Source organism: Enoplosus armatus, chromosome 7, assembly GCF_043641665.1.
Source record: "Enoplosus armatus isolate fEnoArm2 chromosome 7, fEnoArm2.hap1, whole genome shotgun sequence".
Taxonomy (NCBI): Eukaryota; Metazoa; Chordata; class Actinopteri; order Centrarchiformes; family Enoplosidae; genus Enoplosus; species Enoplosus armatus.
This window is the reverse complement of record NC_092186.1, coordinates 14,628,386-14,732,539: the sequence shown is the minus strand read 5'-3', so window position 1 is coordinate 14,732,539 and position 104,154 is coordinate 14,628,386. Positions and strand designations below refer to the sequence as shown.

Here is a 104,154-nt window from a genome sequence, read left to right as displayed (position 1 = left end):
GGAAGAGAAAAGGAGGCGAGGAAGATGAAGTGTTTTGCTTCTTCTAGTTTCTAATAGCAACTTAAGGAAAAAGGAAAAACTTTACTGTCGACATTTTATAAGCTGTGGAAAGTAACTAAGTACCTTTACCTGTGTTTTTTTATGCTACTTTATACTTCTACTTAATATATAATATAATATAATATAATATTGTACTTGTTACTCCACTACATTCATCTAACAGCTGTAGTTACTTTTCAAGTTAAGGTTTTACATTAAAAAACATATGATGAGCTTATAAAATACAATGCAAAACAAAAAAGCAAAGTCTTCTTGGGGCTCATGTCACAGGTTTATCAGCAGTTCCACCAAGAGAGATTTCCCCTCTAAACTTCTCAGATGGTTTCATTTAAATAACAGTTCCAATATTTCACAAAAAGCAAAGATTTAAAAAAAGGTTAATACACATTTGTGTAGAAGAACTTTGATTTTCTTTCTTTCCTAACCCATTAATCATCTCACAACCCCCTACATCCTGTGACCCTAGTATTTTTACATTGTTGTATTGGTACTTTTACTTAAGAAAATGTTCTGAGTACGTCTTTCACTGGTGATGGAAGACAAGAGACAAAGGAGGAAATCAGAAATGGGTGTTTGGGGTGACACAGGAGTGAACAGAGGGATAGTAAAGGGAGGAAATGTGTATTTTAATTGTATAACATCTCAATCAACTCTCAGTATCGAATTAAATGCCTTATAAAAGCATGTTTTATTGTTCCAGTTTAAAGATGCCATTGTTTTAAGGAAATAGGGCAGAGACAGAAAACGAGAAGGAAGTATACGCAATGAAACTATAGGGCAATGATACATGCAGTTTTTTTTTCTTATTCTGAGTCACAGGGGCACGAATCACCACATCCTCTGTGAAGAAGTAAAGCAAGTGAAGTCTTTTAAAATGCTAAAAGAAAGCGCACACAGGAATGATATGATGAACGATATACGCCAGAGAGCGTTTCTCTTACTGCCACAGCTACTAGACACAGAGCCTGACAATTGTTGCAACCATTGCGCTTCTTAATTTGCACAAGTGTAGCTACAGATGACTGTCAAGTTCAGCTCACTGCACATCAAGTGGAAAAGTCTCCTTACTTTCCCACAGACAGAGCAGGCAGAGCACTGGCACAGAGGAGGCAAGTAGAAACGTATTAAAGCAGAGTTCTTTCTTCTGCTGAAAAATACCTCACGTTTCACACAATGCACAGACAAATACAAGTAACAATTTGGGCCCTAGTGTGCAGATCACAACTCAAACCACAGAAAAGCAATAAACTCTACTTACATTTAATGATAGGTCACAGGTGGCAGCATGTAAATCCTATCTGTTCACCAGAACAGGCCAGAGAGAGGAGAGGAGATGGTGTGAAGTCCTTCAGAGTTGGACTGCGTTCTGTGACGTCGGGCTCGTCCTCACACTGACAGCAGAGAGGCAGCCACAGGATCTTAACCCTGCTTCCTCTTTTTTCTCATTCTGTGCAGCTGAGAACCAAGTGCAGCTGAATGCCCCCGCACATAGTTTCACACATCTCTGCTGCTTTGAAACATGTTATGGCAGCTCACACTCTCCATCGCCGCACAGCAGTGCATAAACACATAAACACAACCAGTTTTGAAGTCTTGTGTTGTCAGTGAGTGACAGTGAACCTTTTTTTTTTTTTTTTCTTTTTAAACGGATTTCATCATCTACTAACTAAAGTAAAACTAATAGGCAGTGCACACGTACACCCATCACTGAGTTGCAGTGTTATCTCATGACTTTCATTAGTCTGATCTCTGGGCTCGTGTTCGGCATCTTCATGTTTTGCAGCTTTATGCTCCCCTGCACAGCCTTGAGAAACTGGGTTAGGAGGAACTAGCTGCGTTTATAGTGGTTTCAGTCAGAGCACGACTTCACCCCAATGCACGCTGTACCACGCCGCTCGTCACCTTTTACTTTGACATCTTAGTGTGTGAATGAACGCTGAGGCTCATGTGCATTAGCAGTTTTCCCACGAAATGCAATTCACAAGCAGTGAGGAGCGTAAGGGCTTACAATGAACGAAAAAGAATATTTTACAAGCCCCTAACTGATTCTGCAATAAATATAATTGATAATAAATACACAAAAACATATATATGTATATATTGTTTAAAATGACAGCGAGCAAGAAAGTAAAATACACCATGTTTATAAGGTCATCTTATATCACACATATACGATCTTGTGCTTGTGGTATATAAACATATATATATATATATATATGTATATATACATATATATATACAGCAGTAACTGCAGCTGTATAGGTAAAAGTTTAAAGTAGCCTAAAATGGAAATACTAAAGTAAAATACCTCAAAATTGTACTCAAGTAGAATACTTGGGAAACTCTACTTTATTGCTTTCCTCCACTGGTGAAAAAAAAAACTTAACTCTTTCAACTGCGTCTCAGTCTTCATCAGTGAAGTGATAACAATTAGTCTTTGGTCGTATGTAGGTTAACTAAAAGGTGACTTGTAATTCTATTATTAAGGTTTTTCTAATTGCTGCCAGTTCAAAGTTAAAAAGTGCGAGAAGACACGTATTCTCCAATAATTTTATTCATAATTTTAATATAAACAGTTAATTGTTGAATAATTTACACACAGCAAGATTTTTATTTTCATATCATTGCAACATTTTCTGTACATGTCACTACTTGGCTCTCCTTTGAAAACATAGAAAAAATAAATTGTCAAGCGTTCATTTAGTCATGGCACATTTTTGATCCTGTACAATATGCATGTATTTCTGTGTGTGTGTGTGTGTGTATGTGTGACAGTGTGTGTGTTCAATATGTTGATATATGTGATACATAAAGATAATGGCACATTTGGATCCAGTGTGAGGGATGAAGCGATCTCTGTGGGTTGCGGGTTTGGGGTTTGGACTGTACATACACACATATACACACCTGCTGTCTGCATACGCACCGATGTCTCAACATAATGTATACACAACATATCCCAAAAATTAATACATCAGCATATTCATCTGCAATAAATGACATTAATAAAGAGGTATCCTGCAAGACTACACACAGCATTCTGGGGACCACCTATGTGCACTGAGGAAAGAAAGAGACTTGAAGGACACAGAGAGGAGGAAGAAGAGGAGGAGCAGCGATCAGAGACAAAGAAAGCTGTGGTAAAGACTTCAACCAAGGACGACACAGACACAACTCCATTGATTTAAACAACATACAGCACAGGGAACAGGACAGAGATAAATATAAAGGTATTGGTGTGTAAACTGGAGCAGACCACTGGACCGACAGATGACTCTTAAAACGGAAGAAGAGGCTGCTTTTCCTCAGATTTGTCACCACACCTGCAACGCCCCCCCACTGTCTATCTTTAAACAATGGCGTATCTCTCCCTAATCAATAACACAAATATGAACAGTTCATCGTCACACTACTGACTTAATACTTAAGTCACTTAAGTACTTAATTCATTCATAGCTGAAGGTGTTTCAACCTTTACGCTGAGCCTCCTTAAAAGGAATAGATCGACAATTTAGAAAACAAGCTTGCTCACTTTCTGGCAGAGACTTATAGGTAGATGAGAGGAACAATGCCACTCTCATTCCTGTCTGTTAGCAGCCGGCTAGCTTAGCTTAGCACAGGGGCAAACGGCTAGCGTGGTTCTGCCAAAAGGTAACAAAATCTGCCTACCAACACCTCTAAAGCTCAATAATTAACATGTTACATCTCGTTTGATCCATACAAAAAAAAATCCCAACATTTTAAAAGCGTAATTTTAAAAGTTGTACTATTTCTTGGCCAGGAAGGAAGTTACTGCTCCCAGTCAAGAAATGGTCTAGCTTAGCACATAACCCCCAGTAAAACGTCAAATTTTTGTTATAAAAGATATAATGTGTTCATTTGTAACATTAAGAGGTGCTGGTGGGCAGATTTTGTTACCTTTGGACAGAGACAGGCTAGCTGTTTCCACCTGTTTGTATTCTTTCTGCTAAGCTAAGGCTAACCGGATGCTCATCCAACTCTTGGCAAGAAAGCAAATTAAGCATATTTTCCAAAAGTGTATAACTATTCCTAGAACACCTCCAGCTTTACAGTCTAAACTTAAAGATGTATGGTTGCTGAACCATCAGTGAAGTTTTTCTTGTTTTTAGCTTATTCAGGATTTTATCACTCATGTTTCCTCTTCTTCAAAAGGATGTGCAGTGGTCTTTTCCAGTTTTTCACATAAAAAAAAAAACAAAACACATTTGCAAACTTAACACACGTCTCTTGTCAGAAACAATTTCATACAACATCTGTGATAGGTGACATATTTGTGACACAAGAAAGGCTTTATGGGTGACATGCTGCTGTGGCTGGGTGGGGTGGTGGAAATGCATGACTTCTTGTTGGCCAACATTCAGAACATGCATCGGATTAAGAGCAGGGTTCAATGCGAAACGTTTCAGGCCACATACTGTTTATGTCTCGTTACACAGGGTTAAGCCCTCAGACTGGAGTTGTGCTGCTCCTGTTAAATACATCGACAGACTCGACTCTGCTCTTTTCTGTGTAGTGGGTTGTGTCATGAAAACAAAACAAAAACAAAACATCTATCTTTTTAAATTTAGAAAAAAAGTTATATACACATTGATAACAATGTTAAATTCATAATGTACAAGAGTAGTAAAAGTTTACAGTCAGAAATAGTAATTGTATTTGCCCTCCATACTTTGGCTAAAAAAAATAGAAATCAACATCTCTAAAATGTAATACTTTTTTCTTTTCTTTAAAACAAAACAATAATACATACAATGCTTTGTTCTCACCCTGCGCTGTGTTACTAGCATGCTCTGTCCAACCGCTTTTTAGGTCTTCAGAGTTCAACAAAACAAACCTAAACTTCCCTAAAATCAAGTGCTTTCGTTTTCCAGGGGGGATCTGCTGCTATTTACAGTTAAGAGCTTATTAATCAGTTCATCATGAAACAACTGAATGCATTTCAAATGGAAATCCCCAATTGTAATGCAATCACTTGTTGCTAATCATGGGTTTTTGCATGTGCTTTGGGGCGTTGTTGTCAAAAACAGACTGATGAGAAGCAAAATCAGTGAGCATCAAATTATCAAGCTATCCGCTGGTATAGATAATTCATTTTCCATGCAAAAAGCAAGCCAGAGCTCAGCAGAGAAGAGACATAAGTTCAACATTGTTTTTTCTTTTTTTTGGTAAAAATCATCATAATCTAAATTACAGTATTTTCCCACCAGGCAGTTTTATATTTTTCTCAGAATGTGTTTTCATCTCAAGTTTAGAAGTGGGAAATCCTCTTTAGTGATTGGTGGAGATACTGGGGGGGAGTGGACTGGGTGGGAGGGGGTCAGGTTGGCCGTTAGTCTGAGCAAGGCACTATGGGTCGGGGGGCCCTGTTTGCTTTGCCACCCCTGACCTGCAACGCTCCCATCCAACCGCTAGAGGGCAGTCCAGACCACATCACGTCAGGGAGAGAGGAGGATTCCTGATTATCTTCAACGGGGCAGAAAAAGTTCAAAAGATTTTTTTCAAAAGGGTGTTTGGGGTTTTTGTTGTTGAAAACGTGTCCTTGGGCTTATCATCTCCATTTTGCTTTTTTTGCAAGGATGCTGAGAACTTGCGCTTCAGTCAGAGTAGATAAAAGGTAGGTAGGTAGCTCTTCTTCCTCCTCGTCCTCTTTATCCTCCAACCACAAAGCATCAGGCCGCCTCCCTGAGACGAAAAGTTACAATCTAGATTTCATGTCTGTTAATAGTTATTATGGCACACAGGATTGTCCCAGTCCAGAGAGGAGTCCTCTTCTTTAAAACTTTTTAACCAGCCCAGACATCAGTGTCCTGATCAGCCAAAACAGACCCAATCCATGGCATTGACAGAAAATAAAAAGGTCATCTCTTGATATTCACAGTAGAAAAAATATACATACACAACAAAAATCAAAACAGAGAAACAGACAAATAAACCGACAACGACTGGAGGAGATTGAACGCTAACTGTTTTGATGACAGATTGACAGACTGAAGAAGAGTAGGGCTTTCTGCCAGACAACAGGTTTAGTCTAGATGTGATTTTTAAAAAGCATGAGGGTCCAGGGCTGAGCTCGGTTAGCCTTGGCTGTAGGTGATCACAGATATGCATTGAGAGAGTCAAGAGACTTTCTTTTCTTTTTGACTCATGGTGATGTCACATCCTCAGAAACCAGTAGAGCCGCTACTTAAATACAGTCCTGGATTGGTGTATGTGGAAAAGGGGAATACACACACAATAAAGCTACACTGCTTCTCCCAGAGCCCAGGGGGAAGCCTCCTGTGAGTAGTTTCATAAAATGTAGTAGCAATGAAAAGGATAGACTGTCCATGAAGCCAATTTACTGCCTGATGTTCCACATTTAATAATTGCTAGGGGTGGAAAGTATAAGGAGAGGGATGATACTTGTGTATCTTGAAAGCTTGTCCCTAAGCTCCATACCAATGAAAGGAAATTAACATCGAGACATTTAAAACAGAAAAGGGCCAAAATGTGACGGGCCGTGCTCCCAACAATATCATATGATATCAATATCAATGACAGCCCCCACCCCCCACCCCGAGGCTCAAGAAGAAGAGAAAACTGAGGAGGCAGAGGGGATTAATACACCACAGGGGAAAGAAATTCATCAGCAGTGTTGGTAATGTGATATTACTTGAAATCATGGGATACTGACTGACGGGGATGATTTAGGCTCTTTAGACTGATTCCTCCATATGCACTGAGGTAGACTCTGGCCAAACACAAAGACGACGACAATTACTTACTAACTAACTAACTAACTAACTAGCACTCCTGCTGCTCACCACCAGCTACTCCACCTGTACAATAAACAAACTAGGCTTTTACATCGCTCCACTCTCAAACACCTTAAAAATGCTCGACTAAAAAGCTAACTGTGTTCTTCTTATACAATGACAATGATCATAATAAAATAAATATCTGGTATTTCAAAGATATGGGCACCATCTTAATTAAAAATTGCATATGCGTGTGAACACCACCACAAGATAAGCAACCTAGGTCAAGGTGGAGACAAGAGCCATGTCCCACTTCCATACTACATACTAATTCTAACTGGGTTTTGACTGTGTAGTGTGTTTATACTGGAAGATTAAGTACACTCAAAGTACAAAGAAGTACTAACTGCCAAAACAATATACTATTAAGATAACAATTTCGCATCAGTATACAGTGTGGAACTGTGACACAGCCAAGGTCCACCATTTTTCTGTCATGTACGCAAAACTGACGGGCATCAGATTTTTTTTTTTATATCTTTTTTTTCTGCTTTTATTCTCCAAACTATGTCACAGATTATTTACAAAGTACAAAAGCCCAAGATTGTAACTCCTCAGAATAATTAGCTAAAATCTACATCATAACCTCGGGCGCCTCTGAGTGCCAGCAGCACAGACTCTGGCCAAACCACAGTGTCACTGCTAAAGCACGAGGTGAACATTAGTGTTCAAACCTTACGCTGGCAACAAGCTGAAAAGAAAAATGTAAAATTAAAAAACTGCCCCAAAGACTTCTACTTCTCCTCCAGCAAAGAGCAAAGTTGTAATCCTAAAAACACAAATGTAGATGCAGCTTTGATTTCTATGCGTCTCCTGCCTCATGAGAAAAAAAAAATACAGAGAGAGCACAGAGGCCTGTGTGTGTGTGTTACTAGCCAATATAACTAGCCTGGACGTGGCTCTGGGTTTGAGAAGGCACTGGTAAAATATTGAGGCAGCTTCTCTGCTTTCTCTGACTCTGATTCTGTGGGTTCTCACTGTTGACAGAAAGCTGCCAACACTTTGGCTATACTATAAGTGCTGAATGCTGTTCGACTAGATTGGCAACCACACGGGTCTGTGTGTCCAGAAAAAAGCCAAACATCTCTACTCGTCTGCTGGCTATCACCTCCCACGTCATCGACTGCTGTAAAGAGTGAGAGACGCACGTATACGGAGGATCTGCTGTGAAACTCTGACGGCCATAAAGGTCATAGTGAATTAATGATCCTAAGAGAGACAATGAGGGAATCAGCAATGAGGACTACTAGCTTTTCTGTAGCTCTGTGTTAAGGGTACAGTTGACAGGAATGTTTCTGATTCCCGGCAGGAGGGACAAACGTCGGATATTCGATTATTAAGAAGGAAAAACAAGAAAGACTTTCATATGTGTGTTCTGAATCAGATGGTGATGGTATCAGCTCTGCCAGCAAGCAGGCAAAACAGGGGGGGACGAGGGAACGAGCAGTTCCAACTAAATCCTGGAATGTCAGACCTGAGTTAAATAGCTGCTGCACACTGTGTCCTGACTGCCTAACTGCATGTGATAGCAGAGAGAATAATAGGATTAACAATCACTCACACACTCCCTCCCTCTCTCTCTCTCTCTCAGACACACTGAAAGATAGAGAGACTGCCCCTCTCTCCACTACCTGCTGTGGACTCTGCAGTTGGAACTTTCCGTATTTTTCTCCAGCCCTCCACCACAAAATGTGGAAATTTCCAACAGCCTGATTTTGAGCAGTGAGTTCAGCAGCCAATGGGAAGCCTCAGGAAGACTGAAGAGGGAGAGCGTGCAGGCAGGAGGTGTGTGTGGTGCAGAGCAAACCTAACTGAACGACAATGAGAGGGGACACCATAATGTGTGAATATAATAAAACCTTCCATCTAATGCTGAGGTCCTGGACTGTGCCAGATCTCAGGTCAGATGAGAAGGGAATGCTACTGCGCTCCGATTTAATTTGAGTGCTTTTAATGCTAGAAAATATTTAAAAAAAGGCCCTTATCGTCCACTACACCTGCATTTGGCTGAGAGGTGGTGTTAATTCCCCACCCTGCCCTGATCCAAGCAGCACAGACACAACTGAAAAGCCATTACTGTTACGCCAACGTGAGGAAGTACAATCACCAGGCGAGGACGAGCTCTTGACACACTCTCTAAACTCACTGACAGTTAAACGACAACTTGGACGACATAATAAACCTGTGATAACAAACACATACAGACCTCAGCTCCAGCGTGACCTGACCAGAGGGAGACAGCAGACACCGAGACAAACACACATCAGGTGCACCTCCACCTAGAAAGACCTCATTCCCCTTTTATAAAGCTTTTTTTTGGTTACTACGTTTTCGTTGTTGTATTAAAGTTGCCTCCAAATATTGACAGCTCTCGGTGGGAACAAGGTTTATAAAAAAATTGATGCAGTGAGTTGACAATATTTCGGGGCTTTCTTCTTTCCCATCCAGACGGAGAGAGTGCTCAAAGGGGGACTGGAGGTCTAAGACAAAGAGAGCACTGATGGTAGATTAGTGTGATTTCTGGGGCTATAAAAATAAGAAAATTAAAAAAACCCAGAAAGAAAAAACCTGGCAAAACAAAATATTAGCAAAGCTTCTGATGAAAAATATTACAAATATGAACTATTTACAAAAACATCAATATGTCATATATTATATATAAAATATTGGTACATAAATACCAATATTCCATATATACTATATATATTATATATATTTATATATTTCTATACCCACTAAAATATATCAAAGCAGCAGCTATTGGTCAGTCTGAGGAACTCTTTTGTCCAATTCTTAACTGTTTAAATATCCTTCAGCCATATAGTGAGGACACAGAAATAAAACTGAAAGAGAAAAGAGGAAAAGAGAAGAGAAAATAACAATAAAAGCAAATAAATTAAAACTATTCACCAAACACCCGATGAATCTGTGTGTAGTTTGGAATTCTGCAGAACCAAAAAAAGAAAACAAAAAAACAAAAAGAAAACATTCCTCTAGGAATAGATGTTTGTTCTAGGATCAAGTCTTTGCAAGTCATCCCACCGTTCCAAACTGATTAAGTCATTGTTCAAAAAGGAAATTAGTAAAAGCGTTGATAGACACTTCTCTTTGTTTATAGGCCACATACAAAAAGGCCACTATCTGAGTAACAAGATTTCACTTGGAGAAACAAACTAAGCACAGAAATGTGGAAAAGCAGATTGGTGGGGAGAAAAGGAGGGACAAGTCTCGAGGAGGTTGAGCATAAGCAGCCTTCTTGGTTGTCTAAGGTTTGTTGTGTTCACAGTTTTCTTTCCTCAGTTTCCATCACGAGGAGTCCTGGAAACGCGGCAATAGTGAAAAATAATAGATAGGTAATATGTTAATAGAAAGTCCGATGCGTTGTGGAGGAAGTTAAAAAAGTGTTACACCATGTTTGCATCCCTTGCTTGCCTGTGTTCGGCAGCCATGAGGAAGAAAATAAAAAGTCCTGAGATCTGTGTCTTCTTTGAAGGGCTTCTCCAAGAATAAGAAAATCATTAGAAAATGATGAGAGGAACATGAAGGATACAGAAAAAAATGGACTGGAAGAGAAAGAAGGATGGGAAGGGAGAAAGGGGGAGGGGCAGGTTAAACAAGTTCTTTAAGGAAACAGGAAATGTTAGGAAGGGCTGGATCTGGGCAACGATAAGATTCGGCCGTTTTTCTTGCCACCGTTCATGTGTGTGTAGGGGACATGCTCCTCATAGTTCCCCCTGAGGGCCACAGAGGGCCCGCTGTCCCTGCTTAAGCTCTCCTCTCTTTGGGAGTACGACGACGGGTCCAGGGGGATGCTCTCCATGTTGTCCAGGTCCAGGTCAAACTCCTCTGTCTCAGGGACTTTGTTCTCCTCGCTGTAGAAGAAGGAGACCTCCTGGAAAGACGGGTGCAGGTCCTCCCGCAGCATCTCGATGATCTCGTGGAACATCGGCCGCATCTTGGGGTTGTACTGCCAACACATCTGCATTAGGCTGTGCCTGGGGAAGGGGATAAAGAGACACACGTATATATTTATTTACATGCACCAAATCTAATTCACTCATTTAATTAAATGAGACACTCAACTTCCTGGTATTCCTCAAAATATGAATCATTAGAAAATGATTTGCACAACCATGTTGCAGTGACCACAAGCAAGAGATTGTGATTTGTGATTACTGTGCTTTGTGTATGCTGCCAAATTTCCTCTTGTGTCAATGTGTTAGAATGCTAAACAGATCTGTTTTCATCATATTACGTATAATCAGAATTATAATGTAAATACGAGAGGATACCTGTGTCACATTATCCAGGCAAGATATAGTTAACGGATCAAGGCAGCAAAGGTGACCTAAGCTTTCAACATTGACTCACATCCTCTCGGGGCAGTTCTCTGGCCGGTCCAGGTATCCTCCATCCATGACAAACTTTAGAACCTGTTCGTTGGATAAACCCTGGTAAGGCTGCTCTGCTAGTGTACTGATCTCCCACAGCACAACGCCAAATGACCTGCAGACGCACATACAGACACACGTGATCAAATGTAACCAGTAACCAGCACTTCATAGACAACTGAAAAGCTGTGACTTTTTTTACCAGCAGTCAGAGTGGGCAGTGAAGACTCCGTCCTTCAGAGACTCTGGAGCCATCCACCTGACAGGAAGCAGGCCCTTCCCTCCTTTACGGTAGTAGTCAGTCTCATAGATGTCTCGGGTCATACCAAAGTCTACGAGAGAGCATATTCCCATTAACAAACACACTCTGTGACAACTGATACAATTTAACCATAATACACTTCCTGAGGTAAACTGGAATTGCAATATGAACAACAAGGAAAACAAAACGAGCTACAGTACCTCCAATCTTGACGGTGAAGTCCTCCGCCACCATGCAGTTCCTGGCAGCCAGATCTCTGTGGACAAACTTCTTGGCGTTGAGGTAGGCCATGCCGTCTGCAATTTCTGCAGCCATCTGGATCATCTCCTTCAGCGTAGGTGGTGGACGGCCAGTCGGGTTGTTCTACAAAAACACACACACACAAAAAGACAGTTATAAGGTCAGTCAGTGATGTGTGGAAATATCAGAACTAAGCAGCCTCCTGTTGCTGTAATGATTCCCTCCACTCAGGTAGATTGTTTTGAAATGCAGAGATGACGTGTACCTCAGAGTCCGGCCTGAGACTACGCAGGTAGCTCTTCAGGTCACCATGGGTCATCAGCTCCATCACTACCAGGGTGGGCTGACCTTTGGATACCACACCTAACAGACGTACCTACGTAGAGAAAAACACATGTTCATACACATGAGAACAAAACAATGTTTACCCTTACATTAACTGACTAGAAACTAACCCTAACCCCACTCCTTAATAACAACCTGTCCTAAACTACCACTTCATCTCTTGTTGGGAGGTAAAGATATTAAAGTTTATGTTAAATTGTCCAAAGAGTTTTGGTCACTTAAATATGGGGGACAACACATTACTACAATTCCCACACTGTTCAACACCAAATATGGATTTTAACACCATCAGATTATTAAGGTGAAAGTTTGCAATTTAACCTCTAAGGCAGACAAGATAATAACACATTTATAGCACGTTGCCACTATGTCAATTCTCTCTTCATGTGTCGGTAAATAACAAAAACGTCCCCCTTCCATGATTTCTTCAGCTGACAGTACAACATATGACATTTTAATTGGTGCTTAGTAGGCTGTTTAATAAAATACGAATGGTAGGCCCATTTGCTTACCAAGTGTGAACATTTGTTTTTGGAGTCAAACTGTGTGTCAATATGGCAGCGTCAACACAACAAGCGAGTCATGGTTCTATGAGTCATACATGTTCATGCTGGTTTCAACAAAATGATGGAAAGCTGTAATATGCTGTAATTCACAAGTGTATGGATAGCTGCTCCGGCGTCCCTATTGGACGGAGATGAAGCTGGAAATAAAAGCAGTGTGAAAAGCGCTGTGCGGGTGGCGTACCACGTGGTGACAGCTGAAAGCCTTCATGACGGAGGCTTCGTTGAGGAACTCGATCCTCTCGCGCAGGCTGGCCGATTCATTGACTGTCTTGACGGCTACCCGCGTGTCCGGGTCTCCTTTGATGATGTCCTTGGCGATTCCCTCGTACACCATACCGAAGGAGCCCTGGCCCAACTCTCTGAGCACCGTGATCTTCTCCCGGGGCACCTCCCACTCGTCAGGAACATACACTACACAAAACAGACACCATTTTTATTGAGTGAACCATTCACAGATCATGAGGCGGCATTTATCTTTTTAAAAACAGTTCCAATTATTTCACACTGGCTAACATCCAAAGATGTGCAGAGAAAGCACAATGTGTTGTACTTCCTAAACTTAGCAGTTTTGTTATGTTAATCTTCTTACCATCGTTGGCGCTGAGGTACTCTGGGTTTGATGAGGCGATAAGAGGTCCTGTCGGGCCTTCTGTTTGCCTGTAACACAACCACAGAAAGCATCTGAACCTTCTCTAGTGTTTCCAGATGTTATTTGTTTGTCCCGTTACATACTGCTATAGGTTTCTAAACAAAATAAGCACCAGTCCCTCTTTCATGTCATATGGTGTAATCTGCTCGGTTCATGTATCCAGCAGGGTGGATCATCCCGACAGGCAGCAGGCCAGTCAAAGATCTTACCTCTTCTTGAAGATCACAAAGACTCCACCTCCCACGAACAGCAGCAGGATGAAGCAGATGACCGGACCGATCACAATCCAAATCAAACCTGGATCCGCTGTAATAAACACAGAAGTCATTGGTCAGTTAGTTCACTTGAAAGATTGCAAAGCATGAAAGACAGATCTGCATTAAAGAATAATAATGTGTACCACAACAATAACAGAGCTGAACTAGGCCTAGGTTATTAAATATCTTATTTTTCTTATCTTATTTTTAAAACTGAAACAAATGTCTAGAGATGTGTTTTAACCAAAACATACAAAGTTTACAGTTTTTAAATGAAAGGCCTGCTTTAACATGGCATAAGATCAATGGCAACACCATGTAAGCAGTTCATGAACTTCCAGATGCTAAAGTTCAGTTAAGTCAGACATATAGCCTCCAGCCTTACGGTTGGGCATGAAGAAGTAAGTGGTTTCTGTAAAGGAGCCATTTCCTGCCAAGGAGGTGGCGCGGACCCTCACGCTGTAGTTTCCAGGTTGCACAAGCGAAAGCTTCGTGCCCCCTGACTTGAGGTAGGCTGGCCGTGACACACAAGCTGTATGAACCTGGGGAGAAAAAAAACAAATGGGACAATGGTAAAGATTGACACTATATATTTAAATATTAACAGTTAATCCTAAATTGACCCCAACTAAGAATTGTTCATATTAGTCCTCCACCAACAACTTAATTTAATCTAAATATATCAAGAATACATGCATAATTTGTTGTGTGTTGGGAAAACAAAATATACAATGAATAGCAACCGCACTGTTGTTGTACTTTTTCAGAAATGGTTTTCACAATTTGAGTTGAAATATTTTAGGTGGCAGATATCAAAGAAGAAAACCTGCCAAATTGTGTTAGAATATTCCCAACTTTTAGCATGTCAGCCAATTTAAAGTCAGTCAGTCAGAAGGTCTGCATAAACAAAACAAACCAAATAAATTAAATAATTAATTTGACCCTGTGACATAAGCTAAACATCATTTCAAATAAATCCAGATCACTTTGCTTCAGCTGGTGTGTTAGTGAGTGTTTTCAGTGCAGTGCAGTGCAGTGCAGTGGAGGTGTCGTCTGAGATGCCAGTCCATCCCTGCCACTGCATTCTAGTCTTCCTTCCTGCCTCTGTCACTATGGTAACAGAGCTGCTACTGGCTCCTTGGGTCAGGCAGTGCAGCAATGAATAGCAATGAGAGATGAATTCACACATTTACAGCAAGTAAACAACAACAACAACACACTCACAGTGTCAAAGACAGACAAGCACTTGTGTGCACAAACACACAGAAATAATAATATGCAAACACACGGGGCAGAAAACGTCAACACACACAGTGGTAGCATTGGGAGTTTGTAAACAAATATTTCTTTTGTTCCTCTCTCCATATAAGGAACAGACAGAATTTGAGTGTATACAGAAAACCTTCCCTCTCCTGCCTGCCTCCACTCCCCAGAGTCTACCCAGATCACTCTTCTCTCTGCATTTCTTCTTACCTTCAGCCATGTTTTCTTGTGTACCTGTCTGCCCTTTAAGACCTGTGTTTCTACTTCCTACAAAGTATATAGCGGGCTCTTTCCCCTCCCTCACCTCTGTGTCCTTCAGTTTAGGGGGGAAAAAAAGATGATTCCTCCTTCCCCCGACTTCTTCCTGTATCCTCACACTCTAAAAGTTAGGTGCTGGTTGATACTGACCTCTGTGTCTCCGACCTTCCTGTAGAACACCTCATACAGGATGATGAGGCCATTAGGGGAGCGAGGTGCATTCCATTTAATCAACACATAGGGAGGCTCGGCTGTCACTATCTCATGGGTCACGGGGCCTGGGACGTGGTCTGCTTTCTCTGTAGGTGCCAGACAAAGAAAAACACTTAACACATGTGCAGTATAAAGCATTGCATTCCTACATTGTTCTTACTTGGCCACTTTTCTCTCTGACCGCCTCTAGAAACTGTATTGAGAAGCTGACATGCGGTGCAGCATGTGAATTGCATACATTTCTTAACTATTGATTCTGATCACCTATGACCTTTGGTAATGCTAAATGTGAAGGGAAATCTCTCTTTGTGTGTGTTTGTGTAAGTTTGTCAAAAGCATACAGACTCTACCAAATGACAACACAGTTGACTCAACACACTCTAAAACAGTTTCAACAAATCTGAACATTATACCCTTTATTAAGGTTGGATTTATTACAGGACTGTTGTATTTGACTGCATCAGTTTTAACTACTGTAGGTGTGCCTAATAAACTGAATGCATATAAGTGTGAGGTTTGTATTTTGTTCTCACCCTCTGGCATAGTTCGAGCACTGACATAAGTTGCCATGCTGCAGCGTTTGAGGTCTGTCGGATGGTTGCAGGCCATGATCTCTATCTTATAACTGGTGAAGTGGTGCAGGTTGGAGATGACCGTTGACTCCTTTGAGAACACCTTCAGCTCCACCTGAGCAGACAAAAGACAAGAGATCTGATTATTCCATCACCGATTTATGGTTACACTCAAATCATAAACAATTAATATTTTTGTTGGAAAGGCCAATTTTTCTCACACCAGTCATATAAAAAAAAAAATCAAGTCCATGTTTACATAAGCATAACATGAACAATGTCTCATGGAGTCATCATCATCCTTTGCCATTCTGAGGCTAAACTGAACAGATTTAATTGCATTGAATACCACTGATAAAGCAAAAGTTCAAAGGAATTTACAGATTAGGAAATGCGTTCTTTCACAGAGGACAGGTTTTACTTTCACCTCTGCTGATTTTGCAACTTGTAAAGGGAATCAGTATTCATTCTTATTTTACTGGAAATCTGGGATGGGGAACAACAAGCAATCAGCACAACATGTCGACACAAGAATGTCATACAAGAAATAGTCTGTATGGTATACAAAATATAAAGTGTTTCAGACCTTGGATCCCTCCTCTTCCTTGTCTTTGTCGTTAGGGGTGGCTATGGTGGAGCCGAATGGCAGACCGGGGGCTGTGGTGAGGAAGAGAGAGGTTTGGGTAGCGTTGGCAACTCCCACTGATCGTCGCCGGCGAGATGGCCTGGAGAAACAGAGCAACGCGTAAAGCAGTTAGTAAAGTTAGTCCACTAACACGAATGACTCTCAGGCAAGCCAGTAATAAATTATCAACACAATGGTAGATGGTAGCGGTGTGTAGGAGGCCAGTGAGCACCTCTGCTCACACTAGCCTTTACAGTGTGTAGCAAGTCTGACTGCATGACATTTATCCACAAATACCATCTTCTGCCCTGCTGGAAGAGCTACCAACCCTCACCACTGGGTTGTGCCAATGAGAAAGTCCACTTTACTCTTAGTGGTTATGAGTGTAAGCCAACCACAAAGGCAGTGAACTCAAACCAATTAAGACACAGTAGACCTGCAGTGCACATCTGTGCAAGTACAAGTAGAATCACGGTCCATGATTCCTTCCAAAACAACCAACCCAAAGCTGCTGCAGGGAAATCTCTCCTTCACTGTACAGGGAGTGTAGGACTGAGTTAATGTTGAACCACCAAAGGAAAAGCAGAGACTGGAGCACACTGATTGATTGGCAGCCTTTAATTGTGCAAACAGGCTAACATTTAGACACAACTGTGTCTAAATGCTGAACCAATACTCTCTTGATTAGGAGAAAAATACGAAGCTTCCTGCATCCCTCTACGTGATGGAAAAACAGGGCACGAGGAGTTGTTTGTGTACTTCAGAGTACAGAGCTAACCTTGGCCGATTCAGCAGCATGGCTTCAGAATGCAGCTGAGGTGTGTGTGAGTTTGAGTGTTTGTGTGTGTTCAAATGGCAGTCTGCATGACTGCACCCCTGACTGGCATGAATGATAATGGGCACAGTAATCACTCCCCAAGGGAAGCGGAGGGAGAGACTGTGGGTGTTTGTGTGTGTGTGTCAGGGGAGAGGGTAGGGGCACCAAGGCCCAGACAATCAGCACCTCCCACCCTAAGCCCCCCACAGTAGTGCCCTGTACAAAAACAAGGGTCCACATAAACCACACACACGGATGCACAAGACAGAGTTGGCACAGAGCCGTTTTGAGATGCACATCATGGTGGCAGGGACAAAAGGGGAGAGATGTAGTCTGGCTGGATAGAGGGGCTCCAGTGTTGCTGCTGCTCTGCCACAAACAACGGCTACCAAAACAAGAAGCTCCTCTTGGTCTAACGCTAAAAGTACTGAATTATGAATGTATACAAGCTTTTTAAACAAGCACAAATTCATTAAAAGTTCAATATTTTTTCACCTCTCATTAACTCATATGCGCTAGCAAGTGAGCAAAAGCTGCAGCCTGAATAAAAGACAGACAAAGAACTTTTAGGGACCACCAGAGGGACTTTAATGATCGTAGTGAATATGTCACAGCTACAATCATAAAATGACTGACAGCAAAAGATGAATTAAAATTTGTAATTGTTGATCTAAAACGTCACTCTTATTCTGGAACAGTTTGGAAATGGTGTCCAGATGTGTTGGTCATGAGCTGTAACACTACACATGAGCTGTACACATTACAGTCCGAGACGTGTACCTGCTCTCGAAGACTTCATTGTGGAGGTAGTTCTCGAAGGTCTTGCGGTACTCTATCTCCTCCTGCTCCTTCTTTAGCTGGTTGTCTGTCTTGGGGCAGGCACAGCACCTGCCCCCTGAGGTGGGCTCGTCTGTGTGGTTCCACTTCTGCTCATCCTCGCTGTCCAGGTGGGTCGGGGTGCGAGATGGCAGCTTCATTCCTGGGCAGGAGAAACAGGAGTGAGGGGAAGACAGACAAACAAATGTGAAGTGCGGAGCAGCTAATTTGTTTGCAAACAGTCGCCTAGGCCGTCTCGAATCGGGCATCCTGTGGATGCTAACCTTGTAGGCAGTAGTCAAACTTGTAGAGGTCGCTGTCCTCATGCTGCTTACGACAGATCACCCTGTAGTGGGTGATGTTGCCATTGGGACTGGTGGGAGGCTTCCACTTCAGGATGATCTGAGAGGAGGAGTTAGAGGAGGAGATGGGGTCCAGAGGCACAGAGGGCTCTAAGGGGGGTGGAGGAAGTAAGTGAGAAATTAGTTATTGTATGACCTTAGGTCACCTTCAGGCCGACTTTAGCCCTATGTGAAAAAACGCAGCCCGTCATTCATTTGAATGGAGCCAGTGTGGCGAGACAGAGGACTTCTGCAAAAAACTGAAGGGTCATCCAGCAAAAAAGTTGAACCTGGCTCAACTTTTGCCAGACCGCAATGCCATGTCATCCAGCAAGGTGCTGTGGTGGCTGTGATTGCCTCTGAGATATTTTGTCACAGTGCTATAAACCTCTGTGCAGTGTTTTAGCGTCTGATAAGCCTTCAGAGTCAAGTTACTCTGGACAAACACGTCCCCACCAACGCAGTGCCTTACGATGTCTTAATGCATGGATATTTTAGGTCAAATGCCCGCTTAGTAATAAAGATTATCTGAACAGCTTAAGCATATTTTCTGAAACACTGTTCTCTAAATGTTAAGCAAAATCATAACATCAGTTTATACTGTGCAGCACAACACCTGCTTTAAATATCAAATTAATTAATCACTTGATCAGTTCATCAGCAAACTTTCCTATTATCATTGCCTGAAGGTAACTTGTGGAGTTTTTGACTGCCTATGACATTTTGGAGCAATGATTTGATTGGATCCCCCTATTCTTTGCACATTAAAACGAAGGGTTTCGCTCTGTTCAGCTGATTGACAGTTGGTGGCGATAACAAGCCAAGAAATGATGCCTGATACAATGCGGGGAGGAAGAAGACTGCTATAAAGCAAATATAGATCTAAACATGGCAAAGTTGAAAATATGCAAAAAAATGTTGTAAATGATTTATGAAGAAGGAAATGCATTCAGCATGTTTGTTATGCCTCAAGGATACACACAATGTTTTGGGGAGAAAGACTAAATATAAACATAACTGTGTTTGTTCACAAGAAAACTCCACAAGGTGCCTTTAAGCCTAGAGAGACAAAATTTGTGATTCTGTATATCATTTCTTCATTGTCCAATTGTAAAGTCAGACATTCTCCACCGTCAGCTACAGCTTTTTTTTAAATGGCGGGACTCACTGGAGGCATTGGTGCGGACATAGATGATCTCGCTCTTGGCTCCGTGAACCTGGTGCTCGTCAGATGCAGACAGTTGGGTTTTGACCATAATGGCATACTGGGTCCAGGGCTTCAATGGTCGGATCAGGTGCCCCGGATCCTCCGCCTTCTTGATTTCCGTGGAACGGGATGGAGGATCAACATCTGCAATCGCCCAGCTGTTAGAGCCGCACGCGTCCTGTCCATCAAACTCTGTCACATTCTTATACGGCCTGCAGCAGATGGACAGAAAGAGATCAGAAAAAATAGATCAAGTATCAATGAAGCTCATATAGCAAGGTGTGGCAATACAAGGTGATTTTTATTTATATAGAACGTGCTTTACATTAAACTGCATATAGCAACAAGTGACATGAGATTATAATAAATAAAACACAAGAACAAACAATTAATTTTGAGGCTGATTCTGTATTGCACTTGGAGCCAATGAAGTGATTTAAGTACTGGAGTAATGTGTTGGTTTTTGTGTGTGTTCTGAAAGAGCTGGAGCCTTCCTATTGTTTGTTTGGGTAATGCAGCAAAGAGATCATTACAGTGATCTAACCTGGTTGAAATGAACGCATGAACCAGCTTCTTAGAGTCAACTTGAGATATTCATTCTCTAACTTTTGGTTAAGTTACTGACATGACTGTCAAAGTTGAGTCCAAAATAACTCTGAGGTTCCGGACTTGGGTCATTGTACTCCAGAGACAGTGATTCTAGGTAGGTCTAGTATTTCCTGTATCTCAGGAAATATTGATACAGATTACAAGCTTGTTCATAGGACTAAGATCATCAGAGGACAACTGTGTGTCATCCACATGTGAATGATAGGATATGTACAAATTAAAAAGCAAGTAGTTTCAGCAGATTTAAAGCCACTGAGAAACATAGGATGTTCTATCATTGATGTAGTAACTGTAACCAGTTAAGAACAGGACCTGTTAGACCAACTGAATCTTGTTGTCTAACATGATGGGCAGTATCAAAGGTAGCAGTGAGATCAAGCAGCCCAATCACAATGGTGACTGGTGCTCATTGTGACTAACTGCTATAATTTTGTGTTTTTGTCAGATACTTACGCCTCTTTGTAGAGAACCATGAAGCCCAGCAGATCTCTAAAGTCCAAGGGCCAAAAAGGCTCCCACCTCAACATAATCATATTCGATGAGGTCTTGATCACGGTGAATTTCAGCAGCTTGGTCTCACCTAAGGGTTGAAACAGAACATGGGTTTGGTAAAAGAGCAAATGAACAGTAGAAGAGCAAACACTCCACTGCTTCTGCTTTTGAGACACAGGCAATCCCACCATAAACCAAAGAAAAAAGCAGCATTCCAGCACAAACATATCTCCTTTCATCATCATATCTTTTTCATAAAATTATGTGTCAAAATGTAATGTTTAGACTAGCAAAAAGCGCATCAGAGTAAAGGATGTCCTGAGGAGTTTCTTCCTTGATCTGATTTGAGTCCTTTAATGTTGAGTGTCTGCTGATATTAAGTTCAATCTGATGTTTATATTTTTCTGAAAAAAAAAACATGTAGCTGCACAATGTGTGTTTAGCATAAAGAAGGCATACATTAAAATGAGTATAACCAAACCAATGTAGATATGTTTGACAGCTGAAGCGTGCTGCATTAATAATATATAGCTGCATCAAAACCTCTCTTTTCCATTTTTCTATAGGCTTGAGGTTTTGTATATATTCCTGTAGTGTTTTGTATATTTTTCCTGAAGGAAGACTCGTTGACATAGACTGTCTATTTAGATACAGTATTATTCATTCACCACCTGCATGTTATTTGCTGCTCTGTGTATGTTCCAATGTTACCATACAGAAAAGTATACCACAATACATACAGCAAATAGATAAGTGATGCATGTACTCTCAGCCTTAAGAGCTAAAAGTAACAAAAATGAATTATGACTTGTCATGCAAGCACAAAATAATCTAGAGCACATTTAGAACAAAGCAGGACATTTTAAAATAAATGTAATGAACGGTTGTCTAACATTCTGGTTATCTTACAGGAGGCTTGGTCCCCGTTGTTGCGTACAGCAATGTCATTCTTTTGGTTGCGCTCCTTGGTTCCCGTTACCTCCTCCATCTTTTTGATTTCAGACATGCAAAGTTTGGAGTTGTAGTGGAAGAATGTACGACCACGCTCGATGGTCAGGTTGTGCTTGGACCAATCCCACAGCTCACGCAGGTTTTGGTTGTCCAGCGCATAGAAGGCGTGGATACTAAGAGAGACAGAGGGAAGATAAAGAAATTAAACACACTGTAGGATTCACTGTTCATTCAAATGTATATACCTGTATAGGAGAGGAGACTTACTCTCCCTCAAGATGCTCCCCCCTAATGATGCGTAGTTTTCGAAGGAAGGAGAGGGAGACCAGGGCGTAGGCTCTGCGAACAGTCAGGTAGCCTGTGATCTCCTCAATCTGGCCCAAACTAGCCTCCAACTCAGCTGCAATGTTATCTGCAAGGTGATAAACATTTGATCATATAGATGTATAGATACACATGTATAGCTTTGCATAAATACATCCACTAGGTGATGGCAGAAGACAGACAGATGGTCATATGATCAGACAAACACACACATTTGAATGTACAGGTGGACAGACAAACTGTACGGCTAGAAGTCCTGATAAAGAGAGAAACACAGACGGAGAAACCTGAGCGACGGAAGGAGAAGGAGACAGACATAGTGTGAGAACCAGAGCCTCAACAGGAGGCCCAGCAGGTGGTGAGGTGTAGTAGTACTCACTCCCTCCTCGTATCTTGATGATCATGTTGCCGCGGAGAACAGTGCAGCCTCTCAAAGCCTGGGCTGAAGTTACTGAGTCGATGGTCTTATTTCCGACACACAGTTTAGGACACAGGCCTGCACATGGCAAACAGGTCAACCTGCACAGAGAGAGACATGCACACACATTAGGACCATCAGCATCAACATCCTAATGAACGAGGTGAGGACGTGTGTCTAACACAGTAATTACTGGCCGATATGGCGGACAGACAACCTTATTGATGCAGATCAATAAAGACAAGCAAGGACATCATATGCATTTAATCAAAATGGGACTATTGTGCTCAATATATTCCAATGCTGCAAAACAACTGAGGCTGCAATGTTCATAAGAATTGTCAATTGATGTCACAATCATTTCTAACATGCCAAGTTAATTGTCAGGACACTTGGAGACGTCATGGTAATCTTCGCTGAGCAGTGCTGTAAGTAGAAGCAAACAACAAACTGGTTTTTCAGAGGGGAGAACAAAAAATACCACGAATGTTTCTGTGTGCAGATATCAGAAATGGAATGAAGCAGGAATGAATGGTATGAGGCAGGAATGCTCGGTGACGTACTGGTGTGGTGTGGGCTGGGACCAGGGATGACATGGCCTTTGCAAACAACAAAGCTGAATCTGTTCAGTGGAATTTAACTGATATACATTTTCTCTCCCTGGCATGTATTCTGATTTTTTTATGCAGGCAAGCTTCATATTTGAGTTTGTGATTATTGTTTTTACCTCTTGTTTTGTCTTGTTCTCTGCCTTCTATATAAAACAAATGTAATAAATATTGTTATCAAAAGCACATCCTTTATTTGACTTAACTAAATATCAAATAAAGATTTTATGGTAGCAAGATATATGAGATGTGTGCTCATCATCATCTCAAATGAGAGACAATCAAACAGACTCTTGCAATTCAATGAATGAGCTGATGTATTCAGAGGTGAATCTGTATAATTCTCTCAATTAATTTGATACGTCCCATAATGAATGCATAGGATTTTAGGAGTGGAATTATATTAGGCAATCTCTCATCCACATCCGAGCCTCCTTCATTTGTATTGCCATTGGGGGATAGAGGAGAGAGCTCATCCTTTGCTTCAATTACTTCTGTCGCACATACAATACACACACAGAGCACAATCAGACAACAAAACAAAATGACTGAAACACCAGCTGCAGTTCCCAACAGGCATTCCTCTGTTTCTCTCCGTCTCTCTCAGCTCTATGAGTGGCGTCCTCTCCCTGCAAACATGCGCATGTGCACGTAAACACACACACACACGCACACACACACACACACACACACACACACACACACACACACACACGAGCGACGAGGCCTTGATAGTGCTGCCTTTCAGGAAATTCATTCACAAAAAGCAGGCCTTGTCTAGCGAGCAGCCGGGTACACGCCACACAGAGAAAAGGGACCCGACGCTTCATTCACAAATGAGCACTTTTTTTTGGGAAGCCCTCTTCAAAAAGAACATAATCCCTCCCTTTAATTCCACTTCCAGCCTTGACATCCCTAACCACAAAGATCTGCCTAAGACAAAAAGTAAAATGCTGTTTTTTGGTCGGTCTGCCACAAAAACCTCAACATATCACCACTTAAAGATAGTTTCCCCCACCGACCAATGTTTTTTCAGGGGGCTGCTCTGATGATGGGGTGGCTGTGCAACAGAAACAAAGAACTTGGGTCAAAATTGTCTGTTTTCTTAAAAAATACATCCACAAATCAGAGGAGGGCCTGGGATGACGCTGGTTCACTTAAATGGATTTTGAAGTAGTCCAATGAGGGTTTCAAAACTCAAAGTAGAGGAGACAATGACATCAAACAGCAGCCTTAACAGGCACCTTTTTAAAGCAGCCCCTGTGCCCAGGGAACAGCTAACAAAGGATACTGTTGTTCACTGCGGTGACCATGGAAGCTCTGCATGAACTGCCATTTGTAAGCTCACCCTGTTTTAATTGTATGTTTGTGCAACTTTCATTATAATCCCTGTCTCAAGGAAACACACACACACATACAAGTACATACAGTCTTACCTGAATCATGCCCCTACTTTCCCCCCAAACAGTCAGGCCGAGCTAAAGACGCCATTCACCATGGTGCCATGAAGCACTGAGTCCCAGGGGTGCTGTTTTGGTCCTTGTCTGGCTTTTCCTATCCACTGAGGGAGAGCCAAATGACCCATTACACACCTGGCTTCTCCTAGTTTCCATCTTATCAAGCTCTTAATAACTGACATCAATCAGAGGCTAAATCATTGTTTCCCCTCTATGACTTCTGAGTGAGTGGAAACACTCTGTAATGATCTCTCCAAAACAACAGTGAGAAGAAAAACTAAAAGGATATTTTGTGTGTGTCTCTCTCTCTCTTTCTCCCACATGGAAAATCTTATATTCAGCTTCTCAAAAGTAATGCTCTAGTTGCAGTGTAGAAAGAGAGAATGTTTTGGGCCGTTGTACTGAAAAACACAGACACACAGGCAGACAGGCTGGGTCCAACGGCAGCTCTTAAAGGGACAGTGTTTATCTGTCCGGCTGAACTCTGTGACTCGGGCTCCAGGGTCTGCTAAAACCATCTAGAACAGAGGCTACAGCTGACGCTCGGGTTTGGTTTTGGGCCCAGGCCTGGCGGAACCAGACCAAGTGTGCGCGCACACACACACACACACACACACACACACACACACACACACACACACACACACACACACACACACACACACACACACACAGCTGTACTAGTGTAATGTCACAGCATCCAGGAAAGATGAGCAAACTCTTTTCAGTAGATCTTAGTGATGTTAGTGTTAAAAGTGCACAGCCATCTGTCTGAAGAGACGAGCAGAGACAGAAGAAGACAGAGAAAATATATGGAAATGAAGGATACAGCATACATGCTTAAAGTATGCAAAAACATGTTTTATCATGAAACGGTTCAAAAGCATCTAAAACTGTTCACCTGACTGTTCCTGTGTCAGAATTATGAGACAGTTTTGATGTTATTGTAACATCTGGTTCCTCAACATTTGTCGTTGCTGTATGCATCCTAATAACTTAACTAAATATCCAGACTAACATTACAAATACTCAAATTTGCATAATATGACTGAAGGACACCAAAGGGAGGTAGGTTTTACTAACCAACAGCTTATTGGCGTGCAAACCTTTGGGTCTCCATTTCCCCTACTCTGGAATATCCCTACTCTTTGTCAAACCTCATTGGTGTGTGTGTATGTGTGTACGCATATGAACAACGTGTATCGTCTGCCTGACTTGTGTCTGTCTGGGTTTAGGTTTGATGACGTTGTTCTTGCTACAACCAAACCATAGCAGCAAAACAGACACACTGAGGCCCGGATGTTGCAACGGCAACAGAATCCCAAATGAAAAAGAAAAGTCTTGTTTATCACATAATGTGTGCACATGTACATCTATACGCAAGTATAAACATTAACACACACACACACACACACACAGAAAGGATGCCTATCTGCCTTATGCCTCAGGGTATATGACTGAGACTTAAAGCAATGTTCTTTTCTGTCTAAGCACCTGATAATCCCTGCAGGCTGGCAGCATGCAAGGGAAAGTCAATCTCTCTCTTACACACACACACAATACATTTGGAGAAAGTCATGTTGGGTTGAAATGTCCTTTCCATTTCTGCTGGGTGTGCTAAAGCTCTGTGCACGTGAGAGTGTGTTATTTGCCTAATAAACATATCCATATATACATATACACCTCTCTCTATCTGGACACAGTGGACATTTCCCCCAGCCTGCACCTGGAAAAAGTAAACTGGGAACGAGCTAATGTAGTCACAAACACGTTCTGCACACACAGGCGCTCAAAAGCATGTACGTGCACGCACACTTGCACATGTATACGCAAAAACACGCACATGCACGTACATAGGTACACCAGAAACACACAAACACCATCAATCATCCAGCTACCTGTGGCTTCAAGTGATGCAGACATCTCCGGCACACAACCTGCTCTTATTAGAACATCAGAGAAATACACCTCTCTGTGCTTCTTTTTCACTCACTGTCTGTCTTTCTTCCTTCTCCACACACCATTGATGTCTGTCAACTCGTTAAGACTTCGGTCACAACTTAAAGACAGAAGGCTGCTACTTCTTGGTGTGTGACTTGGTATATGACAATGTTTTTAATGTTTGTTTTTTTTGTTTGTTTTTTTTACAACTGTTTTGTCAGATTTGCCTAACAGACAACAGGAGTGTTACATCCATCACGTTTCTACTGAAAAAATGTTTTATCCTCATTGCACAAACCCATGTATGTGTTTTGAAAGCATGCAAACAGGAGCCGTTTCAAAACACATACTTGGCCTCAAAACAAATACGTGTCCTCTTCATTTAGCAACAGCTACTGACACTAAATGAGGAAACCAGTGATGTTCCTCTACCCCCGTTTACTACAAGTAAGAATGCTAAATAAGGTCATGCCCTTGCTTGTCACAGAAGCTGTGTGCTAAACAGGACCAGGTGATGTCCAGACAGTTTTTTAAGGTTGCTTTTACATTCAAGGCACCTCACTGACACTTCTATCAGGGGCAATTTACAATAAGATAAGAGGCTCAGTGTGCTTAAGGACAAATGTCTTTTATAGGGATTTGGACCTTTGATCTTTCAGCTGTGTGACATACTCTTTTAACCAGTTTAAACACTGAGCTATACTGCTACTACAGACAGCCTATACTGCCAAGCATTCTTCATGCAGCCATAAATATCAGTATCCCTTTCAGTGTGCATGCTTGTTACATCCTCCAAATCCTCACTATCACTCAACAATTATTATTACTACTTTGCTATTATTTCACATGAGATAATCATTCAGCCAGATTAAGTTAACAGGTCCCAGACAGTCTGTAAAGTTGAGCCTACTGAATAATCCTTCAATAGGAAAATAATTGACTACTGGGTGCATAAAGACCCAGGCACATTAATTCACTCCAGTGAACCTGTGCGCCTTTTCCAAAATAACCAACACTTTAGTGTGATTAGAAATGTTGGTCCATGCTGATAAAGAGATTTTTGTATGCAACACCAAATCCATCTTAAGTAAATTATGTTTATGCATTTAATCTGCATATAAAACTGCTGTGGACAACTGTTTGTTCTTTTATGTCAGATTGGTAAGGCTTTGACTTGATGCAGCTGTGTAATCACTGAGAACAGAATGTGATGGAGGCTGTGAAAACACCAGGGACTCATTTACGGCAAATGAGATTAGAGAATTTATTTGCATATGAAATTATGTGGTCTCATGCCTATATGGCAACTTTGTATTTGGTGCTACTGAGTAACTTATACGTTTTACAATGAGGCAAACCGAAAAGCAGGTGATATTTTGCCTTTTTATTTTCTCCTCAAGCAGCCCAGCTGCTTCTCCACAGAGGAGAGGAGACTTTCCATAGTGGAAAATGACTTCTGCCTTTTTGTTTGATCAACTTCCAAACACCATCATCTCTTGTGTGCAAATGTTATTGACTGTGTTGAGTGACCACAATCCACTTGTTCTGCTGCAGTCACAGAGGGATGATTTGTTGTGGGTCCAATCATGATGATGGCCACCATCAATAACAGCAGTGTTTATGGTGCCATTAAAGGTGTGTGTGTGTGAGAGAGAGTGTCAGAGAGAGAGGCACAGACGTACATAGTGGAGTTGATAGTGGTGTATCCAGAAGGACACTCTGGTATACAGGCCCCGTTGTGGATGACGTATTCATAGCAGCCCAACTCCCGGTCCTGGTTCAACTTCTTAGTCTGCTTACACTGGTTGTGGAGGTCCTGGATTTAGAAACAAGGAAAAAACATATGTTTGCCCCAGTGTATGAGTTTATGGTCTCTACATTTGCGCTAATTATAGGAGTTAATAATTCCAGTTATTACCAACCTGGCAGAAGGAGAAGCTGACGCAGCGCCAGCCCTTGAAGACATAGTATCCAGATGGACATTTCTCCACACAGGTATTCCCATGCTGGAGGTTCCTGCAGGCCACACAGCTACTTGCATTACCTGGCTCAGAACAGCCGCCCAGGCACTGGTCATGGCAGCACTGGCCCTGGAGGCTACACGCACCATGCTTACAGTTGTCTAAGCACACTGCAGAAAGGCAGAAGGAGAGGAGAAAAGGGAAAGAGGTGGTTCATATCAGGTTTGATACATGTGGACTGTTTTATTTTGGCCCCCTCTCATATCACCATTAAGATTGTGCTTATAACCACTTGTAGTTTAGATGGAATTTGGAGACAAGTGGGAGAGCAGTGGGACTTATCCAAAGTTCACAAAAACAGACAAATACCCTGCAGAAGCAAAGTAAAAACAAAAACAAAATACCAAATATAAACAGCACGGGGCTACATGCAGGGATATTTCTCTCTGTCCAAGTCACTCCGTCTAGCATCTAACGGCTCACAAAACATTAAAACAAGAAGGGGCGGAGAGAGCAAAACCTGTGGTCAAAATGGCCACCAAGTGGTGGTTTGCTCTGATCTAAGAGCAGTGAGGGAACCACATGCATGTTTGGTGTGTAAGTACACACACATGAACATGGCTGCATGAACTATAAACAGGTGTTCTCAGCTGGGCCTTGTGGTTCCTTGTTGCCTTTTTAATGTGTGGTTGCTGTGGTTGCTCAAAGAGAAAATGGAAACGATGCACTGCCATCAGAAGGAATACAAACCTGCTGAAAACTGAAAAACTTTTGACCTTCGCAAACAGATCAAACAAGGAACAAAACACAGAAACATCGGTGATTTCCTTGCTGGGTGATGTATTGTTGACTCTGATATTTACATTACCAACTACCAAAGATCCCAAATTACCCCCCACATTGAAGGTATTCACACTTGTCCGAGCCCCTGTAGGTCAACAAAGCATAAATCTATCTAGCCAAAGGTACTGTATTGGTAAGCAATGTTGTGTCAACAAGTTGAATATAATTGCATGACCTCCCCACTGTATCCTGTGGTTCTGTTATAGTAAAGATCCCTGCTGACCCAAGAGGTTGGCTGAACATTTCATCTTAATTTGCACAAAAGCACTAATTAACATTCAAGAACACAATCAGAAAGGCTCCAGCTGTAATTTGCATGCAAACATGCAATTGGACAACCACTGATTGCCCACCTAGCGTCCACAAGGGAGCGAGTGCCCACAATTTTCCAGCTCCATGGAAACAACCTTAATTGCTAATAGGCCAAACATTATATGTATTTGGCTCATGCCAGGTTTCCTTTGACCTATTGGGAAATAGCATTTGGGGAACAAGCCTGAGTGTCACTTGTGATTGGATTAGCGGTCAGGTTTGACCTGTGCCTTGTAATGATCTAATAAACTAACTGTTATTGGCTTGTCTGAGACTCATTAGATCTCATCTTAAACCAGGCACTGACCTTTTTACCAACTACACATACTGACTGGATGCAAACAGGATTGGAAATCACCATAAGCCATGGGGTGGTGAGAGTTCACTGAGGCTGCAAGTAAATTTTAGTCTCGCATCCATTTTGGCAGGTAAAGAACATCAGCCAGACGTCCAAAGTGAAATATGTGCAGGTAAAATAATCAAACCTTCTTATCAGCCACTCACACCTTTAGACAACAACATAAGTTTCTTGTGCTGGCTAGATACTTGATTTTCAATTAAGTGAAAAGTGCAGCAGCCATCAGTGAACATGCTAAAAACACCAGAAAAATCTGTTTTTCAAACATCTAATCCTTCCATTTGCTTTGGAATCCACGAGAGAAAACAGCAAAATATCTAGGCCATATCTGACCTCCGACTGGGTTTCCTGTCTGTGTGTTAATCACCGTCTCTCACCATGTTTCTCACTATACTGTCAGCTTTGATATCATGTGCTAACTGAACCAAAGAGTGTCAAGGCAAGAAGCAGATCTAGGTCAAATAAGCCACAAACGTTTTATAAAGTTATTTGACCCTGCTTTGGGTCCCTTATAGGTGAAAATTTACGGCATCAGGAAAGGAAGATTCTGCTTTAGAGAGTACTTTGATAAACTCCAGTGATATATGAGTTATCCTCACTATAAACAAAGCTAAAATCAGAAATATGGATCACCGACATGGTTCCCTAGCAGCTACAAAATTGAAGGAAAGAATGTTTAGAGCAGTGCATCACACTGTTATCTTAAAAGTGCAATGGGGGCACTGTATGCCAGCCTTCTTGGGATGCCACCTCTGTGAGGACATCACATGAGCTCTCACTGCCAAGGATACAGCTAGGACCCACCCTGCACAGGAGGGCTGCCCATTGTGCTGCCTGAGTAAAAGCAGCGAGGACAGACGGGGTTGTGGCAGGGGGAGAGGAGGAGTGGGATAATGAGGTTAAAGAAAAGAACAACGACGAAAGGGACAGGGGGTCAAAACGCGAAGAGGAAGAATGACTAATGTAGAAAAAACATAATCTCCGACCTTCTGCGGTAGTTCATGCAGGGGTCGCTCCACTACATTTTCCTTACTAGTTACTTGAGCTAGTAAACCCACCACTGCACACAGTCATCTTTCTGAACCAGAGAGAAAAATGCATAGCTCTTCTCCAGCCCTCCCCCTCTCGTCTGTCTGCTGTGTGTGTACATGCTGTGACCACGGCATCACATAACAGAGCAGGGAGGGCTGAGACAGCTCGCAGATCCAGATCCAGCCGAGGATCCATGCCAGAGTGTCGCTCCAGCCCCAGATCCACCCTCAGCTTCAGCCAATGTGTTTGCTGACTGGGGGAGGCAGCCATTCAATGGCCTCTTCCATGTTGGGGAGGAGAGACGCCCAGGGTTAACCCTGGCCTTGCTGGGGCAGACAGGGGGCAGACGCAGCCAAGAAGCCAGCATGCCAGGGAAGACAAATCTACTGCCGCTGCTGCTTTGGGTGAATTAGAACAAGCTTGAGACTGGAGCTGGGCCAGAACAGAGATAGGTGGAGCTATTAAATCAGCTTTTGAAAACGTGCAATAAATCAATGCACTACCCATTTTCTTTCATCTTTCACTTATTTTCTTTATTGATCAGAGATATTTACCCTTTTCCACTCCTGTTCCTATCTGATCCCAGCACAGCGGTCTCCGCAGGGAGTACTACAGTAGCATAACACCACCTCTGCAGCAGCATTATTCCTCATTCTGCTCACGCTAGCGCTGAGCTACACAAGCTAGCAGCTATGCCAAACATGCTCCAGTCAGCTCACTCATTCATTCATCCCCTCCTCCTCCTACTCCACTGTCCTCTTCTCTATCCCTCCTATCCGCCACAGCCTCACCCTGCCCTGCACCACTATCTATCTCTCTATCTGCCTGCCTTTCTAGGCCACTCAGCCCCTCCCACTTTCATTCATACAACGCCTTGTTTTGTTTTCATGCTGGCTGTATGGGGGGATGGAGGGAAGGAGGCATGGATGGAGGGATGATTTCACTCATGCTTCAACAACAAGAGGAGGAGGAGGAGCAGGCAGTAGCATCCTGTAGAGCTTATCTCTCATTAAGCTAAACACACACACACACACACACACACACACACACGTAAACCTCACTGTGTCATTCAGTAATTTGCTTGCTGCTTCCCCACACACACACACAGTTCCAGTAAGGGTTTTTAAATGCAAAGCCTGATCAAAGGTGTGTTGTGTTTACCTTTCATTTGGCCATGGCAGTAAAGAGCCCTGGCTGCTCAGTCCCCAGGGAAGGAACATGGGATAAGCTGGGCAGCCAATAGCGTGCAGCCACACACGGCAACACTTCCTGCTCTTAACACATAAAACCTCCCCTTTAATTGGCAGTGTTGTCTACAGGCGAAGTGCTGGGAACAATAACAAACACGTTTTTACCCCAGAGCCATTTACTCAGGAGAACACATGCATGCACACTCATCCACCCTCTTACACACAAACACACACATACACACACAGCTGCTGGATTCACGTTTACTATATTTGGCCACGGTGGGAGTCCTAAGCTTCAAAAGCTTTGCTATAAATGCTTCGAGTGATCTGATGTAAGACATTCGCCCTGAGAGAGTAGAGGAGAGAGACGGGGGGTGTAAACAAAAACACACTGATTGCTGGGAGGGAACAAGTGATACTGTCATCAGAAGCGTCAATATACATGCAAGTAAGCACACACATACACAAATACAAATACACACGCTAAGGCAAAGGTCTGTTTGTGTTCACTGTGATGGCCAAAAGGAGAGTAACAGAGGGGGAATACGGTAAAATTAAGAGACAGAGAGGGAAAAAGATGGCGGGAGAACAGAGGAGCGAAACAGAGTGAGGTAGGAGGTGATGAGGAGGAGAGGAGGAAATAAGTAATATGATAGGGCTCTGATGTATTTTCCAATTCAAAAGTACACAATTTTCTACACATGTGTAAAAGTTTTACTTTAATCGAATGAATAGTCCTCACAGGTTAAAAGATATGTTAGTGGAACTTTTAATTCCATCATTATCTATCTGTATTTAATGCATTTGTATTTAATTTATGTATTTATCAAAATAGCCCCCGTCCCATTATTATAAGCCCCACCCATTCCATAACCTGTTTAGTGGCCAAAGTCAGAACTGCAGGCTATCAGTGATGTCCTCATCACACTCCAAAAGACCATTAGCCATATGTAGGTATTTCAAATCCACCAAGAGCTAAATAAAACTAGAGAATGCAATATCTGAAGAAATTGCTGTGGGATTGCCGTCTGATGAAAAAGCTGACGCTGAGCTGCACTGCTGGACGGACAGCCAGGAGTTAAAAACTACATTGCTTGAAAAGCTGGAAGCTGGACGGTATTGCTTCATGTATAGCTGGGACCTAAACTGCATTGCTGGCTTAACTTTGTACAAAGGAGCAGCTGAAGGAGAAGTTGGAATAATAGGAAAGGGATAAAGGGGGCAAAATATAGTGCAATTTGGTGTATTAATAAAGTACAATTAACAGTAAGTAGTGAGATGAGCCCTTTTTATTGTGCCATGGTAAAAGACTATTAGCCTCAGTGGTATAGAAGACTGTTAAGTTCACAGTCCTCTATAGTTTTATCATTGCTTTTCCTGCTATATAAAAAAATATTTGATATCATACCTTTTACTTTTTTAAATGGATGTGCACATTTTTGTCAGTATAATACGATGCACGCTGGCAGCAGATGGAGAGTATGACAATGATTTATCACACTACACTTTTACTGCAGTGCAAGTGATGGTAATTTGTTAGAGATTTTATATGCACTTCTGAATATATGCAAACTTTTTCCAACCTGTATTAAAGGATGAAAGGAGAAGTAAACAGTCATACGCTTCCTTTCCTTCAGCCACTCCCTCTCAGGGTTATTGACACACAGATAAAAAGCTGCCGTCATGAAAGCAACTTTCCAAACACAGGACCTTGAGAGGTGTCTATGAGTTTACTCATGCGTACTTGCAAATATCAAGATATTTCACTGCGGTTAGGAAGCTGTGTGAGGCAGTTGATCTGATGAGAAAGGGAAGCCGACAGGCAAACATCCTAAAGATTCTAGACGTCATCATTAGTGCAAACAGAGCAGACACGTCAGCACTGCAGGTGTGTGCAGTGGGCTAAAAAGGACCACATTTGAGTCATTCTTGTGTATGTTATGTGTATGAATGTGTATCTGTATGTATATGTCAAACCAGGCATCAGCTATTAGATGGTTATCAAATGTCTTCCATTGATATCATCATCGTAAATGCAACAGTTAGGCCTGTGAATCTATAAAAGGTTTCCTAGGAACAAGATTGTGCCATGTGATAAAAGCAGCACCATTGAAATAAGTTCCTGGGAATTGCTGCCTATCAGTGTTTCCTCAGAAGTGGCTCTGTGTATCACTACTAATAAAGTAAGTAAATACAGAGATAACAGTCAGAAATAACAAACTGAAAGTGGAATATCACCACATCTCCTCCCATTCTATCAGCTCTATTTATATAATCCTGTGGAGCTGCCACCAAGACAATGATGACCGTGGCACTCTGTGGTGTCTCTTTACAGAGTGTGTGTGACTCACACACTGAAGCCTGAATCCAAAACGGTAAATGTTTGGACAAGACATTTATGCATGTCCACAAGGTCTTATGCAGACCAGGTTTGTGCAGGGACTCATCTCAACACACTCATCACTCAGTAATGAGATTGGGTGGTTTACCATGCCAAGATGTTTACTGCTCTGTTTCACGTCACTGGGTCACGATGGCTTTATCGACCACACTGTATATTGCGGGTTGGATGTGATGGATGTAACTAAAGCTTCAATTTCATATGAACATCAAGTATTAAGTATAAATTCTTATATAAAAGAAAGTGACATCCAGGGAGGGAAAAGGCAGAGCACCCTGACAGCAGATTTTCCGTTGTTTCAAAGTATCTGTATGTGTGTGTCCTATTGGCTAAATGACCCAGACTAAATTGAATTACTGATGGTTGGAATTGGCTGAAAGAGAACAGGGCTCGTCTCTCTCCCACACAAACAACACACACAGTTCATGCAGCGGTCTCTATTTAGTGTTGCTCCTTTTTACAACAAGCTAGCAAACCTCCCTCACCCACAAACTCAATGACCTGCTCTTTGTAAGCTGAAAATGTCATGTTTGTGATTAGAACAAAAAAAAAAAATTGAAGGTAGACGCAGCAAGGTTTTGATTCAATTTGATTGTTTGAAATCACCAACTTATTTCGCTGATTTCTGTTTTGTTTGGAGATTTTATGTGTAACCAATTACATTATAATTAATCAACATATCATACGGTATATTTTTTTCTGTGTGTCACATATATGCACACAATCACACCCCTTCCACAGATCTCACCTGCCTCAACATGTCCACTTGTTCACTTACATAAACAGTAGCAATTCTGTCAATCTCCCCATATCAAAGACCTGTTTATGTTTGTAACAAGGCTCTAAAATGTACACAATCTAAAATGAAATCATCTTCCTCATTGCTGCCAACAGCCATTAAAATGACAAGATGTGACTTTGTCGTACTACATTTAAAAATAGACACATAACAAGCCAACAGTACTACATGAGTACCTGGATGGTTGTTATGAGCAAAACCTGTTACTACATCTGTCCATGGTTGAATAAGCACACGCGCTTTATCACCATAATACAGTCACGCACATTCTCATCTTGCAGCTTCCAACTATAAAATCACTTTCTACAACCGCTGCTGCTACCGTACATTAAAAAGCTTGATCAGATCAATTAGGGGTTTCTTGCTTTGCTCAAGGATAATTCAACAGTAGTTGCTGAGGGAGCAGCAACCTTTTTTTTCCACTTAGGGAAGCCAAACTTAATGTCTTCACTGTTGATCCAAGCCAGAAACATTGGGATCACAAGCAACAATCTCTGATCTCTAGCCTTCTGCTGCCCTGTTCAGTCAAATCAGTCCATACAAGAGCAAACTTTTTTAATATGCAAGGTTAGCTCTTTGTCGACAGCTGCTCTAGAAATAAATACCAAGTCTCAATGTAGGGTCAAGAGGCAAGCATGAACTGATACACACACAGACATGTAGACAAACAAAATGAAAGGGTGCATCTGGCTTAATGAGCATGGGTTTGCTCCCTCCTTTGTCTGTCTGTTCATTGATTTCCTTGTCTGTGTCTTCCTGTGTGCTGGCCAGCCGTGCTGGCCCATCTTGTTACCATGGAGATGAGTCCAGACATAGACTGTCTGCAGTAATTAGCCGCATGCTCCCAACAGGCATTTTCTTAGATTCCCCTCTAGTCATCATTTGTATCTTGTCTTTTCATTGTAAAACCACACTGTCTCCATCTCTCTGTCGCTTTAAGCTTTGCACTCCTCTCTCCCTCTGTTGTCTCCTCCTCTTCTCTTCCTGACCATCATCTGCCCGTTTCCCCTCTCCCCCTGTCCCACCCAGCAGTAGTCTAACCCCAGGTGACAAATCTGCTCCTCCAGAAAGCCACAGCCACTAGATCTCATTACAGACGCTGAGGATGGAGCTACAATCAATACGTCCCACTGATGGTCCTCCTCGCCACTCCCTTATTCTTCTCTCCTCCAACAGATCCGTCGTTACTACCCTCTCCACTCACCCATCCTCATCCCTCCCTCCTTCCTATCCCTTCTTCTGTTCACTGCCATACTCATTCCTCAGTTACCCCCGTCCTTCTTCTCTTCCCTCCGCTGTGCCACATCTTTAATCTTGTCATACTGCCACCAGCCGCAGCATTTGCTGCTGGCTGCACTTTTTCTGACATCTAAACGCAGACATGAAATACACACACACAAACAAAGACAGGCTGGGACCACACACACATTTATACATACACTTCTGCAGTTAACACAAATTCTCTCTCTCACACACACAGAAAGCAAAAAGTAGACACTTAACAATAACACTCATAGACATAACTGAGATCAACATACAGTCTTTCTCTCTCTCTCTTACACAAATACAATCACACAGACACACACACACACACACACACACACACACACACACAGAGGTCCAGCAGCAGGTTTTGCTGACTGGACAGTTTGGTGACAGTGAGAAGGTGATGGAGAGAGGCAGCGGGTGAACATCCATCTAGAGAGCAAGACACCTGCATCACCGGCCTCATGATTTTCCTTCACATCACCACCAGCGAGAATCACTCACTCACACAAACACACAAACAAACAAACACACACACACCAGAGAGGGCAGGAGTCTCTTCACAACAAAACACCCTTTAGCCAGTCAAGTAACAATGTGGACAACATTGGGAGACAACCTTATACTAAGACTGGTCCAAGAGAATCATCTCTGAATACATTTTACTTACTCAACCATGCATTCATCCAGACGTCTCTCCTGCACTGGCAGGCCACAGCAGTTGGCCAAAGTGAAAATAATTGAAGCGAAAAGGTCTGGCTACTCAAAACTATCCTGCAGTTCCAACTTCTACCATGTCACAGAGGAAATTAAAAGCCTGAATAAATTAAATAACACTAAACACTATTTTCTATGTCTGCAGCATTATAGCTCTATACACACACAAAAAACACACACGCAGCCACAAAGAGCTGCAGACAGTGATTTGACATCTTTAACTGGGCACTCCTAAGTGCAGTTTTATGGATTGTAGTTGTGCTTAGATAAATACCCCTTCATCTGGGTAATTTAATCAGTGGCGCTGAGTGGCGGTCCAGTCATGACTAAGGTGTTTTTAAGCCTTCCCTTTCTGCCTCAATGGCCCATTATCTCCTCATATTAGCCACAGAAAGAGAGAGGGAGAGAAAGGCGCTCTCTCTCTCTCTCTGTGTCCTCAGTTGGCATGGAGAAAATGTTCATCAAAGGGCTGATTGTAAAAGATTCATTCTCTTTCTCCTCTCCTCTTTCCTTACTCCATCTTTCTCACTTTCCTCTCCTCCTACCTCTACCTCTGGTTCTCTCCCTCTCTCCTGGCTTTCTTGTGTTTCAGGGGCTTTGAGTTCAGCTAGCCCCTACGACCGGGACGAGGACTTGACTTGCCGCATTTTTAACGCCAGAGTGGTGCTAAATCTTTAGATTATCCCTTGAAAAGACTAGGACCAGGCTTCCTTGAATTAGAACTTTAATGATTAGCCAATTAATTGATTAATCCACTAAGAGAAAACAAACTGATAACAATCTTGATATATTTTGACACATAATTTTTTCTCAGAGAAAAACAAAAGGTAACATGTTTTTTGGAATTTTTACTGGGTTACACTTGTGTATATACAAAACTGTCATATAGATAAAAGAGATGCTGACAATAAAAGATGCACAGGAACAGATAAAGATGTAGCAACAAGCATACGGGCAAATGTGAAGACAAACATGCATGCACGGATAGAAGAAATCAATCTTGTACTGGTAAACACAAACAGTCTCTCTGAAACCAAAAGCAGGAGAAACAAGAAGATGAACTCACACAAACAATGGCACAGACGCAAAGTAAACTTATCCCTCTCCAACACACACTCATACAAAACACACAAACACAAGCTACAGGGCCCTGTGTTTCTGCAGGCTGGCCAGCTGCACTGAGCAGTAGGCACAGTGTGGGGGGCCAGGGAGGGATGGCTGCAGTGCAGATGCTAGCTGCAGATGCTAGCGGCCCTATTTCATATTTCACAGCATAGCACTAAGCAGAGCTACAGTACACAGGCAGGCACACACAAACACACACATACGCACACGCATGCACTCGGGCACACAGAGCAGAGCAACTGATGGTAAGAGAGGGAAAAAACAACACCTAACAATACAGCATTCCTACAGATATCAGTTTTAAAGTTTCAGAACAAACGATAAATCTTCCAGATGTTGGATTATTTTGAGGAGAAACTAGTTTTCTACAGATTAAAAAAAACAGGTGCCAAAAATCTAATGAATTCAAATGAAGTAACAGAGATATCTAATTTGAAGCCTCCACCTTACTTTTGTTCACCGAGTTATGAACACAAGGCTTTTTCCAAATGTGGCAAGATGTAATTTTAAGTGCCCTCACTGATGTTTCTATCACACAAAACACTCACATCCCACAAGGCCTCAGGAAGGCTATTCATTCTGGGAGGAAGGGGGGAAACTCTCCATCATTACTAGGAGAAACAGGCTTGTCACAAGGGGCCACATACACACATTCCTTCATCTTATGTGTAAAACACACCAAAAATACAGTACACAGGTCACATGTTGCAGACACGTGAAGTTCCAGTATCTTTCTTTTGCTCTAAGAGGAGCGACCCTCCCTTCCTGCCCCTTTGACCCCTGACCCCAAGACTGGAATTACAGTTGCCAGCCCTGAAGCAAACTGTTTTCACAAATTATTATTACCTGCTTTAATTAATCACATATATGGACATTTTAAGCTCTGGACATTTTAATTGGTGCCAGTGATAAAGTGACACTGGTAAGTATTTGCAAAACTAACTAACCCTAACACAAATCTGATAGAAACTATTTGCATGTTACAAGGGTAAATGTCAGGTACACAGTGTCCTTGCATAGTTTTCAAGGGCCAGCGGTCCTGAAATGTACTTGGGTTATAAAATGTAAAACATGGTGGTCATAATGTCTTAGCCCACAAAAATAGAGTTATGGAACTGTGGTTATCAATTCACAGTAATCCCTCACAACCTCACTTCAAGTTGTTGAAGCCTCAGTTTGACCTCACTGAGAGCAATCTTTCCATCAGCAGAGCGAGCGGCCAAGGAAAACAGCCAGGAAGACTGGCCAGGGGTCTCCTGGGCCGGCGTGCGGGGACTGATTATGGAGAGTGTTAGTCATAAGCAAAACAGTGTAAACTCAGATTCAGGTCAGAGGAATTTGGGGAAAATTGGGAGATCTCTTGCTTCTGTTTGCTCTACTTTTTGGTCATCCATCTATCTGATCACATCCTCCGTTCCTTTCGTCCTGGACAGGTAATGTTGTGTGAAGTTGGTGGGAAAACTGAGGGCTGGAACCAACACAGGGTTCTGCTGGTTTTAAGGAGAACAGGTCTACAACTCTATGGCTCAAAAAAACATGTAAGATGTCCCAAAAAAGCCCATTTGACAGGTGCTGACATGATTCAATCAATCATCCCAACACCTCTCAACAACAACAGGAGAAACATTCTGGCAACAAAGTGTGTGTGATCAGGTACTCAAAAAGATTGGCTACTATAATGTTATTAAAATGGAAAGGGGAGTGAGACTCCCCAAACGAAAACATCCCCTGTCAGGATTATGCAGAAATAGTATGCATACCATACAGTTTGCATTGCCGTCTCCGCTCCTTATTTGACAGGATTGATGCGTCTGGTAGTTAGGATGATGACTCACTGTCTGCCTGCCAGCCCACCCCTCAAACATGCCCCTGTTGTAATGCTAATGCAGCGTGCGCCGCTCTAAAACCTCCCCTAATTAAAATCTTAGTTCCAATAACTGCCAGACTAAAGAGATTTGCCATAAGCGCACACTATTAACTGTCGAGCTGAGAATGAAGAGAGATTATGTGCGTGTGTCCCTGTGTGTGCATTCACATGCCAATGACAAGCAGTATATATGGGATGCTTGGATGTAGACAAGTCAGAACAAACAACAGCAATCTAGCATGCAAGCAGACACAAATTTTACACCTCCATGTAGCAGCATCTACAGTGAACTGGACTGGCCATAAACAGATGCTTCCACCACCCTGGTCACATACTGTGTCCCGGCATGCCAACAGTGAAGATGGGAGGGAGGAATGGAGGCTAGGACCGATGCAGCATATGAAAATAGAGCATGATATGCAACCGAATGCAATGGATGGAGGAAGGGGCCAGGCAGAAGGGTGAAGCTTCAGGGGAGGGAAGGAGCTGAAAGGGAGAGCCAGAGAAAAGCCCTGATGCGAGGGATGATACATAAGGGAGAGAGAAACAGCAGAGGGTGGCCACCACAAGGGCAACAATTAGCAAAATAACACAACCAGTATCCAAATAACATTATGGATTCAACAGTCCAGCTTTCCATTTCTGTCCTCCTATCCCTCAGTCTGATCAGTTCGATTTGACAAACACCCCTCCCCCCAGGCTTGTTTTTCTCTCCTGGTGCAGGAATTCGCAGGACGTCTCCTCAAAAACAAGATTAAACAGTGGACACATCAGTTACCTACTGATAGGAGTTACGATACAGTTACAATTTACATTTTTTTAAATCTATCACAACAGAAATAATATTCCTTAACGGTATATTAAAAGTATCCATTTTAACAGCTACTTGTAAATACAAAGTATGATTATATTAATAATCGTCTTTACTTGTATTTTCACAAGGATGTACAACTGAAAAACAGTGAAACACTTCTTCTCATGACATCCATGTTTGTTTTCCAGGTTTTTCAGCACGTGAATGACCACATGAGAAAACGCCTTCATTGGTTCTTTTATGTTGAAACCGTTGTATATCAGCATTTTGATACCCAACACTAATTCGTACTGCATGAACTGAAAATAATGACTATTAGCACTTAAAAAGAATATCACAACAATTTAGTAAGTTTAACTCGGCATTAGTGCCAACCTCAGTCTCTCACTTCTCTGTCTTTCACTGCAAGTGTGAGACTGTGAGTAAGAAAGAGGAGCTGCTTTTTCACTGCAAGGCCCAGAGGACAGCAGAACTCTGCACATGCATAGCCTGTTATTATATTTAAGCTTGGATTTCACATAAGAAGCAAAAGCTGTTTACAAACTGGCAAAGTTAAGTACTGCAGTGATGGAACCTACATGCAGGTGCATCTGGCTCAACACCATCCAGAGGTAAAAGTGGTGGAAAAAGACTCTTCTGATCATAAAGAAACATGTAAGCAATAATATCTTGAAGACACAGTGCCTCTCTAACTAGATACCTTACTTATGATATAGAGGCTAAGTGAAAGACTACATGACAATATTACAGAATCAAAATATTTAAATAATCTCCATCAATACTGAATTAGCACCTTAAGAACTGATAGAGTATCAGGAGGTCTCTGCTGATTCTAATTCCTAAAAAGGATAACAAGACAAGGACACAGTGCATGTGGTGTACAAACTCTTTCCAAGAATTGAGATATATCAGAAATACAAACTACAAAATCTCTTCTGTTGGAACATAATAACATGGTGCTGCCTGCTTTACTGAACAGTAACCTATCCTGATGTGTACAGTTCAAATATGATAATAGCATGAAAAGCAAATAAACAAACAACAGAAAAAATATATTGCTGTAGGTCCCACCGGCTGCGACCGTGCTCATGTTTGATACCCACTTACAACCATTACGTCTCTGGCAGCGGGCACTACAGTGGACGAGGCGTCGTTTTATTCTGACAACATTCACAAGCTATTACTGCTGCAGCTTGGGCATAATGTGGACATTGGAGGCAGAAAGTAGAGAGGAGCTGGGTCCTCAGCCAGCCTCAGCTGCATGCCAGGCTTAGGCACACGGCGTCCCTTAAGGGGCCTGACTGAAAAACAAACCCCGGCTCAGGGATTTACACAGAGGGGTGACTGCTGGAGGAGAAGGGCCAACCACAAAGGAGTACCCGTTTGTAGCATGTGGCCATATGTGTGCATGTGTGTGTATGCACATACATAATACATGTACACTAGGGTATAGGACAAAAGAATGAGGAACACAACACATACATTAGGAAGGGGAAAAGAGTGTCAGGGGACTGAAGAGGCCCTGCTAATCCTTTGGGGGTGCAGGTGAGGCCCCTCTAGCAGGCAGGCAGCCTGGATGAGTGGGTGGGTGGCACACAAAGAGAAAAGCCTTTCACTGAATCACAGCATCCAGAGGTAAACAGAGAGAAACTGACAGACACTACCTGAGCATCACGGAAAGCTTTACCTCTTTTGCTGCTAATAAAACAGGAATAAATAACAAAGACAGCTTGAACAAAATCTAATTTCCCTAGAATTCACCACTGAAATTTCAATATCTTGATTTTCTGTCTCTGTAAGACACACTGGTCAGTGTGCTGTTGAATGAGAGTTCATTTTTCTGACTGTTTCTTGCCCTGAGGTAGTCTGTTTAACCCTGTGATGCTCACCAAAGCTACATTAAATATCACATCAACAAAACAACCCAGGAGAACCCTGTGTTTACTGTTGGAGTGAAGGGGTCGATAAAGAATATCTGACTGAGGTACACCACCCCGCTCACAACCACAGTGTTATGTAGCCCCAAAGGTATTGTGGGCTTTCAGCTTCAGTGTATATTGGCTACTTTTTTATTCAGATATTCCTTTACTGGCAGATCCTCCTCTTTGTTGCTACGAGATTTAGCTTAACATGCCCGGTATAGAGACATTGTCACCAGCAAGCTAGCTTTGCTCTTACTAAAGCTTTGTTTGGGATGAAATAAAGCCCATTTAATGCCTTCATGTTACAAACACCACTGAGTAAATTTTACTGTTGTGGTTGTTGGGACTCTAGTAGGAGAATCATACTCATATGTGACATGGCTACCTTTTTTTATCTATTAAACTAGACAAAGTGCCTTTTAAAGATCTCTGGTAATATCTTAGGGTGGGTGTGGGTGAGAAGGCAGTTCTGTAAGATTAAACTGTAGTGCAAACCCAATGATCCCTGAACCAACACACCACTGTTTACAAGTACGCTATGTGCTGTAAGGCCAACATCTTAAATGACAACTAATACTTCATCTGTTTGCCTGGTTCAGTAGGTACATGTATGTGTAACATTATACACATTAAAGTTATTGACCTAGGGGCAGGTGAACACAAAGACACCCAGAGCTGATTTACACACATCCAGCAAACAATAAAAGACAGGAGGAAGAATTTTATCTCTGGATGCTGCCAAAGTAAACATAATGAAAGCAGCTCAGAAAAGAAGATGCCGCCTGTAGCTCAGCTGGCTACTGGAAAGCTGTTATATTATAAGAAATGCTGCTGTTATGCAGATCTGTGTGTGTGTGTGTGTGTGTGTGTGTGTGTGTGTGTGTGTGTGTGTGTGTGTGTGTGTGAAGGAAAGAAACATTCACATATGTGATGAGTAGGGAGCAGCCTATATATCTCACGTGTGCTTAGTGATGAGATTAATGAGAAAACCTGATGAAGTTGAGATATGAAACATGTTGATCCTTCAGTTGTTTTTACTTGCCGAAATCACTAAATAACCAACAAGCCAGAACAAACTGCTCAATGGGTTTTTAGAGTGCAGCAAACCCAAGTTTCTGTGGTCAGCTTCTAAATATGACACTTGCTTCAACACCACAACACAACTGTATAACAGATGTGTTTCTCTGCCACAGAACATTGGACAGGCAGGGATAAACAACCGTGTGTGTGCGAGTGTGAGTGTGAGGAGGGAGAGAGAGAGAGAGAGAGAGAGAGAGACTGACTGAGCGTCTTTGTAATAAGATTTTAAAAAGTAGAATGAGGGATAAATTAAATCAGTGCAGAAGGGAGAGTCTGGGCGGTCAGGGCAAGAGCGGTTAACAGGAGACAGTAAACAGGTATTGGTGATTGATGCTATCAGCAGCCATAGCCAGCTCCTAGAATAAGGAAGTGTTCACTGACGGAGCTGATGACAGAGGTGTGTGTGGAGAAAATATCACAATTCACAAAGGAGGAAATCAAACTACTACTTGCACATTCGATCAGTTTTCTTCACTCCATTTAGTTTTGGACATGAATAAAAGAGGGTATTGCCATAACCAGAAAACACTTAAATTAAATCACCTGTACTATAACTAGGGAGGTACCTTTTCAGCAGTTTCATTAACTGATTGACAGCCACGTTAATTATCAATAATCAGAATAAATCCAACCCCTGAAAATACTAACACATAGGAAATTGGTGAACTTGAGATGCATAAATAATGTACCATCTTTACTCATGGTTAATATATCCTGGATTGATCAAACTCTCAACAGTGATTCATTGATCATTGATTCATTACCATCCCTACCAGACTATGTTTAGGTTAGGAAGTCAGCTATAAAAGTTAGGGTTAGCAAAGCAAAAAAATATAATCAAATTTTAAATCTAAGCATAGGCTATGTTAAACATTAATGTGCCCATTAATATGATCAGCTTTAATAAAACCACTGCCAGCAATCACAGCACGAGATCTAACAGGCTTGGCCAATAAGTGACTGGGGGCGATGCGGTCATCCAATCAGCTAGCACAGATGAAGAGTGCCATGCATCACCACAGCTACTTTTCTGCAGTCCAGAAAAGCACTATTGGCACATTTATCTCTGTCAGTGGCACACATGAGACGAAGAGACGAGAGCATCTGTCTCAATCTACACATACTGTCCACAGTATGGAGTTATAGAGTGCCAGAGAGCGTCCCTCCTACAGACATACGTCCTGTCAAACAGAACTGGGAGCTGAGTTTGTCATCCAAGCTTTTCTCTGCATCCATCCCTCCATCACTGCTGTCCAATCCTCAGGAGGGGTCACACATACAAAGGCAATCATGGACACACACACACACACACACACACACACACACACACACACACACAGCCAAGAGCTGACTTTGAACTGCATTAAGAGAACCATTAAGGACAGGCCGAGTAGTTCAGGAGTGCATTGCTGGACGTTCCTGCTTTGATTCAAACATCCACTCCCACACTCACTCAATTACTGATCCACTCATTCACACATCAATCCACTGATTCAGCTAAATGTTAAACTCTATGGTTGCCCTGCCTGAATGAACGTGTAAAAGCTTTATTCTGGAAACACCATTTAATATAAAACACTACAAAAAGCCTCTGAAAGGACTATAGTTTTGAATCAACACATCAATGACATGATCGCAAACAAAAATGCTTCATAAAAGGATTGATATTGATGCCTTAGAATTAGCTTTGTGTAGCTATTTGGTGTACTTTGCATTTTCTCAATTTTATCCAATTATGTTTCTTTTCCCTTTTCTTTCATCCTTTTCTGTTTTGTTTGATCAGAGCAACATTGAACCTCTCTAATGTGATTCAAGGGGTTATATTAAATCATCTTTGCATAGTTTTAACTGGAACCAGCAACAAATATCTGCATTTTTAAATCAATGCCATTGGTCTCACCTCCTATTTATGCTGACCTCTCTCACTTCTCCCCCTGCCCACCAGCAAAGGTCGCACTTCCACTAATAGGAGCCCTGCCCAGTTCCTCCCTTAGTGTTCCCATTCCTACTCTGGGAGGAACTAAAGGATAAACACACAAACACACTGAATATGACCCAACTAAGGCCTACCTCCATGCACACGTCTCTCTCACACAAACACACATATTCACCTCTGCCCCCAAACTCCCTTCTACCCACAAGCCCTTGCAACCAATTAGTTCAGTGGAATTGGCCAGAGGGGCGCCCCTCTCCTTGCACACTCTGCCTGGATTGGTTGAGGCAGGCGGCAGGAAGAGAGATGGTGGGCGATAAGGGGGTGACATACACCAGCATTCCTCCTGGGGGCTTACATTTTATGTGGGTGACAAGCAAAGCCATTTGTTATCAGATGTGTCAGAAGCCTACCTGTTACGCGACAGCAAAAATCAAGTGTAAAAAGTCAATCTTACGATGAGAGAAGTATTCACTTGGGAGTGTTTTTTTCCCCTTGTTTTCTTATTTCAGCAGCAGCCACACTGAGAGGGAAAGGCAGCTCCAAAATGGTGGTTTGTGTACTCGGTTAGTTGGCTGGAGGCCTGCGGATGGACTGGTGTTGTTGTCGTGTGTCTGCTAATGTCCACTTCTCCTCCCTCGTGATTTATATGAATTACAGTGGGTCACATGCTTGCTGTCCACACACCAGAAATATTGTGGGTCCAGCTGATGTCATTAACCTTAATTTTGAGTTGTGTCGGTCAGATGTTGGTACAGTACACACAGGCAAACTAAAAGAGGAAAACCGACCGCACATGACAGAAAAATTCCTCATGGGAAAAAAAACCCTCATTCCACTCTATCTCTGTCAAGATACGAATCGCACAAGGAGTAGTCAGATGATATATGGCTATAGCACACATGCACAAACACTACACTGCACTACACTACACTTCATCCAAAACACCAGCAAAACTTAGCTGTGAGAGTCATCTATGTCATGTGTATGTGAGAGTGTGTCGAACAGACAGCAGAGTGCAGTATGTCTGGCTGACAGGCTGCGAGCAGAGCACCGGAGCAGAACCTTATTTAGTTGCAACAATGCCATCACAAGGCCCAGAGCAGGAGACACTGGAGAGAGGAGGCAACAGCCAAGGCATGCTAAATATTAGCTGGGCTGGACGTCATTCTGCCTGGTGATACAAACACACGTGTTGTAAGAGACTAGCTCACTAGCTCATAGACTATATTAAGGACATGTCATGGCTGCTACTCAGTGTCATCTTCAATATATATTAGGAGGCGTAAATAATAGAAGCGCACCTCTCGATTTGAGTGTAGCTTCCTTGGATTGACAGGGCCTGCAGAGTCGGAACACCTAAACTATTATAATTAATCTGCCTATTTCATTACAACATATTCAATAACACTCTACTGCACCCTAATGTATGATGACAAGTTAATCTAAATGTATGGGCTCTGTCACTGCGTCATTTTATGTGCATTTTCCTCATTAGATAGGACAGCACCTATATGCCATGACAATAGACAGGGCCTTATTAAACTACTGTACATCACTGGTATATAACAAGCAACTTTAGATAGTCATTAAGTGAATGATTAGATGATTCAAACATATGTACTACCGCATCTGCTTACTCAAACTATATTAATACTATATTTTAAAAAGCTAAGTATGGTGTGTGTGAGTCTCAGCAAAAACCATGATTCAGATACATTCCTACTGAGAAGAATCTGGGTATAGTTGTGAATTCATCACTTTATCTCCGCAGATTCACTTTGAACTAGAGCTGAAACGATTAGTTGATTTAAAAATTCAAATAAAATGCCAAACTGAATATCTTTGGGGTTTGGACTGTTGGACAAATAAAACATGACATTTGCAGACATCACCTTGGGTTTAAGAAATTGTTACGGGCGTTTTCCTTTTTTTTTTATAGACCAAACTGATCAACTGATTAATCAGGAAAGTAATCTGCAGATTAATAAAACAATGAAAATTCTTAGTAGCAGCCCGACTTTGAGCCGCTGTCTTCATCTTGTGCTGTAGTGCATTTCTCACATTTACACTTTACCTAAGCTGGGTGGAAAGTTGCTCCAAGCGACACACCAACAAGAAGACACAAACACTGCAGCATGCAATAAATGTCTCTGAAGCCAAAATAATGCAGGAGAGAAAACAGAAGAAAGGAAGAGTTATGGTCACTAAGCAGTCACAAATTACAGATGAAAACTGTGTCTTATACAAACAAAAAACTGAAATTCACACTTTTGCCAAAAACATAAGAGCTGTAGACAAACATGTCATGACCAATCACACGGGGAGTAACTCAGACGTGCACCAATCACAGGCACACACACTGCTGGGGCAGCCATCTTTAGTAACAGGAGCCAGGGCTGACAAGTTTGGTCTATCATTTTGAGGCCCAAAAATTCCTGCATGTCTGCATACCACAGTGTGCAAGGGGAAGGAAGAGGGGGAGAGAGGGAGGGAGGGAGGGAGAGGGCACAAAGCAAAGGAACAGAGGGACAGAAAGGAAAAAAGGAGAAGGGAGGGAGAGCAGAGGGAGGATCTTTCACATGAGGTGGAGCAACAGCAGCAGGGAAGAGAAATGGAGAGAGAAAAAGAAAAAGACAGGGAAAGACCATATCTTCTCTTCTTCATCATTCTGTTTTAGCGGTGTCTGACCCTTTTTACAGGCTTTTCCACACATGACTAGATGACTAGACATCCCAACCATGTTGGTAAAATTACATAAAGTGTAGTGAGGGAAGGAGAAGAGATGGTGAAGTGCATGGAATACATACTATGAGTATGACTGCAGTCTTGTCCTGTGCTACACTTTTTTTATTACTGTTCAATAAAGACACTGTACTGCAAGAGAGATAGAGATGACCATGGAACAGCAGCAACCCTTCTTACTGCAGTCTTATAACTCTGTCAACACTGGTATCATCGAGGGATGCATTTAGGCAAAGAGAGAAAGATTATCATAGCTTTTTTTTTATCCGTCTTGCAAATATATATTACCACTCAAGCTATCAGGAAGAGAGTGGAGATGGCACAGGCAGCCAAGAGCTTAATGTTTTTACAACATCACTTTTATACGACAGGACCGTTCTGGCATGATCAGGACAGATGAGTGGAGAGGCAGAATAAAAACAACTCTATAGTGTTTCAAGACCGCAGCAGGAGGTAGGCCGCACGTTCAGCTGAAGTAACAACTGGTGAAAAAGAGAAAAAAATAGCTACAGCTTTAGTAAAAGTCATTCTGTGACCTCCACTCAGCCTTTGTCCATTACCTAAACCAGGGTTCATATGTTCATATCCTATGTATCAACGCATGACACTTAAACATAAACACACACTGTTGGCACAAAGATTTATCTGGCTATTTATCTGACAAGTTGCGTTTACTCATACGTGAATGTTACCCATGTAACACGCTTCTGTGTAAATGTTTCCTATCACACTTGTTTCACAACAGATTCTACAGATTTCTCCTAACAGCTCCTGAGTAATGCTCCATGTCTCAATACAAACACAACAAGTGATACAAGGCACAGGTCAGAGGAAAGTACCTGTTTTGCAAATTGGACTCATGCCAGTCTGTGTACTGATGCCAACAGTGTAGGGGTGACACAGCCACTGAGCCGTTCAGCGTAACAGAGAGATTCAGACGGAACTGGCTCCTGTTATAACAAAATGCTTCATGGCACCATTTCCTTACAAGATACTGGATTTCTTTATGAGATATCTTACTTCAACATTTAAGGTCAAAGCTTGCTCCAGGTGCTCCAGATGGGGAGACAAAAGGGAGAAAAAAACTCTTAAAAAAAAAAACTTAATTACAGACTACTGAGCAGCTAGCCAGACTTTAAGGACACTTTACTGGGAGAAGACAGTTTTAAATCTGCTCCAGAGCTGGCAGATTAATACTCTTTCATATACATTATCCTGGACAAATATATGATTTTACGTCTAGATGTTAGCAGTAGAGTTATGAAGAGGGAAGAAGAAAAACTATTTCTCCCTGTGTGTCCCTGCTGCTAGGCAAAAACACTAACAACACACACACACACACACACACACACACACACACCTGTCCATGTTCCACATTAGCACTTCCTGTCTTTGTGAGCCCTCCTGGAATGTGTGTGCGTGCACATGTGCTTGCATGTATGTGTCCATGTCCTACCCTGTAGTTATGGCCAGCAAATGGCCCACTGGTTTCTGACCCCCGTTATCTGCCCCCAAGCCTCTACTTGCTCACCTATGACCTAGGTGGGTCAACTCAGGGTCACATTCTTCAAATAATGCACCCTTGCATCTGTCCGTCCATCCACCCCCCCCCCCCCCCCCCCGCGACCACCGAGCCTAGTGTCACAAGTATCGCCTTAAATAGACAGAGGTTCTGTGGACTGCACCATTACAGCCTGCACAGGAGTGCTGGTCACCATCAAAGCTCCCGTTTACTGATTCCCAGACACTTAACACATTCTGGGTAGGGCTGGACTCCCTGGAGGGCACTGGGTTTTTTGCGCTAAGAGAAACCTGTTAAATGGTTCAAGGAAAAGATCCATGTCTTGAAAGCCAAGGACATGACATTAAGTGAAGTGAGCTGGGTCTGGACAGAACTACATGGAAAGAGTTGGGTTTGGAAGCAACTTCAAGGATGGGAGGTCATATGAGGATAAACAAGTTAAATTCAGGAAAAGCAAGTTTAGAAACAAAGATGATTTCCAGCACTGAGGGCTTCCTTTAGTACACGCATGTTTTTAAGATTTAAGTCACAATTGTTTTGACTGTTCTTGCTCGACCAAATCAGCGTGTACACATGGTCAAAACAGCAAGAAATAAATCATCAAAAAGCAGAATAATAATTTTTCAAGTGTCAGATGTGCATGAACTCAAGAACCCACACACCGCCACGAATACAATCTCAACCTGTGGGAAACTCTGCTTTACCAAGAAGGTGATGTAACAGCAGACTTCTAGAGACTTTCAAATGTCCAAACACCCCTCCTAACCCCTTCAGCCAAGCTGTTGTATCACCGCAAAGCCACCCATGAAATTCCAAGTATTTGACTAAGCATAAGCATCACATATTCCAAATACAGTACATAGTAGTAGCAGTGGTTCCAGACTCTGTTAAGCTGCAGTTCTGAGCTCATGTATGCATGAACATAGACAGAGTTTCCTAGCTCCGCTGAAGCAGCATCATTAACTTCCCTGTACAGTGAGTTAATGATGTACAGGTAGGGACTGTATCTGCTTTGACTGAGTTACAAAACATCACTTCATTTTAGGCTGAGCTGTGTTTATAGAGGGACTGTTATAATAAACACTTCTCATTTTATTAAATCCTTTACTAAGTTTAGTTTTACTTTATTAATGTGAAAATCTTTATGACAACTGTCAAACTTCATTATAGGCTTCCGATTGCAGATTTCATGCAATGTGTATTCTGAAAGAATATATATTTTTTATTTTTATATATATATATATATATACACATATATATGAAATATAAAACTGTGTGCATCCAAGAAGTGCTGTATGACCCAAGTGAGTTCGATTACTGTGTCAGTTACAAAATTGACTTTATTAGGAGATTACAAAAACGTTTACTGTGCTAATAAGGACACTGTTGTAAACAAAGACCACACCACACGCACATGTGCACATGTTGAGTGTGGTGCAAGATTGTAAGGATTTTTCACTTGGCATCAATTGTCAGATGTACTGGTTGCCATGTTAGGACTGGTTGTATTTGTCAGTTGACAAGTCAGCACTGGACCGTGTTGGCACAAGACTAGGACATGGGGCTACTGTTGATCAGACTGTGTCTTCACTATCAAGTGTGCATGTGTGTTTATGTGCGTGTGTTGGGGGGGTTGATGTCAGAAGTGGAAGCAGGCAGTCATCTGATCTGGCCAAACACCTGAAAACAATCCCCTTCCCTCGACCAGAGGGAGGGTTATGTTATTTTTCCTCTTCACACACAAACACTTCATGCAGTCCTCACGGCTCACCTCTCGTCTCAGCTGCCTGTATTCTATTTTCTGACAAACTGGTTCACAACCTGGGGGTTTGCGTTTGCTGGAGGCTTGCAAAACGATTAAGCAAATAAACATTTGTAGCACTGACAGAGCTTGGCATTTCTGTTAAAGGGTTGCGGATCTAGAGAACTGTGATCCATTCATCTAACTTTTTTTTCCTTTCATTTTCTCTCACATGTAAATAATACCACCCCCACTCCCACTCTCTTCGCCCGCCAGCCTTCCCCCTGGGCCCAGTTGTACAGCTCGGCAGTAGGAAGTACTTTGGACAAAGGCAGGAAGTAATGAGGAAGTCCTTTCAGACAGCTCAGGCAGCAACAACCACTTGCCTGCCAACATGCTTTCCTCTGCAGCTCACACACACAAATTCTCACAGAAAAACACACATCAAACCACTCGAGCACAGAGGGAATCAGACCATTACCCTCAGTGGGATGGTATATCAGTTTCCTTCTCAATATCCCTTGTCTTAAGTTAACAAAAGTAAAATGTGTAAAAAAATGCAAAAGAAGATGGCATTAAGAGACAAGGAATGACTTAACACAACAAAACACAACACATTGCGGCAACAGTAGCCATACATCTTCTTCCAGCATGTTGGCATCCTCAGAAGCCCCAATCCTCTCCACACTATAGGCTACTTATATCTCTACTAACAGCCAATCCCATGTTAGAATAGTGGGCAGCAGTGTCAGCAGCTCCACTTAGCCTCATGTGTACGTTTGTGCTCCACTTGGCTCTCTGTGCAAGTGTGCGTTTGTTGTGCATGTGTCTATCTGAATGTGTACCGTTACACTTGCATGTGCACTCATACAGTGTGTGTGAGTGTGTAGAGCAGGATGTGGGAGTGCCCATCCATTGATGAGCTGGAGGAGAGAGGAGAGAGAGTTTTCCAGATCCCCTGTGGCGCTCGGCTAGCACTGCCTGCCTGTTACTGCACTCGCTGCACGAATAGAGCGGGTAGAGGGAAATACACACACACACACACACGTATATAACTGATGCCAGCTTATCAAAGTTAATTTGGATTTGTTAACAAGGATGCAAGCTGCCAGGAAGAAAAACACAAGAGCACGATTACTAACTCTCCCGCTCCATCTGTCTGTTTCCATCCTTCCTTCCCTCTTCTCTTCCCCTCTCTTTCAGTTTTTGTCTCTTCCTCTCACTCCTTGTCCCTTATAAGATATTCATGGTAATTCAAACACCAGTGAGTGTGAGCACGTGTGTGTGTGTGTGTGAGTGTGTTGATGTGAGGCAAGCCACCACAGAAAAGCTTTAACTATCACAAATGGACAGCATCAAAGAGGAGCTTGCATGTGTCTATAGCAATAAATGAGAGAGAAATGTTCGCAGCTCTCTCTTCTGTGTGTAAGAGTGTATCACTATCAGGATCACATCACTTGAAATTCACTTTACTCAGAAACTGGAACGGAGAAGGAAATTGGAAACGATTCAAATACTATCCTTCCAGTGTTTGCTCTCTACTTCTTCCTGTTTAAATGAACAGAAAGAAGACAAAAAGGTTCACGTTTTTCACTATGGAAGAGAACCAATTTCCCGAAATGTGCTGCAAATTTTACATTTATTTCCACTATTATCAGGGCTGTAAATAACTGTAATTAATAACTGGGATCATAACACCTAGAAGCTAGACACTAATTTTGGCTGTAATGATAAAGCCCTAACCTCAGTGCTGGTGTGAACCAATGTGTCCCAGACTCTCTCAAGTCCTGCAAGCATATCTCAAGCTGAACACCTCACTATATGTTTGCAAAAATGGCACGATTGACAAATGCCGACACTATACCATCATATTTGTTCAGTATTTTGTTTTCCTCTTACTTTGTACAAGTTACTTAGTTAACTGTAAAACAAGCTCCTACTTCCAGGCAGCCAAGTTAATTCCAGTGAAGGAAAAGACAGCAAAGGATAGCGTTTCTAGCTCATGTCCCCTCTCACTGGAAAAGCATCTGGGTCAGAGTTGAAGTGGCCCCAGGGCTCCACACTGTTTAAGTTTCATTTTCCAACACAGTGAGACAAATGTGCAAATATGCCCTTTAGGTATTTACTGTTTGTATTTTCTTCTCGTCTTCAAGCTATACACTGTTGATCACCAGAGGGAAAGAGAATTAGTGTGCGAGTGTGTTTGCGTCTGTGTGATCAGACAGAGACAGGTGATTGGCATGTGGTAGGCATACAGGAAAAACAACAAGCCTCCTCCTCCAGATGGAGGCTCATGAGTTGAGAGCAGTGACTCAATATATGTGCAAAGGTTGTTGCTTCACACGACAAATTTAATCATTTTCAAACAATTCTAACTCTTCTGATAGTTCTCACTGAATACACATGTGGACATTTACAAAATATACACTATACTATAATCTGAATATTACTTACAGGCCAGCACTTTATCTGCTCTGTCTTATGCCTGCAGATAGCATTGGTCGGATGTTATCAGCTTTAGTATTTATTGTATTTATGTATTTATAATTATGACTGTTGAAACTACAGCTGGGTATAGCACCTCAATACTTTATTTGGTACCAACCGAAATGTGTCTATAGCAACTCTTAAGTGCCAAAAGCTGGTATCAAATCTCTGGTCAGATTCATAATCTTCTTTTTGCCTCCTTGGACTCACACTAACATGCAGAAATCATGCGGCGTTTTTCTCCCTTTTGTGACACGTGAACCCCTTTTACAGGAAGCGTAGCACTCTCAAGCAGTCTGTCTCCTGTGTTTATGCTCTTGTGTTCCCTGTGTCACTGAGCACTAAATGGCTAATTAAGAACACCAGCTCCAGGAAAACTCTTTCATTTACTTTTCATTAGAAACAACTGCAGAAAGTGAACCGAAGAAAGACAGAAGAGAAGATGAGATCGAGAGAGAAGCGAGTCTGGAAGCAGACTGAGAAGAGACACTTTTACACCCCAATTAAGAGGCTGGGCTAGCTAAGTGTTTTTGTTTGGTTGTGGGCGCAGGCCAACTGCACGCTCCATTGAGCGCCTCCATCCCTAATACTGTCATTTTCTTTCTCTCTTTAGCCTCCTCTAGCTTGGCCACTTGCCACTCTGGCAAAAGAGTGTGTACGTGTGGTTTTTGAGTGCGTGTCTGTGTGTGTACCTGGGAGCCACACTTGAAACGCCCCGCCATGTTTGTTTTGCTCTGTTTATTTTGCTTTGCCCAACCCCTTCTCTTCCCCTCCTGGCCTCCTCATCGGGCCCTCATCTTATCCACGCCGACCATCCAGTTCCATTTGATAGCAGGAGAAAAAAAGACTAATGGAAATGTTATTGATCACAATTTCTATTAATCAATTATGATTATTATAATCACCTTAGAGAAAAAACATAGTGATACCATTTAATGGCAACATACCCAGATATTAAAGGACTAGTTCAACATTTAGGAAACGTGTATTTGCTTTGTTGCCCCGAGACTGAAAACAGGGAACACACAAAATAATCCATACAAAATATATGGGGGGTTATATGTGGGACTAAATACCAAATTCTAAAAATAAATGTGTTTCGACAGATTTTGCTCCCATTCTGAGCAGCGGCAACATGATATGTCCTGGACACAACTACTAGAACAAAGATGGCTTCGGCTGAACTTGTACAGAAGGATGGCTTATAGTGTAGTTGCATTGGGACAGGATCGCTTCATGGCCAGTATGGGCAGGAGGAATGATTACAGTGGCCAATAACCCTCTCTAAATGTGGGCATGTAAGTATTATTTTAAGAGACAAATTCCAAAACGTTTGATAACCCTTTCATTAGATGTAATGTTTTCTGAACATTATCTCTGGTGAACACTGCTCACACCTACAACTGTAGAACCATGGAAATAACGTTAACGAATTACATACATTACATACGGTCAACTCCATAAAGTTTCATTTTTAATTCTCCTCACGCTCTCTCTCATTCTCAACCACTCCTGTACTCCCTCTTTGTTTTTACAAAAGTCTGGAAGTGAGTTAAATGCCTTTTAAACATCCAAATAACAAAATTAAATTCCCATCCCCAGTAGAGAAGCTTTTTCAAAGCTGCACAATATCCCATTTGACCCATTTAGATTGACCACCAGTGCGGCTTTAACCTGTGTGACTGTGACAGTCTGAAGTGATACGTGTAACTGGGAGGTGAAGCTGTGACTCTGTGTGGTAGTGTGTGCGTCTGAAAACCTCAGTAAAACAACAAAGCAGGTAGGCGCAGGCAAAGTGAACTTTGACCTGAAAAGCTTTCTCTCCTGTGTGTGTTTTTGCGTGCGTGAGTTGTGCAAGCACAGTGCTGGCTGGTGTCTGTGAGGCTGAACACAGTGTGCCAGGCCTCAGCTACAGATAGAGCCTTACCTCAACAGGAGATCAACTGTTTGCTCTCTTACTCTCATCTGTGAATGTTACCCTTACTTCCTTTCTATCTGTACGTTTCTCTCGCTTTACTTCTCTTTTGTAAATCCAGTCCTTGTGTGCTTGATTTCCATCCAGCAATCTGCCTTTGTATGCATCTACTATCCATCTGTAAATATAGCTCTGCCTCGTCTATAAATGCAGCTCTCTTGCTTCCTTTTTATTTATTCTATTATTTTTTTATTTATTTAACCAACTGTTAGTGGGAATGTGTTTCATTTTAACACAATTAAAATGTCTCCACTATTACATTAAAAAGGCCATAACAGTTACAAGTTTTTTTAATTAATAAGTATAAATTAGATAAGAGGTGAACATTTATCTCAAAACCAAACCAATAAGTGCAAAGACAGCAAAGAGTCGAAGATAGAAAGCAACAGCTTTCCATCGCATTAATTTTGGATTCCACCAGTTTCAAAGACTAACCCAGCTTTTTGTCATTTTACATATCCTGAATGCATCATGTGCAAACATGTGGGTGCACAAGTTGCATCCGCATGCCTACATACAGTATCCTGTCTATCTCACAGCAGGTACCAGTGATCCATGAACCCCATCGATCTCAGAGCTGACCTTCCCCCTCGCTTCTATAAAAGTGTTTTCAGCTCTCTTCTTTTTCTTGCCAATCTGGTATTTCAACACCAGTAGCAAACATTTTTTTATACTTATGATCCTTGACTGAGAAATTATTATTTTCATTCTCGGTTTTCCATAGGGACATCCATGCGCAGGGTCAGCAGCAGAATGGCTCGTGTATGCTAGAAATTCACCACTTAATGACATTTCAACAGTTCACAGAAATTAACTTATGATTGAAGGAATCCAATGTATTAAAGCTTTCGGAAAATTTGATTCCTTGAAAACACAGCATCTATGTCATAAACTGGGAACTTCTGATGCCCTGCTCTACAGCACAACACAGTCTGCACAAATCTACCACCATAGATCGAAATTCGCTATTGCGCTACTGCAAAGCAAGCAACCACCAACATTCAATCAGGCAACAAAGCCACAGTGACTGATGACAGCTTGTAAAAGCTGAGAAAATTGCAGCCTGAGTGCACTTGACAAAAGCTACAACTGGACTGACCTCCACATCCGAACAGCTACCTGTGCAAAGTTGTAAATATACAGGAGACACATACACACAAAATACAGATGTGCATCAGATACACACACTTACAAAATGTAGAAAATAGGACGGGGCAATGAATGTCAGATCTCATACACTCTCCAAGCTGTTTGGATTGTCAACATGTCACTTAAGGGTCCTGCACAGTTAAACATGACATGTCTTGGTTCACACACACACACTCACAGTGGTTTTCCTGCTTGTAAGGAGCATGTGTAAGATCAGAGGAATGCAGGCTCTCCCTTGGCTCTTACCTAAGGCAACTGGAACCCTGTAAAAACACAACAAAAACAACCCCACAGTTTCCACTCACACATAAACTTTAATGCCCCATCTAATGTTCCTCCGCCCTGCACTCGCACACATGTGTGTGTATGTGCGTATTCAAGTTTGTAAACTGTGAGTTTTCATTCACAGAAGCCCTAATTAAAGATTCTACAGTTTCCTCACGCCACCACCCAGCATGTGTTTCACTGTATATCACCGCACAAGCAAATAACACATTTCTTTCTCCAGGTTCACATCTCATTATTTTACCTCATCTAGGTTGACCTGTGGGGCTGAAACATGTCATGGATACTGCTACACCTGCAATAGGCTGCATAAAGTGGTATTACACTGTTTCATAACTCACTGCTAATATTACATTTACTGTTATAAGCTTGACAAAAGCACTAGTTTAGCTTAAAGTCTGGAGAGTTTTGTTGCTGCAAGCTAAAAACATGTCTACAGGAATGTAGAACTGTGGCTCTCACCTCCAGTGGGGACAGGCACTTAAGTATATATATATATATATATATATATATATATATATATATATATATATATATATATATATATGTATCAAACACTCGCAAACATTCACTGTAAGTGTACACCCCCCCCCCCCCAGACAGCCATTGCGTCATGTTCTAGAAATGGCTCCTGCTTTGATACACAGCTCTTGACTAAACTGGTGCTGGTCATGTGATGCAGAGCACAGCGTCACACCTGCTCCCCTGGCCTACCCAAAGCAAAGGAGACATGAACGCACATGTGCTCAGGTTGTTTGACGTACTGTACACCCACTTCTGTTAATCAGTGGGGTTTTTTTTTTTTTTTTTTTAAATGGTCAGGGGGTGGGCACTTTAAATCAAGTCCTTAAGAAAGCTCAACTTAGCAGTAAAAAAGTTCTAAGGAGAATTTAGTGCAGGCAGTGAATATTAAGTGTTCAAATGCAAAGAATAGGCTAAAACTACCACCACTTCTGAATTATACATATTGCTTCAACTAATGTATAATTCATCATGACCAACAATATTTTGTACAACCACTCCAAAACATGCCTCAGACAGATGTGTGCTCACCTCTGTCTCTGTATGGCAAACATCTAGGATCTACTTGTAACCAACTTAAGAGACCTTTGGAGCGCTCTTAAATTTATTTTTCAGTCATGAGAAGTTTGATAAATAGCTTTTATTCTTAAGTTTGCAAATAGCATTATAAGTGAAATATTTTTACTTTTATCTTTCACTTGAATCTAAAATGTCACTTCTTTGATAAATACAGACCCACAGCAACAGCTTTTCCTTTTATTTGCCTTACACTTGAATTTTGACCTCATTAGAAATCTGATGTTGTTTTGTTTTGACCTAGCTATTAAAACAAAATTGAATGCTGTACATCTTGTCTAAGTCAAAACTTTTACACACTTGACAATGTGTGTGCTTGTGTGTGTATAGAGACAGAGACTGAGAAACAAAGAGAGCCGTTTCCTGTATTAACTTTCCCAACAGTGAGACCTGGCAGAAAGTCGAGGAGCCAACATTATATGCGGGCTGCAACAGTCGATGTTAAAGTATAAACATGGCCGAGGTCGTTACGCTTTGAGCGCTAGCCTTTCTGTCAGACACAGGGACAGAGGAGAAAAAACAACACAAGCTATAATCGCCTTCAAAAAATAATAAGCATTCTCTCTGTGTGTCTTACAATAGAAGTAATTCTCTATGTTTATGGTAAGAGAGGAAAGACTGACTGGCCGACACACAGGCAGCTGGCTGTAGCACCGAGAAAACCCACAGCTCTTTTTTACTAAAAGGAGAGAAAATCTGTACAACTTCTGACAAACAAGTGTACTACACTGTTTATCCCTGTCCATCAACTCTCTTACTCTTTGTTGCGCTACATTTTCTTTCCCATAATGCCTACCTTTGAGTTTGCAGTTCCCTAACTCAACAATGCAGTTGAGTCATTTCACACATCAAGCAGATCCTGAGCCTATAATTACAGATCACTTGCCCACAATGCACCAGTCAATGAATGCTAATCAGAGTGAGTCTGCGACCCCTGGCTGCTGATATTTGGAGCAACCCTCCGCATCATAGACATCATTATATAAACCATTTGGAATGAAAACATCAGTCGTCTCAATTGATTTTGGGGAGGAAAAAATCTCTAGTGCATATTCTCATTATGCGTCTCAATGGAGCACTTTACAACAAGCAGCGTGATGGATTCTGGAAAGGTGTTACACTACCATGTTTGCACACAACAGCTAGTCAATATGGATATTTTTCCACTGCTCCATACATAGGCCTATATGTCAATCTTTTTTTAATTTGTCAAGTATAATTGGTATAAAGCAGGGGTTTTCCAAGTCTGACACTGTGGAGCCTCCCCTCAGAAAATTTTGAGACAACTGCTGGGGATGTAAACAGGAAGCATATTGTTGCCATGGAGTGAGTTAGTTAGCAGTGGGGTATAACTTGAGCACTGTTGTTTTTTTACATTTTGACAAATTGATACCATTAAAAAGTATCCAAATTAGCTATTAGCAGTTCCTGTTTGCAATGTACCCATGGATGTATAGACAACAATCACTGGATTATTTTGACACTGAAGAAAACTTAAAATCCTGATGATTCTCAGGCAAGTTCTTGAGTTATAAGGAGCTATGCCTTCTAAGCAAAGTGAAGTGTCACACTGAACCTAAAAACATGTGCATCATGTCTGTGTGTTCAGATTTGACCGAGTTATGACTCAGAGAAGGAGTACAAATATTGACGCCAACTGCCTCAGTTCTCTCCCGCACCCCCTTGGGGAGGCGTGGATCACAGTTTGAAAACCTCTGGTATAAAGAAGCGTATGAGGAGAAAAACAAGAGAGAATAAACGCACATTAACACACATATACACTTACTTCTCTGACAGTGGTTCTGTGACCAGCATCGTCCCCTGAAGTGTCCGTTGATGGTGTTCTGTGGGCAGATGGTCTGACCTTGGGCCGTGCCGGGACACACATCTCCACACTCTCTGTCATTCTTATTGGCCACGATGAAGTTGTCCTCCACAGAGTCCAGGATCTTGGACCAGTCCAGGGTGGCCAGGTAGCAAAGGTCTGGATTCTTCTCGATCCTCACGGCGCCCCGGGTGATATTCATAAGATTGTGGAGGCCCACCTCCTTCAGCTCCAGCATCTCATAAATGACGAGAGCGTAATTGAAGAAGAGGTTGTTTCCGCGGATCACCGTCAGGTTGGGGAAGAGATCGCTGAGGGCCTCGAGGCCGTAGACCCTGAACAGCAGCACGTAGTCGGTCACCACTCGCAGCTTCGGGTAGCTGAGACCCCGGAAGTCCTCGGTCTTGGTCTTAAACATGAGCAGAATCTTCAGGTGGCCCTCGATGATGGTGCAGTTCTCCAATGACTGGAGATTGGTCACATTGTTCCGGATGTCCTTGCTCTGGCAGACTGGAAGGACAGAAAGGGAGGGAGTTGTGAGAAACAATAATGAGCCAGTCACAAAACACAACAGAGCACGTCAGCAAATATGCATTTACACTCAGCTGACAGTTTATTAGATACACCTAGCTAAAACTAACGCAACAGCCCTGGAAAATCCCACCTTCATGAAGGTTATAATGTTCACTTTTTGTTGAAACTGTTTTAGAGAAGTGTTAATTCAACTTTACGGTCATTTTGGAGGTTGTAATTTGTTATGCTGTTAAACTGTATTGTGTTAAACTGAGGAACTGATTCATCGACTTATCGTTTCAGATTAGTCGACATCATTGATGTAAAATGGATGAATATAACAGTTTGTTTTTAATGACTTCTACAAAAACAAATGAAGAGAGCACATCACAGTAAAAATGGAGAAACATGTCATTCAGGCCAAACAGGCTAAAGAGTTGTCTGCGATTTGCAACAGTATTAAAACAACCGGATATGAACATCAACAGATCCTTCTTTTTCCCCCATTTAAGCCATGAAACCACTAGTGATCTGCATTAAGTAGAGCAGAGCCATTCATGAACAGTCTCCCTCTACAATTCTATAATCTGAGTGGCCACAAGTGCCCTCTCCCTCTCCCCCCCCCCCCCTCCCTCACACACACACACACACACACACACACAGACACAGACTCCCTCTCTTCTCATTGGCTCGAGCAGTATTTCCCCAGAGAGGAAATTATTGTATGGCACTGTCTGATCTGAATGAAGCAGACATGAAAGGGTTAAGAGAAATGAAGCCTAGAAGCAAAATGCTTATCCATGCTCATTCATACTTTAGCTGCTGTACACACACACACAAGCCCACATTTGGACTATTCACACACACACACAGACACAGACACACAGACGCACACACAGACACACACAGACACACAGACAGATGAGAGGAGTGGAGAATTCATTAGGGGACAGTTACTTCAGGAGATGTACAGAGAGAAAAGGCATGATGCTGCTGCTTGCTACAAATAGTAAGATGCACATTGCCAATGTATTCCTCAGCAGTTAAAGGAAAACTACAAAGTGGGAGTAGAGAACACCTAATAGCTTAAATTAAGAGTGTCAAGTGTTAAAATGAAAACATGATTTCTATTGTTGCGATTATATCAGAAAGCTTAACTAATTTTATTCTATCTTCTTTTAAAAACCAGGTTTACAAATTGACCAAGAGGACAAAGAGCGACAATACCGCTCACACATGATCTGTTGTAAAAGCAGTGCATCAATCATGGGTGAGTAATCGACTAGCACGTTTATTGAAATGGTCTGTAAAAGGTCTGAGACGTATTGTTCTCTCAACTGCAATCAATAATGCAGCATAGAAACTAAGAAGACACCTCCTAAGCATAGCCCAGATTCATCACCACAATTATTTTCCTCCAAACTTCCTCTTCCTTTGAATCGTCTTTAATAAAAATCACACAGATTGGATGTTTCTTTACCAGATCAACCAAAAATACGAACAGGCTTGTCTGTCAACACGTAGTCAAAGCAAGTGTCAGGTCATGTGAACAGACTTGCTGTTTTGAGTGAAAGAGATATGATTTACTGCTTGACGTGACGGATAATGTTTGAACATGCTATTAAAATGAGAGGAACATTTGCATAAATGCGCACAAATTCTACAGCTTCAACACACCCATTTACATTCAGTGAACATACTCATTAAACACACTAGTAGGGGTGACACGTATAATACTAATTTGTTCACATGACTTAACCAAGCATGTACTGTATCATCAATACTACCAGCAGCCATAATGACCCAAAGCAGATGGTTGTGGACAACAACCAACAAGCAGGAAGATTGGATTTAAATGCAATTTGTTAATGGAACATTACAAACTTGTTTCCAGTACAAGAAAAAAACATCAGTCATGTACTGAATTATAATTGCAGCACCGAGAACTAGAAAAGAACGGCTTGTACTTTTAAGAGGCTGAATGAAATGCTGTTCCTCGCAAAATCAGTACAAACCATCACAAATAAACAGGAAGCCAATTATATTCAATAAAATAAACCCATTATGTTAATCAAATTAGTCATCAATATAAAATTAAAAACTAAAGTCATGAAAAGGGGCCTGAGCTGGTGCATGTAGGGTAAAATGAGCTCCTAGTGACAGAAGCGATCTAATGGTCTCCATCTAGTCTGCTGCTTTCAATCGATGATATAGACACACACACCTCCTAATCACACTCACTCTGTAAGTGTCTTCAATGCCTCTTAATGGTGTGAACCTCATCTGCTCGCCACCTTTTGATATTTTCCCCCTCTATCACGGTCAATCCCCGACTACCACTTTGCAAAAAATAATCAATCCCACTACAACATGCATCTTAAAATAGAAAAAGAAGTCTAGATTCATTGCCATGGACTACTTGGTTCTATTGAGTTGTTATTGGCCCTCGTCATTTCCCAGGTGTAAGCTACCTATTAACTTCCCATTCTGTTAATGGTTAGCAAGACAAACATGTCAACAACCCAGATACAAACTCTGACCGGCAGCACATCAGCGGAACAGTTTAAGTGACTTCTAATAATGGATAGGAGCCAGTAAAGCCTGTAATCACTACACTGCCAAATAAAACCATGTTGTTTACTACAACAGCATGTTGGCAATAGGGGTCAGTTATTCAGATGAGGAAAATGTCAAACCAACATACCAAATGGTCAGAACGGATTTTGTTAAATGCCAACTGGTAGCCTCTTGTTATTACCTTGGAATATATATTTGAATATCCATGCAAGGCATCAGTGTTTCACATTATTTTTAGAATGTGTATATTAGCTCTTGATTTTAATTTTCTGTGAATGTGACTATAGCTTCACAATTCTATATAGCCTATCCAAAAACCTTTTAACCGATGATAAAAATATACACATGATAGCAAGACTAAATGTAAAAATCAAAAGACAAAAGAGTGATGAAACGTAGGCAGGTATGTTGGTAACAGTTATCTTATTTGACATGGAGACAAAACCTTTAAGATAAAATTAATTGTGAGATTGTGTGACACTAAACAGTAGCTAACAACAGCCAACAAGTGCAGCCATACTGTTAATTATTTAGTTTTAGAGTAGCTGATTGGATATCCAAATGTGTTCATATGTGTCATGGTGATCCACTATCCACTGGAAGACCATAAACTAGAGGAAGGTCGGGTCACACTACATTCCCACAACTGGACAAACATACATAAAAGGCAACAGCTGTCCATAGCATTATGTTAGCAGTAGTGCACACAAACTTCACAAGAAAGAAGCCCCCCAAGATTTTCAAAACTAAATGAGTTGTACTAAAATACTTGACACAGATTCCAGGTCAGTGCCCCCTCATTGACCCCTACTCCCAGAACAGCGCAGCAGAGCTTCCAATCTGATGGAGCACCCAACTTTCTGGAAGTTTAAACTGGCCTTTGTCTCTGAAAAACAGTTTGTAAATACAGTCATGAAACAGTCCATGTTTAATTTTGTCAAATAGGTCAGACAGCAACAAGTGGGCACAAGATCGTTACTATCCATCATTTATTGTGTAAATGTACAGAAATTACTTCCTTCAATCTGACAATGTGAGAAGATGTGCAGCAGAGTTACAACAAACTGTGCACCTTGCCATGTTTGTCAAAACAATCAGGAAGCACTAGTTTGGATTGAAAACACTGAAATGGAGTATTTAAATGTATCCACATTACTGTGGACGTGGCCAAAGCCAGCTCAACTTTGAACACTTCCGCTTGCAGCCAGCCTTGCCAGCAGCCAAAAACAACTCATAAAATACGACAATAAATCCATTTCAGCTGTCAAGCATCTCATCAGATAAAGCAGAGTTTGAAACAACAACAGCAACACATTCACGCAAACTAGCCAGTTTGCCTTGGCCACACCCTCTTTATTAGACACATACTGTATCAGAAACCAAAACACAAAAACACACTTCTTCCTTCACTCTGTGGCAGTTGGTTTTATTCTCAGTGATAACAGCAACCTTACACCTCTCAGCCCCTCCTGCCTTATCTCCTGGACACATCAAACAGGCCTACAGGCCACCCACTCGCTGTCAGCCTGCAGCACCAACCGGATACCTATTGTGCAACACGACAACATAACAAACTACGTTACACAACACCAGCAGGGCCAGGGTGCAACTCACCTCTGCCCACAATGATCTTCAAGACACACCAAGAGGACACAATCATGACCTTTTTATATTAATGCATTTTTTCCCACTGCAGGTAAGAAATATGTTACTGGAAAGGAGGTCTCCTCACACGGCATGCTAACAGGCTAGCACATATGTCACATCTCCTGTTGGAAAAGCTTTATTGACACAAAGAAATGTTAGTGGGCCATGAGGGGAAGCAGTACAAGGTGCTGCTGGGAGCTCCCTCCTCAAAATGGAGTCTTGTTTTCGACTGACAGGAACGAGAGAGAGGGAGAAGGAGTGAGGGGGAGCGTGGGTCATCGGGGGGCAGATGGGGAAGAGGGGTGGAGAAGGAGGGAGAGTTAAGGAGTGGAGAGGAGGAAGGGTTGTTATGTAGTTGGGGGTTGGCTGCGAGAGCCACTGTGAGAAGAGGGAAGCTGGTCGCGAGGGGAAGAAGAAGAAGGGGTGAAGGGGGGCAGAGAAGTGAAGGGAGGGGAGTGAGCAGGGTGAAAGTGTAACCTGAGCCAAGGCAGGAACGCAGAGTGACGTAAGGGACCTACAGGACGGTTGGTGATCACATGCATGAATGGAGGGCCGCTATGGACCACTGTTACATGACAAGCAACAGGCACACACACAGACACACAAGGGGGGTTGTTACCTACAGGCCACAAGCACAACAATAAGCACCTGTATGGTGGATATGTTAACCTACAATATAAAAACCTTCAACAAACTGAGCATATGACTGGACATAAGAAACATCGGACAAAAAGACAGACAAAGAAACAGCAAGTATCTAGAAAGAGAAAGACACCTGCTGCAGTGTTTCATTTTTTGTCATCTAAAAAGGAAGAAAATTGTCAAACAAAATGCTCTGACACAAAGACTACACTGTGAACTGCAATTTACATTTTGACTTACATAAACAGACACTATATAAAAAAACCTGGTAGACATTGTGAGGGTGGGGGGTTTGGTGGACAATGACCGTGACCCCTCTATAGCCCACCCTCCTACTGAGGACCACCCATTAGCAGACAGCTTGGTGCTCTCACTGGCTGTACAGGAGCTCTTAATTACAATAACAACTCAATCAGCCGCTAATGAGAGGAGGGGGGGGGTGTATCGGAGCAGAGCAGAGAATGGAATAACAGGGCATAGACTGGAACGTACTGTACCATACTGTGGACCTCTATAGGAGAAATGTGGGCCATCCACCCGCCTTCCCTGTCTGTTTGACACTTAATTTGGCAGCAGGAATGAGAAAAGGAGGAGGAGGGACGTATAGAGGGGTGTCAGACAAACAGAAACAGAAGAGGAAAAAGCTTGGAGATGGAGCGAGGTGAATGAGTTTAAGTCTTCAATAGGAGATTAACAAATTAACGGTTCCTTTACAAAATTTTATACAGACATTTTGAGGAAATGCATCCTCAGAGATGTCAGTTTTCTTGATAACAAACACATAAAAAAAAAAATACTGTCTAGACATTTGTCACTGTGTGCTGCTTGAATAGTTATGAGGTCTTTTCACACATTCATGCTGTAACAGTAACTGAATAAATTGCTGAAACTGTTTCAGTGAAGCTTTTGTTGTTCACACAAGCAATGCCTGAATGTTATTTTACACTAGGTGTGCCTTAATGTTATTTTAATATGATGTGACCACTAATACTGCTTAATTCCTCTGCTGGTCCATCCTCTGTAATACAATATGCCAGGATGGCAGAGGACTTAACAATATTGTATATTTTTATAGTATAGATTGCAATATTTAAAAAAGAAATTCGACAGATATATGCAGATAAATGATATATTTTACCCACCAACAATTCTTCTTAAGTATTTCTTTCATTCAGTCTGCTGTGAGAATGACTGATTGCTCTTTTGTTGTGCAGGAAGAGCATGCATGTGAACCCAGTCACCAAATTGTAATTAATTTAGGCTAAATTATGTCATTTATCAGAGGGACTGACTGTTTACTTTTAGTGTTAGTCATGAAAAGTGAATTCTCATAGTTTTCATTTTCTATCAAGCAGTAAAACTGTTCCTTCATTGCGGTGTTAAGGCTGAAACGATATATTGTTCAGCCCTTAACTATGACATTAACTATGACATTGTGGCATAAGCTCCTTGTTCACACACGACCCTTTTAGAGCAAATTGCGGTTAATAATAATGTTAAATACTGCGCATTTAAAGTGCAAGTATTGTATAGTGACACAGTATATGATTAATGTACTCAGTCTTTCTGCTTTCCGTGATGTGCAAGTAGGTAATTTGAAACTAAGCTGTCAAATGTATTCTCTACTTGGCCACTGAACAGATTTTTATTATAAAAAAGGTGCCATTCTGAAAAACAGAACAAACTGAATACTGATATTTTAGTTTTTCAACCCTGATTTAGATGTGTCTGGGCTCACAATCCCACAGAAAAACTGAACTGGACACAATTCAGAATAAGATATATGGTGGCAAGTGAGAAAGCTATATTTTGATTTAGATTTACTACACAGCAAATCAAGGCTTTGTTGAAAGGACGACTGTGGTTTACACTGTGTGCTTGCAACAGTATGATCTGCAGAAAAAGAAAAACATCCGTCTAACCTCTCTCCTTTTAATTATTTTCCTTGCAGATATTGCTTAGATCATAGAAATATTGACCAGGAAGGCTCTAAGTCAAATCATTATCTCAATCAAAAGTATTGGCTGTTTGTAATGAGTGCGAACAAAAAAATTTTTGCACTCATTCCATGTTACATGTGACATCTGAATGCCATCTAAAATGGCAGAAATATTGATCAATTTCACTTTAGCTCCCTGCCATTTTAGCATGTCATCACCTGTCTCTCTCACATCTGTACTCCCTCTCCTTGTCAAATACAAAGCAGAATTAGCTCAAAAACTAAGCTCACCATAATTACATCTCAAAAAATGACTTGAGCATGACCAGTGCAACTGAGGTCATACAAATCTAACGGGTATCTCTGAGAGAAACTGCCATCTCCACTATTCAGTAAGCACCCACAGCTGCAGCCTCCGTTATAGTGTAGCTACAATTTCAGACAGATTCTTCTCTTATTTTTAGAGTTGTGCTCCCTGCAGAGAATTTAATATGCATCAACTAACAGTAGCTGGCTGGCTGGCAGTGAGAAAGTGGATCACAGTGGCAGTTTTAGAAGGTGAGAGTGGAGCCCTCTGTGGCCCGGGTACCAGCCTGCCTCTGCCTTTCACTGAAGCAGAGGGCAGCCGCACGTTAGCTTAGCGTGAAACCAGATCTGTCTAGCATGAAACCAGGTGGCAGCTAACTCTGGACTGTGAGAAGTTTCCTCTCTCTGTCAGCTTAGACGCACGTTGCCCCTGATGAGGTGATCTGCTGATTATAGATTTGTCAACAGCTCAGTTGCTGAACAAACCCCAGGAGAGAGAATATGCGGCCGCGGTGCCAAGTGGACTGCCAGTGGAAAAATGCATTTGTTTGTTAATATAGCTGTGGAAAGTCCTGAGAAGTAAAGCCAGCTCCCTGTGCGCCCACTGCCAAGCTGTGGCTTCTACAGTGAAAACTGATGCTGAGAAATTGCATGAGAGGCATTTTGATTAACATGTACCAACTTGTACCTCCAAAACAAAGAGAGTTGAGGACCAAAATAACAGTACGTGAGCCAGGGAAAGACAGAGAGGGGGGCAGCTTGAAGAGTGGAAATAAGCTCAGCGTGCCATTAAATTAAACCACACAGGAAACATTGTTTAAAATCTTCTGTTAACAATACGAGGGGACAATGACCAAGTTATACGGTGAGCGAACGTAGTGGACACATGCATCGTGACTGACCTGTACTTCCACATTTGAGGACATCAGATAAAACTGGAGAGTGGGGGGGGCTTGGGAAGGGAGACGGAGCGGGGAGAGAGGGAGTGTGTGGGTTGGAGCACCTGTTCCTCCATTGCCTCAGCTTCCCATTGAGGAGCATGGCAAGGGGAGCTGGCCTAGCCTATTTATACACAACGCTGGGTCCCGTTACAGCTGTGGCACAAGGCCAGGCTGTGGCAGATTGAAGCGGGTAGAAAAGAGCAACATGCAGGCCCTGCGCTCTCAGATGGCCGGCCAAGAGAAGAGAGAGGCCTAAATCAGATCACACTGGTGACTTTGGCTTGCCTTCTTCTCTCTACCTTCCGGCACTGGCAAAGGAGAGAGGAAGAGAGGGAGGAGGGGAAGGATAGGTACAGACAGAGGGAGACAAAGAGGCCGAATATAAACAGAGAGAAAGAATGAGGAAGAGAAAAGGGAGTGTGTGTGTGTGTGTGTGTGTGGGGGGGGGGGGGGGGTCACTGTCACTCGCTTTTAAAAACAATGACTCACTATTTTCTAGTTCCACTGAGCTTGGTTCGACCTTGGACTCGAGGCTGCCGAACGAGACAAAAGGAAAAGAGAGGTGGAGAAGCAAAGTGGAGGAAAACAGGGCAGAAGACACAAGAGCAGAATGTGTATTGACGGCCCAGTCTGACATCTTCTTAGAGTGGCAGGGTACCTGATAAAAACTGATCCCTAGAGTCCATGTCCACCAACCCAAACACCAAATATCCACTGTGCAGACATGTGTAGTCTGACAGTGAAACATGGCCGACGTCCATCTTATATGTAAGATTGATATGAGATAAGATGACGGGGACTCGAAGGTCTTTTAAGCAACCCCTTTCACACTCAAAACCAGAACAAGGGTTTTTTAAAAAAGGGCTTAAACTTGCCCATATTTTAAAACAATTCAAATACATTTTATCTGGCACTGTTGCAGATTGCCAGCCCGTCTCTATATCTCCAGCATACGGTTGCACCCCTGTTCTGACTCCATACTCAACAGCAAACAAAGCCCTAGAATTTAAAATCCTCAGTCCATATGTAAAGCAGATAAGATGGTCATTGTATCTGGTTTGTCTTTACTGCCCAGTTCCTCATTCCATTTCCAGACCTTTCCCTCTTTTTCCTCCCCTCTGCCTCATATGCTTCTGCAGCACAGCATAGTGCAATTTAAGCTTTTGAAAAGAAAGTCACATGAAGAATTTTAAAATGCAGGCCACTGACGCAAACTGCCTCTGCAAGTACATGGAACCAGACATGTTCGAAAAAGCACTTTACGGTAGCAACGTGTAATTTCACACAAATACACACAATCAAACAGATCTATTTCATGACCAATTGCGACCAACATGTTCCCTGTCTTAGAAATAATTGGACAGCTGGTACAACACAAACCAAAAAAATAAAAAAAATAAAACATAAAAAAAATCTGAAAACTTCTGGCCACGCCTTACAAAACAGCTAAACCAGGTGGTGCTCAAAACAAATAAAAAGCTTGTTGGGGGGAGCAGCATTCCTGACATAGCCGAGGCATTTGGGAACAGACAGAGGACTATGAAACAGGAGCAGGTAATCAACTGCAGGCTGGACTATGTTGATGAAATAGACAGACAGACAACACACACACACACACACACACACACACACACACACACAGTGAGTAATACAAAAAACATCTGATGTTCCTTTTCATCTTCCCACTTTAGCGAGTGGAGCGCAGTGCAGTGTCTTGGTGTGGTGAGCCTCAGCCTGAGAGGGAGGAAGCCGGGGTTCAGTTCCCCTGCTCGACTTGCAGCCACACGGCAGCAGCTGCAGGGCCCGGCCCCACCAACGCTCCGACCCACAAACCAGATCTACACATGAGGCTGGACAAGCTACGCCTGCCTGATAGCTCTGCCAAATCGGCTTCTTCCATCCCGTGTGGCTTTTTTTTCTTCTTCCGAATCTTCCTGCTTAAGAGGTCTATGGTTGAACAGGGGCCGTGTGAAGCTACATTTCTTCCTGTAGCACTGCAGTTTGTGCTTTAGCCACTCTGCATTATGGCTGAAACAGGAAAATCAAGACTAAGAGGGATTCAGACAAGACAGGGAGAGTGCAAGAGTTGTGATGGGACAGCTGCCCAGGCTGTATCTCAACATGCTAACACTTTCTTTTGATACTCAGTAGTTTTAACCTCCAGCTAAAACAGTTTAGGGGTTTAGCAGAGGTATTCCCTGTGTGGTGAATGGACGAGTGAGCTCATCCCAAGCATGGCAAATCCTATTGATTTGACTGGATTGCTGCAAGGCAGCCAACTCCGAGCTATGGCTGAATCCAAAATGTGATGCAAACGAAGAAAAACACCCAGAGAGGGGGAAATAATGTGATTCTAACTGCCTTGAAATGAGACTCCAATTGTTTGTGTGTGTATACATGAATGCGTCTGTGTGTGTATATGAGCTGGAGACTATAAAGAGAAGTGAGGAGACAAGTTAACAAGCAGAGGAGATAGGAAAGCAAGAAAGAAAGAAAAAAAAGACAATTTGAGCAATGGAGAAAGCAAAGTGGTACAGGGGGAGGATGGAGGGATGGAGAGCAGAGGGGCCAGGTCAGTTTAATGGCCCGTTTGTCTGCACTGTTAGACCACCAGCTCTCACTGCCTGCTACAGGAAAACCTCACATACACACACAAACATGCAGACACACATCCTGCCTCTCTGCTTCCTTCTTTCCATATCTCTCCCTCCCTCTACCTTTTCCATTGCTCAGGCCTTCAGTGCCTCCTTCCATTTAAAGTTTAACTGAAATTAAATTGCATTTTTCGTGCGTCTGCTACAGCATACATATCTGCTCTGCAAATCACTTATCCTCTGTTTCTCCCCTTTGAGGAAAAAAAAACAGAAAACAAAAAGGGAGAAATCTATATTTCATATTTTTTGGTTTTATGACAGCGCAGTTTTACAGTAATTCAAAAAGATTACTGTTAGGTATCCGTCTCCTTTTATACAGACAATCAAACCTTGCATAAAGCAGTAATGTCAGCATTATAGGTAGAGCAAACAGTCACACTGAGCCAGGCAGCAGCCTGCTACACAAGAGCCACAGACTCTGAACAACCACCCACATTAGCTCTCCTGTTAAACTCTCCTTCTTATTTAACTTACAAACATGAACACACGTCTTATTGCGCCTTATCTCATGGAACGAGCCACCAAACAAACATTCGCTTAGGAAAAGTGCACTGCTAACGTCATTTTGCAGGCTAGATAGCTAATTAGCTGCTGAGCCGCAGGACATTAAACAGCATGTGAACGTACCTGCAAATGTCACTTTGGTCCGGTTAGATGTTGGTGTGATCGTTACTCTTCAATACCACTAACAATACACTGTCTGCAGCTGTAGCCCATGACTTATGGGCTACAGCACATGTTTGTTTACTACAGTGTAACACCGGCACACTAGCTGCTGTCAATCAAATCATGACAGCAATCCCCCCTCCAGCCAAGATAAAAAGGAGCATTTCTGATATTTCCCCAAAGACCTTTTTTCTCCCTTTTAGTAATAAAAAATATTAACAATACATTTATTTTTGACTACAAAAAGGGATGACTAAATGTGATTTCAGTTGCACTTTAATTTATGAATCTTTACTCTCTGCCTTGTAACACCACTGACTTGATGTCATTACACATGGAACAGCACTGTGAACATGTTATCTATAAACATTTAGTGGTGGGTTTTTGATTATGGACAAATATCCCCTCCTACCTACTGTTTGTTTTTCCACAAAAACCCTTTGCAGATTCCCAAATATTTTCAATCACTCCTCTGTTGGTTTTCCCGTACAGGATAGCCACGAGCGTGCTAGGTTAGGGTATGGATGGAACACTGACGTCATGTTAACGTTCAAAAGGCCCCCCGGCCAACAAATCACTCACTGTTAGCCGGCCTCTGACAGACGGGTCCCTGGAGTGGAGGTTCTGTGGCCACGGCGGTATTGTAAAATGACTTCCATTCATTACACTGTCATTTAACAGCAAGGCATGATTCAATCTGGACTGCCTTTAACTGTAAGTGAATTAGAAATGCTTGATGCAGGCTCATAAACTAGGTGCAAGCGCTTCATCTCTCTGTGCCTTTTCACTCTGTCTTGGCACGAGTCCCTCCAGTGTTTTGTCCCAGATGGAAGCTACAGTATCAGCCTTGCCACACCGGGAAACTCCTTTTACTCCAGTCTGTCCTTAAGTGTCTGTTTTCTTCACTTTCTTCAACGGCATGACGCTTAATGATCAGTTAAACATTGTTACAGCAGCAAAAAGGCACGTGATCCACACACACACACACACACACACACACACACACACACACACACACACACACACACACACACACACACACACACACACACACACACACACACACACACACTTGTGTCAACAACTATCCCATGACATTAAAAAAAACTAGGTCTGAGCTGAATGCTTCAAAGCTTAACGTTTTGCCATAATAGATGCTTATGTCTCTAATCAAATGCTTTGTTGTTTTTTCCCCCAGAATATACACACAGAGAGGAAGGTTAGACTTTCTCCTAGAGACGAACCAGCCCCACAATCCCATCAGTACTACAGTTATAGAATAATGCGTCATTTTATATCTACAATGCTTTGTTTTAATAGTTTGCGGGTTTTGAAAAGCGGTGAGTCATGGTCTACACACTCAACCACAGTTGGTTGATTGGTCCAGTACAAATCTGAGTGTTGATTCGCACTAAATGTTTTCCAGTTTTAACAAAAACTGAGCTCGAAGAGGTATTCTGGCGTGTACGAGGCTAGGTATTAGTAGGTTTGTTATTACATAATAAAGATTAAATAAAGGCCACTGTTCAATAGATAAAACTCTCTTTACTTTCTCGCAGAAATAAACCAGTTAAGAAAAAACAGTTAACAGTTAAAAAAAAAACTAATAAAATCATATAAGCATATATTCTGTAATTAAAATATTACATTTGCTGCTTGGCCAGTGGTTTTGTGAGGCATGGCCAGATTCTCACCCATCTGGTTTCATGCCTGCAGTGGGTGAAAATGGTGCAGAGGTGGACAGAAGAGTATAGTGGGCACAAGAAGGAATTGAGAAAGAACAAAGCGCTTTGTATACCTTCTGTCCGTTAAGCAGGTGGTTTTCTGTCTCCCTCTCCATCTGTCGTAATGTTGGTGAGGATGCAGTGAAGAGTGTATATACTACATGTTGTGAAAGTAGCAGAGGTCTGTGGAGTGCAGCAACACCACAGTTTGCCAGTCCCGTGCAGGACGTCTGTGATCAGTAAGCACTGACCTGATCAAGCAAGTGAATCACTGTATTTATCACGAGTTACATTATGCATCGATTCAAATAGTTTTTAAGCAGTATTATTGCAGCAAGTCTAGGCCAAAATTCAGTAGCAGGACTGGACTCTCATGAATAACTGACAGACCCCCCCCATATAGTAGAGGACACATGCTGATTGGCGAGAGACCTTGACATGATTACAGGTGTTGAGACTGAATTCTTTTAAACACCAGAAAACAATCAGGATAGATTATAGTTTGTTTACAGTGGACACCCCTGTGAGAGTCATCACAATCAGCCATGATTGTATCGGCACTGGCAACATTCAAAATCGCAGCACACAGCACCTCAATAATATGTTACTATATTAAGACAATCATTCCAGAAATGATTATCCTGCTCTGTGTCGTCACACCTTAAAAATGCATAAATGAGTTACATGTGAGTTAAATGCAGAGAGGCTGGAAGTGTATTCAGACAGGAGAGGAAAAGGGAGCACTGTAGCCGACTGCAAGCACAGCTAGTGCTGTCACCATAGTAACCCATCTCAGGCTAGTTCATCAGGACAAAAACAGAGCCCCCCCCCCCCCCCCCCCGACACACACACACAATCACAGAACACATTACACATACAAGCATGAGTGCTCCTAAAAGGACACACAGACACACACAAACAGACGCAAACACAACATAATCAGAAAGGTCCATGTGACTGGCTGCTGTTGTTCACAATGTGCAGGTGTACATGTTAAGCATCACTTAGGCCCAGCTGGAGCACGCAGGCCTAATAAGAGAGGAGAAAACAAAAAACAAAGAGGGGGAGAGAGAGAGGTGTCAAATGGATGGTGTTCACACCTTTAAGAGGTTTGAAAGAGGAGGCTTTCCCACCCCATACAGAGCGGGATTAGCAGGTGTGTGTGTGTCAGGAAGACACGTCCGCAGGCTGTGCGCATCTGCAGTGTGAAAGAAAAACAAATCAGTGTATGAGAGTGAACCCTCTTACCCTTGAACGTGAAAGCAAACGAAGGGAGGGAGGGAGATGGAGAAGGAGGTCCAGTATAAAGAGGGAGAGAGACACACAACCGAGAGAGAAAAGGCATGGACAGAGTGGAACAGAGGGAGCAAATAACTTTTACTGGTTCAGTTTTCATATTTCAATAATGCAATTCTGTTTTTCTCCCCCAGAATGCAGTAGAAACAGCTGCTTGGTCATGGCATACATGAATCACACACAGCGGCGGACGAAGGACTGCATGAAAGTTACATATTTGAAGGTGGCTGGTTGAGGTTCAAGTCTGATTTGAATTATTTTATACAGGAAAGTGCATCGATTAGTAAATCTTACAAACATGTCTAACTTGACAAGGAAAGTGGCTGAAATTAAACACAACTGCGAGCTATTGCAATGCAACAATGCATGGATTGGCTGAATTTGTGTGATTACAAATGTCAACAGTTGCCTGGGTCTGTAAAACCATGATGGGCAAATTCATTTGACATTTACTATCAGCTAATGTCCATGATTGATTTCTATAAGTCATATTCATCATCTGTAGCCAATATTCCTTTATCCTTTAGCTTGAATCTATCCATTCCTCTGTGTGTGTGTGTGTGTGTGTGTGTGTGTGTGTGTGTGTGTGTGTGTGTGTGTGGTTGTAATTAACTGCTAAGAGACTCACTGGGCTGTGTGTCAAATGGCCACTTCTCAGTCATATGACAGTCCTCAAAATAAATTTAACCCATCAGGTTCAGTTACACTGCCACTACAGCCCAACACACTCACATACACAAAAAACACACACACTCTCATGCTTCCCAGTGCACTTACACACTACATGATAAGAGCGTGGCATTTGCTCAAAGTTATGCACATACAGTGCTATCCAAACAATTGGACACCATGCAAGTTTTTGCTGAATTAGTGAAGAAAGAATTGAATTCAATTAAATTTTTTGGCCAGATATGCAGACATTAGTGGTAAACGTTAAGAGAAATTAACAGCATATATTTGTTCGAAAGGCAGAATAAACACATTTTAAATGATAGTCAATGTTCAAAGCGTGTCGTTACCACGTGAGAATTATAAAATATAAAGTGAAATATAAATTCATGGCACAGCTAGTACACTTCAGCTCTTTTTATTTGAAATGTATTATACGCATACATGTACATTTTATTACTTCAATGTATAGATCTCAGACAAAGGTTGTATCTCTACAAGCTGAACTGAACGTGCAGACTTACAAAAGATTCAAGAGCCATCTACCACACACACTGTAGAGTTGTTCAACTTTCTGTTACATCTTCTCCACAGCCGTGTTACACTGTAAACAGGAAGCCGTTTCTTCACATTCCCTTGTAAGACACAAACTTACATACATATAAGCTTTCGTCAGTGCGGTCATAGAGCTGGGGTAACAAGAAAGGCAAACAGCTAGAAGATCAGTGTCCGACACTGACGGACAAGTCAACTGCTGTAAGTGTGCCTTTCAAATGACGGGATGGTTTTCTAAACTGTAACTAACAGAGCTCAGATACAGATTCCCATGTGACAGCCGTCCTAATCTACTAATCCATATCTACTAATGTAGATAAATCTGGAAAGACTGTTTAAAAAATAGTTTTTTGTCCACACAATTGCTTACATAAAAAGTCTGCCGTCCACCGAAATTCCAAAACAATAGAAAAACACTTATATCTCTTGTGCTGGGCAGGCGCTGCCAATTGAGCCAGAAGCTTTACGTCATGCCTACCAAATTTCCACTGTTTTTGAACAGTTGTTTACTAAACAAGGGTGAATAACGAACTGTGCAGGGAGTCATTCTGAATGTACAGCTAAAGCCTGGATCACATGACATGATATATACTTGTACACCATTTTTGAAAAGTTGGCTTTTTTCTCATCACAATCAAATCAAGACAGCCATGTTCAACATCTTCACCGAAAAAAACTAATTTTTGATGGTCAAAACCCCAGGCTGCAGTGGGTGAAAGGCTAAAATGAAGACCAAAAGATGAGTTTTCCCAATTTACTCACATAAGAACATGGACATGGCCTCAGCCAGTGTCTGGTCCTGCCTACAAAAGCCCCCCAGAAAGATCCCTTTGCTGATCCCCGCATTACAGGGCCAGCTCAACTTGGATTTTACTGTGTGAAGTCACCAACGGTTAAAATAGGGCAGATCCAAACAGCAACAAGGACTATCAAATCAGATTGTTGCAGCATGGCGTAACGGCGCTCTCTGTGTGTTTGTGTGTGTGTGTGTGTGTGATCCCCTCGCCCCATCCATCCCCTCCCAACTCCACCACATTTCTGTGCAGTGAGTAGAGATTTACATAAACAGCCACAGTTCTCTATCGAGGAATGGGAGCCAGAGAGGAGGGCATCAGCTAAGCTCCGTATTAAAAAATCCTCCCTGCTCATCACAGAAGTGTAAAGACTGATGCACATGATGCTGTGTTGGACAGGCAGAACTCCTTCAATCACAGCTTTCTTAGAGTGGCATCTCGGTGCTATGGTGCGTGACAAATCAGCTGGTTAAAATCTTCTCAAAATGTCCCAAGAAAGCTATGGTCATATTGTTGTTCAATCGCATAACGTAAGGGTTAGGGTTATCTTCTGTCAAGATAAACGTACCTGTTTGCAGCTTAGTTTGTAAGGCAAGTGCAGCTATATTCTGCATGAAGGACACAAAAAAGGCCTGTCTCTTGTAAAGTAAACTCCTGGGCTGGCTGGTCTCTCCAACCACAATATGGCCAACTATTGTCTCCAACAGCACAATGACCGAAACATTAAAGTATTCCTTTGCATTGCAACTGTCAAAACCACAACACGAACAATAAGATGGTATTAAAGTGTGAGACTCCTTAAATATACGGGGTAGCTTGAATCAATTAATTCTCAGATTCTGAATCAATTTGGCAATGATAATGTTTTCAGAATATGAATGGATTCACTACAAGTCTCTGGCAGGCATTTTCTCCATTGCAATGGACACTGATGCTTGTGGGTCGTCTAGTATTTATGGAGTCATTTAATACACAAAACTGACAAAAGAAGGTTTAATTTCTTTTTTCTTTTTTTTTTTTAAACTATGTTGAAACTGATGGTCATAAATGCCCCTTAAAGCAGGGACATATTTGCTTGTCGACCGATAAAACTGAATTGTGGGAGTCAAAAGGTCAGGTTGTGTTTTTCATCCTCTGCTTGTACTGCTGTTGGAAAAGACTGCCAGGAACACACACACACACACACTGCAAACAAGATGAAAAAAAATGCATGGCAAGTAAGGAGAAGAGAAAGGGATACTTGGAAAAGATAAGTGCAGAGGAGGAAGCACTTAGGAAAGGCACCCCAACAGTTAATTTCCTTTAGCAGTACATATTGCCTTCCTGGACAACACTCAAAACGCAACACACAGCTGGTGGAGCCTCAGTTCATGACCCCCATTGTCTGCAGGATCTGTGAACATGGACTACCCAAACATACAATGGCAATCTGCAATCAGCGGTACAGCTGCATTGTGAAAGCCACGATTCTGCATGAAGCCCATTACACATACAGTACAGGCTGTTCAGATAGTGAGCCATGAGAACAACACATACAACAGCTATCAGCTAACAGTCAACAACAAGGAAATCACTTTGCACTCATTTTGAATTTACTGTAATTTTGAAATGGTGAGTAAAAACATGGATTCAATGCTATGTTTATTGTTTACACCTTCTCATCAGCAACAGGTGTATTAATATCTTGATTCTGCTTGAACCTACCATTGAAAGTAAGTATTATCTTGCTTCTGATTGGCTCACAGGTGTCCGTTAAACTCATTCGTCGGTACAATTCAAACATAGTCCCGGTCCATAATTTAACCACCAGAGATGATACAATTAGTTGGTTAACTGATTAGTCGATTGACAGAAAAAACAATTGGTAGCTAATTTGATAATCAATTAATCCTTCAGGACGTTCAAGCAAAAAAGACATTTGATGGTTTCAGCTTCTCTAATGTTGGTATCTTTGGGTTTTGGACAGTTGATTTTTAAACATTTTTCACTTTTTACACCCCAAATGATCGATGGATTGAGAAAATACTTAGCACATTGGGGTATATAAGATACTTTCAAACAGCATCTCCATTACATAGTTTGTACATATCTTGATCACGATTCTTAAAAAAAAAAAAAAACGAATATAAGGGATCCTTACCAAAGATGTTTGTTTTTGTTGCGTGTATATGTCAAATCATAAAAATCAGCCTATATACATCGATACCGGCCACAAAACTTCAGTATCAGCTGGGCTATAACATTAAAACTAACTAGCTAACTTCACTGTGTGTTAAACTCATTAATTAAAAGACTCAGTATGAGTCTTTTTTCTTCTCTGCCATCGTATAAGCACAACAATGTCCTGAAATAACGCAATGGATCCAGTAAAGGAATGGTCACTCTGCTTTAAACTGTGATATTCTTTGCTTCCTCATTCATTGTTTTTATGTATCAGTCATCTTGTCATACATAACGCTTGCTAACTTCATAACAACACACATCATGCAATTTGTCAATTTCATGACTTGGATGTGTGGTGGGTCAAGGGGCCACTCTGGGCACAGGGGCTAGTGCTAACAGGCAGCCCACTCTTGAGCCTGCCGCTCTAGTACACACTGTTCTCATGCATGGCCATCTCCTCCGGACACACACACACACAGAAAAACATACATTGCCCGGAAGTGGGCAGGTCAGGAGCTGAGAGATGAGATCCTGCAGACAGCGCAGGGTGACTGGGGTGCATACTGATATACGTGTACACACAACACACACACACAGAGACACATGCACAGGCACCTACATGGTGGGCCACTTCAAACACATTCCACAGCATGCACAGCATTGTCGGAAAATGCCACTGTGCACTTCAGTGAAGAGTGCCTGAGCATCCAAATGGGCTAACACACACAAATGGAGGGCATCTCTACTCGCCCTAATTTTACAAATCAACATATTACTCCATCAGCAGAGTTGGAGATACAACTATTCAACTGTTCTTGCTTTGGACATTTAATTCAGATTGTCAGGGTGAGAGATTCTTTAGGCTTTGCAGTCTGCGTGACAGAGTTGGTTTAAGAAGCATAGAGATTGTGGAAAGCATACATAACAACACATGCACACTACCCCTTTCCAACAGAGCTGTGCTTACAAGCCTGAGAGGAACAAGAAGGGGGCAAGGCTCCCAGTTGCACAACTTGTTTTCCGCGAGTTAGACCAGGAGACAGCTCAGCGGTTACTTCAGAAAACTGTTTGCTGATAACTATGACAAACAGCCCAATCACATTCAACGAACAACAGCCTGTAAAAAAACGTTTTATCACGTTCTCTTGAGCGCAGTAAGCAGATCACAGCCGTAGCGTGGTTTATATATCAATACTGCTTCCCTTTTCCCATGACTGAGGAAGAGATGTCAGGCAGCATGTGGATTCAGAATGAAATATTCTAAGTATTTTGGTTTTTGCTGCCCCCCACCCCCCCCCGGCATAAACATCTCAAGAGTGCCAAATATGGTCACTTCCCAGAGAATTGAGTAAATCAGGAACCAGAAACCGACATGTACCCCACTCCCTGAGAGAGAAACAGAGAGAAAGAAAGAAGAAAGAGGAGGGGTACCAACAGCCCTGTCTCATAAGGCCCCCTTTCAGGGGCCTCTGTTCTGTCTGCATATATGACCTGTGTAAAGTAGCCAGAACATTTCCTTTGAACCTGGCAACTGGGAGCCATTTTTAAAGTAATACAACTCTTTGAGGATCTACAAAGTTACTAAATTAGAGACAAGAAACAGCAAACACTACTTTATTAGTAGTTTCATTAAGGTGATTTTTTTCCCTAATTTCAAACTGATGTAATTGCTCACATGCACTCGGTTTGTGTACTGAAACACTTAGTGGACTTGTGCAACACATCATCTAAAACACTGAACACAAATCTCAAAAGCACAAATTGTAGGCCAAAGGTTAATCCACCGATAAACAAGTAAAATGTGCTTTAATTAACTTCAGCATACTTGAATCCCAGCCATGTCTCAATGTTTTCCATTGAGACATTCATTCATTCAAACTGCAATAACACTACACTCATCATATGGTCACATGTATTATCTACTTTAAATAACATGTTTTTTCTTTTCTCATTCAATTCTCTCCCACTGCCAATAATAAAATGTACAATTAATATACAATTAAGTCAATTTTACAGCTGGAAAATTTATTTATGAGACAAGCCAGTGTATTTCTTTATCCTGGATCAACCTGATATTTCTAATTTATCCCAATAAGATCTTTCAGACCAAGATTGTGGATGAACTTTTCTGACAATAAAAGGGTGGTTAAAGTGATCTTAAGTGGCTTTTCCACCATTATATGCCTGCTAAAATGCAACAGCAGCCAACAAAACAAAACTGAAAATGTATCACTCCACAGATATCATTATTAAGGCGAGGTCATTAGGCGGTTTACAGCGGGATCATTATCTCTTCTCTCTCTGGCAAAGCATCGCGGCACTGTTTAGAGTTCACGCTGTTTTATTATCATTATTATAACCAAAACCCTAATTCATTGATAAAAACACCACACAGAATAGACATCTCCGGTGAGGAAGACGCCCATACTTTGGTCCGATCTGGAGCTAAAGAGCAATGTAGGCTAATCCACCACCTATAAAGAGACTTCTTAGCGTCGGCGGCTAATTTGTTTACGTTCGGGCTGCAGCAGCGCCGCGTGTGTGTGTGTGTGTGCGTGTGTTGCTTTTGGTGTGTGTCTGTCGCCACGAGAGGCCTAGCCGCGCGCACAGGGCCAATCCTGCTACTCCCAGTTTAGACTCGCTGCAGCAGACCACACTCGTCCAGTTACAGCGACTAATCTGGCCCTGGGGCTGGCGCATCCGACACAGGCCGCTAAAATGTGTACCTTTAAGAGAGACAGCGCGGGGGGGGGGTATTATCCAATAACTTTACGGAGGAAAATAAATTACTAGCTAGCAGCCACGCATACCCAACAACCGAAATGACTAGCCCCTTAATTAGACCCTGTATGACACTATACGCATGCGCCAGAAAGGAGGCGAGAGTCCCGTGACTAAAATTACCATAACTTATAAAATAAAAGACAATAAAATAATCATAATAATATTTTCTGAGCTCCATTATCCCCATAATCTTCCACCACTTGTGTCAGTAACAGGACAAACTTACTTATATATGTGTCTTATGACACTTAAATATTTCACACAATAATATTCCTAACAGTGTCTGTATGGACCTCTGGAGCATGTTTATGGCGTCTGTCAAACTGTATGGTAGTTTATCCTATAATGATTCAGTAATCTTACAGAATATCTACTGTATTATGGTATTTATTCAAAGTCAACAAATCACTAAAATTGCTTTCTTCAAACTAACAAATGTGTTCATATTAAATATATAGTGTGTCAAGTGGCCATGACAAATACACAGGAACATTGTTTGGAACATTTAAAAAAATGCTTAAATATACTTACTTTCTCCGTTTATTAGTCCACACTGGCATATGATGCAGGTGCCGATGATAAAAAACACAATTTGTGCTCGCAGCTTTAGCGTCAACCGTCTCATTTTGACTTGAGGGTTAAGTTGTGCTCTCCTCGTGAAGCTTCTGAAAAACTCCAATCTTGAGGGAGAAATGTTTACTTTTGGAATATCAAAAGTATCAAACAAATTCTTAAAAATTAAGGTCCAATAACTGATTCAACGTGGTCCCCCGTAAGCCGGGGGAGGGAGGGAGGGGGGGGTAATAAATGTTTGAGTATCCTCCCAGCCAAGTTTGTGATGTATGTGAGCCCTGGAAAAAAATGCAGACCACTAAATAACGTGATCTTGGGTTCTGGAGACACATGTGCGAGTGAAGATCTTCATTTTCCATAAGTGAAGGCGACAGTCCACGTTCATCTGTTTAATTGTTGGTGCTCCACTGGATCAAGAGAGAAATAACAGTATTATTATTATTATTATTATTAATATCCCACAGGCAGAGGGCTAGTTTGGAGGTCCCCGAAGGAGGTCCACTGGCCCCGGGCTCATTTCTCTGTAATGCACTGCTCCAATGAGGGAAGACCCGCTTCAAAAACAAATTTGCTAAAGAGGTATTTTTCCTGTGCACAGCGTTTAAAAAGCAGCCTCCTCTTCAGCTCCTCCAGCAGACATGAGCTGAAGTTATGGATATCGCCACATACAAGAGCCAAGAACGGGAGTTGGCAGGGTTTGCGCTCCCTCTTTTGAAGTCCACAGGTCTTTATAATATCCCCCTGTTTGCTGGTATCTCCTCAGAAGCTCACCCTTTTTAAGACAGATGGGAGCACATCCCAGGAAACTCCTCCGGAGCAGCTACGTGCAGGAAAAACGTGCAGCGATACAGCTTTCCCCTACTACGACCTTCCTCTGAACTCCTTCACCCCCACTGACCACCACGCCGCAAACGAATGAACACCCATAAAACGACAAAACGGGAGAAAGAAAACAAAGACGGAAAACTTGGGAGGTAAACGACACTTCTTTCCCATCCACAGTGGGGTGGAGAAACACGACAAAAATAACGGCTCTGTTGAACATACACGTTGCTTTGAAGTGAGAAAACTCTCCACCACGCCGCCCGTTTCTTTTTCTCAGATTAACGTTAGCTGATGGGGGAAAAACAGCTAACGTTAGCTAGCTAATCCAAAACAAACGAGGTTTCAGTGTCGGCGATAGAGTTAAAAATAAAATTAAAAAAACCCACACACGCATACACAAAGTCAGTATCCCGTCTCCGATAGTCAAAAAACGATGAGGTAAACAAACATAAAAAGACTTAAAAAGACGGGTCAAGTGTAAAAACTTGGATTCCCGTTCCGTTTAGCGATTGCTCTCCCTCAGGTTCCCCCTCTTTCCGTCTCTCCTTTCTGCGAGTCTCTCCACCAGTAAACAAGTCCTGCCAGTCACCTCAGCTGGGCCACACATGGTCCGCGGGAAAACACGGAGTGGATCGCGGCTCAGCTCAGCCAACCGCCGGGGTCCGGATCTGGACTGTCTGAACCGGCGCAGCCGTTGGTGTCAGAACACCGGTGCTCTTTGTCAGGGGGGAGGTGATACACATCTACACCTTTTTGAAAGCTGGAATAGACAAAATAAGATTGTAGATATGTGGGAATAAATATAAATATGTAGAGTAGAAGATCCATTTACTGATACGGATATGTTGTGTGTGAAATGGTGTTCAAGTGGAAAATCACCTGTTAAATCGTCTAGTTAATATTCACCACAGTGGACTGTTTGGTAAACTGATGTTTCAACTGGAAATGTCATTTTCCAGTTTGCATTCTTGAAAATAGATTGTGGACAAAATAATTGAAACACAGCAGCCCTGCTGTAGTTACCAGTTTTAGGGCTGCCACTTAATACATGTTTTCATAATGATTAATCTGCTGATTATTTTCATGATTAATTGTTTTGTCTTTAAAATGTCAGAAAATACTGAAAAAACCCATTGTGACTTACCAAAGTCCAGAACCCAAAGACATTACTATCACATATAATAAAGAAAAACAGATAACCCTCACATTTGAGAGACTATAATTCAAGATTCATTCGCATTGTTCCTGATAAAAAAAAATTGACTGAAACTATTAATTGATTATCAAAGTAGTTGCAGATTAATTTTCTGATTGATGGAATAGTCTTCTCAGCTCTAATCAGTTTGGTCAGTCAGTTTTTCTGTTTGGTAAGTGTAGTTTTAGTTTTTATGCCTTTATTTCTCATATTTCTCATCCTTTGCAGACTAACCTTGATTGAAGTAGCTACGCTTACTGTGTGCATGATAAAGTATTGTGTGTTTATGTGTTGGTTCACTGACGATATTTGTGCTACATATTTCATTAATATTCCCTATCTGCCTTGGCCTTTATATGAAGAGGTGGCCGAGCTTCAGCTGAAATATGAAGGATTTTTCTTCTAAAATGAGATATCCATCTTTTTTCTATTATTATTATTATTAGTTATTATGTCTGTCTTCCATTTGAACTACGAGAGTAGAGGAGAAGCACGTTATTGGTTAGTGCTGCAGTAAAGGATTCATCGAGCTGGACTGACGCCAATAACTATATAACGGTTGATATTAGTTTTATAACATAAAGTAACCACAGGGCATAAGCAAACATTTGATAACTTAAATGTGTTTATTAAAGAATTGTGACCAAGATCTGTACAGAGTGAGCAGGGCAGTTACTAAAGAAACATCAGGGCTCACCAATAGTAGATTACTGCAAACATATCTTAAGCATCTCTGCACTGCAGTTTCTTGTTTACTTTATCAGCCACACAGTGTGTGTGTGTGTGTGTGTGTGTGTGTGTGTGTGTGTGTGTGTGTGTGTGTGTGTGTGTGTGTGTGTGTGTGTGTGTACATTTATCTGTATATATACAGATAAATGTTTGACTTCAACTACCCAGGTGTTTCCGGCTTTGTACAGTATGTATACCTGTATATTATATGCTATAAAGAATTTCTGTGACATTAAAATGTATTAAATAAGGGAAAAATAAATGTGCATACTCATAAAGCAGCTACATATATATATGTGATGAGCTAATGTCAGTATTTGCTTACAAAAATAGTTTTTTTGTTTTTAAGACAGAACCTTTTTTTCAAATAATTCCAGATGAATTTCAGGTAGCAACTTTTCTTTGAAAAAGATACAGAGCATTTTGTAATCAAAGCCCAACAATGTGACAAGACTGCATTTATTAAAGCTGCAGGTGATGCAAAGATGATACAATCCTTTTTTCACTGACAACGTCCCAACTTGCATTCATGCTGAACCAAGCAGCATTGATAAAAACTGGGTAGCAACAGGATAACATGCAACGATTTTATGAAGATTATACATTTTCACCAGATTTTCCTTTTTACATTGTCCTACAACAGCAAGATTTGTGGGCAAAACAAGGTTGCCCTGTGTCATAGAGCAGTGTAAACATTACACACTGCCTTGGCCCTGTAGCCAGGAAGTACAATGCCTGCCTGCAGTAAGGAAGGTACACACAGATCCCTCATATTTGCATAGCAAATATCCTCATATAAAACCTGTCCTAGTGCTGGAGCTTAACTGCACACAATACCGGGAAGTTTGTCCTCCAACACTTACAGGATGTCTGAATCTTGCTACATTTCTCACCTTAACATGAGACCAACTGACTTAGAATCAAAGAGAGTGGATTAGAATAGAGTAGAAGAACATTTGCTTCCTGTTTATCACACGGGGGTGCAGTTTGTGTGCTTTGATGGGTGCACGCTGGTCTACTCCGCTAAGAGCTTGTGGAGCAGGGTTGTTGTTAATCTGAGGAATGTTGTTACCCAGTGAACAGAGTAAATGAGGTCTTAGTGAGATTAAATGTCACAGGTCTGAAGGACTAAGGGTTGTGGAATCTAGTCAAAACAGATCTCTTTGTGGTAGTCACGCTGTCTGACGCCAACACATGCAGCCTTCTCTTATTCTCTTCTCCCACTTGTCCCACTTCCCCTCAGGTACTGTACATTAGAGGGTGATTTTCACTCCTGTCCCGTCCCATCTTGTTCCTATGTTGTGTTTTTTTTGTAGGTAATCTTTAGGCAATGATTTTGATTTGATGTTCTCATCTTACAAAGAGTTTTAACACCATCACTCTCAACTCTCGTTTAAAACTTCAGACTTGGCAGAAAGCTCTGTCAGTGTGAATCTGACTCCAACTCCATTGTTGGCATTTGGATTTTGGTGGCTGCACGATGCGTCGTCAATCCACAGTCCACACACGTCATGCACTGGAAAGGTGGCTGCAACCAACCAGCCACCAGAGCAGACTGGAGAGAATAAAAAATAATTTAAAAAGACAGCAGAACGACTAGCACTATGTTCAAAATAAAGAAAATACCATTTGTTTATATTAGAACTGCATATTTATATATAAAAACTGACATATATTATGATTCCTGTCCCAGTCACGTGAATAGAATGAATAGTGATCCTACAGGAATCCCTATAGAAAGCCTCTACTGCACACCAATTTCTTTCCTTTTTCAGTGGCAGTAGAGGAAGTTAAGTGAATGGCTTTTTATCCCACTAACCTACCTAGAGTGCTGTTATGAGTCTACACATGCAGCACTTGTGCAGCACTACAGTCGTGCTCCTGCTCTGTTGTACTACGACTTCATTTCAGTAGGTGGCACTAAAAATAACTCCAGCCAATTCACTTACTCCAAATGTCAAACAGGGACAAAAAGGGATACAACGTTGTGAATAAATAGGATTAAATCTGACCTGAGAGGCGAGCGAGGGGAGAAATTAACATATTGTGATTCTGTCAGCATATACACAAGATTGTGGGGTTGTTGGGATGATTTGGTAAAGGTTGCTTTGAATAATTACTGCAAACAAAGAATTTTAAATCAAATATGGGATTTCAAACATTCCTAAACATCTTATTTTCTCTACAGAGTTCTCCTCCATCGCTCACAGTATTCTCCACTGGGAACATGCATATGGTGAAGCTCTGGGGCAGAGTTTGGATGTTTCCACCTGGTATTTGGTGTTTATTCAGACTGGAGGATATTCAGATATGCAAATGACACAAAAATGGTTGTAGTTTGACAGCTGAAGAATAAGAAAGCTGCAGGGTCAGCACTCGCTACATCAGTGAAAGCTATTCCTCAAACCCCCAAATGTTCCAGCTTATATCTTTTTTTTTCCGCCAGGTATAAAACTGTTCGCAGTGGCACAACAAACGACATGCATTTCCTTTCACCAAGGTCTCTTGTGTTCCTTCAGGTCCAGCAAGGTGCTGAAAGTATAAACAAGAATCAAGTGCAAGATAGCAAGTCATATTATTGTAGATCTCTAAAACTATAGTAGAAACTTCCTGCAGCAGTAAACAAGTGTCTCTGTTCTGGTGATCACTGCCTCTGACTTCGTTGTCCGATTTATTCAGCAATACCTTTTATAAATAAAAACATAATGAATGCAGATGCTTCCATACAGAGCACGAGGGCTCACCGAATGATTTGATAAGGGATGCACTGATACGCTTTTTCTCTCCTGATACTGATTCTAATACCTCAACTCAGGGTTTCTGCTGATGCTACCAATCCAATACCACATTTCCCATTTTACAAATCTGCGTACCTCACTGCATGGTACTCATTCGGATCAATTTCATGTACTAAAAACTGAGTCCGCTGTTGCTGAATAAATGTAACTGATGGTGAAACAGTGAATATTATAATGACATTGACAAAGAAGCTGGATTAGTCACCCAATCCAAGGTCAGTATCTGTAACATTATCTGGTTTACCAGATTGCTGCATCCTGCGGTTTGATGAGTATGAAAATGATGCTATGGCTTTAAAAATCACCAGATCTTAACCACAGAGCTCTCCGCCATCATCATCATCATCAAAACACCATATGAGGGAATATCTTTTGGAGGAAAGGTGTTCATTCCTCCAGTGGAGTTCCACAGAGTTGGAGAATCTATGATGAGGAGCATTGAAGCTGTTAATGTTTGTTTAATCAGTCGCCTGTCTGTCCAAATAATGTCTTGATTTGGCATCAGCCTCATCAACTAAGCAGCAGTCAGGTGACGTATAACAGCTCCTTGGAGAGAAGCAGCATTTACTTGTACATGAATTAGAAATGCACATATTAGCACCCTCCCCACCCCCTCCTGCCTCACAACATAAACTGCTGCAACATTAACTCCTACTACATATTATGTGTTTTTCACTCACATACACAAACACACAGATGCAGAAGGCAAAACGAACTCCCGCTCACTATCTCTGCAGTCGCCTCTGCTGCAGCCTGTAAATGGAGGGATTAATATGTCTGAATGGAGAGAGTCTCTTTCCTTTGTTGGTGTGGAAGGCTCAGTAATTAGCTGCCTGGGGAGGCAGGAAGCAGGAATCTCCGTTCAGCCTCTGTGTGTCTTGTGTATGCACGAGGGCATCTGTGTGTGTGTGTGTGTACATACAGTATGTGTGAGAGATGTCCACCGAGGAGAGGGTCATGATTTTAAACAGACAGCGTTCCTGGATTATCCTCTTCAAACGGCTCCCTGTGTTAGTGATTTACACTTTTAGCACTTGCTGTTCCTGCGCTTCAGGCCCCATCGCCTGCAGCTGAGACAAACAGACAAACAGCTTCCCCCCTCTCTCTTGACTCTTCTTGTTGTCTCTCAATCACAGATACTGTATGTTGTCATTAAAGCGAGAGGGTCCACACCTATTCCTCGCATGTGGAGGAAACTGCACATCACTCCTCTCATACTGTATGACAAAGCTTCTGCACACACGTGACATTAGAAAAGGACGGTTACACAAACATACACAACAGGATACACGGGTGATAAACTGCAATCACGTTATCTGTGACAAAAGGAAGTTACGCATGTGGTACATCTGCAGAAACTATCTGCATAGAATCAGTGAGTTTCCTCAGTGTCTTTCATAAGCTGACGAGGTTCAGATGTATCCTACATGCAAAACACTGCTGTCCTATTGCACTGGTACTGTAGAAGGTCTGTGATGTGGAAGGTGATCAGCTCTTCTTCCTGTAGAGGTGCAGTGGGTATCGGGTCGTATGACATGCATTGGCACTTTGCAAAAGCTATTTGGACTTCATTGTCATCATCATGCTTGAAGAAATAGCCATTAGATATTAAATGATAGTTGATGAAAGTGACACAGCTGCCACTGATATCTAAATGTAGTCGTCAGTAATGTTTTATGTTCTGTTTTTGTGGTAAAGTTAATTTCTTTACATAGTATAGTAACAGAGACACACATTTCTGTACAGTTGATATATTTCCTTCATTTATATGTGGTATTTCCTTTTATTTCATTATTTTTGCTTCTATTTTATAATTTTATTCTATTCTGTATTTGTATTTTATTTTACTATACATGCTCACCTTCTACACTACTGTTTTTGCATTGTAAGACAAATACTATACACACACTTTGCTTTAAGTGCTATAACTGTATTTCATGCTGTTAACGCTGCCATCTGCAGACACATGACACTTAACCCACAGTCCTGTTATTTCCCTCTTGTGCAATTTTTGTTTAATGTTTTATCACAACATGCTTGTCTCCTCACTTTATTTGTGACTGCTTTTGTCTCAATACACTTTATAGTTACTGTGATGGTGTCTACCTTTTAATTTTAGTTTTGCCCATGCCTCATTTTATATATAGTAGATAATGTATATGATATTTTAGTTTTAAGGCACGCTAGCTGCGTGGCTCCATTGATGGCAATGTCAGCCTGTCGGTCGGCCGTCACTTTGAATCATGTTATTGCTAAAAAATAACATAATTCTAATAATGTCGTCTAATAACGTTCACGATGTGAGTGGGATGTAGTGACTCTGAATGGACTGAATTGGTCCCTGATGACCCAGGTGAAGTGGAGGAGCAGACCTCCTGATTGTGTGTGTGAAACAGTTTATATGAACAGTGAGGATGAAAAAGCTGCTGTCTATAACCGTAGATGTCAGACTAACCCATTGATGAGGAAGACTAACGTTTTTGGACTCAACACTGATTATGTGCCCAATGATGCGTTCAGTGATCCAATGAAACTCACACGTAGACCCCACAACTCATGTTGATAATCCACGTTGATAACAGCTGCCTTCCAGGTCGTCGCATTGATCCACGCAGCTTGTTTGTCTGCACTCTCCGTCTGATCAATCACCTCTGCCACTAATGAAATTGTAACGAAAGGGTACACTGTGCCATCTTTTAAGCAACTTGATATGCATTACTGGGGATTTATGAATCACAGAGTACATACTGTATGTCTATCAGCCTTTAAGACGACGAGTCTCTTACTGTACACAGCTTATTGCGCCCTGAGTCTGTGCATGTACATGTTTTAAGATGTTTAAAACACACTCTGCTTTCATTCTTCTCAAGGCTTCAGATTCAATGATTATTGCCATGTTAGGAAGAGCTGATAAAAAACACAGCATAAACAGAAAAATAACATTTATATGTACACAACATGTGAAAAAATAAATTCATATTCAGTTGATTACTTTTTAGTTTTTCTTTATAGCTTATTTGATTGACAAAAAGTTAATCTGCAACAATGTTTAGATCTTTTTTTTTTTCAAAAACTTCTCCGGTTCTAGCTTCTTACATGTGAGTATTTACTGATGAATTGAATATCTTTGGCTATCTTTTGGTTTTGGACTACTGGTCAGACAAATCATAATCATAAATTGCAGCTTCATTTTCTATCAAACAGGAAGCTGCTAAGAGGCTGTTGGACATAACTGTTTGTTTTGAAAATGAAGTAGTTACAGCAAACGTGACAAAAGCCACTGTTTGAACACATAACCTTGTTCCTGACATCCAGCTTCCTTTCATTCTATATGTCACGCTGACCAAGTGAATTCCCCCGACCGCTTTGCTTTGAAGATAAAGTAAGACATATAGCAGGTTATTTTCTAAAGGAAAGGTTTGACTTCCTCTTTCAGACGGCTGTATCTCTGACACAATATCCTGAACTGGAGGACCCTTCAGTAAACCCAGCCTCCGCCCCTGTTACACCCCGCTCCATCATGTGTGCTGCGTGTCCCTGTGTGTTCACCCCTGGTCTGTGTGTGAGACACTTAACCCTGGGTCACACATACACACATCCCAGAGAGCCTTGTTTTCCCACACATGGACCACAACACACTTATCTATAAACAGATTACACTGTCAAGGTCACCTCTGCTGCTCATTCCTCTCTTTCCGTGCACAAACGCTCGTCACCTGCTCTTTTCCTTCATACTTCTCCTGTTTTGACTTCTTCTCTTTCCCCTGTTCCCCCTTTTCTCTTTCCTGACCTCTGTGTATTCTTCCTCCTCCTAACTATTTTTCCTCTCTTCCATTGCTCCTACCCCCCTCTCTATTTGATTCTTTTTCTCACACTGATGGGCGGTTCAGGGGGCCATGAGGCCATGTGCAGGGCTAAAGGATTAGCTTTATCAGTGATAAGGAACTGGGGAGGAGCGTTGCGTGGCGAGCTTGAACCTGAATGCCCTTCCTGAGAGGATGTGTCAGTGACAGCTTTATCCACATATTGTCAGAGTGACAGCGAGAGCAACACATCCAGAGACAGAGGCACAGTAAATACATTTGGACAGTCAAGGTCAGGTCAATGTCACAGCTCCCAGAGCAGCGAGGGCTCAGGGGGGACAAGGTGTGTTGGCTTCAGGAAGATAGTGTGTGTCCCACACTTCCCCTCATACTGGGAATATGGGGACACTGTTGTTTTGTTGCTTCCTTTCACATGTACACGTGTATGCACACATGCAGGACAGCTCAGTTCTTAGAAACATTTCCTTTGGAGAAAGTTGAGAGAGAGGTAATTATTTTTCTCTGCATCATTAGACATTTTCCAGAAATGAGCGTCAGTATGTTTAAACAAGATCACAGCATTAGTATCACTGATTTATCACTTGATTGATGGATGTTATGTGCCGTAGATGCAGTTGTGTTATTCTGTTAAATGGTGTCGTTTATACTTTTTGACACAACTCTACAACTTGATACAACTCTTCTTCTAAACTGCATGCGAAATCATCCACAGGGTGTCGACTTGTGAGTGCAGATCAGAGCGGGGATAAAAATTTCCAGGATTCCAGTGACACGGGGACCTGACAATGACCCTCTGTGTCCTTCCCGAACGGATATATCCGACGCTGTGAGGATCTAAATATTCATTAAAGCACCGTATCCAAATGATTTAATGAGTGACGAGAAAAGAGTGTCTGTTCTTTGTAATTATAATTAATGGCATTTCAAAGAGGACAAATTTCTCACGACAGAACTGACGTTGCTGGGTGTAGATATGTGAGTTAATAAATGCACTGTAGGTTGTTGGATATGCACGTTAAATTTCTATTTCCTACTCCTGCTCCAGATCTTTTTCAGTTTATCGACCATCTCAGATTTATTTCCGCCTGCTTTTCAAGCAGTAACTCGGGTGTTAAGTGGTGGCAGTTTACAAGCATTTGATTCACAGTGTGCACGGACCACACTGACATAGCTGTAAACATTTATTGGACACACATTGTGCATTAAGCATACACCAGGAATTTAATAACCAGTTGTGTTTTCCTAACCTCTGACCTGAACAGGAAACAGTTTAAACATCTGTGGATTCAACCTAAAATTACAAACAAGCAATTGAACTGTATTTGCTCTTAACAACAACAGCCTATAAATAATGTATGTATAAATTGTACATCACAAATATGTTTTCCTTCTCCTTTCCTTTATTCACAAAAATAAACCTGAGAGGCTGCTGCAGGTCAGAGTGCAGAACGTATTTTCTCTCGACTGAGACCAAATAAGAGAAAGGGGAAACACTTAATTACTTACTGAGAGCGAGGCACGGTTGTGGGATAAATGCAGCAGCATTGTATTAGTGTTTACAGAGGAAACAGACCCAGACGCACACCACCCATCCTGGATGACAAACACCACATCCAAGGTGAGAACTACTTCTTCTGGGAGGATCAAAGACGGATCGCAACGTTCGTGACACCATCGGTTACAGGGGGGGGGGGGGGGGGGGGGGGGACTAACTGCTACTCTCAATAGCAGCCCAACGTCTGCAAAGCTATTTCCCCCCTGTGAACCGTCTCTTCCCCGAGCTAAATTAGTAGCAACATGGTTTGCCAAACAAACTGCCAGAATCCTTGATTAGTTTCCTCTTCCGTCTGCCTTTTACTATTGTTATTGACCCTGTGGAATGAAGCCTAAGTACTGGCCCCAAGCCCTTGTCAGTTGTTTGACAGAGAGGTTTGAGTGTGTGTGTGTGTGTGGGGTCTGTTCTTTTTCGTCCCAGAGGAGCAGAAGTGGGGAAGCCAGGCATCAAGGCTTTAGCAATTCACTCTTCCCAAGTCCTATTTCCAGCCCCAGCCCTGAGGCATGCTCCTTCAACATCCTGTGACTCAGGCCGGACTGACCACTGCTCTGTGACCCCAAACTGAGGATGGGAGGAACCAGGGGGCCGTGTTGTGTCTTGAAACTTCCCACAATAATAAAAACAGTGTTTGTTTATGTTCTCACAAGGAGAGGGATGGGGAAGTTCGGGATCAGGGAAGTAGGATGAGTGTAAAAGTTCAGCGAGGGGTCTGGGAGTCAACAAACAAACTGTGGCTTTGGATTTACACAAACTGGAATTATTGTAATCTAATGTCATTTCCTTGACAGAGTGCAAGTGTGTGTGTGTGTGTGTGTGTGTGTGTGTGTGATGATTGCATGCCTGAGAGAGAGGCTGGCTGTGTGAGAGTACAGTGTCTGGTCACTATAAATAACCCGGTTTGAAAACATGAGAGAAAAATAGCCCAAATTAGGACATAAATATTCAGAGTGTGCAAAAATAACTAATCCCATCCAGCATGCAGGCTAAGATTAGACAGGTGGTGATTAGGAACATGTTGTAACTCTATCAGCAGGACATGTCCCTGCTTTTAGTAAATGCTGATGTGTGTACTTAGTTAAATTTTTTGTAGTTGGCAGTCAAAAGTTTACATACACTTGTCAGGGACACTTATGTCACTGCGATTTGGGGATTTCAGTTATTTTTACAAATGCTGTTTTCCTGTTACAGAATGATCACGTCACAAGACAAAACAAATACGTTTGGTTTCTTGTATACATTTTTTTGTGGGTCATAAAATATCACAAAATCTGACAGGTCAAAAATATACATTCAACTTACAGTACTGTATATTATCAGTACTTGGGGCATACAAAGTTATATAATGTCATTGAACTTCTTAACTTCCTATCAGTGATTATTATGATTTACTACAGTTTGTAACTTTTCTGCGCCTGTGGGAAAAGGGCTTTGACGGCATGCATTAAGCCACAAACATCCCAATGGAAGTCCAAAGAGCTCAGTACAGATCTGAGAACGTGCACAATAGATTTACACAAGTCGGGAATGTCACTTGGGGCCATCTCAAAGCAGCTTCAGGCCCCTAAATCATCAGTGGAAACAACTGCTTGTAAGTAAAATGTACTGGGAACAGTGATGTCTTTGCCAGGGTCTGGAAGTCTGGAGAAAAACCCAAACTGTCACAGAAACACTGTCACCACACGGACAAACAAACAACACCGAGAGTCTACGGCCCTGCAATGACAGGAGGCGCGTTTGGAGGAGAAAGGATGAAGCATTCTAACTACTGTCAAGCATGGTGATGGTGGTTTTGCTGACATTGAAGTTCAATTGCAGAAAGGGGACGGAGTAATGAAGAAGGAAGATTACCTCAGATTTCTTCAATTTGGGTGGTTTTGAGATGGCTGAATCAAGCTACAATTAGGCTTTTGGTTTATACTCCCCAAAGTCCTGACCTCAACCCCGCTGAAAATATGTGGATGAGTCCATGTCCACTCTACCAATTCTGCACACAAGAGTGGTCAACCAGATTTTTGCCAGAAGCTTGTTGATGGTTTCCAAAAGTGGATGATTGAGGTGAAAAGTTCATGCAGCCAAATACTAACTGTGATTTTGTTATTCAGAATGACAAAACTGAAAAAAAAAGCTGCAGAAGTGATAGTATAATCTAATTCTGCCAAAATATACATGCCTCTTACATGTGTCTGTAAACTTTTGACCACAACTGTTCTCTTCAACTCTCTTCAATCTTCTTTCATGTTCAGCCATATGGATTTTCCCGTGTGTTTGGAGCTGTCTGGCTGATAAGGACTGAACTATGATCAATAGCCCTGCCAGTGTTCTTCCATGCCCTATCACCTGCCTGGCGCTCAGACAACAGGAGGATCGGGGCTTTAACTCGTCAGTGCCGATCACAGATAAGGCAACTGATGTTGAACATCACAAGCAACAGAATGAGAAGACTCAAGAGTGACATAAGTAGAGTTTGTCTTCTTATTTGCAGTATAAAAATCTAGTTTCCTTTAGCAACATCACAGTTAGCGTTTATTTCCTAAATCATCCCACTGACTTGCAGCAGTCATGGAGAGGGTTTGGCCAAAAGATCTCTGAGCTACTAAATAAAAGACGCTCCGACGCAGAGCGTAAGCATTACGACTGCAGGTCAAGGCTTCTCACAGCCGTCTCTCTGGTCCTGTGATGTTTTATTCAGATGCAACATTTCTCTTCTTGTTGTGCTGCAGTGTGAGATGGATGGAGACAGAGGGGGGAGAAGCAGGAGAGAGTGACGGGGGATGGGGGGGCGGTGAGGTAACATTGGGAGAGAAGGCGGATGATGTACGTAAATAACAGATAGGTTGAGGAGGGATGAGAGAGAATACAATATCAGCAACTGTTACAGCAGCAGCATGACATTTACTGAGAAGTACAATTTTCACAGCAGGCTGTGCAGAAAACCCCCAAAAATCTTCTCCATCTCACTTGGACTAAACCTGTTAATGACACCTGACCAGCAGAGGAGCAAATAGTATGAGAATACAATGTGATATTTTTATTTCAGGCATTTGTTGCCTTTAACAGGGATAGTAGCGAGAGAAGAGACATTTCAACCATGGATGTTGTCTGTTCTGTACTTCAGTACAATTTTGAGGTTACTTTATACTTCTACTCCACTACTTTTCAGATATATAAATATAAATATTGTACTTTTTACTCCATTACATTTATCTGACAGCTGTAGTTACTAGTTACTCTGCAGATTCATACTTATACCTAATACAAAATATAACCAGCTAATAAATTGCATTATTATACAATAAGCTACCAGGCAGTATATAAAGTAGTTAAAATTAAGTAGCCCAACTGTTACCAGCTGCAACATTAGTGATGCTCAGTGACCAATAATTATAATACAATAATATTATATACATTATTCTGCCATTCGGCATAATGAGTAATTTTGGTACTTTAAGAACATTTTGATGCTAATACTTTTGTACAAAGACTTTTACTTTTAACAGAGTATTTTTACACTGTGGTATTACCACTTTTACTAAAAGCTTTTGAAAAATGGGGCAGGGACCGTTTTACTAATGATCAGTGTAAAGATTAAGTGGAAGAAGTATCGTTTTTCTTAAATAAAAGAAGCAACACAACAGTTTAAAAGTACTGCATTCAAAATCTTACTTAAATAAAAGTACAGTACAGTACAGCAAAATGTACTATCAAAAGTAACAGTATTTGTTATGCACACAAACACGATTGTGATTTTTATATTGTTGTATTGTTTTATACTATTTGATTATTGTTACAGGTGCATTAATGTGGAAGTAGCACTACTGTTGTAGTTGGAAGTAATTCAAACTACATTATTTATTGCTGGGTAGTTTAATTTGTAACACTGCATCATATCATATAAACTGTTCATACTTTTTCTGTAAAATCTTAATCTGCAAAGTAACTGCAGTTGTGTGGAGTAAAAAGTGCAATATTTCCCACTGAAATGTAAGTATAAAGTTACTTACTTTAACTTAAACACAGTACCTCAAAAAGAACAGTACTTAAAATAAAAGTACTTAGTTACATTCAATCACTGTCCATCAGTCTCTCAGGTTTTTTTTACCCAACAGAAATCACAGTGTAAAAGCATAACGACAGCAGAGCTTCAAACGTCCTCACCCTGCAGGTGGAGTGAGGCCGTTCATTCATTTACAGTATGAATGGTTTCGTGCAGCACTAAAGCACACCTCCTTGAATTTTGTCTTGCTGGTTTCCAGTAGCCCAGAAGAGGACCTTGATGCTCACAATTGTAGGCATCCTCTTCCCCATCTTCCCCTCTGAGTCATTTAACAAAGCAGAAGAAACAGAGAAAGAGAAGAATCAATAGTAGAGGACAAAGAGCTGCAGTCAGTCTGACAACCGAACAAGCAGCATCACTATTGATCTGGGATGGTTGGAAAATGATGGATCGAAGGCGAGAGTAAAGTCCGCTCCACTTTTACCCTCATGTAGGCTGGATTGGTGAGCACACAAAATGTTAAATTTACAACAATATGGTCTTTTGCAGCAGTGCATTAATCTCTGTTATTGAAATGGTAACATTCACCGTTTGGGCTACTTTTTCTTAGGACGCTGCGCTCAGAAAGTAACATGTTGCTGGAAACCTTGGAGAAGAATTTTGCCAAAATTTAACACTTTTGTATTTGCAATTAATCATGGACCATCTGGCTGGCCTTGACGTACCAACTCAGCGGACAAAACATGCGATGAATGACGCTGAAACTACCCTTGAAAGAAACCTTGGTCTCAAACATCCTCACAAATAACAGCTCGGCCAAGGATTCATCCCTTTTATCAACACAGTATTTTACACACACACACACACACACACACACACACACACACACATACACACACACACACACACGCACACACACACACACATAATGTCAAGAATATGATTACTTTCATATCAAACAAAAGTAGTTTCATTTGTTTTGGACACATTTTGTGGCAGTCTCAGTGTTAATTTGCAACATGTACGGGTTCAGGCTGAGTGAGAAACGAGAGGGAAACCTCGTAGATGAGAGCAAAAACAGAAAGATATCCCACACACTCACTCCCAACACACACACACCCCTAATCTGCTACCCTGAGGAGCCTCCCTTGTTCCAGGAGGGACCCTGCACCTGCTCTGGCAGCTCAGGGGCCTCCTGGGGGAGAACGTTGAGGGGGCCCAGGAGAGGTGCGCCTGGTTCCGACATATCACTTAAAGTACACATTATTCCACACACACACACACATCCTGGTCTCGGCTCTAGCCTCAGGCGGAGCCCAAAGCCTCAACTGCCGGGCCCTGCTCCTGCTTCATATTGTCTTCAGCACCTTTACGTCCTTGACAGTTTTCGCCCTCAAGGCCTCCTCCCTGTCTGAGCAGTGATTCCCAGCCAAAGGCTCGGTCTACTCAGAGAAAAACAGGCGCTGCGTCCAGGCCACCTGTGACTTCCTACCTGTGTCCTAATTCCAGTTTTAAACACCAGCTCGAAGGAACGGCTTTACATTTGGGGAAAAATGCTTATTAGTTTTCTCCCTGAGTTAAATAAGAGGATCAATAACGACTTGTTTTGTCCAAAATATTTAATTTAGTATAACATAAAGCAGAGAGAGGCAACAGATCCCGACATGTGAGAAACTGGAACCAGAGAATGTGTTGCAATGTTGATAAATAACTCAAAGTGTTAATCGATTATCAAAATAGTTGCTATTATTTTTCTGATGACCAACTAATCGATTAATCGTTGCAGCTCTGGTCTGAAGGTGACAAAATCTGCCCAAAAGCAACTCTAAAGCTCTAAACTAATTAACAGTGAAGGGCCATTTCTTGGCTGGGAGCAGTAACTTCCTGGAGCCTTGCAAAAACCGTAAAACTGCCATTTTTACATTTTTTTTGAGCATATTAAACAAATGAGATAAAACATGTGAATTAGTGAGCTTTAGAGGTGCTGGTAGGCAGATTCTGTTGCTTTTGAACAGAGCCAGGCTAGCTGTTTCCCCCTGTTTCCAGTCTTTATGCTAAGCTAAGCTAACTGGCTCCAGCTACATATTTTCCATACAGACATGAGAGTGGTGTCACTCTTCTCATCTAACTTCAGGCACGAACGCAAATAAGCATATTTTCCAAAATGTCGAACTATTTCTTAAAGTGTGTCAGAGGCCGACTAGCTCTGTCTTCCCAGCATCAAGCCACAAAGACTCCTGTACAACCAGCACCAGACGCGGCCTTCAGTCCGGCCCGCTGAGAGATCCTGAATCACTAAAAGGTGAGGGAGCAAAGAACCAAGATATTAAGCCTCTCAGCAGCAGCACTACCTGGGCTCTATACATCAAAGGCAGAGCTGAAACCAGCAGGGAGGTTTTTTTCCTTTCACTGGGGACTCTTTCAGCGCCGTGCTGCCTGACAAATAGCCTGGAAGGTTCAGTGCATTAACCCACATGTTGACGCTGCGAACACAGAGCGGTAGAGGGGCAATAGGGGGCTGCAGGAAATGACATATGGCTCAGGTCTTTGAGGTGCAATAAACATACATGCATGTGCAGACACACAGCAAACATACAGCTATAGAAGTTCTGTTATGGCTGGTTGGTTTATCTGTGACTGACCTCTTGAAATCAATCTGGATCCTCAGCTGTCACAGACACTGTAAGAGAGGTGAAAGTGGTCCTTCTAGGTGCTTCAGCTACTTCAACCCTCCAGTCAGAGAGCTGCCACAACACAGCTGTACGTGTGTGTGTGTGTGTGTGTGTGTGTGTGTGTGTGAGAGAGAGAGAGAGCTTTGAGAGGAACCCTCATTAGGCTGTTAAGACTGAGGAAGAGCCACAGACACAACACAACCACACAGACAGACAGAGATACAGAAACACACAGGGAGGCGGGTCGTGTCGAGGGAAACAGTAACGGCGAAATGAAAACAGAGAGAGAAACTTCCACAGCACCTGTGGAGACAAGAGAGATGAAGAGATTGAGATCAACAGTGGTGCAGCTCTGATCAGAGGACACGGACTGCTGTAAACACTGAAGTCTGCAAAGAAGTTTTACTGTTTTAATATAAATTTACGTACGCAGAAGAGCCTTGTAAACTGTGAAACCGCTCCGTTAATAAAGGTTAACTGCACCAAATTGGTTTGGTTTATTGACAATTTTCTAATATGTTAATAACGTACAATACATGAGTTGTTGTAGGGATAAAGTGATTAAAAAAACAGGACTCATTTCCATCACTGTCCCTGGTGTTTTAACTGTGCACCAACTTTTATCTTGATGTAGACATGATTTCCATGTCTGACCTAAGAAATACTGGAAACTAAGAACTAAAAACTGGAAAATTAAACCATAAAAGCAGCCAGTCAATAAAATAAATCAAAGAGTTTATTGAATCATGGAGATTTAACTGTAAATTGTATAAATTCGGAGCCTCAGAGACTGAAAGACAGAAGCAGATCAGTTCTGTTTTCCATGAATGGGAATATGTGTGTGCAAGATAGTGAGTCACATTATGGGCTTAATAAGTGCAGCTTTTACACTCCCTTTAGGTCATTAACATTACAGCACATTCAAAACTTTGGCAAGAAGAAGGAGAAAAAAAAAGAGAAAAGAAAAGCCCTCTTTACCCTTTTGCTCCCTCAAGGAAGTTCATGGAAAAAAAGAAAAAAAGAGAATGAAAGAAAAATCTCCTTCATCTCTGTAGGCACCTCAAATCCTCCTGTAGCTGCAGCCAAAAACTAAATTAAAAAGACTGAAGTGTCGGGCTGTTTAACAGGCGCAGCGCTGCGCTGAGAGGGGATGGAAGTTCTCTCATGCTTAACAATTTGTTCCTCTGCTCTCTGCTGTTTAGATGGATCAAACCAATTAAAAGCATACCACACACACACACACACACACACACACACACACACCAGCTCAAAGATCAGCGGGACAAATACCTACTGCTAAATACTATACTGCTTGTTTACCAGCTGTCCTACTCCGAAATGATTATTCTTTGATTCATTTACCATCGTCACAACAAAGAGTGTATCTCACAGGTTGCTATTTCTTAACAATTAGTAACCAGTGTTGGAAGAAATATTGACATCTTACTTAAGTAAATGTAGCAATACAACACCATGAAAATACGTCCTGCATTCATAATTTCAATCTCAAGTACAAAAGTATTAGCAGCAAAATGTACTTAAAGTACATTAGTTGGCAGAATGGTCCCTGTCAGGGTGTTATATGATATTATTAGATTATTATTATCATTATTGATAGTTTGAACTATGTTGGGTAGTTAAATCTACAACAAAGCATCAGATTGTATAAACTGATTATTATAAAATCTGAGCTTAATCTTGATCATCAACTATATCTGTTAAATAAATGTGCTGGAGTACAAAATATAAAATGTATAAAATGGAAATACTCAAGTAAAATTCCATTGTGCCATCCAACTTTAATTACGTTTAATTAAGTATTTAATTATTTTCTAAAACATATAACCCCTTCATAAAGAGTGTCTTACACAATGGCACTGAATCGATTCAGCTAATTTACAACCGAACCTTTTTGAGCACCGAATTCTATTTTCAGAGTGTCCCTGTGGGAAAAGAGTGCAGGAAGGAACTCATTCAAGGTTTCCTGGGTCAGAGGTTAAAAGAGCCATGAACGAGCTCCACACATCTCGAGGTATTTACTGAATACAGGAACTTGTACTCGTAACACATCCCAGACTCTGGAGTCCGTGTAGGAAAATAAAACGAAACAGTCTCTTTCAGCTAATGGGATAATACAACCATAATGAACATGAGAAACCACACCGCTGATGAAGTCATGCACTGCAGTTTCAGTTCAAAAGCGGAGCCGCAGCCTCAGAGAAGCAGATCACAGAGCCAGAGCATTAGCAAAAGCCTGGGAATGTAGGCGCAAACAGCTGTGATTAAACTGAGGGATGACGATCCTCCACGGTGACACAACCTCATTTGGTCTCCTGGTGGCCTGCATACTTCGGCTATATACCCCCCAGGGATCCTAAAATACACTGCAGGCCAGGCCTCGGCCCAGCCAGCCAGCCGGCCGGCCGTGAGGTGGGGCAGCAGCCACGGAGAGGGGAGAGAGGAAGGGCCAGGGGGCAGAGCTGCAAGCCTGGACAAGTATGTCAACTCCACAGGCCTCAGATGACAGTCAGACTAACAACACAGCGGGAAGGTTAACCTGTTAGAAGCTTTCTCACCGCGTCCGCTTGCATGAAAAATACAGTTTCTGAGCAGTGATTCCCAAATGTTATCAGGCTGTTCACTGCTTCACTAAGAGGGAACAAAAGCTGACAAATGCACAGATTACTCAGAGTCACATACGGTCGCTGTGTGCTTTTTCTGTGGCCAACTGCCTTTATTTAGCCATACTTCAACCCTCAGATCACTTCTAAATGAGCAGCGAGGTTAATTTAAGATTCATGGCTTGATCAGGCCATCAGGGTCATGGAGGTCGTTATCTGTTCCTGTTCTAAGGATACGACTGACACACACTGGCCACATGAAGTCACTGCATCGTGTCATTTCGGCGACAGAGGGCGCAATTTGGTATTTTAGTTTATGAGGAAAGGTCACACACAGCTCCCACAACATATATACACACACACACACACACACACACACAGTACTCACAATTATTATGCCAAAACAAATTAAAGGAAATGGTTGTAATTTAGCATCTTCATACTTTCTGGAATTAATGTCTCTATGATCCTACACAGACACAGCTGCCGCTCTAAATGATATGTTTACATGAGGTTACAGTCGTTAAATGACAACTACGTCTTACTTCATC

At 41.8% G+C, this 104,154-nt stretch overlaps 1 protein-coding gene across 1 annotated transcript; it reads right to left on the bottom strand.

The window, feature by feature from the left end:
* Positions 1-10,518: 10,518 nt before the first annotated feature.
* Positions 10,519-83,460, bottom strand: insrb (insulin receptor b). The gene is made up of 23 exons (XM_070908805.1): positions 83,349-83,460; positions 60,909-61,457; positions 28,423-28,631; positions 28,183-28,316; positions 22,456-22,595; positions 22,020-22,164; positions 21,711-21,925; positions 20,763-20,889; positions 19,662-19,912; positions 18,437-18,604; positions 18,117-18,315; positions 16,481-16,619; positions 15,856-16,009; positions 15,260-15,408; positions 13,974-14,130; positions 13,541-13,628; positions 13,272-13,339; positions 12,864-13,105; positions 12,037-12,147; positions 11,732-11,894; positions 11,472-11,601; positions 11,250-11,384; positions 10,519-10,873 (listed from the first exon to the last, which is right to left on the bottom strand). Exons 1-23 carry the CDS (start codon positions 83,440-83,442, stop codon positions 10,519-10,521), a joined length of 4,122 nt encoding a protein of 1,373 aa, XP_070764906.1. The 5' UTR covers positions 83,443-83,460.
* Between the last annotated feature and the right edge of the window lie 20,694 nt (positions 83,461-104,154).

What these genes read in the sequence shown, in the direction of transcription:
- insrb (XM_070908805.1), bottom strand. Translation starts at nt 83,442, where the DNA reads ATGAGACGGTTGACGCTAAAGCTGCGAGCACAAATTGTGTTTTTTATC. An exon ending in ACAGAACCACTGTCAGAGAA is followed by an intron (nt 28,632 to 60,908) that starts GTAAGTGTATAT and finishes GCCTTTCTGCAG; the next exon opens with TGTGCTTAGACAACTGTAAG. An exon ending in ACCACTATCAACTCCACTAT is followed by an intron (nt 22,596 to 28,182) that starts GTACGTCTGTGC and finishes CTCTCTGTGCAG; the next exon opens with GTTGACCTGTTTGCCATGTG.